The sequence below is a fragment of the Eucalyptus grandis genome, chromosome 11 (assembly GCF_016545825.1).
Source record: "Eucalyptus grandis isolate ANBG69807.140 chromosome 11, ASM1654582v1, whole genome shotgun sequence".
Taxonomy (NCBI): Eukaryota; Viridiplantae; Streptophyta; class Magnoliopsida; order Myrtales; family Myrtaceae; genus Eucalyptus; species Eucalyptus grandis.
The window spans coordinates 14,365,901-14,493,903 of record NC_052622.1 but is presented as its reverse complement, the minus strand read 5'-3'; the positions used below and the strand labels follow the sequence as shown (position 1 = coordinate 14,493,903).

Genomic DNA, 128,003 nt, shown 5'->3' with positions numbered 1-128,003 from the left:
AATTCTAGCAGTTGGGTGGGAAACGCTGAGTATTTCAGAGGAGGTTCCTTCGTTTGATGGACATTGGTGGCGGCTCAAAGGAGGGATGGGTTACCTGATCGAGAAGATCTGTTGGGGGGTCATCTGTCATTGAAATGTAAAAGTCAACCAATTAACATAAAGTCAAGTCAAAATCTTGATGTCTGAGGACCAACAGAAGGTTCCATCAGAGGAAATTATGCAGAGAGTGTGGTTTATAGCTTTCACATTATTTGCGTAGGAAGGATTCTAAATTTGACAAATTGGCTCTGTCTAGGAATCAGCTTTAGTATTTGTGAAAATGAGCTGTTGTGCCCTAAAATCAGTAAATTGAATCAAAATCCTTGCAAGAGAGGAATCTATGGTGAAATTCATTTCAAGGCCAATATATCATCAGTGCTGTACCAATAAATAGCCCCAAGGATTATATTACTAAAATCTTGTAGAACCGATAGTACTATTGTTAATTTGCCTTCAATTTATACAATCATACAAAACTATATTCCGCATTCTTGTTATCGTGCTCATGCCGATGAATTCTAGAAATTGTTAAAGCACTTGAAGAAGATGAGAATGTTTAAAGTCCTATCTCTGTCTAAACATAATAAACCCACGTCTCTATCGGATACAAGAGTGGTTTTGGGGAAGTTGAAAGTAACGTGTAAAGTTGAAAGTAATGTGACATCTGTATCGGATACAACAGGAACGTATATTTCGCATTCCGCAACTATCCATAGCAGAGAACTCGGTCCTGAGGAGACCTCAGTGATAGGCAAACTTGCGACATCTAAAGTTGGACGAACAAGTCCTCGACCGTGTTTGCTGTGTCTGCATTTTCATTCTCCTTGGACCGTCTCCCAGATGCCTCTGCTAAAATACTTCCCAAAGGCTGCATATTTGATCATCTATATGACTTACTAATTTCACATTTGGAGTCTTAATTAATTTGGTGCTTCGATGAGGATGTCACGCTGCATAATCAATGAAATTATTTAATTCGGTTAATTATGATCCGCTCTTAGAGTATGCAACAAATGGAGGAAGAAGAAGGCTCAAAGAGACAAACGACATTCTTTTGCTGGATTCCAGCCATATGCTCTTGCAGCTCTAAAACATGTGTTTAAGAAACAGCACGAACGTGCATCACAGTGCCTTTGCACATGCAGCACATCTAAGGACCAAAGCGGACAATATATAGTGGTTGTAAGGATCTAGGGGCTACCACTATGTAATATTGTTCGTTGTGGGCCTTCAGCCCTCACGGCTTTAAAACACTTACACAAAATAGAGAACGTAAGTCTTATCAACTAGCCTAAAACTCTCCCTTAGGTAATGTGGGACAGGAGACATGCGCTTAGCCTCGCCCGCATACTTCTCGGGTCTGGGTCGTCACATTCTCCACCCCTTAAGGCACAATGCCATCGCTATGGCCTCACATGCTGTCGAGAGTTAGCTCTGATATTACCTATAGGGACCCAAGGGTTACCATTATATAACACTGTCCGCTTTGGGTATTCAGCTCTCACGATTTTAATATTTCATTGATATGAATGGTCCAAATCTCGTTGCCTTAAATTAAAGGTGCAAGGCGCAAAACTCTCAGTATTTAATTTACCTTAAAAAATAAAAACCCTCGCTTCTCCATCAAACGTACCTTGTATAGGCAATAACAAAACCGACGCCCTTAATTGGGCGTGGACGATGGCAGATCCCCTACCCTGTAGGTGCTCTTCTAGGTACCTCTTTAGATCTTAACTGTTGACTCGTAAAGATGAAATTCTAACTAAAGATTGAAGCCTACCGAGATACAAAGAGAAGCACCGTGCGGTATAAAAGATCTTCCTCTTATGAAGATATGACCAACTCTACGAGTTCCCCAAACATCTTGACCTACGAAATAACTTATCCGATAGGGTATACGATTTTACTTCTCAATCTTGAACTAAGATCTAAAGTGAGGAGGATTCAATAATTTATCACCTTCCACTCTTTAAATTAAACACAGGTTGAAGTTGCCAACTTACCTAACTCACATTATCATAAATGGAGCTAGACAAAAAAATAAAAAAAATGAAATTTAGTAAACTGAGGCTCTGTAGGCTAGGATGGCTCTAGCAATCTCATATGTGCCATTGCCATCGCCAAGATAGGAGAACAATAATAACCTGAACAACATCGGATTAATGCAATAGAACAAAATAATCTCTCAATTTGTGTAAATCTAATAAGAACTGATATAATATAGCAAACTAAATACCAAGTATGTAAATACAAGGGGATTTTTTACATGGAAAACCTCATCGGTGTGAGAAAATAAAAACTACGGGATCGGAGTCCACTCAAAATATTCACTATCAACAAAATCAAGTGAACAAAGTTCTTATCTAGTAAATACTAATGATATGTAACAGCAAAGATCTCAAGAATATCATTCTTGACAATACACATAAATTTCACAAGAAACCAATGACAAATCTGACCCAAAAAAAAAAAAAAAAAAAAAAAATCGAGTTTTGATCAACCTGAGAAACCTCATGTAGGGCGTTTCAAACAAAAATCAATGCATTCGGATTTGAGAAGAGTACGCCACGAACAAGTTGACAAAATTTCAGCTCAATCGAATCATGAATTGACTTTCGATACCGGTTTGATGTAAATAAAACTTTTCCTACATTCTAGATTTTATGCTCTCTCTCTCTCTCTCTCTCTCTCTCTCTCTTTTGTTGCTACTTCTCAACTAACATTCTTTGCAACTACCACATAAAAAAAATAGCGAAAAAATTTATTTCCTCGTATGACTTATTATATGGGTTCAAATTGTTTTGAGCTTATAATTCATTGGGCTTCCTCAACGTGAAAGTGAATTCAGCCAACACGCCAGTCCAAGGTCAAAAACAAATCCCAAGCTTTCGAGACTTTTGGATCCCGTCTCCATATTCAAGTTACTAGAAATCGCGTTCAATTATTGTCACTAGCTTTTAAGGACGGGAGGTCGCGTCGGTGGTGGTACCGTCCGAGACCAGAGCTCGCTTACAGCGATGCAAAACCAGGAGTCGTCAGGGTCGCACCGTCTCGCATGTCTTCATCTTTATCCCCCAACATTCATGGCGTACGCGTTTTCTTGCGCAAGGGAACTAATGAGTAAAAGTGGATGTCAGTCCTTTTTTAAAGATCTTAAATCTTTTCCTTTCTTTTAAAGATAACTAAAATTGTACCATAAACAATTACTTAAGTTGATAATTATATTCCATTCGTTACATATTCAATATTCATATTGAATGTCTTCAATTTAGCGACGTTTCCAACAAACAACAAATTTTGGGATATATTTGTCTTTTTATATATATAATTATTTTGGACAATATGATTTCACCTATGATTTTTCTATATGCATAATAAATCAATAGCGCCACATATATATAGGACTTATGAGACGTTAAGACTAAAATGAAGCCATGTCCACGCCCATAATTAAGGAGTTTGTCATATACTTGTTAAGATTATTTTGTATGATAAGAGATGGTAGTCCATTAGATTATCCGATCGCTATTAATTTGCTATTGACTTGTTTCTTTCCCATTGAAATTAGCCGTACATACATACATCTACATACGTACGTACATATGTATAAATACGGTAAACCACACAAGTTTTAATATTTCTATCAACTGATTTTTTGTCTAGGAACTTTTTGGTGAGTTTTGCCTCTCTCACTCCTTTATTTGCCCCATAAACATTATTCTTACGAATTTGCGAGGAAAGAAGAAGAAGCAGCAGCAGCAGCAGCTAAGTTACAGCCGGGGACGAGATTTAATGTCCTATGATTTCCAAAGCAAAGGAACTTGGGCCGTTCAACGATATTGCAATTTGCACATGTCTGGACCAGAACAAGAATTCCCAGAGGCCCGGTCAGTGAATGAGAAGAGGTTTTCTATTGGTGAATCTCAGTCCCACGTCGACCGAAGCAAATTTTCCAATTTTTGGATGGCTCAGCCTTTACAGGCTGAGTCTCTACCATTCCTCTAGTGTCAACCATTTCCCGAGGAGGTCTCTCTGTGTAGAGGCTTTGAGATTGGACCAATGCTAGGATGAAGGTTTAGCTCCAAGGTTAATCATTTGCATCAATCTGGACTTCTTCGAACTCCATAAGCACAGATGCGCCCCCCATGGCCAGTTAGTTGGGCCACAAATGAAATTTGTTAAGTCCTGATTGATGTGGATTCAAGTGGTGCTACTCCAAGCAATTTGTGTTCCATGAGTCTTCGACAGGGATAAACAACAATAATTAAATGCACTTATGGCTTCAACTGATGGAAGATTCATCAGTAGCTTACTGTGATTCTTTTGAGGTACTCTTATCAAATAAGCAATAATGGATGCAATGAGCCTCTTTTAACTCCGTTGTGAAAGACGAGTTCTCCCAGTTTCTTTTCTGGGTTACAAATATGAGTTCACCATTTGAGCACAATCCATACACTTCACATCAGACAACATCGTCAGAGTGATCCATCCGTTCGTTGTGACAGGGTCTTAACTTGCCTTCTGTAGAGAGAACCAAATTTCGTCGGTGTTTGACAATCAACGGTTTCCTCAAAAGATTTTAAGATTGTGACTCCATGATATACAAACTTAAGTACATAGATTTGATGTGTGACATGGTTCTCAAGCTTCGCCTGACAAGATTTATAGGAAGTATATTGTCATGACCATCACAATGTGATCCCAAAGTACGGAAGATATGGGGTTTGACAGTGACGAATAATGTATACTGCTTTGTGCATACAAATATCCGACGGATGAATGCTACAGGTACCAACACCATGCGATTCTTTTTGTTCACTTTGGTGTAAAGATGAATACTTTGATAAATATTCAAGTAATTTGGTGAAAAGTTTGCATATATAGATGAACGAGATGTTAATTCTTCAAGATGATTCGACGGAAAATTCATAAAACCAAATGACCTATAAGATGAGTTGATATCATGCCGAGGAAAGGACAAGAGTGAGATGGCACATTCATAACATTATTTTCGCAAACATAGAGATCTAAGAGATGAAGCAGGATGAAAAACTTAACAGATGAAAATAAAAAACTGGAAGATCTGATGGTAAGATGTTGGCCTCGTGCTCATTGTAACCTTCTTTAGGTAAGTTTCACTTGAATTTGGTGGCGGACTAGATGTCGCCATCTTCTGGTAACCAAGCTAGTTTGGAATCTGAAATTTCCCTCAGCTGAGGGTCAACTTTCTGCCACTTTCATCCTCCAAGCAAATCATGTAAGGAAATATGTGATCAAAGACGAGACCTTTGCAGGACAAAGGGACGTCCTTCAAGAACTCCACATTCCCAGGAGACAATGCTTCAGGAAGACAGGGCGGGACGTCAAGACATATGCAACTAACGCGATCTTCATATTCACAAGGAGCACAATAGTAGATCCACAAGTCAGGACGTCTCTCTGTCTCGCAGACTTCACGGTAGTACTCATCTGTACCGTCTTTGGGAGGGCTTAGAATGAGCGGATGATAGTTACAGTATTTAAGTGCGACGATGGAGGGCAAATAAAGAGTGCTTCTCGCATGTAAAATGAAACTATTCCATGTCGGCTAGTGAGACTTTCTTGTATTCACCCAATACTTTACGGTCGGTTCTTTTACTAGCAACCATTTGAAATTTTTCAGGTCAGGCTGCTCATAGGCTAATCAAATTTCATCGGTAAATTACTTGAATCTGGCTATATTACGATGCATTCAATTAGTTAGAGCAGTTAATTAAGTCAAGGTGCTGTAGTTGAGTATCTTGCGATTCTATAGTTGAATTTTTTTTGTATCTAGTTACATGTATTAAAATGGAATATTATAAAGAGAATATGACGCTGAAAGTTTTGTGCTCTAAATGTTTCAAACATGGACAGCGATCCTTGGTACCAGGGCAGCCCAAATGGCTGCGTGTCTCTAGCAGACTCACACAAGCATCTGGACCAGGAACAGAGGCCAAAGCTTTTGCAGTACAATGTAGCCAACCTACGAATAAAAGTGGTTTTCCACAAAGGTGAGTTTTGAGTCCCACGACGGTTGAAGCAAGAAATGGAGATAATCTTATGGACTTGGTTATTTAATAGTTGTTTGATAACGCAGCTACGTGGTGTGCACAGAGTGAGCACAGAGTGAACTATTTTTTCGCCTTTTATTAAAGAATACCTCTTTTTGGATGACTCTTGCCTCTATGACCGGAGCCTCTACCCACTTTCAAGTGTCAACCGTTTCTAATGGGAGGGATGGCTCATATAAATAATGTTTAAACAAGAGGGCAAAGATTTTGCATTGTTTGTTTAAACAGTTCATCTAATTTCATTTGGAGCATACACATAAGCTGAATAGATGACCAACTCCTTCACTGGATCTTCTGCTGCAAGAGGATGGAGAAATATGGTATTAAATGGTTTGGAGCTGCAATTCTGGAAAGCATGATACAGATCCTAGACCAGTGAGTCCATCAGCGACATTAACTGTTTTGTCTTTATATTTCGAGTGGCCACAATGGTTACCGTAATTTATTGGCCATGGAGGTACACAGCTTGTAACTGTAGAAACTCAAAGGAGGATGGATTGGGGCTACACCATGCCCATAAATTATCGAAGAAAGGGCATAGTGCTACGTTTTATGCCTCAATCTCATCACTTCCTACCAGTTGCAACAAAATTCTTGGGATAGGAGGCTTTTCTACTGCCATTACCCCCTCCAAAATCTGAACTACCTGAGACATGGTCGGTCTATCTTTCTCGCTGTCTTGAATGCACCAACAAGCCACTTTGCATGCTCTGCACAATTCTTCCATCTCCACTAGTCCTTCCAATCGGCGGTCCACAAGTGGCAAGACTTCTTCTCCTTTGGCTATTGACTTAGCTACCTGAAGCGGTAGATAATCGCGCATATCACTATTCAGCTCCTCAATGTTTCTCTTTCTGATATGATCTCAAAGAGCAGCTTTCCATAGCTGAAAACATCGACTTTTGACGTGATGGCTCCTCCTGAAATCCATTCTGGCGCGAGGTACCCTCTGGTTCCCCTCATGGTGGTAATTACCTGGCTGGCATCCCGTCCCACAAGCTTCGTGAGGCCGAAATCAGCAATCTGTGGTGCGAGTTCTGAATCCAAAAGTATATTCTCCGGCTTGATATCGCAGTGTATGATGCGATCTCGACACCTCTCATGGAGGTACTCCAATCCTTTAGCAATCCCAATGGCAATGTTGTATCTGGTTTTCCAATCGAGGGTGTTGGAACCTTTCTGAAACAAATGAGCTGAAGCGAACCATTTGTAAGGTAGTCATAAACTAGGAACCTCTTCGACTCTTCTGCAGAAAAGCCACGCAGTCGAACCACATTGACGTGCTGTATCATTCCAATAGTTCTAATTTCCGCAAGGAACTGTTTGTTACTTTGGTTTTGGTTTGCAAGTTTCTTCACTGCTACAGGAGTTGAGTCTGGCAGTGCTCCCCAGAAAACAGAACTAAACCCTCCTTCCCCAATTTTCTCAGAGAAGTTCTTTGTTGCCTTCTTCAGAACTCGATATTCAAAATGCAGCAAATGATCGTCCACTGCAGTAGCAGACCGTCTTGTCCTAATAGTAACCAGCGACACTAAGGAGCACGAGAAAAGCTAAGGACACAACAACTGCTGCTATGAATTTCAAACTGGGTTTCCCCTTTTTCTTAATCTCCTCCTTCCAATCCAACACCGCGATCCGGACATAGAAATCTTTAAATACTCCATCATTGGCTGAACGTTGAACTAAAAATCTCTCATCCGTCCATATCCGACAGTTAGCAGTGTAAGCGAATGCACTGCACGAACAGTTGCTCAAGCACAATAACCTGCATGCATCAATGTTTTCCACCATGAACGAATCATAATTATTTGGGAATTGTGTACGAGGCATGAGGAAAAAAATATCTTTCCTATCTCCACTACATTCCAACGCGTTTCTCCTATTGCATTGGCCCAGATGATCTTCCGGCTTCAGATCATCTGAGGATCCAAACACAATCACAAAGCGGTGCATCACTCTGATTGCAGTTAGAAGCAGCACCACAAAAGGGGTAAATCTCACACATTTGTGCTGGGTATGCCCAAAGAACTTTCCATTCCTGGATATTCTTTGCCCATACTAACTGCTTGAGCAGCCCCGTCGGTTCAAGCACAATCCTAGAAAGATTATAAGGAGCAATTGCGGAATATTTGGAGTAAGTCTCATTCTCATTCGAAACAAAGGTGTAGTTTATCACGTTTTCTGCTGTCAGTGAAGACCGACGCCTGTAATCGTCCCCAGTCCAGTCGCGTCCAATCCAGTAGGCTTCCGACCTGTTAAATAGCGAAAGAGTTCCTTTTGCTCCCATGGATGTCGAGAATATTCCGGAAGTTGGATCGTTTAAATTTCTCCACGCCACCAGAACTGTCTTTTCGGAAGTGTTGAATTTAAACTTGGCACCTGGCAACCACGTATCAGTGGGATGATCAAAACTCTGCCAAGCTACACTAGACACGTCGGATGTCTTCCTTAAAATGAAGTTTCCATTGTCAAGGCACTCCTGAAGTCGAATTAGGCATGAGCAATGTCAAACGGGTCGACCAGATTTGACGCTTGGATGAAGCGAGTACGACTAAATTACCGTCCCAGAGGAGCTCCAACTCTGAGGAGAATGGGTCGGACACTGGATGGTTCCTATTTGCGACCCAAACTAGAGTCTTTTGAGGTAATCCTTTGTACCAAATGCCAACATAGTAGTTACCAGTGTTACCTGGTGAAAAGAAGCCCATCTCAAATGTTCCTCCTTGAGAGATTAATGTCCGGTTTCTGGAGAGAACTCGCCGGGCAAGATGGTGTCTGTGTTCATGGACAAAGAGGAGCCTAATGAAACAGAGAAAAGAAGCAAAATATGAGGAAACATATCTAAGTTTCCTCCGTTGCTCTCCCTTTTGCAACAACGATTTTGATATGGTTGAGTTAACAAACTCTTAAGTCTTTCTCTGAATGGTTAAATCTCGACTTCTCATTAGCCAGCGGTCTTTGGGGAGTTGCCAGTCCAACAAGGCTGCGTTGAAAGCGACAATAACTGGATGTTTCTATTGTGGGGCGGCTTGAATTCTAGCAGTTGGGTGGGAAACGCTGAGTATTTCAGAGGAGGTTCCTTCGTTTGATGGACATTGGTGGCGGCTCAATGGAGGGATGGGTTACCTGATCGAGAAGATCTGTTGGGGGGTCATCTGTCATTGAAATGTAAAAGTCAACCAATTAACATAAAGTCAAGTCAAAATCTTGATGTCTGAGGACCAACAGAAGGTTCCATCAGTGGAAATTATGCAGAGAGCGTGGTTTATAGCTTTCACATTATTAGCGTAGGAAGCATTCTAAATTTGACGAATTGGCTCCGTCTAGGAATCAGCTTTAGTATTTGTGAAAATGAGCTGTTGTGCCCTAAAATCAGTAAATTGAATCAAAATCCTTGCAAGAGAGGAATCTATGGTGAAATTCATTTCAAGGCCAATATATCATCAGTGCTGTACCAATAAATAGCCCCAAGTTATATTACTAAAATCTTGTAGAACCGATAGTACTATTGTTAATTTGCCTTCAATTTATACAATCATACAAAACTATATTCTGCATTCTTGTTATCGTGCTCATGCCGATGAATTCTAGAAACTGTTAAAGCACTTGAAGAAGATGAGAATGTTTAAAGTCCTATCTCTGTCTCAACATCATAAACTTACGTCTCTACCGGATACAAGAGTGGTTTTGGGGAAGTTGAAAGTAACGTGACTTCTAAAGTTGAAAGTAATGTGACATCTGTATCGGATACAACAGGAACGTATATTTCGCATTCCGCAACTATTCATAGCAGAGAACTCGGTCCTGAGGAGACCTCAGTGATAGGCAAACTTGCGACATCTAAAGTTGGACGAACAAGTCCTCGACCGTGTTTGCTGTGTCTGCATTTTCATTCTCCTTGGACCGTCTCCCAGATGCCTCTGCTAAAAAACTTCCCAAAGGCTGCATATTTGATCATCTATATCAGTTACTAATTTCACGTTTGGAGTCTTAATTAATTTGCTGCTTCGATGAGGATGTCACGCTGCATAATCAATCGAACTAATTAATTTGGTTAATTATGATCCGCTCTTCGTGATTTTTGTTAGATATTTATTGATATATATGATCGAAGTGAGCTATATTGCATATCTTTAATATTTGACTTACTTTGTGAAAGCTGATTTTTTTTTGAAATTATATTTCATGCAAGATATATTTGTTATCATTTTATATTCTTTACGTGATACTATATCTATTGTTATTGCTTTTGATTATGACAAAAAGGGGAGAGAATATAAATATGTATATGTGTTGATTGGTTGATATTATATGAGCTGCGATTATTTTTCTATATATTATTATGCTCAATCTATTTGCTGTCTTTTTATTCAAATCATATTTTTGAAAATCTAAAATTTGATGATTGATTTATCATTATTTTAGAAAATATGATTACATATCTCGTATTCATATATTGTTTTGTCATCATAAAAAATGGGGAGATTGTTAGGGAAATCCCTTATGATGTTTTAAAGATGACAAAATAAATCAAAGGCTACTAATGTGATTAATGGTTAAGTAATAGACTATGCAGATGATAGAACATATAAAGGATATTGTCAAAATCTGAAAACTGCCAGAAGACTAAACGTAACACATGTCCAAAGTCTATTATGAAGATTTTTCTGTGTCAAAGTCTAAAGACTACCAAACTTTAGTATCAAAGTCTGTTCTATATCAGAAGTCTGCCCACTCGACAAATTTCAAATTGAACGTGAATAAAAAACTAGAAGACAGACTCTATGCTGAAACTGAACTTATTCATACTGTGTCCAAACCTTAAAGCTAAATTTGTTCAGAAGCAGATTATGTTTAGATTTACGTCCAGATTATAAAGTCTATTTCAGACAGAAGACACTTAGACTCTACTTCAATTTGAAGACTCTCAGACTTTATATCCATAACGAGATAAATCGTAACACAAGCCCTAAACATATAACAGCTAGTAATCTGGTTTGGATTCTACATCAAAATTGATTTGATTGACTCAATCTAATTGATTGACAATTGGATATTGAAGACAAGAACTTTCTATACCAATAAGCTGTACTTATGAAAACCAAGATTCTGTTTGTATGGGCGATCAGAATCAATTTTGGATTCTACTTCTATCACTCAACGGCTACCAAATCTTCTAGATACAAATCTATCCAATGGGTAAATTGGAAGACGATCCTCGAGATATTGTCCAACGGCTAGTTTGGAAGTGAAGGAGTATTTAAGGAGACCAAGGACCGATGAGTAAGTAAGAGACGAAGCGTAGAATTTATAATTCCAAAGTCTAAGCGACCTTCGATAATACACTCTTGTCTCTTATAAACTTAAACGTTTGTGATCGTGAGAGAAATACAAAAAGAGTGACTTAGTGAGATAGTATAATCTAGCACTAAGTGTTTGTATTCAAAGTTGTAATATTTTGTTGATTGCATAGTGGAATCCAACCAGAAGGCTGTTAGCGTGGGAGAGTGGACGTAAGCTTGTTCTTATTTTTTTTCCTTGAACTCCTTTATTTTGTTCGTAATTCTATTTAACTACTAAAGTCTGAACTCGCTTTAAGTCTGTTGTACTTCAGACTCAGTTTCAAAAGTCTATTGTTCTTCAGACTCAGTTTTAGAAGCAAAATATTTCTATTGTTCCTTGCGAAAAATTGTCTCCACACCTATTCACCACTCTCTAGGTATTTATACTAGCACTTTCAGTTATGACCAACTCTACAAGTTCCCCAAACACCTTGACCCTCGAAATAACTTATCCAATAAGGTATACGATTTTACTTCTCATTCTCGAACTAAGATCTAAAGTGAGGTGGATTCAATAATTTATCACCTTCCACTCTTTAAATTAAACACAAGTTGAAGTTGCCAACTAACCTAACTCGCATTATCATAAATGGAGCTAGACAAAAAAAAATGAAATTTAGTAAGCGAGGCTCATACGCGTTGGCTCTTGTCTCATACTTCTCAACTGACATTGATTTTGAGAATGGTAATAACCTAAAACCATGATGGGAGAACGGTAATAACCTAAACAATATCGGAGTAACGCAATAGAACAAAATAATCTCCCAATTTATGTAAATCTAATAAGAACTTATATAATATAGCAAACTCATACCGGTATGTAAACACCAGGGGATTTTTTACATGGAAAAACCTCATTGGTGTGAGAAAATAAAAAAACTACGGGATCGGAGTCCACTCAAAATATTCACTATCAACAAAATCAAGTGAACAAAGTTCTTCTCTAGTAAATACTAACGATATGTAACATCAAAGATATCAAGAATATCATTCTTGGCAATACGCATAAATTTCACAAGAAATCAATGACAAATCTGACAAAAAAAAAATCAAGTTTTGATCAACCTATGAGAAACCTCATGTAGGGAGCTTCAAACAAAAATCAATGCATTCGGATTTGAGAAGAGTACGCCACGAACAAGCTGACAAAATTTCAGCTCAATCGAACCACAAATCAACTTTCGATATCAACTTGATGTAAATAAGACTTTTTCCTAAATTCCAGATTTTCTGCTCTCTCTCTCTCACTCTCTTAATTCATTGGACTTCCTCCACGTGAAAGTGAATTCAGCCACCACGCCAGTCCAAGGTCAAAAACAAATCCCAAGCTTTCGAGACTTTTGAATCCCGTCTCCATCTTCAAGTTACTAGAAATTGCGTTCAATTAATGTCACTAGCTTTTAGGGACGGGAGGTCGCGTCGGTGGTGGTACCGTCCGAGACCAGAGCTCACTTATAGCGATGCAAAACCAGGAGTGGTCGTCACTCGTCAGGGTCGCACTGTCTCGGATGTCTTCATCTTATTCCCCAACATTTATGGCGTACGCGTTTTCTTGCGCAAGTGAACTAATGAGTAAAAGAGGATGTCAGTCCCTTTTTAAAGATCTTAAATCTTTTCCTTTCTTTTAAAGATAACTAAAATTGTAGCATGAACAATTACTTAAGTTGATAATTATATTCCATCCGTTACATATTCGATATTCATATTCAAATGTCTTCAATTCGGTAGCGACATTTCCAACAAACAACAAATTTTGGAATATATTTGTCTTTTTATATATATAATTACTTTGGACAATATGATTTCACTGATAATTTTTTTCTATATGCATAATAAATCAATAGCGCTACATATATATATAGGACTTACGAGACGTTATGACTAAAATGGAGCCATGTCCATGCACATAATTAAGGAGTTTGTCATATAATTGTTAAGATTATTTTGTATGATAAGAGATGGTAGTCCATTAAATTATCCAATCCGCTATTAATTTGCTATTGACTTGTTTCTTTCCTATTGAAATTATCTGTAAACACTTACATCTACATACATACGTACATATGTATAAATACGGTAAACCACGCAAGTTTTAATATTTCTATCAACTGATTTTTTGTCTAGGAACTTTTCGGTGAGTTTTGCCTCTCTCACTCCTTTATTTGCCCCATAAACATTATTCTTACGAATTTGCGAGGAAAGAAGAAGAAGCAGCAGCAGCAGCAGCTAAGTTACAGCCTGGGACAAGATTTAATGTCCTATGATTTCCCAAGCAAAGGAACTTGGGCCGTTCAACGATATTGCAATTTGCACATGTCTGGACCAGGACAAGAATTCCCAGAGGCCCGGTCAGTGAATGAGAAGAGGCTTTTCTATTGGTGAATCTCAGTCCCACCTCGACCGAAGCAAGAATTCCAATTTTTGGAAGGCTCAGCCTTTACAGGCTGAGTCTCTACCATTCCTCTAGTGTCAACCATTTCCCGAGGAGGTCTCTCTGTGTAGAGGCTTTGAGATTGGACCAATGCTAGGATGAAGGTTTAGCTCCGAGGTTAATCATTTGCATCAATCTGGACTGGATGTGTGTAATATTCTTCGAACTCCATAAGCACAGATGCGCCCCCCATGGCCAGTTAGTTGGGCCACAATTTACCGAATGAAATGTGATTGATGTGGATTCAAGTGGTGCCACTCCAAGCAATTTGTGTTCCATGAGTCTTCGACAGGGATAAACAACAATAATTAAATGCACTTATGGCTTCAACTGATGGAAGATTCATCAGTAGCTTACTGTGATTCTTTTGAGGTACTCCTATCAAATAAGCAATAATGGATGCAATGAGCCTCTTTTAACTCCGTTGCGAAAGACGAGTTCACCCGGTTTCTTTTCTGGGTTACAAATATGAGTTCACCATTTGAGCACAATCCATACACTTCACATCAGACAACATCGTCAGAGTGATCCATCCATTCGTTGGGACAGGGTCTTAACTTGCCTCCTGTAGAGAGAACCTAATTTCGTAGGTGTTTGACAATCGACGGTTTCCTCAAAAGATTTTAAGATTGTGACTCCATGATATACAAATATAAGTACATAGATTTGATGTGTGACATGGTTCTCAAGCTTCGCCTGACAAGATTTATAGGAAGTATATTGTCATGACAATCACAATAGGATCCCAAAGTACGGAAGATATGGGGTTTGACAGTGACGAATAATGCATACTGCTTTGTGCATACAAATATCCGACGAATGAATGCTACAGGTACCAACACCATGCGATTCTTTTTGTTCACTTTGGTGTAAAGATGAATACTTTGCTAAATATTCAAGTAATTTGGTGAAAAGTCTGCATATATAGATGAACGAGATGCTAATTCTTCAAGATGATTAAATGGAAAATTCATAAAACCAAATGACCTATAAGACGAGTTGATATCATGCCAAGGAAAGGACAAGAGTGAGATGGTACATTCATAACATTATTTTCGCAAACATAGAGATCTAAGAGATGAAGCAGGATGAAAAACTTAACAGACGAAAATAAATAAATAAACTGGAAGATCTGATGGTAAGATGTTGGCCTCGTGCTCATTGTAACCTTCTTTAGGTAAGTTTCACTTGAATTTGGTGGCGGACTAGATGTCGCCATCTTCTGGTAACCAAGCTAGTTTGGAATCTGAAATTTCCCTCAGCTGAGGGTCGACTTTCTGCCACTTTCATCCTCCAAGCAAATCATGTAAGGACATATATGATCAAAGACGAGACCTTTGCAGGACAAAGGGAAACTCCACATTCCCAGGAGACAATGCTTCAGGAAGACAAGGCGGGACGTCAGGACATATGCAACTAACGTGATCTTCATATTCACAAGGAGCACAATAGTAGATCCACAAGTCAGGGTGTCTCTCTGTCTCGCAGACTTCACGGTAGTACTCATCTGTACCGTCTTTGGGAGGATGGCTTAGAATGAGCGGATGATAGTTACAGTATTTAAGTGCGACGCTGGAGGGCAAATAAAGAGTGCTTCTCGCATGTAAAATGAAACTATTCCATGTCGGCTAGTGAGACTTTCTTGTATTCACCGACTACTTTACGGTCGGTTCTTTTACTAGCAACCATTTGAAATTTTCAGTTCAGGCTGCTCATAGGATAATCAAATTTCATCGGTAAATTACTTGAATCTGGCTATATTGCGATGCATTCAATTAGTTAGAGCAGTTAATTAAGTCAAGGTGCTGTAGTTGAGTATCTTGCGATTCTATAGTTGATTTTTTTTTTTTTGTATCTAGTTACACGTATTAAAATGGAATATTATAAAGAGAATATGACGCTGAAAGTCTTGTGCTCTAAATGTTTCAAGCATGGACAGCGATCCTTAATACCAGGGCAGCCCAAATGGCTGTGTCTCTAGCAGACTCACACAAGCATCTGGACCAGGAACAGAGGCCAAAGCCTTTGCAGTACAATCTAGCCAACCTACGTATAAGAAGTGGTTTTCCACAAAGGTGAGTTTTGAGTCCCACAACGATTGAAGCAAGAAATGGAGATAATCTTATGGACTTGGTTATTTAACAGTTGTTTGATAACGCAGCTACGTAGTGAGCACAGAGTGAACTATTTTTTCGCCTTTTAGTAAAGAATACCGCTTTTTGGGTGACTCTTGCCTCTATGGCCGGAGCCTCTACCAACTTTCAAGTGTCAACCGTTTCTAATGGGAGGGATGGCCCATATAAATAATGTTTAAACAAGAGGGCAACGATTTTGCATTGTTTTGTTCAAACAGTTCATCTAATTTCATTTGGAGCATACACATAAGCTGAATAGATGACCAACTCCTTTCACTGGATCTTCTGCTGCAAGAGGATGGAGAAATATGGGTATTAAATGGTTTGGAGCTGCAATTCTGGAAAGCATGATACAGATCCTAGACCAGTGAGTCCATCAGCGACATTAACTGTTTTGTCTTTATATTTCGAGTGGCCACAATGGTTACCGTAATTTATTGGCCATGGAGGTACACAGCTTGTAACTGTAGAAACTCAAAGGAGGATGGATTGGGGCTACACCATGCCCATAAATTATCGAAGAAAGGGCATAGTGCTACGTTTTATGCCTCAATCTCATCACTTCCTACCAGTTGCAACAAAATTCTTGGGATTGGAGGCTTTTCTACTGCCATAACCCCCTCCAAAATCTGAACTACCTGAGACATAGTTGGTCTATCTTTCTCGCTGTCTTGAATGCACCAACAAGCCACTTTGCATGCTCTGCGCAATTCTTCCGTCTCCACGAGTCCTTTCAATCTGTGGTCCACAAGTGGCAAGACTTCTTCTCCTTTGGCTATTGAATTAGCTACCTGAAGCGGTAGATAATGGCGCATATCACTATTCAGCTCCTCAATGTTTCTCTTTCCCGACATGATCTCAAACAGCATCTTTCCATAGCTGAAAACGTCCACTTTCGCAGTAATGGCTCCTCCAGAAATCCATTCTGGTGCCAGGTACCCTCTGGTTCCCCTCATGGTGGTAATTACCTGGCTGGCATCCCGTCCCACAAGCTTCGAGAGGCCGAAATCAGCAATCTGTGGTGCGAGTTCTGAATCCAAAAGTATATTCTCCGGCTTGATATCACAGTGTATGATGCGATCTCGACACCTCTCATGGAGGTACTCCAATCCTTTAGCAATCCCAATGGCAATGTTGTATCTGGTTTTCCAATCGAGGGTGTTGGAACCTTTCTGAAACAAATGAGCTGCGAGCGAACCATTTGTAAGGTAGTCATAAACTAGGAACCTCTTCGACTCTTCTGCAGAAAAGCCGCGCAGTCGAACCACATTGACGTGCTGTATCGTTCCAATAGTTCTAATTTCCGCGAGGAACTGTTTGTTACTTTGGTTTTGGTTTGCAAGTTTCTTCACTGCTACAGGAGTTGAGTCTGGCAGTGCTCCCCAGAAAACAGAACTAAACCCGCCTTCCCCAATTTTCTCAGAGAAGTTCTTTGTTGCCTTCTTCAGAATTCGATATTCAAAATGCAGCAAATGATCGTCCACTGCACGAGCAAACCGTCTTGTCCTAATAGTCGCCAGCAACACACCAAGGAGCACGAGAAAAGCTAAGGACACAACAACTGCTGCTACCAAACTGGGTTTCCCCTTTTCTTACTCTCCTCCTTCCAGTCCAACGCCGCAATCCGGACATAGAAATCTTTAAAAACTCCAACACTGGCGGAATGTTGAACCATAAATTTCTCATCCGTCCATATCTGACACTTAGCAATGTAAGCGTATGCACTGCACGAACAGTTGCTCAAGCACAATAACCTGCATGCATCAACGTTTTCTACCATGAACGAATCAGAATTTTTCGGCAGTTGTGTATGAGGCATGAGGAAAAAATTATCTTTCCCGTCACCACTACATTTCGACGCATTTCTCCTCTTGCATCGGCCCATATGATCTTCCAGCTTCAGATTATCTAAGTGTCCAAGAGCACAATCACAAACCGGTGCATCACTCTGATTGCAGTTAGAAGAAGCACCACAAAAGGGATAAATCTCACACGTTTGTGTTGGTAGTATCCAAAGCACTTTCCATTCCTGGATGTGCTTTGCCCATACTAATTGCTGGTACAGCCCTGTCGGTCCGAGCACTATCCTAGAAAGATTATAAGGAGCAACTGAGGAATATTTGGAATAGGTCTCATTCTCATTCGAAACAAAGGTGAAGTTGATCGTGTTTTCCACTGTCTGTGAAGGCTGAAGCCCATAATCAGCCTCATTCCAGTCACTACAATTCCAGTAGGCTTCTGACCTGTTAAATAGCGATAACAGAAATTTTCCTTCTGCTGCCGGCATTGCAGAGAATATCCCAGGAGCTGGATCATCGAAATCTGTCCAAGCCACCAAAACTGTCCGTTCAGAGGTACGTGAATAATATACAAACTTGGCACCTGGCAACCACGTATCAGTGGGATGATCGAAACTCTGCCAAGCAACACTAGACACATCCGATGTCTTCCTTAAAATGAAGTTTCCATTGTCAAGGAGCACTCCTGAAGTCGAATTAGGCATGAGTGATGTCGAACCAGTCGACCAGATTTGACGCTTGGATGAAGCGAGTATGACTAAATTACCGTCCCAGAGGAGCTTCAACTCCGAGGAGAACGGGTCAAACACCGGACGGTTCCTATTTGCGACCCAAACCAGAGTCTTTTGAGGTAAGCCTTTGTACCAAATGCCAATGTAGTGGTTACCAGTGTTACCTGGTGAAAAGAAGCCCATCTCAAATGTTCCTCCTTGAGAGATTAATGTCCGGTTTCTGGAGAGAGACTCGCCGGGTGAGATGGTGTCAGTGCTTGTGGACAAAGAGGGGCTGAATGAGACAGAGAGAAGAAGCAAAACATAAGGAAACATTTCTAAGAGTTTCCGCTTATGCAACTCGTATGTGGTTGCTCTTTCTTTCGCAGCAATGGCTTTGACATGGATGAATTAGCAACTCTTAAGTCTTTCCTTGAACCGATAAATCTTGATTTCTCATTAGCCAGCCGTCTTCGGGGAATCGCCAGTCCAACAATGCTGAGTCGAAAGTGACAAGACAATTGGGTAGTAAATGCGTGGTCTTTCATAGGAGGTTCCTTTGTCTGACGGGCGTTGGTGGCGGGTCAATAAAGGGGCGGGTTACCTGGTCGAGAAGATATGGGGGGTCATCTGTCATTGAAACGTGCAAGTCAACCAATTAACAAAAAGTCAAGATCTTGAATTCTGACGACCAACCGAAGGAAGGTTCCGTCAGTGGAAATTATGCAGAGATTGTTGTACATAGCTTTCGCATTAATAAGGAAGGAAGGTTTCAAAATTTAACAAATTGGCTCTGTCCAGGAATCAGCTTTAGTATTTGTGAAAATGAACTGTTCTGCCCTAAAATCAGTAAATTGAATCAAAATCCTGGTAAGATAGGAATCTGTGGTGAAATTCATTTCAAGGCCAATGTATCGTAAGTGCTGTACCAATAGATAGCCCCAAGGATTATATTACTAAAATCCTGTAGAACTGATGGTACTATTGTTAATTTGCATTCAATTTCTACAATCACACAAAACTATATTCTCCAATCTTGTTATTGTGCTCATACCAGTAACTATTAGAAATTATTGAGGCACTTGATGAAGTTGAGAATGTTTCAAGTTCTATGTCTTAACATCATAAACTCGCAGCTCTATCATATACTAAAGTGGTTTTGGGGAAAGTTGAAGGTAATGTGATCCTTTCGGACAAATGCGAAACTCAATGGGAGAAAAGTGTAGCCTTAGAGTTCAAATTTAGGGCAAAGTTGCTCTCTCTTGAAGAAAAACAAGTGTGATCACTTCTCACTCTATTTATTATCAGTGAAAGCTCCGTGCGAAATAAGAATTATTGTCTATTAAGCGTGAGGAGTTTCTTCCCGCTGATGTGCATGCTGGTGGTGGAACATATGTTTGTCGTTTTAATCGGACTGCTAATGCTTGGATTTTGTGCCGAACAATGTGAAAGTAAATTAGGAGGACGAGAACGGGCTTTGAATTCGGTGTTTTTCAAATTTCATCGTCTTGTTGGTTTTGATAATGCGGAAAGTCTATGTGCGTGCACGCAAGAGAGAAAATAAGAGGCTGACTATTCGCATTGGAAACTCAAACGAACAACTATTACACTTAGATTGATTAAGACTTCCCAACAAAACCACATCGTCAAATTTAGACGATGATCGCACTAGGTTCAGTTTCTCTGAATGAAAACTGCATAATCTAATCCTTCTAAACCATTCACATACCGTAAAAATATGGCCCAACAAGCCCAAGCCCAAGCATAAGTATAGTATATTGGCCTCAGCCCATTAACACATTCTCTCATCTCCTTCAGCAGCTTCCACGATATTTAAGCAAGAGGAGAAGCGGTGGCGACAAAACCAAAGAAAGGCAAAAGGAAATGAAGCTCGTTCGCAAGAGGATAGGGGGAAAACAGAAATTTCTGCGCGCTCACAATCCAGACACCTCGACAAGCCAAATCAATTACGAATCCCGACGTTCAGTGAGTGTTCAAGCCGATCATTTATCTAATTAGAGTAATTTTCTAATTTAGGGTATGAGTTTGAACTTATGTCGATTTTGAGCTATGAAGTCTGAGTGAGGAGTCATCAGCCTGTGGATATATATGGAAACGAAAGTTTAGGTTGTTATAGAGCCGTAGAGTTCGACGAAACTTGATTTTGAAGTATGGTTTATTTAGAACGAAATTATGAAGTTTGCGTGAGAGTTATGTATAATTGATAACATGTGCAAGGACAAGGATGAACAGGTGCTTTGAACGATGCTACTCCTTAGTGCGTAGAAGCTGTTTTATCTACTATTAAACGTGGTTTATTCAAGTCGTTCGCTAGAGTTGTGTTTTACTTGGCTTTTAATGTTGTTTTTTGATTAATTGATAGGATTGCAAATGTGTCAACTCGAGTAACCACTATAGATTGGCTTTTGACTTTTTCCATATGAGTGATATTATTTCTTTTAAGAATTTATAAACTCAAGTCTTCAAAATGATAAATATTCGATATTTTATAAGTTATGAATAAACATGTTTATTGCATAATTTGGATCAGGCAATTACTACGTTTTGGTATTTGTGAATAGTGTGGGAACTACTTAATAAACAAAGTTAAGAAATAATATATATATAAACATGTTTGGTGAAATGATTTATGACATACATTTGATATGATTCGATTTATAAAACTGGTTTATGAGACGAGTCTCAAAATAATTTAAGAATATTTTATGAAAAAGTATTTCTGATGATGGTGATTGATTTGTGAAATGTATTTTAATACATGAGATTGTTTATGGATTGTATTTTTTGTATTGGTGGATGAGGTTGGGTGCTCAATATCGTTGTAAGCCCATTTAAAGGCTTATGAGTATGCACATAATAGTCTAAGATATCTTTGTAGGCCAAGTCATCGGCTAATAATAGATGAAGACCTATCCAAGGAAGGAATCCTAATCACATTGTCACTAGTGTTATGCATGACCATGGCTTGATATTTAAGCATGAGTTTGGTCAATGGAGTAGATCATTAACATGTAATTTAAAATTAATTGAATTATTATTTGTGAACTAATATTATTATTGAATTATACACTACTCCTGATATTTTGTGTATATAGTACTCTAGCTTTGAGATTGAAAAATTATGATATCGTCTTTGTAAATATGTATAGTGAATGTTCGATCCACTTAAAAGAAATGTAGTACTTACTAGGCCACAGTAGCTTATTCCTTTCTTCTTATCATATTTTTCAGATGCCTTAGTTAGTGCCCAAAGGAACGAGAGCATTATGGCGAGAACTATTGAGAGCTGGACAATTGGGGTATAGTTTGAGGCTCATGTAATTTGAGATTAGTTGAATTGTTATCATGAACTGATATTATTATTGAATTATATTTGCCTATATAATACTCTAGCTTGGAGATTGAAAAATGGTGATAGCGTGTTTATAAATGTGCATAATGAATGTTCAATTCACTTGGAAATGTATTACTCAGTGGACCATAATAGCTCATTCATTTCTTCTTAACATGTTTTTAGATGCCTCAATTAGTGGCTGATGGAGCGAGAGCATTATTATGAAAACTATTGGGAGCTGGACAATTGGGGTATAGTTTGAGGCAATGTCATTTGGAGAAAGGATGGCTGCATCACTCCTTAATCCATATAGGATTTGGGGTGCGACACATACACAATATTCTATATATTGAAAATAAACATATTTTTATCACCATATTGTTTGCAACAATTAGAAGGTAGTCCTGACCTTTTCAATAAAAGATGTAGGGCGACGGCGATATGTCTGCTCAAATGATGTCCCATGGTGTCCATATCCACCATAATACTGGTCATACAATCAAGAGAAAATTGTAGTGTCATGCCCAGTTCTCAGTAAAGAGCATAGACAGAACCATTGACTCATCGAAAACCGGAAACCATGACATACAATCCCAGTATTCGAAGACGCCGAATGTTGAAGAAGCAAGCTGTCAGATTGCTGTGCATCACTATTTCTCTTCCACAATTAGCTTAGTGGTGAAGATTATATGTTTATCGATACAAAAGTTACGTCGAGAGAAAGAGTGTAGTTTGGGAACCAATAGAAGCCAAGTTCAGGCACACGTAATCATCTGCAACAATAGTAAGATTTCCAGCAAAAGGTGATAGATAGGCAGAGAGAGAGAGAGAGAGACCTTTTGGTGTTCATCATAGAGTGAGTTTGACAACTTCAACTAAATTCAAGAATTGATATCTTTTTGTATAAGGACAAAGAGATTATTATAAGAGAAGTTACGGATTTAACAAGCTCCTGCAGAGAAAATATTATCCGTGTTATCAGCCTTTAGGACAATGGCATCAGTTCCTTTTTCCACTTCATATAGACTCAGATAATAGCCAAGAAACTTGGGAGTTCATCAAGAAACTGTAAATCGACCGTGCACTCTCCTGACAAAAAAAAAATGTGGCGTTGGCATCATTTACTAAGGACACCGAAGAAATTCAATTAATTCTAGAATTCGTATCCTAGAAAAATTTCTTTCTTCTGCATCAGCAGCCATGTGGAGAGAAACAAAATTGAACATCCCAGCTACCCAAAGACTTTATCTTCCAAATTCGCTCATACTAAAATTTCTATCCCTTCAATTTCCTATCCCAAGCATAGTAATAATCAGTGTCCACATTCGCAACCTCGAGCGCGCACCTCGACCATATGAACTCGGCAAGCTCTTTAAAGGGTTATATTTTCCCAATTCCGACTTCTGGCATGCAAGGGAGGGGCAACGATCCTCGTGGGGATGAAAAAGCTTACTAGTTGGGAGGGATGCCATATCAGATTCGGTTCAATGGGCAGTGAGGGATGGACAATCCATTAGAATACGTGAAGATAAATGGTTGAAGCTGGGTACACTTATAGGACCAGCAAATCGAGAAGAACCTAAGCGTGTAACTGAGCTGATCGACAAGCAGACTCTCTCATGGAAAGAAGACATAGTACAGAACACGTTCGAAGACAGAATTGCAAATGAAATATGGGCAATTCCTATCGCGTCCTCAAGCGAAAAAGACAAGCTTATTTGGACAGAAACAATATCAGGCAACTATACAGTGAAGAGTGGGTATAATCAATTAAGGAAAGCCAGTATCAACCCATCACTCAACGAAGCATCACCATCATATCAAAAGCCTGGAGCGCTATGGTGCAAGATATGGAGTATGCAGACCTTACCAAAAATCAAAGTCTTTATATGGACTTTATGTCAAAACGCCCTCCCCACGAAGGAGAATTTATTTAGACGGAAGATCATACCTGATCCGACATGCCAGTTGTGCAATATGAAGCCCGAATCAGCAGAGCACTTGTTTTTGCTTTGCCCCTGGACAACTAAAGTGTGGTTAGATCCACGAATCAGCATCCGAATTCATAGCAAGGGACTAACAAGCATAGATTGGTGGCTCCTTCATCACAAGAGCGACTTACCAGAAGCACCTTCCCTCGAACTAGTTGCCGAGACGCTCTGGTTTGTATGGAAAGAGAGGAACAAGGCCATCTTTCGAAAGAAGACACCGGATCCGCGTGGAGTAGTCACCGAAACACTCGCAAAGCACGAAAACTTCAGCATTTGGAACTCAAATCAGAAAAAAGGGTTGGAGAGAGACTGTACCTCGTCATCCCAATGGCATCCCCCTGCCCCGAAATCGCTGAAAATCAACGTTGATGGCGCGTTCCGAGTGGGCACAACAATAGGCGCAATTGCTGGTGTATGCAGGGATGCCGCTGGATCTTTACTCGGAGGATTTGCGCGCCACGTGAGAGTGCAATCTGCACTTCAAGCAGAAACCCTAGCTCTGTTGGAGGGGTGGAGTTCGTGCACGAATGGGAGAAGAAAAAAGGGAAAAGTGCAAGTACAACTCTAGAGTCTGACTGCCTTACTTTAGTTCAAGCACTGTTGGAAAATCTCTGAACAAATCAAGATGGGCCGGGCCTCAATTAACTCTTTGCCTTATTTAAGCTTAACCCACTGTTTTAGAGAACAAAACAAAAAGCCCCTTGTGAGTAGCGGATTGAGTCGTTAAACTATCCCAACTAGATTTCCATTATCATGTCCCCTATTTATTTATTTTTTTAAATGTCCCGGTCCCTCCGAACTGGGTCTCAAGCCCACCCAAACCGTTGTTCGATGTTCTTTGTTCTGAAGCCCAGTTGGGCTCGTTTTCTACTGTACCTACTTGAAATGAAATGAAATGGAGCTGTTTTGACAAAAAAAAAAAAAAACTCGGCAAGCCCGCTTTCCACTACCACTTTAAACCGGTAAAGGAGAATCCAATCCACAGAAAAAAGAAGGAAGACGAATCAAGCACAAGCAAGCGGAATTGCTCGACTCGTAGCAGTTATCTCATCCTACCATTAATCAATCAGCATGACTAACATGGGTTGGGTAGAGAACCGATGGTTTATTAAAGAACAAGACCCATCAGTCATTAATTTACCAAAATCACTTCAACCCTGGATGATTTATTAAAGGAAATAAAAAATTAATGATCACTCCAATCTAACTATAGAGATATATGATGACATTCGAGTTTACGAATGCGCTTAAATATTAATTGGGTTGATTTAATACAAACATGTGCTAAGTAGATTTTTATTTTTTCAAGAACATAAAGGTCCTGACTGAAATGTTTTGTATTTCCCATTCTTTTTGCCAATTCTTTTCATATTTTTTTTTGAGTTTAATCTAATGTTAAACATATGAAGTATCCAGAAAATACAAATGTGAATATGTAGATTCGATTGTATTGAATAATCTTTTAAAGTTCAAAATTTTTGCTTCATGGCGTCAAATACTTTTTTCGATCTAAAACATTTAGAACATCACTTTGACAAGTATATTAAGACACTCATTGATTAAACCCAATATAATATAAGATATCATTTAATTAAAATACAATTCTACTTTAAAAAAGAAAAACCCATCATTCCAAGGAAAAAAACGTAAGTACAATCCTAATTTTGACGATGCGATGGATTATCTTTGTATATTAAAAGTTTAATTGAAATGTATGATGTTGGAACCGCTTGCCTAAATATCCCGCTATACATTTTTAAATATTATGGCAGCGAAAGCTCATCACTTGCATAGTATAGGATGATCCGTGTGACATCCCAATTTTCCAATTCTATTTTCAATAAATTGAGATGGGCATTTCATTGGCACGCATAGAGTTCTTTTTCTTGAGTCGGCCACTCATGTGAAAACTAGTCTATCAGGTGAAGCCGTTAAGAGATTCTAATGTATCGGCTCGAGAATTTGACTAGGAAACGACCTTTCGATCGAGCTAATCTGCAAGAGTCATTATGGCACAAATAAAAATCGATTAGAGACCGGAGATAGGTCGACTCGACAGAGGCATGTGATCGAGTGTGGGTGATTCCACCAAGTCGCACAATTTTGTCGATCGACACTGGACCGACTTTTCTGTCGATTGGGTACCCTGTGTCCGTATTTGAAACCTTAAGATTACCCCCGACAACCGAAAATCGCCAATGTATCAAAGATGTACAATGTGGCTTGAATTGATCAACTACAAGTCAAATGCACGAAAATTTCTAAAAAGCTACCCGATAGATCAGGACACGCTAATATCGTGCCAAAATGAAATTAACCATGAAATTAAGATCGAATTCAGAAATTGAAAGTCCTATTGTGTCACAAATCATTTTAGGAATATTGGCTTATCTTCAGAAGATTTTTCATATAATCAGAGTTTTTCAACAAGTTAATCAGAATATGGCTAATTTGGCTCGAGAAATTAGTACGCCCGCCCTTGATCGTGCTTTTGGGACTTAAGTTGTTCTATGGACAAGCGAAGATGTGAATTGAAGTGTGGTGGTGTTGGATTAATTTTATGGACTTCAATTTGGTTCAATTGGAAGAGAATCGAATGGAATTGAAGAATTTAACGTACAAGATTTCATGCCACAGCGGAAAATGAAATTGGACCCATTGGAGAATTGTTGTGGGAGATTTGAAGTTAGTGGAATGTGAAGTTAGCTTATGTCATGGTTGGGGCCAAAGCAAATGGGGTGTTGACAAGTGTCGAATGCTCATTGGTCCCCAAAAAGCACATCTCACTTCAATCTTATCCTTCTTCCTTGGAATTGGGGGGAAGCTGCATCCGCCCGACCGCCCACTCGGCCACTCGCTCGCCCGTCGCCAGAGCTCGCCGCCGTTGCTGTTCATCCACGCACGCCTCTCTGTCGTCCTGCCCGCGCACTTCCGTCTCTCTCTCCCTCCTGCTGGCGTCGAGTTCTTCTTCTTCTCTAGTTGTTGTTCGGAACCCACTAGCAAATCTGAGAATGCCGAAGCAGCAGCCAGCAAATCCGCTCATTGCTGTCGCACACCGCAGGACCGCTCGTTGTCCCGCGCTCTGCCGCTGCCCGCGCTCGCCCACGCTTGGCCGACGCTCAGCTGCATCTCAGCCTCGATCTGTGCGTTCCAAGAGCCGTCGGAGCTCGTCTCCTCCGCCGTGAGCCCCCGTGCACCCCCGCCTCAGCCTGCCGAGACTCCCTCAGCCCCTCTCGACCATTGCTCGCCTCAACCGGTGCCGGATTCGCCCCCAAGTAGCAGCCATCAGTGAGCAGAAAAATGGGTATGACAGCGAGCGTTTGGCCCATTTTGGCCGGCTTCCCGACCCTAAATGCTTGGCCCGTTTTGAGGAAAGTTGTTCTCCTTGGCGTCCCCGTCGTTTTGGTCCACTTGGCTCGCTAATCCGGTGAGTTTAATTCACTAAATCTTGATTAGACGGTTAATGATGTCCTAAGTGTGTTTAGTCTAAGTTAAGTAAGTTTAGGTAGTTAGATTAGTTTATTTGGTTGATGATTAGATTAGGGTGTTTAATTAAGTTAAAGTGTGTTTAGTTTAAAGTTAAGTATGTTTATATTAATATAAGCTTTGATGTGACTTAAAGGAATTTGTTTTTGATTTATTTAAGTATTCCGAAATTATTAAATAATTTAATAATATATATTTATTCGAAATTATTAAAATATTATTATTTAAATAAATTTCGAATAAAATTTATTATTTAATAAATTCCGAAAATTGTCTTGGAACCTTATTTGCTCAATTTCGTGCCAATCGCTGTTGTATGATTGGATATTATAAATTGAGTGTGGATCGTGAAAATATGGATATTATTATTTAATTAATTTTCGGAATAAATTTAATTATTTAATAAATTTCAAAATTATTTTGGGACCTTATTTTCTAAGAACTTCGTCTTTCATCACTGCGTGTATTTAGAATTTGAATTTGATGATTGACTGTGGCAAATGGAGTGTGATTGCAATAGGAATTCTTTTTATAAAATCCTAAGTGTCAAAATTTGATGGAAAAACGAGCGTATTTGACCACCTATTAGAGGTCGTGCCCAATAGGGCCGTGATTGACCACCTATTAAAAGTCGTGCCCAGTAGGGCCGTGATTGACCACCTATTAGAAGTTGTGCCTAATAGAGCCGTGATTGACCACCTATTAGAGGTCGTGCCCATCGGGCCAAGATCTACCACCTAATTAGAGGTCGTGCCTAGTGGGGCCGTGATTGCCACTGGTTGTTAAACCTTCCCATAGGGTCGTGATTAGAAGCAGCAATTGATTTGCTAGAATGACATGTAATCAGCCGAGTCGATTGATCGCTGAAATGATCCAAGTGGTTGAATTGTTCTGATAATGTGATTGTGCGTGCCACAGTTGTTTGGTTATCATAATTGCACGTGGTTGAATTATATAAATTGTGCTAACCTGCAAATGAAGACTAATGCGAGGTAAGTCTTCTTGATGTTGTGACTAGACCACCTGGGGCGTATTTTCTTTTTAATAGGGTTTAGGGGGTTGAACTTGCTGAGACAATGTCTCATCCCGGTTGTGGGATTAAAATTTCAGGTCCTTGGTGGACGGAGCGGGCAGATAACTTTGGTTGGCCTTGAGGAATTGCAGAGGTGAAGTCATAAGGAGAACGTGTCCGACTTGTAGGTCGTAGGACAGTTTCTTTTTAAGAGCCGATCTTTTGTAGACTTTTGGCCGTAGACCTCTGTTTGTAATTCTATTGAATTATGAAAGTGTTATGTTGTGGTTTTGCTTCCTGCTTTTCTATCATGTATTTTACTATCATGGGTTTTATAATACGTTCCGCTTGCACAATAATAAATAAATGGAGTCGGCGACACTACCTGGGGGTTTCGCATTTGCATGACCATGGTGGGATGTTAGCGCGCTCGAGGTTCGGGACGTAACAATCCATCAACTTAGTCTATTGATAATCAATTGGTACAGTATCTTTTTCCTACCTTGTACTCAACAGTACCCTATTTTGTTTTACATCCAAGAGATCCTAAGATTCGAACGAGACCTCAGATGAAGCCTTTTCAAGGTCATGCTTAGGACTAGTTAATAACCTTGTATACAAAATATTTCACTCGGTTGGTCGTGTTAAAAATTGGGCCTATGTTCAGGTTCTCTCCATAAAAGAGTATGCTCATTCCAACCACACCGTCGAAATCTGATTATCTAGCCAGAGCGATTAGGTCATGAATGTACAACGCTAGGATTACCATCATTGAGAACTTCCACGGACAGTCAAGGGATGTCTCGAACGACAATTGTAGAAGGACAAGGTCTGAGGGGGCTTCAAACTTACAATCGAGGAACAACATCCTGATGTTTACACCCAAGTTTTTGCTTGGAAACTTATCATTCATTCATAACAAAATGAGGGATTGAATTTTTTGATATCAAAAGAGTTGGACCCCTATACAAATATGTTAGTTTTGTGTAGTTCTGCATTTGCATTCTTTACTACATTCCTCTATATTTAGAAATTAGGCACATTTTTGTTTAGGTATTAGGTGTCTATCTCTAACCTAATGATTTTATGAATTTCATTCAAATTAAACTCTTAATTCATAAATTCTTATATTTAGACAATTTAAGCCTGGCCCTACTATGTAGAGAGTGTGGGTTTGCAAAAATTTCCATGTGTCATGCTTGGGAAAAGTATAAAAAAAAAGTCCTAAATTTATGGTATTGATACTAATTCGGTCCTAAACATTTCAATTGGACTAATTCAATCCTAAACATTTTCATATTTGTACCATTCAGTCCATCCAGTCAATTTTGACTAACGGCAATGACGTGACACGATCATCCGACCAACACTGTTGTGGCAATTTTTAATAATTTTTTTATTTTTCTAATTCATTTATTATTTTTTAAATTTTTTTTCTTTTTTCTCTTCTTCCTCCTTCGATTCCTTGTAATGGCCTTGTCAACCACTAGGGAGGGCCACAAAGCCCTTGCCAATGGCGGGAGAGGGCCATGAGACTCGCTAGTGGTTGATGAGGGCTTGGCAACCCTCGCCTAATGGCTGGTGAGCTGTCGACGGCTTGTCGGCCACTACCAAAGAAGAAGGCCAAGGGGAAGAAGAGAAAAAGAAAAGGAAAAGGAAAAAGAAAAATAATAAAAAATAATAAAAAAATAAAAAAAATAATAATTGAAAAATTGCTTCATCGGCGCTTGTCGGCGATCAACATCCTTGTCGGCATCGGTCAGCCAAATTTAGCTGGATATACTAAATTAGTATCAATGTGAAAAGGTTTATGACTAAATTTATCCGATTGAAATATTTAAGACTAAATTGATACCAATACCATAGGTTTATGATTTTTTTAGTACTTTTCTCGTCATGCATGTGCTAATTATCTGCCATGCATTATTGTGCATGGTCATGTAAATATCGAGCATGTGCCATGCACGGTTGTGCATGTATCGTGCATGTATCGTGCACAACACGTGCTTGTATCGTGCATGTGCCATGCATGGTCGTTTATGTACCATGCATGTTCATCCCGTCAACACATCCCACATTGGCTTCTTCAATTGCGATTCACACCATCATGTTCAAATTAAAATTCAACCTTATACGAAGACCATTTTGGTGAAGAAATTTATGGTTTTAGACAATAAATCAGGCATGTTTTATCTTACTGGGAAAGAGACGTCATCACGAGCAACGAGAGAAAGAACATTAGTGCAAGAGACGGTTATTGCCTCCATCTTCTTCATCGACTTGCCAAACTCGGAGAAAAACGTGGCCGGCATCCGAAGCTGCTGCACCACCTTAGCTGCGTCTCGATTCATCGAGAGTGCGACGTCGGATTGGAACAATCCCTTGTTTTCCATGAGAATATCGAAGCAATGGTTATTGAAGGAGAGTGAGCTTTGGTGGATCCATTTCCACCACCGTAGCCAGGTTGGTAGGGTTAGGGCACCGATTCTGGAGCAATGCAGCGTAGGTGGCGTTCAGAGAGGGGTTTGTGTCCCCTTTCCCAATGAAGTTGTAGAGCCTCCTAGAAAATGTGCCACAATGAGCAACTCCAATGGAATGTGCACCTGATCAAGGAACAAAGATGTAGATGATTTCAGTATATTGTGCAATGTCTAACTCAAGGCAATATGTCAAGTTATGTACTTTGATTAGCTTCAATGCTAATTTAACAATCCAAATATAAGTCATGAAATTGTAACTCGATAATCCGAAAAAAGGTCATGTTAGTTTACCTGAGAGAACGACGAGATCGTTCATATTGAGGCCTTTCTTTGAGAAAATTGTGCAAGGGCATTGAAGTCTTGGAAAGGAGATGGAATATTCCCTAACACGTTGGCCGCTAACTTATGCTCCGTTCGTTTCGCGGAAAATAACTTCCAGGAAAATATTTTCCGAATTTTCCGGTGTTCGGGTGAGCGGAAAATCACGGTCAACGGAAAACATTTTCCATTGACCGGAAAATTCCTTCTTTGCAGCTTGGAAAATGTTTTCCTCTTTTCAAAAGAGGAAAACATTTTCCAAGCCTCGCCTCTTCTCTTCCTTCGGTTCTTGTTCTCTCTCTCTTGCTCTCCTTGCTGCGAAGTCGGCTTCGACGACGTCCTTCTCCGAGACCAGCCTCCGCCCTCCCCGGCCGCTCCGCCCGCCTGCTCCCGGCCGGGCGCCGCCGCCACCGCCGCGCTCCGCTTCCCGGCGGCTCGAAGCCGCTCGGGAGGATCCGGCTCAAGAGGGAGCTCCGCGGCGGCGCCGGGAGGCTCGCGGGGAGATCTGTCACCAGATCCGGCGAGCTCGGGTGAGATCGGCCGAGCCTCGAGCTCGCCGGATCTGGCGGCGGAGCTCGCGGCTCGCCGGATCCAGGCGAGCTCGAGCTCTGTCGCCAGATCCGACGAGCTCGGGTGAGATCGGCCGAGCCTCGAGCTCGCCGGAGTGGCCACCGGGTCTTGGTCGGCCGCCGCTATCGGCGGCGACCATCGTCGGGCGGGAAGGAGGAGGCGGCGGCGGAATGGGGAATCGGAAGAAGAAGGAGGAGGAAGGAGGAAGGAAAAAAAAATTAATAAAAATTTCTATTTTAAAAATATAAATAATTAAAAAAATCATTTAAAAAATATAAATAAATAAAATAAATTTTTTGGTCAATTAAAAATATTAAAATTCAATTTTTGATAATTTTTTTCTGGAAAATGTTTGAGCTAACGAACAGTGGAAAATATTTTCCACTCAAATTTTAGATTTGGCCGAACACCGGAAAATAGAGTCATTTTCCTGAAAATAACTTCCAGGAAAATGTTTTCCGGAAACATGATATTTTCCGTGAAACGAACGGAGCATTAACGTTGCCATCTCTTCATGTCAGTACATCTCACATTGGCTTCTTAAACTGCAATTTACACCACACGTTTAACTTCATATGGTGACCATTTTTTGTGAAGAAAATTATATTTTAGACAACCAATCAAGCAGATTTTATTTTACCGGAAAAGAGATGGCATCGCGAGCGGCTAGAGCAATAATATCCGCACGAGACCTAGTGTCAGGGCAAACTTCCTCCACTGCTTTCTTGATGTCATCAATGACATCAAAGCCACCGACCGTGAGATTTGGGACGACGGTCTTCCCGGACTGATTCTTCCCCGCAGAGTCCAACAGTATAGACCCATCGCAACCCGAAGATTTGATTATTGCCACAATATCATCAATCCTTAATGTGAATGAGAGAAATTAGAATCTACGGGACATTGGGATTTGTTACCTGCACAAAACAGTTGTGGAAGTGAAGCCTGAGAAGCTTCGCACCCAACGTAGGGTCAGCTTCAGATTTCCTCCAAGCGATCTCCCTCACGATCTTTTCACCTTCAGGGCAACTCGATTGAACGGCATGATTTCACTTCTAAGGTTTTCAAACAGTCCTGCAGCCTCTTCCACATATGGGATGGGGCAATATGTTGGAGATTGTCACAATCCTTCAATATAAGAGATTCCAATTTGCAAAAAGAATCATCAGAAATTTGATTGTTCCATAACTCTTTGGACCGGACACCTCCAATAAATAGCTTTTCTAAATTGGGAAATTTAACCTGCATGACGATAATGTGAGAAAGGAGGATAAGTAAGATAAATTATTACATTGTTTATTCTAAAACATGATAATGCAAGATTAAAGACGATCACAATAAGGCATAGAGCAAACCATATCATTGAACAATGGTCGGGGCAATTCATCATTTTCTTCGATCATCTCACCTAACTATTTCTCAACGCTTGTAGGACTCCAGATGAATGCTCTAAAGTTGGGCACCGCCAAATACATAAAGTAGTTAAGGAAGGGAAACTCATCACTTCTGCCTTGGATCGACCACCCTCTCCCTTGGGAACCACTTCCTTCATTTGTTCGCATATGGAAATAAACAGAAATCGAGTTTCTCTAGAGTTGTGGTTGTATAATTAGGGAAGAGATATCTCAACTCATAGCAATTGTAAATACAGACTTCTTTTAGACTAGGAAAACCCAAAACCGTCTGGGAATCACTCATCACCACGTGTCTAAGCCTTCCTGCTCTATGCACACCCACTTTTTCCAATTTGGGAAGCAATACAATTTTGTGTTCCATACTTGAATCAAGGAGCCCCCAATTAAATAACCATCCCAAGGAGGGACCGTTTAAAACCTTGACTTCTTCCAGTGCGAGGAGCAACACAATTGTCTATTCCATATATGAATCAAGGGATCCAAAATCAAACAACGATTCCAAGGAGGGACACATTGAAACTTCGACTCTTTTGAGGTTGTGCAATCTCCCCATGATTGTCAAAGGGAAGACATCAAGTAGGTGGGAGCACTTTTCAAGGGTGAGTTTGGCTAATTTGTCAAAGGAACTTTTGAGAAGTTCACCATGCCATATCCTTTTTAACGATCCTATCGACTCAAGTTCTAACTTCTCCAGGCCTAGTAAACTTATATGTGTTGGAGAAAACTCTTTGATATTTTGAAATTGACAAAACTTATCCAAAGTCTATTATGAAAATTTCTAGATTTATGTGTCAAAGTCTCAAGACTGTTAAACTTTAGTGTCAAAATCTATTCTACATAAGAAGTCTGCCCACTCTGATGAATTACAGACTGAACACAAGTGAAGAACGAAGATTTATCCAAATGAGAGATTATCTCTTTTTCTTCAAGGGTTCGGTTCATATAGATTATTTATGACTTTCCGGTTGACAACAACACCTACAAGATTGTATCGTGCACGACACGTGCATATATCGTGCACGACACGTGCATGATCTTTTCACCTTCAGGGCAACTTGTCTCGTAGAACCCCTTCCTCAACCCATCATCTGCATTACACCCTTCAACAAAGAAAAGAGCAAGTAACGAAACCGGAAGAAATTTCCTGGGATTCATTTTTGTGGCAATTGGCTTAGTGAAGGAATAATATGAGGGGCAAAGGCAAGAGTCAGAGCACGAAGTGAAAGAGCTCAGATGGGCTTCCATTTTATAGCCAAAATGTAATGGTACTCGATTATGAAAGAGAATTAACGCTTGAAATGCGCAAATGTGCAAATATGTGACTACTTATCTCTTAAACTTAGCTTGGAAGGCTTGTTCAATGCATTCACATCTTTCTTAGGCAATGTTTAGCTACAAGTGTAGAGACAATTCTATCTCCATCCTTAAAGAGTATGTGCTTATCTAAAGATCCATTTGGCATGATCATTTTCTCATCTCTTTCCATGATCATTTATGTTGACGACATAAAAAAGAGAGTAAAAGTCATGGTATTCCTACGAAGATGAGTGTATTTACTCTTCATAATTTCCAGCAGTTTCCTCACACACGAATATACATCGTGCTTCCTTTTATTTTTACTAGCAAAATTGGATGTCATTTTTTTCCAGACGTTAACGCAACTGTCAATTAAAATAAGACCATACAGTCTATATTTGTTCTTGGTTAAACGTGTTACAGGGACAAAAGGACTATTTTTTACTTGAAACTTCCTCCATTAGCAAGTTGATCTAGGCATCATCTGGCGCAAATTCATACTCTCAGCTGGATTCATCTTATCAAATGCCACAATTGCTTTAGGCCTATACATATAATTATATAATACACTTACTTTGCTTCTTACATGACCAACACTGCTTGACCGTGAATTGATTAGCTAAAAACTCATCCTAAATCATTGAAGACATTGTGACCAATCCTTGGAGGAAGTCTAATTCCAAGCAATTCCTCTTAGCATTGGGACCAATCTGGGTTTGATGGGTGTCATATGCTTTGAATTCCGTATGCACTGCGCCCGCCGATGGCCAGTTGGGCTGAATTTTCCCGAATGAGATCTGTCAAGTCCTGACTGAATGGATTCAAGATGTGCTACTCCAAGCAACTTGTGTTCCATGACTCTTCAACAAGGAGGAACGAGAATAACCAGATGCATCTGATGGAAGAATCATCAGTAGCTTACTGGGTTTTCTTTGATCTGCTCTGTCCAGATAAGTTATAACGAATGCAGTGAGCCTCTTCTAACCCGGTTGCGAAAGACATTAGTTTACATATTTCTTTTCATTTCTTTTTTAGGTTACAAAGATGAGTTCCCCATTTGAGCACAATCCATACTAGTTAGCCGATATTGTCTGCTTGAGCTTTCATCAGGCCAAGCTCTTACCTTGCCCCCTGCACAGAGAACCTAGTTTCATCTGGGTTTGACACTACACAGTTTCCTCGCAAGATTTCAACATTGTGACTCCACAATATACAATCATAAGTGCAGGAGTTGATGCGTAACATTGTTCTCAAGCTTCATCTGACATGACTTAAAGGACTTATAACGTCATGACAATCACAATGGGATCCCAAAATGCATAAGACCTGGGGTTTGACAGTGACAAATTATGCATACTACTTTGTACACACACACACACACACACACATATATCCAAACAAGGGATGCTACAGTTACAAACGTCACACGATTATATTGTCTCACTTTGGCATACAGATGAATATCGGACTAATCATCCGAGGAATAGCGCTCGTCAGTGAAAACACTGCAGACATAGAAGAACACTATGCTAATTCCTCAAGATGATCAGACAGTTCATGGAACCAGTCGGCCAATGAGACAAGTTGATTTCACAGTAAGGACAGGACAAGAGTGAGATGGCACATTCATAACGACTATTTTCACAAACATAGAGATGGAAAGAGATGAAGCAGGATGCAAGACTTAATAGCCAAAACAGAGCACTAAAAACTGGAAGATTTGATGGGAAAATGTCGGCCTCCTGCTCATTACAGCCTTCTTCGGCTAAGTTCACACTTGCATTTGGTGGTGGACTAAACGTGGCCATCTTCTGGTAACCAAGCTAACTTGGAACCCGAAATCTCCCCTAGTTGAGCGCCAGATTTCTGCAACTCATCCCTGAGCGAACCATGTAAGGAAAAGACATGATCGAAGACGCACTGGATGAAGGGACCTCCTTCAACAGCACCACATTTCCATGGGCCAATGCTTCAGGAAGACATGGCGGGACTTCAGGACATATGCAACTGACGTGAGCTTTATATTCACAAGGAGCACAATAGTAGATCCACAGGTCAGGGATGTCTTTTCTTCTCGCAGACTTTGCTGTAGAACTCATCTCTACCATCTTCGAGGAAGGCTTGAATGAACAGATGATCATGCGTTTGTCTGTGACACCGGAGGGTTAATAAAGAGGGCATGTCACATGGAAATGAAGCTATTCCATGTCGGCTAGCAAAACTTTGTTGCCTTCACTAAACACTTTGGCTCTTTCACTCGCAATCATTTGAAATTTTCAGGTCAGATTGGTGGTAGGGTAATCGGATCTCATTCTGAATCCGGCTATATAGTGTTCAAATTCACATAATTACAGCAGTTAATTAAGTCGAGTTGCTTTATTTGAGTAGCTTGCCATCCTATACTTGTTTTTATGCATCTTAATTACATGTATTAAGATGGAATATTACAAAGGAAAATTACTTTGCAAGTTTATTCTTTTCGTGATAAAGTCCTAAATGTTTGAAAAAGGACAATGATTCTTAGCACCCAGCCAGCTCATTTGTCTCTAGGGCACGCACAAACATATGGTGTAATAAGCTAATCACAAAACAATGAAGATAGAGTCTCATTTCTTCTCGAAAAGTCGCCATCGGCATGTATGGTTGTGTAAAATGGAGCGTCCTTAGTCCTTCCTAACGAAATCCCCGAGGAATTCCTATACAGCCTGGACAGGATTTAACATCCTCCTATGATTTCCGGAGCAAAAAGACCTTGGGCCGTTCGACGATATTGCAATTTGCACATAGACGTGCGTGGACCAGGACCAGAGGCTTAAACATTGCAATTCCAAGGGGCCTGGACAGTGAATGAGAAGTGGTTTTCCTATTAGTGAATCTCAGTCCCACAGAGGCCAAAGCAAGATCCAGAGATAATCCCCCAGACTTCGTAAAGCGATTTGGCATTGGCTGGTACTTGTCAAAGTCACGCAGTTGCTTAGAGTGCAGAGTGCAAACTAGTCATTCGCCTTTTATAAAGAATACACAATGCAAAGGCTTCAAACCACAAAAAGGGTAAAAGGGCTAGTTTCAAAGATTTCATGTTTGCCTGAGGAAAAGCTTAACGAGGTGATGGTGCCCGTAACTGAAACGAGGGATGAGTTTGAAGAAATGAAGAAGCAGATTGACTTCGAAGAAATGAAGGAGCAGATTGACGATACGAAAGAGACCCTCCGGGTTGAGTTCTCGGGTACCGGGATGAGTTCTCCAGTGTGATGAATCGAGGCACGGTCCCCTTGAAATAGAAAAATGAAGCTTGAGGCATTGGACTTAGAAGCTCAAGAACTCAAAACTGAACTAGCCTTGTGTAGGCACGCATTGTGAACGGTATGGGATACGTTCAAGCAAGCAACACTCAAGGTGGACACGCCAAGGTATACTCAAGGTGGACGTGCCAAGGTTGAGGCCCAAGGAGTTCAAGGGCAACCAGTTCACTAGGGAGGTGCACAACTTCATTTGGTGTACAGAGCAATACTTTGGCGAGCCACCATCGGCATCCAAGACGAGGTCAGCCAAGTAACAACAACCGGTTCGATGTTGCTATGCTGTGGTGCCATTGCAATGAGATGAAGCAAGGTGCGAATCCCATCAACACTCGTGATGAGTTCATGAAGCAATTTCAGGAACGATTCTTCCCTGAGCTCACCAAGGACGAGGCCCCTGGCAAGCTTCATGAGCTCACACAAACAGGAACGGTTCCGGAGTACGTCAAGGAGTTCACTGAACTTAGGCAGGAGGTCCCCGATATTGGGGATAGCAAAGTGCTCTTCGCTTTCACGAATGGCTTGTAGCCGTGGGCAAGAGACGTACCCCGAGGACGAGGTGTTTAAGATATTTCCAAGGCCATCACCGTGGCTGAATATCTTGTCGAATTCTCCAAGCCCAACTCTTTTAAACCAAAGAACGAAGGGAAATGCGAGGGAGGAGCAGGAGAAGTCAAGGAATGAAGGTCTATCCAAGCCCATTAGTAGGAAGTGGAAAGAAACCCCAAGGAGAGCTGCACAAGGGACAAGAGAAGAAGACGATCCTGTTCAGCAGCTACAGCATATATGTAATTGCACCAGCACACCAAATGGGACTCTGATCCGTGTAATTCCAGTTAGTGGATGAATCCATCTGATCTCTCAGCTTCGTTACGAGCTCACCTCCCTTTTCATAATTTCAGATTCTTTGGCAGGATCACCAGGACGACCAAGCTTGTGTCTTTGTCCATGCCAAGGCAGCCGCATAGAAAAAACAAGTATTCTCTCTGTTGTCTATCTAGCTTGCTAGTGCTCGCTACATTTGTTGTAAACTTTGATAAACAAGACATTAAAATGGTTAATGTGAATGTCCTAATATCGAACCATACTTTGCTCCACCACATCAAGAGAAATTTCCCATCAGTTGTCAAAAAAGCACGATCAGCGTGTTCATTCGGTAAGCGAACACTGTAGAAATCAGACAAAATTGAGCAAAATATACAACAAAAATGGTCCCGGAAAGACTTTCAGGACTTCCCTGTGGTCACGCTCTTCATGGCCAAAAAGCATGACGAACCATGTACCTCAATCTAGTATGTACCGCCGATTCAGTGCGTCTTCAAAGCGACTGCATGAATCCACTCTCATCTCTGTACTCATATCATTTTCGGGTGCTGGATAGTAATCTTCTCTCAGCTGTACATCCCTAAGATTCGAAATTTTCAGCAGAAAATTCATAAAATGCTCGTGGGCCGTCCCGTGAATGAAGAGCTTCCTCAGTGTAAGACACTGTGCAAGTAAACCGGCCGCCGGCAGCGACAAGCTTCTGTGGTTGACATCCCGATCTTGTGGAGGCCAGTAATCAAGCTCGTTGAGGTAAAGGTTCCCGATCCCGTTCAAGAAGAATCTCTCCCACAAGCTCAGATCCATTTGCCCTGATGGTGCTGTTAATGCAAAACCTATGGCATCACCACAATCCAACTGCATCTTCGAAAGTGCTGGGTAACGGGAAAGCATACTCAACCCAAATGCGGGAACCGCAGGCTTTGGCTTCCCCTTGCAATCTCCCTCCACTTTTATTCGGATCTCCTCCAAATTGGGACAATCCTCAAGACCGGCCATTGGAAGCGGTGTCAAGAGGTCACCAACCCCAATCCAAAGCGAGAGGTATTGTAATCTTTCCCAGCTATTGCACAAGAATCCATTGCCATTGCTGAGTGCATTGGAATATTGGCTATCAAGAGTATATTTGCATCTCTTGTTCTGGCCTGTATCCTGCACACTAGGCTCAGCCACTTCATTCAGATTGAAACCGTGACAAGCTTCCTCTCGCCTCTTGTGCTCTTCCAACCCATCCCATACACAATCAATGTGGAGCCGCTGGATCCGATCACGAATCGGTTCCATGGCACGCAAAGATGCCACAGCATCTAGATTCTTGCAACAAGAAATCCTGACATCAAGCAGAGTCCGGCGAAGCAAACTAGCCAACAGCCTCATGCCCTGCCAGGTAACATGCTTGCAGCCCTGAATTTCGAATTTCCTCAGCTTTGAACACCCTCTCGCAATCTCAATCAACCCCATGTCCGTCAAATCCACCACGTTCTTGATCGACAAAGAAGTGAGACCTTCACAGAGCGCCAACCCATCTAACTGAGATTCGATTGCCATCACAACCTGATGAAATTGCCCCAACTTGAGCACCCTCAAGTTCTTGCATTTGGAACTCAACGCTTCCAGAGCAAGCCAGCTCTCTCTAACATTTCTACAAACATCTAACACCAACTCCTCAAGCAAGCAAAGTTTCGAGAACACCTCCACCAGCGCGGCCCGCGTAATCCCGGCTTCCTCCGAAGCGAGCCCATCGTCGTCCTCCGGATCGCCTCTCGGATTCGACAGAGAAGAAGTATCGACCAAGTGAAGCAGAGTCAATTTCGGGCAATTCGCGGCTATATCGAGCAAAGCCTGATCGCCGACGAAGCCGAAGTACCTGGGATCAAAGGTGCACGCGACGAGGAGCTCCCGCAGGTTGCCGCAGGCGGCCGCAATCACGCGAATCTCCTCCGTCTTGAACCCCTCGGTGAACGACGTCGTCAGGAGATCCAGCCGCGTGAGGGAGGACGCGATCGACGGGTAGCCCTGGAGAGCCGGGGGGAGGTCCTCGGTGTAGTAGTAGAAGCTCGAGAGGTCGAGCTCGGAGAGGGACCGGCAATGCTCGAAGAGCGTCACGAAGTCGGCGCCGAGAGACTGCTGGGGCCGCTGGTGCCACCGCACCAGCTTGACGCGGCGGAGGCGGGGCCACTGCGGGAGCAGCACGTGGAGCGTCGCCGGGGACCGCGCGTAGACGGTGAGGGAGACGACCGACGGGAAGGCCGCGCCGAGGAGGCCGGCGAGGAGGAAGGGGTCGGAGACGGAGGAGGCGAGGTCGTGGCCCCACGGCGAGAGGAGCGACAGGTCGAGGCGCTCCACGCGGCGGAATCCGGTGGGGATCCGGTGGAGGTCGCAGACTTTGCCGCGGAGCGTGAGGTCCACGCGGGTGGCCCGCTCCAGGGCGAGGTACTTGCGGCACACCAGGGAGAGCGCGTTGCGGGCGCGCGTGTCGGTCACGAGGGTGAAGATGTAGGAGAGGATGGCGTCGGGGAGGTCGCCGATGTCCGTGGCGCTGCAGCGCGTCGCCATCGCGGCGGGCGGCGGCGGGGCGGCGGCGATCTCGCCGCCGGCGGAGGAGTGGGAGGGAGAGGGAGAGAGAGAGAGAGAGAGAGACAAGGCCGACGGGCGCAACTTGTCGAGGGAAAATGGAAACCCACCCACGTGATAGGATGAGGCTAAAAGGGGAGTTTGAGATGCACGCGAGGGAGAGCGCGTGGGGGAAGGTACGGGAGACAGGCCGGGAGAGGGTACATGCAATGTACAATGGAAGATGAGGGACGAGGGTGATGGCAATTGGCAAGGCAAGTGGTGCCATTTCCAATTGATGCAGCGGGGGTAAATTACACGGATTGATTTGGTTCCGGTTCGGTTTCGGTTTCTTGTTCCAAAAAGTCGTGACAAAAAATGTTATTGAATTCTAGAATTTATCATGAAAATACACTCCAATCTTAGAAACTTTCCAAATGTACGATTAAGTGAAGTACTTGATTGGATTGATTTAATAAATTTTAAATTTGATTGCGCTTTTTGGAAATTTTAAAATTCGACGACACTTTCATATTAAGTTTTATAACTTAATTGTATTTTTCTAAGAATGTTAAGATGCAATTGCATTGCCGCGGTAAAATTTAGGACCTGTGGCTTCGTATTTTGAAGTGGAAATTGTATTGGCTGATTAGGCAAGAGATTAAACAAATGACGACGCAATTTTTCAAATATGTTTCTCGCTGCGTGGACGGATGCAAGGCACGTGCCTAGCTACCCAAGGAGGCATGTACTTAGTACGACACTTTCTTTTCGTAGGAATGGGTGCACAAAATTTATATCTATATAAACATAAGGCGTTGCCTCTAGATATGCTAGCATAGCTCTCTTGTCATTTGCATTGAAAGGCCTCTGTGCTTTCTCCGAGAGAACAGCCGCCACCTAACCGTCAACCCAACAAAAAATTAATAATCTACCCAATTGCTAAATTGACTTTTCACTTTACTTTTCTTTCTCCTACTAAATCCATAAATTCTATAATCAAAAAACAATAGACATTAGAAAAGGCTTTTGCCCTTTTATAATTCATATATTTTATGCTTTTCGAATTTGTTAGTCTGTAAATCCGTAAATATATACATACGTAGATGGAATGCATGAAGCCATCTTTCAATAATTTGAGAATAAGTGGGAGAAATTTTCTTAGAGTGTCATGCAAGATTTTGTATAGTATATCTGAATTGCATGTAATTGTTATAATTCATCGTTAGAAGACTGTAGACTAACATTGTTCATCCTTTAAAGGGTAAAATCAAAAAAAAATAAAAAACTCAAACTTATACACCTATGACATACATAACCTTTATTCCAATTCTATCCATTGTATAAGTTCAACTTATACACTTGTGACATAAAATGTAGGAGGTATTGTGCCACAATGTGCAAGTTCAGGGTTTTTAATGACAAAGAAAAAAGTTTAGATTATTTATGTCATAGATAACACAATTTTGCATTTTTTGTGATATTAACCATTTTTTAATTCAAATATTATTTCCTTATTTAATTCCATATATACTTTCTACACTATAGATATTATGCCATAATTATAATTTTGAATTTGATCTAATTTTTTAGAACATTAAAAAATCACTTTGATTATTATCTCACTTTGTTATATTTTCAATTTCATTTTCAATTTTTTTGTCAAACTTTTTCAAGGCTCAATAAAGACTATCGGGAAGAAATTTTTTTCTTAAAACACGTACTGGATCTCTATATGTAGTTTCTTAATATGATGTTCCACAAATCGTGTAAGGACTGTGGTTTGTTTAAGAGGATGAATAAAGTCACCAAGTTTTACATTATAATATATATATATATATATATGTCAAACTTTTTTTCTCAAATAATGTTTTTTTTATTATTTATCAATCTTATTAATTTTGTATAGACCTCTCAAAAAGAGTCATAAATCCATTTCTTACTCATATTTGATGTGATGAATTATTATATGAGTTATCATATTCGGTAAATAAGTCATGAATGAGTCTAGAATAGTAAAACCTAAAATAATATAGGTGCTAAATAGGTTCAAAACTAATTTACATACAATCCAACTTTACAACTTTCTATTCACTCTTTGTTGCCCTCACTTAATCTCACGCTCGCTTGCTCCTCACTCTTATCTCAGTTTATACATGAGTTCTCCTATATTGGAATAAATATGCAAATGTTTTAATAATATGAATCAAGTCTGGATCACTAAACTTGTATTACATGAAAATCAATATAAAAAAGAAAAAAAATTAAATGAGTCAATTTGGATCAATCCATTTTTGTTTCAACCCGCCTATTTGATGAGTACAATTTCGGACAATACGCAGTTCTCCGTTTAGTAATTGCATTATTACATATGAGTACAAGTTAGTGCATTCCTTGCTCGCCACGTGAACTCCCGAAACACTAGGAGTGTGTCTTCGTGCTTGTAGGGAATTTGCTTCATGAGCACTCCATTAATTTAGGTGCCCAGCTGGGACAAATCCTCAATTTTATTTACTTCACACTCAACACATTTCCCTTGCTTTTTATTTTTCTTTAGAAATTATAAAAATTTATTTAATCTAGACAATTACCTCTTTAATACCATTAAACTGATATATATATATATATATATATTGATCTGAGTTCCATTGCATGCTCTCATCTCAATGTAAGGACAATTTAAGAAGGCATTACCCTTCTGTGCGTTTATAACGCTATTCATGGCTTGGTTTATATAATGTTGTTATATATTGGATTAATGTTTATTGTACAAAAGACAGAAGGATGAAAAATTAGCTATAAAACCCACCCCTCAAAGATTCTATCTTAGCTCTCTCAAAGTTGAAGATTTTTTTCACACCCAATAATTCTTGTTTTTAACAAAAGTCACCTTATATCTCCAATTGTCTATGATGCATTTTAAGCGATGCATTTTAAGCCTGTGCGATGCATGGATATTGACCTCACTTGCAATATAGTAAATGCGAATTGTCAAATGGACATGGCTATACAAATTCACATAGGATATTCGAAACTACAGGTGGATTCTATTGAATATATTAAGCTTTGGACTTCCTTTCTCAAAATAGGGTATCATAAACAAATTATTTTGATTGTGAGTTCTACAAGAGTTTATGTACGACAAGTGAAGTGAAGGTATGTTTTATACTTGTTGAGAACTACCGTGCATGCTTTCAGTTATAAACATGTAAAATGTTCTAAAGTGGCTAATTAGGTTCAGTTCTCACCAAGAGGGCAAACACAGATATCTATTAGTTCAGAGTCTAGAACTCTTGAATTGCTCAACTAATATCTACCGGGTTGCTATATTTCAGTAGAAAAAAAAAGAGGAATAATTGCTACCCCTCTGACCTTTCAAGGGTATTGTAATGTTGATTATAATGGCACAATATTTACCCTTTGTCCAAATTAAATTTAAAAAAAAAAAAAAAAAACAGATAACCTGAACTAGAAACGTATTTTCTGTAAAAGGAAGAAGATAACATTTTTCAATATATAAGAGAACATTGTTGCAAATCACATACATTTTGTGAATGTCCCTACCCCTAGCGCAGATAATTAAGTAATCTCTTTTCAATTTCAAGTGGTTAAATCCAGAGATTAGCTACATGGGCTGCTGCAGCATAAGGCATATCATAAACAAATCAAATTTAATCAAACTAATTTTTTTTATTACTTTCGAGTAATCTTTATACCATAAAAACAAGACAAGATATTATGCATTTGCACATTTGATATTTTTATGAACTTCTGCGGAAACTATAGCTAATTATGTCATCCTCTTTGTGTGCTGGAACCTTGTTCTAGAAAAAGGGAATTCCTCAATCTATTCATCTGAAATGAGGGAAAATTAAATTTAAAATTGAAAGAACTTGACCTTAGTGGATGTACACAGATGCCAATTAGACCATCGATCTGATCCATCCCCAGTCACCTTTTGCATAAAAAGCCACCGAAAAGGGCCAAAAAAGAGTATTAAATAGTTTAGATTATCTAAAATTGTGAAATCAAAAAGATTCCAACACTTAAGAATGACCATTTTTGAATTTTTCAAGAAATAAAAAAAAAGGCATAAAATGCAGTACGAATGCGCGTACTTTTCCACCGCAAACGTGAAAAAGTCGATTTTCAAGCAGTTTTCTTTCGCACAAACTAAAAAAGAAAAAAAGAAAGAAAAAGGAAATCAAAGATAAAAAGAATTAGAAAAGGAAGGGGAAATTTGTGGGTCTCTATCATTGTGTTTGGACATGGAAGTAATGGACATCGTTGTCTGAGACTCATCTAAACCGAGAAACAGAATCGACGCATTGGATCGGGCATCACTTATCAGGACATATATAAACTTGCTGGTCTATAATCGGAATCTTTTCTTTTCTTTTCTTTTCTTGTTTATTGTTTATTATTCTTTCTTAAAGAGCTATAGATAAAGCTCAACTTGTTGAACTTTTCTATTAATGTCTATGGACCTCATTCCCAAATTAAAAGAGAATAATCTTTTTTTACGCCGCATAAAATCCACGAAAATGCGCAAGTTGATGGGGAAGTCGATTGTGCTTTTGCATATAAAAAACGTCTCGATTTTTTTTTTTTTAGTATTATCTTATAAGAGGAAATATCCAAATATATTTAAGCACTTGACTGGTTGAACTGAGTGGTAATAGTTCTTCCTTTTTAATCTGAGCTACCTAAAGGCCCTTAAGATGACAAAAGACAATCGGCCTTGGTCACATATGAATTCACAATCGGCTTTCCTAACTTATGGTATTGAATTTTGAGGGGCTTTTAGTATGCAGTTTTATTCCAATTACATGTAACTCGATCAAAAGTCGCAAGAGGCCCTTCTGTGCGATAGCTATCTATGCATGACTCACGACACCTATAGAATCCTGAGAATACCCTATCAACGATCGCTATTATTTCTTCTTTAAGACAAGAAAATTGAGCTGAATAGAAATAAGTCTTGAAATCGTGAATACTCCCTTTATGTTGACTAGTAATGTCTTAGTCGCAGACGAAACTCGAAAATGAACGAACAGAGGGTCCATTGAGTTTAAGATAAGCTTTGACTTATCTCAAATCAAATCAAGGGGGAGAGAGAGATGTGAAAAATTCAACTTCGGCTTGGTGAGCAAGAAAGACGCTTCCTTGGTGACAAAAACACATCAAACAAATGCTCTCAACGAAGTCAAGGGCTCGTGTAAAACGATCATTGACTCCTTTAGTAATCAAGATACTATTGGATCTTTGATTTTTTACAGCATGTATTTCGCATGCAGCCCACAAAGAATGGACTTTCAAATCTTAGCAAATCAAGTGAAACAAAGGCGATTCACGTTTTTTTTCTCGCAAGGCATCATTGGTGATTCAATAGTGATAGCTTTGTAGGCTAATATATCACTAAGCTTCAATGTTTCGTTGCCCAAGGGTACTGATGCCGATGCTACCGCAATTGCTTGCCTAAGCCTAAGCCCTAGACCCTAAATCCAGTTCAAACAACAATCATTATATCCACGTGACCCTAATTTCGAGGTGAACTTTTACTATGACTTTAGGCAACATTTCTTTCCATAATGATGCTCATACATAATTGTTTTTCTTAGGGCCGACATATGTCTTTTCATTACCTATAATACATTAATTGATAAGTGCATTAGAAGTCCTAAAATTTATCATAAACATGCAATTAAGTCCTAAAACTTTTAAAAAGTACAATTAAGTAAAAATTTTTAAAAAGTGCAATTAAGTCATAAAATTTGTCACAAAGTGCAATTAAGTTCTAAAACTTTCAAAAAGTGCAATCAAGTCTTAAAACTTATCAAAATAGTTCAATTTAAGTCTTTCCATTGATTGCACTTTTTGAAAATTTTAGGACTCGATTGCACTTTCGAGATAAGTTTAGGACTTTATTGAACATTTTAAAAGTTTTAGGACTTGATTGAATTTTCGTAATAAGTTTTATGACTTAATTGCACTTTTTTTTGAAATTTTTAGGACTTAATTGCATTTTTATGATAAGTTTCAGGACTTTTAATGCACTTATCCCTACATGAAATGAAATGAAGAAATACGATAGAATTATTTTAGACGGGATCTAAATATTTGTCTAATGTATCAAAACTTGGGTCGGTGTCGTTCGAGCTTTGTTTAGTATATTAAAATTAAAGTTGGTGGACTTTTAGGGTTGCCGGCGAATGAGGTGGAAGCATGGAGGCCACCAGAACAGAAACTTCCGCCGCGATGGTTCACCGGATGGTTCGCTTGCATGGAACATATGCGTTTCGATTCATACCTTGAGAGCTAATGTCACAACTTTCTCAATGCCAACTTATGTAAATTGCCTGCTGCTGGCGAATGGAGAATTAATCAAGATTAAGGACCAAGATGACGATTATGTCTTTTTGTTTTGCCCTCTATATAATCTAGGGCTCTTCTTGTTTCAAAACCCCATAATTTTTGGCTTCGCTATCCTATATCTGTCCCTTTTCAACTTCAAGAACCAATTTAAAGTTTCCTCAATTTTCAGACAACGACTCTAGGGTCGATGAAAATGAAATCGCACGCCATCACCCGTGCGATTACTTTCGCGCCGTTTGAGAGGAAACAAAAAAAAATTTCACGGCTTTGCTCTATTAATCTGAAATGATCAATGGGCATCACCATTCTCCCTCTCAAAATTTATCACCATCTTCTTCTCTTGTTTCTCCACGATCTGTTCCTTCTCTCTCGTAGCAGACCGATTATTATAGCAGACTGAAAATAGAAAATCTGTCTGGAGCGCCTCCTGGATATTCATGCGGACGCTGACCAATCACTACGCAACAATAGAGTCTCTTGCACGAAGTCAAAAGTTTTCGTGCTCTTGTCTCCGCACGCTAATCAAATCTTGCTTGAGCCCCCGCAAATCCTCTATCTGTCACGGGTACAGCAATTGAAATCCGATTAGGATCGTAGGACGAGACGTGATCAATGGTAATTGGGCAGTTAAAGGAAAAATCTTTTCTCTTATCTTATCCATGGTGCTGGAGGACGGATTCTCTCCGGATGAGGTTCCCTAGGGCCCAGGCGCTTTGGATTTGCTCGCGGCGTTGATTGATGGGATCGCACGTGATTGAATTTCTTTTCTTTCTCTTTCTTGGTGGTGACCTTCTTCATCATCCATTTGTCGATCGGGATTAGATGGTGATGCCTAGGCAACGGCCTCCAGCCACATGGCACCCCTTCTGTCCGTCGATTGCCTTCGATTTGGGAGTGTGTTTTTTTTTTTTTTTTTTTTTTTTTGGGTGCTTTTAGGTATGGAAAAATTCGACTTTTATCTAACATAACTATATCTCAAAGTATAAAGAAAATAGATAATTTAAAGTCTCGTGGAATTTCCTTTCTCTGTTTTCGTACACCCATGACGCATTGTGCATTTACAATTTTTAAAAAAGTATTTGAGCCTTATGCATTTGGCTCCAGATGGCCATGAAGGGACAATTATTAATATTCTATTGCCCAAAAAGTAGATTTCTTTCTGTCTCGATAAACTTCCGATAAACTTCGGGAGGGTTTGAGTTAGGACTCTCCCGCTCTCTTTTTCCTTTTTTTTTTTCTGGTTGATGTTGTTCTATGTTTTCTTTTTCTTGTTTTTCTCTTGCTTTGAAGAGCTTTTCTCCTTCTAGAAGTTTACAAATGGAGATTTTTGTTTGTGCTCACTATGAAGACGAATTAAGTGATCGGTTTTGATTTTGGTTTGAAAAATTTACATATTTACTCTTTAAGTGTGTGATCTCTAAACTCGTTTCTAATTATTCATCCTTTTATAAGGAGCTTATTTTATTTTGGATTTATTTGTGATTTGTCTTGATTTGCAGTTGGACTGCGTTTCTCTATTGTTTATCTATTGAAATAAATGGAATGTTTTTTGATAAAAAATTAATTAAAAAACTTCTGAAAGAATTGGTATATATATATATATAAGAAGGCCACCTATTTTTTCAAGGAGGTATTAATTTAAAAAAAAAATCTTTTTGCAAGTTAATGAATATTGTAATCTCCTTTTTTTAATTTGCATGACTTATCGATGCTGTGAATTCACTAAGTCTTTCATGAACTACTACTAAGTCATCAACTAGTTTGGGATTACCAATTCTAATATAAGTTACTTGACCAATAATTTAATATTTTTAAATTATTAACTTTTCTAATGAGTTGACATTTTTTTTTTTGGTAAAAATGAGTTGACATATTTTATTTCCCTCATTTACTAACATAATAAATTTAACAATAACTTTGAGATGATATCATTGATTTTAATTGGGAAAATTCTAAATAAGAACCTAAGGTGCCCTCATTTTCTTAAATAATGACATGAAGTGGGTATTATTTCAAATAAGGGTCTAAAGTACCATCATTTCTCAAATAAGAGCCTAAAATAGACATTATTTCAAATAAGAGCCTAAACTGGTCATATTAGTTTTAAAGAAAGATTTCAACTCACTATTTGATAAGGGCAATTTTGCCTTTTAATTTTTTTATTTTCATAAAAACAAGCTAAAAAAGAAAAGAAAAGAAAAAACAACTGAATAGAGAAGGGAGGGAGGACTCCTCCCCACTTGTAGTTGCCACCTTATCATTGATGGGGGTGGTAGCAATGGTCGGCAAGGTTGCGCAACATCTGAGTGAGAGGTGGCGACCCTTGTTGATCGAAGGCGAGAGCAACCCTCTCCTAAATTTGGGCAAGGGTCGCCCATCCTCACCCTAACTTGGTCAAGGGTCGTCGGCCCTCACATAGTTGTCAATGACCCTTGCCTAATGCCCCTGGACCTCGCCTTAGGTCTAGGGCTGCCGACACCTATGCAGAGATTGATAACCCTCGCCTAAGCTTGGGTGAGGGCAAGCAAATATCACCTAGATTTGGAAGAGGGTCGCCATTCTCTCTCATCTCTGCTGGCCCTCACCTTTGGTTGGCGAGTGTCATCAACCCTCACCCAAGCACCAGTGACTAGCGGGGTGGTGGCCACAGGCAGGAGGAGCCCTTCTTGCCTCTATTTTTTTTTTTTTTTATATAATTATGTTTAAGTTTTTTAAAATATAATTTAATTTAAATTTAAATTGTGTTCTGACAAAAATGCATTTGGTTGGAGTTTTTTGCTGGCCAATGAGGTTAGGCCTTTATTTTAAACAAATATAACCGCTTTAGACCATTCTTTGAAACCGATATGACCACTTTATACTTTTATTTGAAATAAGATCCACTTCAGGCTCTTATTTAATAAAATGAGTGCACTTCAAATCCTTATTTAAAATTTTCGCATTTTAATTTGATCAACTTAGCAACTTTTCCATGTACTTGTCTAAGACATTATAAGTAGACCAAATAGTGAAAATATAATGTGCCTAAGGGTTTGTTTGTTTTGTAAAAAATAAAAATGAATAATTTGAAAAATATTTTTCTAAAATGATTGATTATATCGTTAAAAATAATTAACCTGTGAAAGTGTCTTTGTTATGAATACATTATCGTTGGGAATTTATAAGAAAATATTTTACAAATTATTCATTTTATGTGAAATAAATGAAATCTTGTTTCACAAAAAATAAATGATTTAAAAAATATTTTTCTAAAAATGATTATTTGTATCGCTTGAAATAATTAGTTAGAAGATGTATTCATTATTGACAATAGTTCATGTCTAAACATTTTTCGTGACTGATGAAAATATTTTTCATTTGTTCATTTTTATAAGCGAAACTAATGATTGTTAAATGTTTATCAAATTATTCATTTTTGCGAAACAAATTGAGTATAAATAATCTAAGGTTTTCTCCATTAGGGATGGTTCATTAGGCTAAGTTACTAGATGGCTCCATTGTACAAACGCTTTGCACCCCTTTTGACTAATGAATTCCCTCCGTAATATGAATCAGAATCTTCGTCTTCTCCTACATGACACTTGACATTCCCATTCTTTCACCGTTTTATTTACTCCAAGAGTCCAAGGGTCCATATCAAAACCCATGATCACCATAAAGCTTTGCTGAGACGAAACCAATTCACTTAGACCTTCTCGGATGCCGATCTCCCGAGTGACTTGTACACTGAATGAGATATTCTTTTTAAATTTCCTTCTCTTCCTCGTACTGGATAGCGTACCTTTCCCGTACTACTTGTGCGCGAAGTATAGTTTTCCACTCGACGATGAACCTCACACGTGGTGGAGAGCGCAAGGAGAAGGCCTTACCTGTTCACCAAGTCATTCGCTCTGGATAGAAAGAGGGTTGCGTGGCGTCCTAAAACGAGAAGAAAACGAGAGGCTTTTACGACATTTTGCGGTGCCTCAGCCCCATCGAGATCCTCTGCCTATGTTGTCTTTATCATGATGTCGGGAGATCTTTCTTTCTGCCCATTCCCGACCATGTGTTGTAGCTTATGGGCTCTGGACGGAGGCTCCTTATAATAAGTGCGTGCTATTTCTAGGTGGAAAAGGAAGGCGTGCCCACAATTCTTAAAAGAGAGATGTGGACGAGAGTGGCCATTTCCTCCTTTTGGTTTGTGTAGATATTTGCTGATTTGAGTGACGTTTTGTCTAATATGTACTTATTAACTCGATGTGGTTATGTGTTGCTATCGGTGGTGAAGGGGTCGATTGTCACTTGTGTACCAAGGAAAGGGAATCCCATACGTGTAGGTGCGGCTTGAACCTATGAACGATTCATACATAGTCTTCGCAAAATGTGACAAAACAATTTTTTTTTTCCGAGTCATGTATAAGATTTTGATAGAATTTCTTGACTCGAGGTCATGACATATGTACATATAGTTAGGTTGCGTTTGGTAACGTTTTTGTTCAAAATTATTTTTGAGAACGTAAAAATAGAAAAACTATTTATGTTACGGAAATAATTTTTAATGAAAAAATACGTTTGGTAGAATCGCACAAAATTTCTATTTTTGGAATAGAGTAGGAATGTAAAACATGTATGATAAACCCGTATAATTTTTTTGTTTCTTTTAATTTTTAAATATTTTTATTTTCTTTTTTTTTTTTCTTTTTTTTTTTTCCTTTTGGCCGGTCGTCAACCTCGGCCATGGCCGGCGACCGGCCGACGAGGGCTGGTGGCCTCGCCCAGCCACAGCGAGGCTCGGCCTTGCGAGCCACCGGTAGGTCGGCGTCGCCCAACGGTGGCCTGATAAGGCCGACCATCACCGGTTGATGCGAGGTCCTCGGCCCTTGACGGCCGATCGCCAACAATGGCCGAGACCGGCAACCAGTTAAAGAAAAAAGAAAAAGAAATAGAAGAAAAAAAGAAGTGTTTCTCGGAATTGTTCTCTAAACAATAAATAAGTTTTTTCTACTTCTTGTTTGCTTCCAAATTTGTTCCTAGAACAAAAGTATAAACAAACACGTTTTTTTTTTTTTTTTTTTTTTGTTCCCGGAACAAAAGAACAAAAATTGTGTACTAGGGAACATAAACAAAAATTTGCCAAACACCCCCTTGGTTACCTACCTTTTTTTTTTTTTTTTTTGGTCAGTCCTACTATATGCCTACTTTACACTCACTAAGTTACCTACCTTGAGAAGGGACAAATTCATCTTTTCGATTCTCTATGGAAATAAAACTTTCTATTGACGATATATTTTGTAAGTGCTTCTTTGAGTAACATTTTTCTTTCATTGAATGCAATGGGCATTTATGATTTATCAATTCTAGATTATATGGATGAAAATAATGCATTAGAAGAATCAAAGTTCCAATAGTAAAGTAATTTTTTTGTCTTTATAATTTTGCACCTTTTTCTAATCAAATCCCGATATACTTAATTTGTTTAATCAAGTCCTATTTCGATAAATTTCTTAATGAAATTCCTCGACACCAAACCTGATCAAATTCAGCTAACATAACCATTGAATGATGCCAAAGTATGATAATAATTTATAATGAGGATACACTTGTGGATGTGTATAAAATATTAGCTAATGTAGCTAAGGCAGGAGTAATACATGAATAAAATTAAACCAATGTGAACTTCTACGTAAGAAGATTTTATCCATGTCGCACAATGATGTCGTCCAATGACCACGCCAGTTGGACTTGGATTTGGTGTTGAAGGGATTAGGTTAGGGAATTTGTGAAATTAAAAATTAATTAGACAAACTAGAAATATCACTTAGAAAAAACGCCGAAGTCCAAGGACGAAAAGTGGAATTTTTCAAGAATTAACTGATATCTCTTGACCCCGTAAAGGAGACGATGTAGATGCAAGCATGACGGACCATTTCTAAGGAAATATTTACATGCTACAGCGGTATCTATATTCCTGATCTATCATTGATGCGGCTATTCGAGCCAAAAAATAAGACACCCTGAATCGATCTCAGTTCATGAATCGTGTGGGACTTGCTCAGCACGTATAAAAGCATTTGGGTATCCATAACCCTTTGTACAATAGTTGATAGATGATTTCATCCACTATGCTCTCATCATGAGACCAAATTACGGGTTTTTAAATTGGAGAAATATTGACTATATAGATGTGTAACAAAAACTATTTTAGACATTCATATTGTTCGCCGTTGATATGAGTGATATGTGTGGAACTACAATGGCAGAGCACGTGTTAGATGAGTAAACAAAACGTAGGGCATGTTTGATAAAAATGAATATTAAGTGCCGAAAAGTATCTAATTTTAAGTGTTAGATAATCTTAAGTATGGATAATAGAATTGAATTTTTTTTATGATAATTATAAAATGATAGCTTAATATAATTAATCTCTTGCCAAACATAGAAAAATAGACCATTATTGGTAGGTTTTATCAATATTAATGAGATTCTAATTACTATCATATATTTTTCTATCTAATGAGTTAAGTAACCTATCTCTTACTCATGAAACAAGCCTAATCTCATTAAGTAGTGATTTTTTTAGTTTTCAGCACTTAATTAAATTATAAAATAGGCCCTCACCTCACACAGTATGAGTTGCTAAGATTAATTCAAATTAGATTACAAGGAAGAAACACGGAAGATCAACCAATGAAAATTGGACAGCCCGATTGTCGGCAATATGTTGCCCACGATCACGATGCAAGCCCAGAATGGCCATGGATGGGCCAAAACAATGAGGAGACAGCCAAAGGAATAGAATTTGCCAAAACTAAAAGGAAAAGACAATATGTACGTTGATTGTTGGATCGACGATATGTAACTCTTTACCCATTCATTAACGGATCGGTGATATGTAAACTTAGCGATAGTTGTGTAACTGAATTAATTCACATGTCACCCATCGAACGATGGATGTGGAACATTCTTTATGATGGCAATGGACCTAATTAAAAATCCAAACCTAAAGCTGGGAAATTGGGCTCACGTTTCTTATTTAGCACTTGTAACAATTATTATATACTCACTGGGCACGTGGCCCAATGATAAGGCAATTGGATGGGGTGTAGACGTTTAGTTTCACGTGCGAAATTTGACTATCATTTATTTTGAAGTGTAAGATTCAACTTCTATGTCCTGCAAAAAAGTAGAGTAAAAATCTGAAAAATGGGAAAATTAGAGTAGGACAAAAAAATAATTATTATATTTATACAAATTTGGTTATCATAAAATTTGTATTGAATTTCTGTTACTTTCAGGTCTATCTAACGATCACGTTAAAATGCATCATTTGTGCCAAAAACCCACCTGACTTGAAAATGCTCTCTTCAAGGATGTAATTACATCACTTCTCCAACCCTCCATAACACGTCGAAAGAAGTATACCATAAATGCCAAAACTTGACACAAATGAACACATGAGTACCAAAACTTCCAAAATGTACATTTAAATACCACTTAAAAAAAAAAAAAAACACTTAAGTGCTAATTTTGACGAAACTTATAAGAATTCTATGTGGCGTTATTTTATTAATAAAATTGGTTTACGTAAATTGTTGGAACGTCCACTTAACATCCTTATCCCAAAACAATGTTATTTTGCCACCGAATTTGATTTTTAATATAAATATTAACTAAATTATATTTAATTAACTAAATTAAAAAAAAAAAAAAAGGAATTAGATTTAGGGGCGTGGACACCCTCGCTGCCGCCACCGCCCCACCATTGCTAGAAAAGGCCGGTGAGGTTCAACTAGGGTCGCCGGGCCTTAGTTGGTGGTGAGGGCCAGCAACCCTCACTTGATCTGGGGGAGGGTCGCAACCCCTCACCCCAAAACTAGGTATAAGCCTACCAACCCTCATTGGTAGTTAGCCATGATCGTCGGCCACTAGCCGAGATTTGCGCGACCTTGACTGACCTTTGCCCCACCATCGCTAGTCCTTTCCAACAATGGTGGGTGGTAGCCTCCATGACCCTAGGTTTGATTTTTTTTTTTCTAATTTTTTTGTTTTTTAAAATTAATTTAATTCATATTTATATTAAAAATTAAATTTGAACCAAAACGACACCATTTTGGGTTTATTTAGCCATGTCAGTGCCATATGGACAATTTTTATTTAAAATAATTGCCATATCAATATAAAGACTTATGGGAAGATGTCATGTAAGTAGTTTAGTCGGAAATTCTCACTATTGGCATTTAAGTGTTCATTTTTTTTTTTTTTTTTTTTTTTTTTGATTTTGACACTTAAGTATACTTTTAAAAAGTTTTGACATTTATGTGTATACCCGTGTCGAGTTTTGGCACTTGAGGTGTTTGGCATTCTGAACATGTCTAAATTTTAACTCGTTGTAAACTTTTCGATGTTGGGACATGCATGAGGTTTCTTTAATCCTTAAAGAATTCGTGTCGTGAGAGAGCCTGTCTCCGATGTTTGTGGGCGAGGGCTTTATCAGTCATCTAATGTAGTGGAAATGATAGATCGAATTGAAGAAGTCTCTTAAATAAAATTAGCCTTCACGGGCGTGCTTCGTACGTACAAGATTTTCCGATTTGTGTGACTGATCGGAATGAGATATGGAAGCAATTCATTTCTTCCATCTCCTACCTTTTTCTCAGCCTCTCTCTTTTGAGATTATAGTGTTTTTGACCAAATTCTCGAAGATACAATTACCCCCTCGACGACTTCACTAACTTAGACTTATATAATAGATATGACGGTTGCCCGATTGTGATTCAGGGGTGTACACCAGTGTTTGAAAGTTTGCGTTATTCATGACCAGCTAAAGTGCACAAGCATTGCATATATGTATGTAAAAATTTAACAATCAAAAAGTAATTCGAAACCATCTATGAAATATTTGAATTATTGGTTGATGAAAAGAAACCATTGGCACGAAACGAAGAGATTGAACATTCATGTACATGTGTGGAAAGAGAACAATATATTTTAAGATGGTATGGTTGTTTGAAATTTATAAAAGATTCGAAATTTGAGATTCGAAATGGAAACACGTAAGAGATAAAATAAAATAATTAATTTATGCATTTGCCCATTGATATGATTTATTCAAAATTATCACTTTGGGATAATTTGAGAAAGGAAATAGAGGATTGCGGTTGCTAAAGGAAGGGGCTCTTCTTTTGCTTCACATAATCTACCGACGGCAGCCACTATTTCCATATCATTTGTTACCAAAACAACCTCTTTGTAAATAGTCTACTAAAATACATTTCGAATTGAAAAATTTACCTTTTAAACGATTCTCCATTTATCTCATTGTGGCAGGATCTCACTCTCCCTCATTCATTAAGCCGATGCTCTTATTTCAAGAAGTACATTTTTTTTTAGTGCTCGACCAAGATGAGCAGAGAGAAACATAAGAGAAAATGTCATTTGTCGTCGTGCCACCTCCAATGAAACCATCATCGACCGCCAAACAAAGACCACCACTAGATTCGACAAACGCCGAGGTTGTAGTGGCACGGGCTACTGGAGGCAGTGAGGAGCAACGATTGAGGGCCAAGGCCGCGATACGACGATTTTTTTGGGTTGGGGGGGAGGGGGGGGGAAGGGATGATCGTGCTGTAACAGTAGAGGCGAGTGACCGAAAAGTGACACGTGCAGTGGCGACAGCATGTGAAAGTCTGTGATGGTGGTGGTGTGCGATGGTGGGCTCGGCATGAGGGCAGGGGGTGGCGGCGAGACTGTTTGAAGCCTGAAGCATTAAGTGAGTCTGATGATTGTTCTGGAATTTAGTAAATTCAATGGAATTTTCTCTTATGTATCTCTTTACTCGTCTTGGTCGAACAGAAAGAAGGAAAAAAAACCTCAAGTTGCAGTAAAGACATAAACTTAATGAAGGAGGGGCCAAACCAAAAAAAAAAAAAAAAAAAAATGTTGGAGGGAGAGTGAAATCCTCCCAAAGGAGATAAATAGAGAATAGTTGAACCATTGAAATTTTTAATTCGAAAGATCTTTTTGTCAACTATTGACAAACGTGTGGTTTTAGCAACAAATAGGGTGGAAATAGAGACCACCTTTACAAATATGTAAGTGATAATATACCTATTATATGCATGAAACCCTAGATTATCTCAAACTTAAAAAAGCAAATTCAAATCTGAGCAGATAACTAAGTACCGAAATAAATATCACTGAACCCCAAAAAATCTAAATAAGGAAATAAACAAAATCCCAATATCAAGAATACTTGCCCGTTCTTTTATACATTAACTGTCGCATGAGTCATTCATTCGGTCGATAATTTACTTATTTTCCACTGACAGAGGGCAGATCAAATGAACCAAGAGTAAAGCTACAGAGAGGGACCTAGAGGAAGTTTTAAGTGGAAGAGTTGAGTATTCAGAAGTTGATTTTTGTAAGCTGTTCTTCCAACTTTTGCTGTTTATAGATAAGAAAAGCAAAGTCCAGGCGATTTCATTAGGAAAGAGAGAGGGGTAGAAATACAGGTGCAGCCAATCATCTGCACAATGGAATGAACGAATATAAAGTCCAGAGCAGGGTGCTAATTTTTTATCTTTTGGCCATCAGATGAAAGCACTAATCATCTCCTGAAGTCACCAATATTGATATGGCCATAACAGTTTTAACCATGACTGTGATGTTATAGCTGCTTCGTGCAAAGCTCATCTCTTTTCTTGAGACATATAATCTTTCAAAACCCTAAGTTGAGACCTCGATGAAGCACCAAATAGCAATATCTGTGTTACTGTACTGTTCTGAGAGATATTTTTTACTATATAGCTAGAAAAACATCATTTCCCTTCAAACTTGACTGTTCATCCATGCTCAGCCAAATAGTACATAAAGAGCCCGCCAGAAAAAAAAAAGCTAAAAAATCTGATGTACAGATACAAAGAAAAGAACGAAAAAGGGAGAGGGCAAAGAGAGTATTATAAATGGAAGAATAATTATGGGGGACAAAACAAAATGGAGAATAATCCTAAAATTAAGAAACAAAAGCTGAAATGGAAAAGCCAAAGCCCCAGAAAAAGTTGCATAAAAGAATGGCCTAGATAATTTATGATGTCATAAACCGAAAAAATTTGCTGAACAGCCCAAATGCATCCACAGAAAGAGGATTAACGGAACATGTCGAATAGATTATTACTTAGGAATATATTATGCCCAGATGAATATTTCTTAAACTTAGAAGCTAGAATTAAGTGATTCTTGCATAGGGGAAGATCAATGGATGACAACCAGAGCTGAAACCTGGAAGCAACATATAATCACATAAATCTCAACTTCCACTACAGGGAGAAGCGGATTCGACCACCCACATCACAAGTTACAAGCAAAAAATGCATTTTGCGATGGAACATATGGGTAAAACATTTTCCCAAGCTGAAAAGAAAAGAGGGCATTCCAAATATAGCAGCAAGCCTTGAGCATCTAGGTTTCGTGACCTTAGTTTATACTAGCAACTAGGAATAGAAACGGCAGTACCTTAAGATGAATAGAGCGACTCCATTAGGGACATTGGCAAGTTTTTCTTTCCTTCCATCCACTTGATGAATCGATTCCACAGGACATCCTGAAATTGTATTAATTATTTGTCGTAGTTCTTAAAATATCTTCTGAAGAAACAATATGAACCCTTCTGAAATCTGAAGGCCGGACAAACAGTATTGCAAAACAAAAAGTTCATCGGCCATGAAAACAAGGTCTGGCAAAAAGTGAATATCTATTACTTTTTCCTCCATGTCCGAGGCGCTGGTCATTTCGGTGCTGCTGCATCAAACTCATGGTGAAGCAGCCTTTACAATTTACGGGGCAGAATCTACTTTCTATGTTCATTTCTTTCCCTTGATGACTGTATGATAGTTTATGAGCAGATATACTTGTGCATGCTAGTGAAGAAAACTTTTCGGCTGAGCACCCACAAACAAGATATTTTATAAAAGTATATGCTTTATTCTTTAATGGAGGAATAATTTTTAAGCACCTAAAGTTGAAAACAAGAGCTATTCCGTCGTGAGTTAAGCATTAAACAGGCAAAAGCAATTGCTGTAATCAAAGAGTTGTTAACTCGGTGCCCGCTGTATATATGTGCCCTTGTACAAATCCGAGGCCGGACTTCTAGGCAGAAACAATATTGCAATATGCATTTTCAGAAGCTGGAAGCGCCGGATCTTCACAGACTAAATGTTATAAAATCAAATGGGCATTTAACTTTTCAAATTGCTCAATCTCACTTGGTTAAAAAGATCGATAAATGTATGCCAAATCAATTTCCCTTGTATCATTGCAGTTCCTTGTCACTTAATACACGCCTAGGACATTATTTTTTCTGTACCTAACTCAGAGCCATCACTAGGAAATATGAATTTCCTCCTCTTATGTTAAGTTGTCATCATGTTACTTGACATATCGCACAGCCATTCTCTGAGGGCATACTCGGCTTTCTTTTGGCCATTTTTCCCTAAGAAAATGCGCATTAGCGAGAAAGGCCCATGGCTTACGTACATATATTCGAATTTCAGAAATATCTTTGACGTGAACATTCACGTTAATACTTCTACTGAACAATGTTTAGCTAGGATCAGTTGATGTGCATGAATTATTAACATCTTCTCCTAACTTTGAAGCCTCCATTCCTTAGAAGTGGCAAGGGTTAATTAGTAGATTAATGCCATAAATATTGAGTCACGCTCTTGACCCACTTGCAGTCATCGACATCACTTATTCTACACATTTCTTATGTTAATCGATCTTAACATACCTACGGCTATTCCTGTCTGCTTATATATAATTACTTGTCGTAATATTACAGAAACTTTTTTATAGACAAATTAATCATACCGCTAGAAGAAGTTGTAACCACAACTAGATCCCACTTAAATTAACATGGAATATTCACATTTCTTTGAATATAACTGGCTCCTTCAGACACATTGGCGATAGAATAGGTCCTTAAACAACACTCTTTTATTTATACATTGACAAATATCATATAGTAAGATTAATAAACAAAATTTGCATCTTATGTGATGTTGCAAATTACAAGTGAAAATTTAAGTAAGTGATCATTTTCAACACTAAGTAAGAGTCTATCGCATCACTTTGTAAATCAAATTGTTGAACTAGTCTTAAGAAACCAAGTATTGTTCATATCTCAATTTCTTAATATGGATGAGGCATGCACTATGGCTATTTCCCTAATAATGTGATAAAATTACATATATCAGCAACTACTTGGAGAACCGCATCACATCAGTCTCTTGAGTGGTACAACCAAAAGATGGATTCATTACATACAATTTAATCAATCAACATGGGTTTCTTATCTAGACTTTGAATCGAAAATTTTTCTAATCTAGGAAGACCAATCTTTTCTGTGAGAATGATATAGGTGCGAGCAAAGTAATCTTTTAGTTCTCTGATTGAACTGTGTACAAGATGAAATTCTCAGTTGTGTTTTCATCCCTTTTCCTATGAGGCTGTCAAAGAAGAACTGGTAGACAAGCCAAACCAACAATCTACTTCTTTTTATGACGAGGAAACACGCGATCAGTAGGTAAATCTTAGACTTGTGAAATACCTGGCTAACCTCGTAGATGTATTTTTCCACTTTGGTCTTCCTCTAAGCTTGCTTACGACTGTACTATTTTCACAATGCCAAAGAGAGCATTTCATCATTTGGGTACAGGTAACTAGCCAGGACCTCTATACTCACTAAATAGCCTCTAACTATAAGAATGAAGCATGCGTGTAAACGAGACTTAATCTCGAACAAGGCATTTAAGGTGTTAATCAGATGGGTCTTAGTCACATGTAAGAAAAGGCCGATGCAAACTAAAAGGAAAGTGATGAGAATAGAATCAGACACACAAGATCAAGCGTATGATGTGCTTTACAAGATGTATAACAAAGTTCCCTTATATGGCGCCTTCCTTAATCTCAGAGCAGAAATAATTAAGACAAGTTTTGTAAGTTTCAAGCAAAAGAAAAGGTACTATTAAATAAGCAATTTGCCTTCTCGTACATAGAGGATTGACAATAATGAGAGCTTGCATATAAAAACGTTAAAGGCTAATGTGAAAGCATGCAAGAATCAAATAAAGTATCTGCAAAGGATTATTTTAAGGAACCTCAAAAACTGGATTAATTATTTGATTCCGATCACTATGGTTTCTAATCATTTGCTCCCAATCACTATGGTTATTTAAATTGAATTAAGTGTGTCCATTGTACGAACAGATCATTAATGGGGGCACGAAATCTCGAGAATCTTAAACGATCCGGAGGATTTTTAAAAAGATACCAACATGCAAATGACAAGATTAATGTCATTATAAAGAATTTATAGACATTGTTTTCTATATCGTATACCATACACGGCACAAGAATGATTGACAGAGATTGGGAATAAAGAGGAAGGTTCAGAGATTAGTTCTTCCTGTATGAAATTAGGGTTACTGTTTTCTTTTGTTGCTTGTTATCAATGTACTAATATAACCACATAGACCTATATTGTGTGCATCCCATGCTCTATACGAGTAAAACGCACTACTGGAAGACGCCCGCTTCGATGTCAAATCCTCAATTCAATCCAACTAAGTTGAATGTACGTTCAAGAATTATGCTGATCAAACCGTGTTAGTCAAAATTCAAAATCAAGAAAAATTCTACGGGGGTTCAATTACCACTTATCAAGAGAAGTGCACGGGGCCGGAGCTCGATTCTTCAGTCCCCTTGGTTTGATTCGTCGGCTTCTTCTTCTTCTTATATGGAATCCCCCTTGCCTTAGATTGGCAATCCCTCACTTCCCGGAGATAAACTCGGATGGCACCGCTAGCGAAGGGGTTTGTTTCTGGGGTCCCTCCGTTCTCTTCGTAGGCGGCTCGGAGCCTCCCGATGAGCGCATCAAGGCTTCCCCAGGCTTGCCTGAGCGGGCATGTGCATGGAGCCGGTGGCTCCGGCTGCCCGTAGAAGATGCATCCTTGGATGTGAACTTTAGTCTTGCCTATTTAAAGCATCGAAGTAAAGTCAAGGCAATAAAATTCCATGCATCGGATTTCCGTGACATGTGCAAAATGAAACGATACCATTATGCACATAAATAATTTGCTTAGGCTTCAAAAGTTCATAGGCACTTCTCAATTGAACTCGAAGCTATGAAAGAGTGGCATTACCGAACTGATCGAGATAGCGGAGGAATTCGAGAACATGAGTGTAGTTGCACTGCGAGAGTGGAACTGGTGGCCTTTGGTTCTTCAGGTACTGAATGAAGGCATTCCAATCTCTTCTTTTCTGGGACTCATACCGGCTCGGTGTCGCCGGCGAATCGCTACCGGGAGATCTCGACGACCCTTCAACAGGGTCCTTCCCCCTTTCACTCGACATGATCTCTCTCTCTCTCTCTCTCTCTCTCTCTCTCTCTCTCTCTCTGTGAATCAATAAGAGAGAGACTCCGATGAAAGACTGATGGAGGGCTTCAGTTTTTGCTAAATAAGGCAATGACTGAAAAGATGTAGAGGTCAAAACAGTAGGAGAGGAATCGGAGTGGAGAGGGAGACGAAGAAGATCATGTGATGGGCCTACTGAATAGACATGGCGGGGGCCAGCGGAGAGGTTTCTCTTTCTCTCTCTCTCAATACTTCAATTGCATTTTCCATTAAAATTTTGATTTTCATATAACTTTTCTTCTTTATAATAGACTGTGACAATTATAACCTATATTTCGCTCTCGAAGTTTGAAAAGCAGATGTATACTGATGAAGAATTGGCGCTATAGTGGTCTTATCTTTGACAAAACTAGTCCTAGAGATGTGAAGTCGGATTTCTGGTACCTTCTTTCTCCCTACTCGAACCCTCATGAAAAGAAAATAAGAAGAAAAATTTGAACTTGCTTCGAACTTGAGGATCTAAATGTAAAATGCAAAAAAAGAAAAAAAAAAAAAAAAGGATTTTTTAGACTACAATAAATATATTTCGGTTTAGAGTGCACTAGCATGGTCTATATAAGGATTAGCATGGAATATAGAAGCTATAATCTCTCATCTTTTTTTTTTTTAAAGTTTTTAATGGAAATTAGTTAGCAGCCGTGGAACTTACTCAAGAAGTCCAGCCTTGACTCGTAGAAACTACTTCTCTGGAAGCTTTGTTCATATTTTGACCCCGTTAGTTGAAGAGTAGATGTGAATGAGATCTTCCCTTTGAGATTTCCTGTCGTTGTTCTGCTTGTCATTTTCAAGAATAAACCTGAAAATATCAATAAATTACTCAATAAAACTGCTACACAGAATTTACGCATTAATGTCATTATCCATTGAAGGCATAGTTACAAGTTAAATAAATAAAAAATTAAGTAAATAAAATGACTCTTATACCTGGGCATCATTCAATCCTATGGTGTACATCTGTCCATCTTCCGAGCTTAAATAGTCTTCTTCAATTTCTTTTTCTTGAATGGTCATCTATTATTATAAAGTAAGTTGCCTTGTTTATTCAAAGAAGGAATTTTGCTATGGACAGTTTCTTGATTGGGAAATAGCTTGGATTTCAAATAATTTTTCCAATCTCTAAATTTCTAAGTCCTGATTTTCTTCCTTTTACTGGGTTTATGCTGACCAAAAACTTCATTTTAATATTGGAAAATTATTATTGCAACACACCGACAAACATTACTCCTTCCATTCTACCCACCTCTATTCATCTTCAACCCAAAAAATTATAGAAAAGAGGAAAACCCTCTTTCCTCTTCCTCTTCAGTCATTCACAGTGAAAAACCAAAGAAATTAGGTCGCCATGTGACATGTTTATGGAATTAAGCCAAATTGAGGGGGGGTTAGATTTGACCTTAATTAGTGAGAATTCGTAGGTGCCATGATTTGAGTAGTGCGAGTAAAGAGGGGAGGCCTGAGGTACACGTCAATTCCTTTTTGATAGAGATGACATCTGACCAATCTTTTGTGTCCCACTAAAGAAGATTCCCCAAGCATAAATTTGATTGGATGCCACGACCATATATTTTATTGCCTAATTGTAGAATCATCAACGTCAGATGGTCCAAAAATGATGTACTGGACGACCATCACGCTATTTCCCCTTATTTTATATTCGCAGTTTGGAATGAATCGAAAATGAATATGGAGGTGCCACGACCCTTCCATCAATTTTCCTATGCAATCTTGCGTTGTTTCGTGTAAGCTGATTCTGAATGCATTAATAGAACCACATTAAAAAGAAATGCTCCATTCAGTTGGAGCTTCAAATCAGACGCTCTTAATCATATTCAGCTTACGCATATGTTAGTACTTGCAGCATTCCCTACTTAAAGTTTGTTCTCTCTCCTCCCTCAAATCTTTTAAGTAGATCTAGGGTGACCTCATTTGTTTCTAAGGAAATTAGATAAATTGTCCCTGAAATTTGACCAGCCAATTATATATAATCTCACCAGCCAATTGAAGTATTTTTTTGGAGAGAAATGGTTGGGTGACACTTTTTAATGTCCTATGAGAATAATAATATGTTCTCAATCACAAAAAATCAAATAAAAAATAACTATAAATTATTATGAGATTCACTCTTTTACGAATTTGTGACTCACTGTAAACTGTTATTCTCACGGTAGCTCAAAAACTAATATACTAATAAAGCCCTTTTTTGAGTAACAAGATCTATGTGGATTTGGGTCATATTTTAAGCAACTATATGTTATTAAGCAATAATTGAGTTTCACAATGTTCTTAGGACTTGTTTGGGAAATGGCCAATTCTTGACTATTTATGTTCTTTGTTCTCCGGAACCAAAAAAAGAATATAAATAATTTTAGTAATGTTAACTAATTTTTCTACTCTCAAGAATAAATTTGAAACTGAATTAAAAAGTATATAAAAAAGTTATTTCTTTGTTTTTAGGAACAATTCTAGAATCAAGCCATTTCCGCACCTTTTTTTTCTCTCTTTTCTTTTCTTCTTCTTCCTCCTTTAGTAAGTCGGCAAAGTCTTGCCTTGGCTAAGTAAGATCGGCCTTGACTTGGCTGGGCAGGGCTCGACCTTGCCTAGATCTAGAAGGTCGAGCCTTGCTTGGGGCTAGTGAGGCTCCCCTGAGGCTGACGAGGTCATTAGCTCTCATTTGATCAGTTGCCAACCATTGTCAAGGCTTGACGACTAGCTAGATAAAGAAGAAGAAGAGGAAGAGAAGGAAAAAAGAAAATCAAATTCTCAGAAAATTATTAAAAATTTTAAAATATTCCGTCACCAAAAAAAAAAAAATTGAGGGTCATACCAAATGCATTATTATTCTTTTTCTATTTTGGAAATAGAAATTTTACACAATTCTGAAAAGTATTTGAATGCTTAGAAACTCGCCTAGAAAACAAAATTAGAAAAATTTATATCTATGCAGAAATTATTCTTGGCAACAAGAGGTTACCAGATAGGCCCTTGACAAACTTCAGAGTGTCCCAACTAGGGACAAGCATCAGCCTAAGGGAGTCCTTTGAACCAGATTGAACCAACCCTAAATGGTAAGTTTTGGTTTGGTTTAAGGGTCTATAGGATAGGTTCTAGATTCTAAAATTTGAGAACCAATTCCGACAAGGTAGGTTCCTACACTCCTTGGACCTAGAACCTACTCACCTTGGAATTACTTACCCTTAATTTGCATATCTTTCAGACTTGTCTAGTGGAGGCTCTGACACTTTTAAGATGATGCTTATTTTGTCCTACAATACCGAAAGTTGCAATTGCTTCCTTGGCTGAATGGTTTGTTTGCAGCTTCTGCTGGCATCCATCTGTCTCCATCTTTGGTGAACACAAGCACATTGGGAAAACTTTTTGTGAACATGGATTATCTAATCTCCATCTCCTTCTTTCAAGCTATCAATGGCTCTCAACACTTCACAAAAATATAGTTGAACATGTATTTTTTTTTTAATCTTTTTATGGATTGTTGCTTTTGGCATATTGGAATTTTGGTTATTACTTTAACTTTCATTGTGCTATTATGGAATGAGTTGGATAGCTTCCAATTGCTTTATATTTCTATTTATTTTGTATCGTACTTCTCATTGTGTTGTTGCTCTACTATTTTGTGCTATAACTGCTATTTGTCTCAATTGCAAATAAGGGAAGACTTTACTAAAATTTATCCTATCAAGGAATAAAAAAATGAAATAAAATATGAAATAGGTCAATTCCCAAATAGACCCTAAAATTAGACTAGATCAACAGGGTTGGTTCTAGAGTCAGTTCCAAGATTTACATAATAGGTTTTAGACTCCAAAAATTAGGAACCGGTCCTAATAGATAGATTTCAGTAGAACCATTCACTCTTAGTTTCAGCTCCATAAACATTGTAAATGTATAAAATTTTAATAAACTATGGTAATTTTTTTTGTTTTTTACCAATAAGCATTGAGGTCTACGGTGGGTCCAAAAAAACACACGTTCGCATGAAATTCTCATGTATTATGATTGTCATTGTCTCCATCTCATCGGTAGAAGCTTTTTATTGTTAGCGTTTAAGGTTTATGTTTAGAACTTTAGGGTTTAAGGGTTGTCATCACTTAGGTATTTTATTCAAATGACAACTTTTTTTATTTCATATAACCTTTTGAGAGGAATCTCATGGCAAACAAGAAATTACTATAAAATACTAGGAATCAAGCTATTAGAACAAGTTTCTCCATGTTTTGCCAGTTACAAGAACTTTGAGTGGGCAAAATTTCGGAAGAGCATAACTCGATGCTTAGGCATCTTTTTCCAAGGACCCCTTTTTCGTAACTTTTCAAAAGAAGTCTTATAGCCAATAAAAAGTTACTTGAAAATAGTAACAATCAAGTTATTAAAACACGACTCATGTTATTTTTCCTGTCATAAATAGTTTGAAAGGGAAAACTTGGAGAGCTCATAACTCAATTGCTCAGAACGATTCTGGGATGATTGGAGCTACTCCTGTAGCCTCTCCACAACCCCAATAAATTGAGTTATTTTTTTCCCGGAAGAACATGATTCTATACGTGATATTACGATAGAGCCCAGCTCTAATCATCTTCAATTGCATATTCCTTTTGGGCAGCACACCGGATGTATTTCGGAATGGACTATTTCACTACATCGCAAGTTTAATTTTCCAGATGGAATAATAGAAGCTCTGCAAAATCTATCAGGCGTAACCCAAGGTAACAATTTAGGGTAACATTGAATAACTGATAATAGTTTTTTATAGATATACTAACCAACCAGATTTCTATCGAATCTTGGAGATGGTTCTACCTACCTGGAAATAAAGCTACAGGCGAAGCACTTCATCTTTGCTGTAAATAGATACCCTAATCTCAAATAATGACAGGACTGATCCCATTTCGGGATTGAGACAGATACCAAAAACAGTTCATTGAATTCAAACCGCGGATTTAAAATGACTTGAACGTGCAGCTTGTGGTACGATCTTAACAGTATCAGTCAATTCTTTGATCCTTTCTTCTTAAGGCTTTGGTCCCTTTTCACTCCAGAGGCTTTTTTTACTCCGTTCTCAGTTGATTTTGTTGTCTCATCTCAAAGGGTAATTTAGGAATCCTCAAGCCTACACTAGTGTTCGTGTTCCTTGATGGCATCTTCAATCACTCATCTTTACTCCGATGTCCAATCTGTCACGTTCCTGTTATTCTTTTTCAGGTAGCACGTTGTACCATGGTTAACATGAGTTGTTGGATTTTACATTTTTATGGATGAGCTTGAGTTAGGTTCTCTTGCAATTTTGTTATAATTGATTCAAGGTCATGTTATCCTACTAATTGGCTGATATCTTTTTTATACATGAAAATGCACGAAAAACAGTTGCCTTGTCGATCAATTTTCTCTTCATCACACACCCATGAACCATGAATAGAATGAATTTATAGGTAATAATTTCTCTCAAACTGGAATTAAGCACTATTTAGATCTTTGGCGTGTTGTGTGAAGGAACAGAAGAAGAAGAAACATTGGTGGGTCACGACTTGCAAAGCTGTATGACAGTGGCAGTGCAATTATTTTTGGGAGAGATTAAAGGACGAGGGATTTTTTTGTCATTTGCAAGCAGACATTTGCTAATGCCCTAACACAGCTTTCTTGGTTCTTGTTTCATATATTGTTATCTCAGACATTCCCCTCTATACTATTTCCATGGAGTTATCTCCATCGATTATTAGTAATGACATCATGTGGGGGTGAAACTGTGTGTATCCATGACACGACCATTTGTATCCGCACATTTTCCTATCGTTCCGTTCCTCAGTAACGTAGATCTTGGCTTCGTATCTAACCTAGAACCGTTGAAAAAAATGCCTTTTTTATTGGGAGAATACTTTTATTTACTCTCTAGTTATAGTGTCTGCCTCCCCGGAAAAATACAAGAAGAAGCTTCCGGCGGAAATTCCGTGGGTGGCCCCAAGAAATCGACCCCATCAATTTGCAACAAGAGAGTCCGTGTGAAGAGTGAAATGAGAGGAAGTTTCCAAGTGATGATTACATGAACAGAGACTCGCTTTCGTGAGTAATTGACAGCAAGTGATGTATACATAAACAGAGACTCAGGCTCTACACTCATTTATAATTCCTTTTGAGAATTGACCTACCTGCCTTCGAGCATCGGGCCTCAACAATGACATGTAGCAAGAGCATTGTGTGGCCAACGACTGAGCTAGGGCATGGCGCAGTGGCACCGGCATGGTGGGGGATTTGATCTAGCTGTGTGTCAGAATTGGTTCTTTACTGAGAACGCCGCGGTAGACTGTCCCCTTGATTGAGTCTGATGCGAAGCATTAGTTGATGAAGTTTTCAGGGGCGTTCATGAATAGAGACCTCTACTGCAAAGAACGTCATGACTTGGGTATTCATCTTGAGAGGTCTGGTTGATTCTCCTTAAATACATGGTGCATTCGTCAATTTTAAATTACTAAAGTTAAGCCTTATTTTCAGGCAAATTCTGCGAGTAATCCTTTCCATGTGCCCCATCCGACAAAGACAGTGGACTAGATTGTTTGATACGCAGCCACTAGGCCTACATTTATCATTGATCTATAAATGACAGGCGATTTAGAGCCACGCAATCTTCCACTGCTTCATCTGATTTGATTAATGTTTCTTGTCTTGGAAACCCTAAAACATGTAGGGAGATGTACCAAGAAAGATGTGACCCGTTTTAACTCGCCTGGTGTAAATGATGATCACAGTTTTCCCTTTTGGGAAACTTACCAGGTTGAGTCGGTCACCTTTTGGTTATATGATTAGTACTCTTTTTTTCCACTTTTTTGCAGCTGTTTATATCCACGATTTGTATCGGCACTTTCACATTTTCTCACATAAGATCTGAGATATCTCCAGTTGGTAGCTTTTTGTTTGGGTTTGTTCCCTTTTTACCACTTTTGAACATTAGGGCATCTTGGCAGAAGCTTTACGAATAATTATGAGAAAAGGAGGGCATTGACTGGTGCTGGTTGCATATCCATGTTCTCTTCTGAACACAGAGAATATAAGGTACAGTTTTCTCATCATCTGGATTGAGCATATTGCGAAAGTGTAATATTGATTTGAGATTCAAAAATAGTTAGGCTGAGACAAGATAAGGTGTTTTTGGGTTATCGAAGAATAGAGTGATTGGTAAAACTATAGTTTCACTTTTGGGATAAACGTCGTAGTCTCTGACAAAACTATCAGATTGATGTTAGGCCAGTAGTTAGCTAGAATCACTTTAAATTGACATTATCATTATCGGGTAGTAGTCACTAATCATAATTGTTATCTCCTAATTATGCAACGACAAATGGGTAAAAAGTTAATCACCTTCTACAAATTAGGTGCTTCAACACACGCACACTAACCTTATCAAAACCTATGTGCTTGTTACCTAACTAGATGTGTCATAGAGATGCAAGAATTAGAGCCAACCTATTTTGTAGCACTACAATAGGGCCAAGAAGGCAATCGTCAACCGAAATTACTTTAAACTAACATTATCATTAGCGCATGGTACTTACTCATTCACTTTTTGTATCTCCTAATTATACGACAACTGAAAAATTTCATTAGTAACCATTCCGTACGAATTATTGTTTTAATCATGCATCCACTATCCCTATCAAAGCCTGTGTATCTATCATCTAATTAAATATATCATAAGGACACAACGATTTGAACTGACATGTTATGTAGAACAGGATCGAGGAGGGGATCGTCCTACTGAGATCACGAGAATCTCTCATCAGAAATGTCCCATCTACATGTCCTTTTTTCATCATAGCTTTCCAAATCAAACTAAAGTTCATCTTTAAGAATCCACTAAATTTGAGAAAATTCTAGGGAGACTCTTTCTTTTTTTCTTTCTTTTTTTTTTTCGAAAATATAAGGAAGATTCTTGCAAGTTGTAAAGATGATCGCTAATGCGATGGAGGTTATGACATGCTTAGTGAGTTTTCTACCCCCCCACCAAAAAAAAAGAAGTCTGTCGTAAAAGTCGTTAAAAAGTTACCTTAATGATGAGAGGCATTTTGTTCCTTGCTAGATAGCCAAACGTGCATATGCATCATAATTGCTCCTCCTTTAACGCTTCTTCAAGGGGTCATGTTCGTCCTTCTAGTAACTGCATGAAGGCTTTCAATTGGAATTAAGCTTTTGCGTAGCTTCCAATGGGTTATCGAGATTTTTTTTTGGGTCGGAAGATTTTTTTCAAACTTAAATGCCATATATATGGATTTTATAAAAGAAATATTTACTTAGATATATGAGATATTTTGGAACCTAGTGGGCGAGGCCCACCACTTGCCCCACCTATAGATCCGCCAGTGCTCCTAATTATTTTTATTAGTCCTTTCTCCCCCCTTTTATTGGTCGGTCCTTTCTCCCCGTTTAGAAAGTGGCTTTGCATAATTTTTCTTCATCATACAACGATAATAATCAATTAATATTCTGATAGTAAGATCGGTATTTCCTAAAACGATGATAGGTGGATAAAAAGAGACTAAATCTTGTTTGGTAACATACCATGGGGAATGCTTTGCGTTTTTTAGCCCCCTTAGATATCAAACCGGTGGATTTTGCAACTTTACCGATTCAAGTAGATTTGATTCTGGTATGTACTTCAAGAGTGACATCGTCAGCCCATTTTGCGCGCATAAAATCAAACACGAACCAGCCTATGTTTAGAATACGAATGGGTTTGCATACAATTTTTCATTGTGTACTGTCTCGGATGTGCTGTGGGATGTGACTTTCCAAACCTAAGATTTGCCTTCATATATGGCAGTTTTCTGGGTCATGAGCAAACTAGTGGAACATGATGAGTCCACGTGAACTGACAAATGCCTACAAAATTCGGAACAAAACAAAAGGACGACGGAGTGCTTCTCTCAAAAAATGTGTAGCTCTTTGAACCTCTGGAAAAGCGACGCAATGATTTGTGAATAATCATAACTCTCGCATCACACGATTAACATAGGAAGTTTTGAGTGCCGAAGACGTCAAGTTCTCTTATGGTGACGAGACATTTAGTCATGCAAAGATTGATATCAAAGACTTACCACTAAATATGGAGACTCATTTTCTCTTTCCCTTCATTAATAAAGAAAAACGATACAAATCAGTGAATGTAATAACTCTTCAGTGTCGTACTTGGATTCCGATTGCAGTTCCTCACCCTTCTTATTCGAAATATACCAATAGGACAAATAATAATATAAGATAAAATTTCAAAAATCACCTACTTGAAAGGGGGGGAAAAAACAAAGAAATGGAAGGAATTGTATCTCATGGCAACAGTGACTGCACAAAGTGTACAAACATGAAGAGACAGCCCCAAATTGCCACATTCCTCAAAGGCACTGGTGAGTGTTCCCTTTTGTTTTGGCAAAATCCTCTTTGGTTGGAGGAGAATATTTTGTGCTTGGCATTAAGCTATGAAGCTGGTGCTTCCCACCTGCCCCACAAATCTTTTCCATTTCCCCCCCTACCTTTCTGTTGACAGTGATGGGTTTCCTCATTTATTTTGATTTGACCTTGATTTGTGCTTAATTCAGTATAATGCCACACAAATTGCTCTTCTTCTAGCAAAATCCCTCTGCTCATTTGACCTTAAAAAGAAAAATGTCATACGTGTTGCAAATGTCCCATCGGACACGCAATTATAATCTAACTATTCTAGGTATGAATTTGTAACGTGTACGGTTTCCATCTTCTTTGAGTCCGAGTCCAACAAGCATCATCATCTTTATCATCGAGAGTGGACAGAAAGTAATCGTCCGTGCGATTCGCGCGATAATTTTCGACTGTGAAATGGAATTATGATTGCACCAAATGTTGGGAGATTGGTGGGCAGAATTTCCTTTTTTTAAAGATTAAGCTGTGGTTGCGAAAGATCTTTTATCTTCAATGTAGCCCGTGTCTGCCATTATCTTCTGTCATGGTGGTGTTGATTACATTCTGTGCTCTACTGATCGCACGTTTTGCCTGTGTTTGGTCATGAACCGATGTTAAGTTCTCTTGTATTCATTGTTTTAAGTGGCACTCGAAAGTCAGAATAAAGTCCCATAAAAAAAACTAATGGTCTTACGACCGTTTGTTTACACTTAATAAAATAAATAAATTCTATTATCTATTATTTCTCGAAATGGAAAATGAAGAAAATTAGAAAGTATGAAAGTATTAATGGAATGGCAGCATCAATCCTCACAAAGCATTTTATATCCTACTTCTAATAATTATGGTTATCCTTAAATCATGGCATAATTACTACATATATATTGGTTCGGACGCCATTTTAGTTATAAACTTTTTATTTGGATCAATTTATTCATAAACTTTTAACGATTTTTCAATGGTCAATTTTAATTGGAAATCGTTGACGTGAAAATTGATTGTCCTATGTGGTCCGGTCAAGAGTTTAAGTAGACAATTATTATAATTTTAAAAAAATATATAATTTTTTTTCTAATGTTTTCCCTTTTTTATATATTGAAGTATGGCAATGTACACCAACTAACACTCACCAGCCATAAGCGAGGGCTAGCTACCTTCAGCTACCTTCATCATCATCCACTAGGCGAGAGGCGTGAAGCCCTTACTAACCCATAATGGAAAAAAAGTTACAAAAATATTCAACTTTTTTGTAATAAAATGCAAAAGTTGTGTACATCCATGTGAACACTTGCTAGTCAAAATTGATCCAGGAAAAACATTAACAAATTGTTCAAAGATTTAGGATTAAAATAGCCAAACTAAAAAGTTTAGTATTGATTTGACATTTGTATCATATGTTGGGGACTTCTTTTTTTTGTTTTTTTTTTTGTGATTTTCCCCTTGAATCGTCGCCTATTGGAATGAATATCACATTGAGAGTCAAAACACGACTTTGCACTATGGGTGAAACAAATGAAAAAAATTGTCCAAGTCAGAGAAAACTAATCTTTCATCAGCTTAAATTTTGTTTGGGCCAGTCATTGCCTTATTATTAAGGCAAACAGAGAGAAAACAGCATTCTAGCACAACTAAAAAGCAAGTGATCCCCGAGTTCATAATGGCCTTTTCAAGAGATTCCCTGGAAAACAACACTATTACAATACACAAAACAAGCCTCCAACCTCCATAGTGTATAAGCATTGCTACTGCTGAACCGCTCGCAAAAAGAAAACCTCATCGATATCGACCTGCAAAAGGGAGACCAAAGGATGAGCATGTACATATTCTTGATTAGATACACTAATGCGCGGAAGGTTACCGCTTACATGCTCAAAACACGAATATTTTCAAGAAACTATGATCCCCAACCATATCCAAACATTCACTTTAGCGATGAGATACACTCATATCTCAAATTCATATTCCTCTTTGATTGGCAACTGATTGCGGTTAATGCTACACATTGTGCAATTACAACAAATTAGTCTGTGCTCGTGGGTCAAATTTCTCTGTGAAAAACCTGCAAATATCAAGGTGTGGGAGCCTGTCATGAGAGAGACAGAGAGTTGAAATTATTGTGGCACTTCGACAGTCCACTCTGATGAATTGTTTTGTGGGGGAAAATGTCACTTTCAAAGATGAAACGATGGGAATTTAATCGATGAAGGAACAAAATGCAAGGAAATCCAGGCACAATTTATTCATACAATCAAAAAGTGCTAATAACAGAAAGTTCTGGAGTCCAAGATAAACCCAGAGAAAAGTTGCAAATCGGAGAGTGTTCAGGTAAACTCAAGTACATGGCTATGGTGTAGATCAAGTAACGTACCTATGGCCAGAGGCACCCAAAAGAAATAGATAAATCCGGCTTACATGGGAAATTTCATCTTGATGTGGGGTCTTCTATCTGGTGGGTGAAATCGCGACCTCTATAGCTTGAATGAAGGTGGCAATCTTAGAAGTGAAAAATCCAACCAACATTGGTATTAATTCTAAGTGCATATACCCAAAATCTGGAACAAGGATCCTGCAACCAAGCAGAAGATTTGCAATGTATGCATCAGAGAAGTAATATGGACAACATATAACTGCTTCAGGGAAAGTCAAGAAAGAAAAAAATATTTCAGGGGGAAAAGAAAGGGGTCATAAAGAACTCAGAAAGTCTTATTGTCTCTTCATATGTTTGAGAGGGTCAAATGCAGCCCAGCACAAAATCTGAAAGTCTGATGGTTCTATTATCTGAAATAAATGTCACCCCAACCAATGTCCCTCCGCATATTTCCTTCCTGTTATTTCTATTTTTGTCCATTCAATTAAAAAATAGATCACAATGTCTTTGATCACTACAAGAACTTCATCAGAAGAAAAGAACCCGCATCTCACGAGAAAATTTAAGACAACTGAAAATGTTAAAATTCAATCAACTAGAGATACATTTTCAGCTCCCAAATAAGTCCTTTTCCAGAAAATCTTAAAAATAGTTTAGATCTCAAGACTTCAAGGTGAAGTATGAGTAACGAAGGCAAACATCATATAACAAAATTTTCCATTAATTAATCTGGAAAAACTTACACACCAAATATTCATAGAACTCAACATCAATAAACCATCCATGATAGATTACCAATGTAAATAATGCATCGGACAATCATAAGTAACATATGCACATGCAAATAACACTTTTGAATATAAATAAATAGGGGATATGGTATCACTTAAATTTATTGAACATTTATGGTTTTAGGGTTCTGGTAAATTTCAAAAGTAGAGATAAGAGAGTCCACATGCTCCTGTGAACAAAGCTCACCATCTTAGGATAGCACCTACATCAATGATAATAATATGCTGCTGACACCCTCAAACAAATAGCACAACCAACACTTAAAGAACAGCTTTCTTTGCAATTTCAGCAGGAGATTGAACACTGCATAACTTAAGCTTCAGGAAAAAAGAAGAGGTGACATAGAATTAGCAAGCCTACTGTACTCACTCATTCCACCGATTAAAGATCATGACAAGAGCTACAGGCACCAACAGCCTTGGCTGCCCAATTGATCCCCTGCAAGTGAATGTAAACCAGCTTGTGTTTACTATATTCACATCCACCAAGAGAAACAAATTGGTTCCTTCATAAAAAAAATTATATTCTGAGCATAGGAATGACAGAAGCATACTTGATTAGCCCCTTAGCCCCATCTGCCATGGAATCAACACTCTTGCCAAGCATACGTACATAAATCAAGGAACCAAGCAACCCGACGCCAAAACTGATACATGAAACAGTGATGTGTGATAATCACTCTAGGACTTACAGACAACAAATAATCAGTCTACAGATGCTCTATTACAGTTTGAAGAGGCAAGCAACCTCCTGAGAATAGCTTGAACAGCTATAATTCACACAAAACTTAGCACTGATTTTATTGAATAGAAAAGATATGTGAGTGCCTCTGTTCTAACAGAGGAAAATAAGAAAATTGGAGTGCAAATGGGGTTCATTTCTGGCTATATATAAGTGCAGTACTGATAACATTATTCATGTGCCAAAGAAAATAGCCCTTGACAGCTCAAAGAAAGGATCTTCAAGGTTGCAGTAGCAAAACAAAATTTTCATCTTTTTGTGATTACTTTCCTGAAAACTACTCAAATATTCTTTTACCCAAGAAGAGAAATCATTTAAGTTGTCTTGCAAACAGTAATTCCACAGGAAGATCTTAAGGCCCATGCATTAGTCTACTGCCATAATTATAAGAAGGTCCAGAGAAATCATTCCTGAAAACATTAGTGATTGTCTTTCAGCCCTTGAGGTTCATTAAAAAATGGTTTACTGTTTGGATATCACCACATGTTTGACCAGTGGAAGAGTGAGAGGATGTAACATGTTTACAATATATAAGGGCCAAAAATCTCAATACAATTGCACTTCCTCATACACAGCAATATCAACCACAAGCAACAAAATTGACCATGATAAGGATAATTCATTATTCAGAAACTAGCAGTCATGTAAGATCCATCACCTAGCTGCAGTTTCCAGGGTGTAAGAGACATAAGCTGAGATGAGACCAATGCCACCGATACTTAGGGTGAGGATTTGTAACTTCCTCTTCAACCGTGCAGTTATTTCGGAAAACGGATTTCACTTTGAGCATATAAAAAGGCTACAATTCAATGAGACCTATCAAATGGCAGCATACATACCTTCGAATACTCCTCCTTGGATTGAGCAGCCAATACCTTTGGGTCACCTTGAGGACACCTTAATTCCCGAAACATCACCTCCTACAAGCAAAAGCAGAATTAAATACCGCAAGACAGCGATAAAGAAAAGCTAAAATCTACTTTATAAGCTCCCTAGGCATAGCAGGGCAGAATGACTTACAGTGCCACCAGTTGCGGCCTTGCTTGCTCTATCCCACTTCTCTTGTCCGCGGCGTGTTGGTGCTAATCTCCATTTTGGCAAATCACTGCCACTTCTCTGACATTCATTTCCAGCCAAATATGTGACAGTAATACAAGATTCAGACTACTGTGAAAGCCAAGAAAAAAAATAAATCAGGAAATGTAGTAATTGGTGATTTACTTTTGAAGGTGGCCTAACAAGCTGATCCAACTCCATCTTTGATATAAGACCGAGGTCTTTGCTCAAGTCAGCTTCTAGACTAGAGAATATTCATAGCCAGATATATTATAGTAAAATATTGATCAATAATGGAGGAATTTAGTTGAATCTAGAAGGCTGAGTGAAAGCCAACCTGTCAAGATTCATGACTCTGTTTAAACTTAAGAATCCAGCAGACACTTCCTGTTCTTTTTACATGCAAAAAAACCTGATCTAACGTCAGAAAACAAGAAGAAATGCAAGAACATCGTGCATCCTACACAGGTATCTAAACAGATAAACGGAAACGTGTATATTGCGTCATGTACTCATCATGCACACAGATGACAACTCCTTTAATCAAGGCAATCCAATCCACAGATAATTTGTTCTCTATAAAAATGCACACATAAAACACAGATCTTTGCTAGCACATGAATCAGAAAACAGGGCAAAATTACACTCATCCCAACAAGTTCAATTTTGAGAACTTCTAGAGAATACTTGTCCAGTCTAATCAGCAGCAACTTCTGGCGTTACTCTAAATGAGCGTTACAATCAACCGACCACAGGAAAGTGACAAGGTTAACATGCAAAACAAAGTGACATAACAACAAGGTCTTGTAGGAATCGACATTGGCTTCCGCTGAAACATCCCGGCTCAATACGGGAAAGAGTGAATATGACTTTATCTGGTCTGCAGCATTTCCTCTTACGGAATCAAATAAAATCAATCAAGAGAAGTTGCACGGCAGTGACTGCTGAATGACAAACCAAAACGTCTTCGAACAGACAAAAGGTTCCCGAACAGAATCCAGCTTCCACATCGAACACATGGAATTGACAAATCATACCAATGCATTTGATCCTCCTAAGAAATTACCAGAAGAGCAAACGAACAACATTGATCATCACGTCACAGAATCGCGAGGTCCACAACCCAATTTGCATACATTACGACTGAAGCGAGGAACCAAACCCAAAGAAAAGTACATTTCCGACCTTAGCGGGGGACGATTCAAGAGAAGCGGGACGAGGGTCCAGAATCATTCGTTTGAAGCGACCCACGAAGTCCTTGTTCCAAATGAAGCCGTCGGAGGTCAAAGGGTCTTCTTCTTCGCCGCCCCAGTACCTGCGGAGCCCCGAGCCCGCGCCCGTGGATGCTCCGCCGTAAGAGATCGATCCCACCGACTTGAGCGGATCCTTCTTGGGCGGCGCCGGATGGTCACCGGGGATGGGAGCGGCCGTGCACGTCACGGAGAAGTAATTGACGATCGACATGGCTGGTGGTGATGCGGTGGTATCAGCAGGATGATGATGAACGGCAGAAAGGTGTGCACGTGGGGTTCAGTTCGATCTTCCAATATCTTGCTGCTTACGTGGCCTCCTACGTGATAGTAGTGGGCCCACCAAATAGCTGACGTGGCTCAATTTCTGAAGTGGCTCCCTTGCCTGGGGCAGTTCCGAGTAGAATCCAATGTGGAACGAGAATGATCTCAATTTAAACATAAAAATAAAAAAGGAAGAAATTTCTCGAAAGGTCACAGGAGAAACCAGCACAAGAGGAAATGATTGGGGCTTGGGGGAGTTTTAGGGGGGAATGGATTTAGTGTAGACTTCATTCGAGGTTATTCCAAATTTTGGCTCGGCTCAACTCGTAAAACTAAAAACTAAAATGCTTGACTTGAATTCAATCACGTAATTTTTTTCTACTTAAATTTGGTTCAATAGGAAACTCGACATTCTTGATTTGACTTGACTATAAGAATATAAACTCAACATACTCAATTTTGGAAAGTATTATTGTAAGTATATTTAACATTATCTATCACCAAGATAAAATTGTGCTACTTAACTAGGCTCGCGAGCAGGTCGGCCTTGCCATCTTGGTGTCGACCTCAACACGATAGCCTATTCTCGGTGTTCGCGACCTTGAACCCTGCCATTTGCCACCCCTCTCCTCCCGCCCCTTTTTATGTTTTGTAGAGAGCTTGCTCACAGTTGTTGCAAAGCCGTGCGAGGCAGCCCTTACACAAATTAGGCCACAACCTGCAGGAGAGAGAGAGAGAGAGAGAGAGAGAGAGAGAGAGAGTCTTAGAGAGAGAGAGAGTCTTAGGCATAAAAAGAGAGAGATAAGTGAATTGAAAGTGCCAAAACTTTTTAAAATGCAATTAAGACCTAAATTTATCACAAAATTAAAATTGAGTCCTAAAACTTTTTAAAATTTCAATTGAGTCTTAAAATTTATTAAATTAGTCCAATCAAGTCCTATGTTGATGCACTTTTTGAAAAATTTTAAGGTTTGATTACATTTTTGTAATAATTTTTTGGACTTGATTATATTTATTTAAAGATTTGGGACTCGATTATATTTTTATAATAATTTTTATGGTTTCATTATACTTTTTGAAAGAATTCAATTGAACTTTTATAATAAGTTTTTAGGATTTATGATACATTGAGACTTTATGCAAAATAGGATGGAGAGAGAGAGAGAGAGAGAGAAGAGGATGGAGAGAGAGAGAGAGAGAGAGAGAGAGAGAGAGAGAGAGAGAGAGTATGGTGGATCGACTTGCTAAATGAGGAGAAGAGAGAGTGAAGGTTAAGTGTAAGATTGTATTGTGTGATTGAGTATGCAAATGTATGTAAAATCACCAACATGAGAGTAGCACATTATCTGCTATTCAAGTACCGGCAATTATATTGTGTGAGTGACTTTCAGTGCACTTATCTTAAAGAGATAGAAAGAGAGAGAGAGACTTGCGACATTTATGAAAAATAGGAGGGAGAGGGAGAGGGAGAGAGGGTGAGTGTTGGGATCAACTCACAAAATTAGAAGAAGAGAGTCAGGGTTAAGTGTAAGAACCGCGAACACCAGAGCATTATCTTCCGTTCAAGCACCGACTACTTCCTGTCCTCGCAGTTTACACGCCAATCGAGAACTTTAACATGGAGTGTCGTTGTCCATGAAATTGTACACCATCGACTTACTTTCATCGACTTACTTTCATCGACTCTGCTAAACCACTTCTGATACTCTTCTTCTGACGAAACAGACCGGACATTGTTTTGCACACAACCCAGCGCACACTTCCATGGTGGGGGGCACTTTACAAGTCGGTCAGCGCTCTGAATTCGTAACCCTCCATGTATTGAAATCCAAATAATGTCATCTCACATTGTCAGTCGTTGACCATAATACTTTCTTTTTCACGAAAGTACGAAAACAGCAATGCCATCCACGTGCAAGAACTGGAAAAGCAAGGAACGTCTTGAAGATGCGAAAGGATAGCGAGCCTGATTGTTGTGCACATAACCAGAACTTTTGACCTGTTTAAACGACTTAATTTATAAGTTCGATGAGGCAAAGTCAACGCCCTTTGCGTACGAACTGGTGCGATCGCTACCTGTCAAAAGGGCAGGCAGATTGTTGCGAAAGCTTCATTTGAGTTGTACAAGGTCGGTGGGCTGATGATAGTACGATACAACATGGCTTGACAGGGAGGCAAAGGAGAACCTATTTATGATGGCAAGTCGGGGGTACTCCAGCTCACCATATTATCATCTCATCTATCTCTTCAACATCTGCTCATCGATATCTGCAGCAACTCCCTTAGTTACTGAAGCACGTTGAGGTTTCTCTCCAGTTTCGGAAGAAGAATGTCAGCGGTGAGTACTTTTGTCGAATGTCCTAAGACCTGCAGTAAACATATCCATCATCTTCACCGTCATCACCCGAGCGCGTTATGTTTATTAACTTTAGGCCCCAGATGCATGTAAACCGAACATATTTTGTTCAGATATCCGCGTAAGTAATCACCAGTTAATTAGCCTGTGCAAACCGTTTGGTTTTGTAAAATGAGTCCTGGCATCGACAGCTTCTTTTGCAAAGGTCTGTTGCTCTATGTCGATGTAAGCTTATCAGCTTGCGAATTGTTCTTAGATTATAGAGATGCGAGTGCACATGGATTGCCCCGGTTGCGAGAGCAAGGTCAGGAGTAAGCTGGAGAAACTAAAAGGTATGTATGCAGACTTTTTGCACCAACATCAACTTGGCCTTTTGTGTTCTAACAAGTACTAAATTGATTCTTACTCTCATGAAATCTGCAGGTGTGGACACGGTCGAAATAGACATGACCCTGCAAAAGGTGACGGTCACCGGATGGGCCGACCAGAAAAAGGTTCTGAAGGCAGTGAGGAGGACCGGAAGGAGGGCCGAGCTTTGGGAACTGCCCTATAACCCGGTGCATGATACCTCCGGCGCGCTTGTCAATCAACACCAAATCAATGGCCCTCTCACATACCATGCTCCGCAACCTTCATCTCTTTATAACTACTATAAGCATGGATACGATAGTAGTGAGCCTAGGTACTACCATCAGCATCCAGGGCATACCACGGTTTTCAGTCACCAGACTGGTGCGACATTTAGCGATGATAACCCTAATGCTTGTAGTGTAATGTGACCATAGAAGTCAAATATGGATATCACTTGTAGTGACACCCCAGTCCTATTTTTCATAAAGCGGGGGATTTGAAGCGAAATTGGAGTATAGGACTTAACGGTCTCTGGATTTGTCTGCTACAATTTGGCATATGTTTGGAAAGGATATGAAGTATCATCTTGGGAAATCATTAATTACTTTTTTTAGCTCCTGCTATTATATGTATGTTTGCAAAATCATGGGCCCGGTCTAGCGCATGGCTCGTGCCAAGCTGGGCCAACATGACTTGTCGGGCCGGCCTGGTACGGCCCGTATAGGGTCGAACCGTGTTGGGCATGCTTGGGCCAGTCCGACACGTTTGACCCCATGCAACAGGCAATGGGATGGACATAAATGGGTGCTCCGATTCTTGTGTTTGATTGTACAGAGAACTAAGCGGGAACCTAATTGCTAAATCTGCCCCTTGAATCCGCATACATCCTCCAATGAGGAAGAATGTCTGCTTGATTAACGAGTGAGATTGCGAACCCGCAATTGACTGGTAGCAGAAAAGGAATCAAGGTTGGAGCAATGGCTTTCCGTCCACCGAACACGATCTATATAGTCTTGCACCGACCACGGATCCGATGGAGAATCGCTTATTCGCACATGAGAGTTTTGTTGGACAAGTTCCGCTACAGTAAAATCATCCCTTTCTCCATTTCACTTTGGTTGCTTCAAGTAGGAAGAGGACCAGTGCTCTCTTTTTTTCTACTTGCAAGGTTGCATGATGGTGACCAGACAAGGTTCGGTTCTAAGGATAAATCCATGCGGATAGATTCCGGGCTACACGGTGAAAGCAATCCCCTGAATCTAACCACTTCATGCACAGAGAGAGAGAGAGAGAGAGAGAGTGGAAACAAACGTCCAAATTGATTAGAGACAAGGCAGGCGAATTTGTCCTCAGCAAGGATCTCTATCGTTCTCTTTCGGTTTGTTCTTAATCCATCAGTATCTTCTGCCACCAGCGTTTCCTCAATAGATTCTGCTTTAGAAGTTTCTGCTATTCCACGCATCTAAACCAAACCTTGGTGCGTTTCACTTAAAAATCCGCTATAAAGAAAGATATTTTCTATGAAAATCAATTTCAAAGAAAATTGCTTCTTTTTATTTGTTTCATGATTTATGAGAAATGAAAAATTGTCCGATATTTCACTTTCGTTAATTCAATCATAAATTTTTAATTTTTCCATTTTTTTTGGGTCAAAAGTAACATTTCATGTATTGCCATAAAAAAATAAGAGAGAAACAACACAATCCAACTAAATTTCAAATAGTTTCAAAGCAAAATAACCTCAAGATAAGGAGATGAATTATCATAACATACATGAGCACACATATGACTATGAGAGTGAAATCTTTGCGAAATTTTTCCAATCTTCCATGAAACCTGACTTGTACTAAACCCAAGGGAAGCCAAATCCTGAAAACATAAATGCAAAAATCTCCGATTTAGATTGGATTGAGATAGAAACCTCCCCAAAGCTGGAGAGAAAAACTTCTAAATCCAAATTAGATTAGAAGAGAAAAGCTCCCAAAATATGAGGGAATCAAGGAAAAGAAAATAGATAATTGAATCGTCAAAGTAAAAGGAAGGGGAGGGGGAGATCTGGCTCAAACCCTCCCCTTCATGACGGTTGAAAAAGCAACTATTTTAATTTTGCTAATTAAATCTTAAACATTTTTATATTTGACCAATTGAATCAATTTAGCTAATTTTAATCAAAAATCAGTTACATGGATGATAGTAGTGTCACATAAGATGGTAGATGCTGACGTTGACAATTTTAAATATTTAAATATTTCTTTTTTTCTTTTCCTTTGTTTTTTTTTTTCTAAGTGTAGTGAGAGTCGCCAGTCAACGCTCCCTGTTCATAGGTGAGGGCAAGCCATTGGATGAGGGTCATGAGACTCGGTGAGGGCCTTGCCTATGGTCGATGAGAGTGGCGACCCTCATTGGACTTGGAAAAAAAAAAAAAAAAACATTCATATTTATATTCAAATTTAAAAAAAATTATAAGAATTTGTTAATGTCGGTGTGGATTGTCCTACATGATACTACTGTGATTTACGTAAGCGATTTCCAGTTCAAATTGTCCGTATAGACTTAATTGACAAAATGTGAAAATATTTAGGAATTAAATAGAAATATAGAAATATTAAGGATTGTATTAGTCAAAGTACAATATGTCTAGCACTTTTTAGACAATTTTCCCTTGTAAAAAATGATTTTCTTTTTGCCAAAAGGAAGTTGTTTTACCCTAATTTAAGCTTCTTCTTCTTTTCTTTTCTTTTTTTGTGATAAAAAAATGATTTTTGTAAATTGATGAATTTTTCATTATTTAAATAACAAAAAGTCTCCGACCAAAAAAAAAAAAATAAAACAAAAAAAAAGTCGAAAGACAGTTTTATTTCAAATGAGTAGACTCTTAGATGCAATAAACTTTTTTTCTTTGGCTCATCATACGTTCGTCCAAACGGACGCCGTAACTTTCGAAAATCAAAAGTGGGCACATATGTAAAATCGAGGAAGTGAGGGACCAGTGAAATTAATTAGAATGTTTATAAAGTGTCTAAGGTGATATCATCGAAATTCCTTTTTAAGAGCAAACAGTGAGAGAATCAAATTAAGCAAGTTGTCAAAAGCATCAATCTCGCCAGAAAAGCAAAATCGAATTAGGACACAAAAAGTATGATCTTTTTTTAAAGGGATAAGACACAAATGATTCGTAAATTTTGATGTAATGTACAATGTAATATCTAAATTTCAACTTATTTAATATGATACTAAACATTAGTCTGATATGTAATGTGGTCCCTTAACTTTTGGTATATATTTAATTTATTGTCTAAATTATATGAAAATATCCGATATCACCATTCAACTAATTCAATGCGAGAGATAATATTGAACATTTTTATAAAATCCAATAACTAAATTAAATACTTATTAAAATTTTAGGGACCACATTGAATAAATTAAAAATGCAAGAATCATATAGCATATTATGTCATAGTTTATGGATCATATCGAATAAATTAAAACTTCAGATATCATATTGCAAATTAAGTCAACATTCGGGGACCATTTATGTCATCATCCATTCTTTTTCTTTTTTTTTTTAATCTTATTCTAGTTTTGACTCGAATTAAACAAAAAAGCCGCTCAATTCATATTTTACATTAGCTTATAGTTCACGAATCACATCGAACAAATTACAAATTCAAACATCGCATTGCAAATTAAGTCAAAATTTGGAAAACATTGATATCGACATGCTATTTTTCTAATCTTAGTCTAGTTTTGACTTGGAGTAAACAAAAAAGCCGCTCAATCATCCTATTTTTTTTTAATCATGGTCAAGTTTTGACTCGAATTAAGTAAAAGAGCCGCTCCATCCGGGATACGCGACAATTGCCGTCTGCAATGGACCCAAGGCCTTCCCCGCGGGAGGAGAAAAATAATAAGATCAGGGAAATAAGCAAAAACAGAAAACAGACAAAGACGGAATGGCCACGTCCGAAGCTATAAACAAGCGTGGAGAAGCAGAACTGCTCTCTCTGCGTCTCTTTCTGTTTCTCTCTATCTATCTGTCCGTTTCTGTCTGGGTATAATTCTTGATTCCCCTGCTGGTAGCTATAAAGAAAAGGGATAATGGAAAGCGGGGGCAGGCCCAGCAAAGCACCTTTTCCCTCGTCTCTATGGCCGGGCGCGGTTTATAAATGCTGCAGGCCGTCTATGAGAGCAAGACACCGTCTCCTAGGCCGCAGGCTCAGCCATGAGCTGCCCTTCGTGCAATTCATGCAGCGCGAAGCCGGACCCGCCCGTGCTCGCCGTCGTCCTCGATTTGGACGGCACCCTCTTGGACACAGGTTGGCCGAGAAAGGCTCGTCTTTTCTCCTTCTTTTGAGCGTGATGGGCTCGTCTGACTTCTGGGTTTTTCTTCTTTTTTTTCTTCTCGCTCTTTTCTCCAATGATCTTGGGTGTGTGTGATTTTGGGTTATGAGCAGAGGTGGGTGGGAAGGGGGCGTTGAGGGAATTCTTGGGCAAGTATGGCAAGGTGCTGGACGAGGGGAATGATAAGAGATTGGGGAAGACCTTGAAGGAGACGGCCGTTGCCATGATCGCCGACTATGATCTTCCACTGACTCCTGATCAGTATGTAGAAGAAATCGTACCCATGTATCGTCAGGGGTAATCTCTCTCTTTCTCTCTCTCATGTTTGTACGTAGTAGGACGTAGTAGGATGATATGGCGAGGCAAAATTAAATCACAGTTGCCAGAAATATGTGCAAACATGTGAAGCCTAGCGTATGTCTCGTGCTAGTTCTTCCTATATGACTGGTTTGGTATAGTATAATAAATCTAGGCTTTGATTTCTTGTGTCTCGAGGGGGCTAGAGTTGAATCCCACATTGATCTTTTTTGTGGCAAATTAAGGTGGGCGAAGGCCAGAGCGCTTCCTGGTGCTAATCGACTTATCAAGCATCTCCAAAAATGCGGAGTGCCGTTTGCTCTTGCTTCAACTCCTTGAGAGAATACATCGATGCAAAGATATGTTGCCAACAAGGTCTGTATTTTGATAGCATATAGTTCTCTCATCTTTAAATTTCAGCTGTAATAGTGCATATCTGAGTCCTGAGTGTCCAATCACGAAAAGCTGTGCTGAGTTTGGTTGTTTTGCGAATTTAGGACATCTTCTTGAAAAAAAAAAAAAAAAAAAAAAAGACAGGGCAATAACCAGGGGTCGTATGTGGAATATTGACTGACTTGACTGACTCTATTGCCAATGTAAATAGATTTTAGTTGGGGTTTTTCTTTAATTCAGAATCAACGTGGACTATCGGTGATGTTGTTGGTTCTTACAGTGTTAGCTGAAAGAAGGATGCGACTCATACTGGAATGCCAGAGGGCATGGCATTTGAGTTGGAATGAGGCACTGCCATTACAGTGGACATAATGGTTTTGTGAGTCAAACATGGGTGGTTGCTTGAAGCATTCATGAATGGTATAGTGGAAACATGAGAGTTAGCAGGTGGCTCATAAGTCTCTTATGTATGGAAAGTTCTGTGCAAATGCTATGTTAATGGACAGTGAATGTCAATCTTATCATAAATCAGGTTTTCCCATTGGGTTTCCTGTCTTTTGTCAGTCTTGTTGCCTTAGATAAAATCCATGTTGACCCCACTGGTCCATTTCATCTTTCTACCTAAGCCATATATTTATCTTTGACTTTATAGGTTGGAAAGAGTGCTTCTCCGTTATTGTTGGGAGTGATGAGGTTCAGTCAGGGAAGCCATCTCCAGATTTGTAAGATTACTAACTTTTCCAATTTCAGTGCAAATAAAGTCACTGAACTTAATAAAAATAAAGAAGACATGCTTCCTGTAACATCTCACTGAAAACTTGGGCATCCTGTTCTTATTACCCTACGACTGCATAAAAGTGGCATGGCAAAAAGCTGAGCCACATGGGACTAAGATGATTGTCTAAAAGATTTTTTTTTTTCCAAACAAGACTTTTTTTTTGGTCGGACCCAAAAAAGACTTGACGATGTAAACTACATTGTTTCGACATCACAGTATGACATCACGTGCACTTCTTTCCTCAGCGTTTTGTGAAAGAACAGATCAAACTAACAGGCTTCATGCTTTTGCAGATTCATAGAAGCTGCAAGAAGAATGGGGATGGATGCAACTTGTTGCCTAGTGATTGAGGACTCCATGTAAGTTACTTTCTTAAGTGTTCTTGTTCTTGTAGAAGGGGGGTTATATGGGTTAAATAATCTAATAATGCAAAATAGTTACTTAATCTACAGTTCTAATATTGGATATTAATTTTCGGAGAACCTTGTTGTTGGAGCCCTAGAGGCAAAATAAATAGTATTAGGATATAGATACATGTTCATTACTGTCCTACTTTTGATAGATGAAGCCCACTGCTATAACAGTCAAGCAGAACTTTCAAGGATGGATTGGATTGTGAGTAACTATTGGTGATAACTTGATGCTTATGAAAATATGAATTCTTGCACAAACAGCCTTTTGTTGCAACTTTGTTCCCCTTTTTCTTGCTTCTACTTTCTCATAGCACTGCCAAGCTGTGAGACAATATTTTGCAACTGACTGTCTATGACAGGGTTGGTGTCCAAGCAGCCAAAGCCGCCAAAATGAAGGTAGTGGCAGTTCCTTCGTATACTGAAGCTGACTGTTCTTCCATGGCTGATAGCGTGCTTCATTCACTTCTAGAATTTCGGCCTGAGATATGGGGTCTCCCACCATTCGATGACTGTAGATACTTAATCACATCATTTTTTTCCCAATAATTATCGTTAGCTATGGAATCAGCGAATCAACTCAATCTCGTTGTTGCAGGGGTTAACAATGCACTGCCAATTGAAACAATGGTCTTGAGCTGTCAACACGTGAATGGTTCATTATATGAAATTGAAGGTTTGTGAAAACTTAAATTTGTTCTGTTCTATCTCTGGTGTTGACAAAATTAAATTAGCCCCATGAGGTTTATAGTTTCAAGTTCCTGGTGTAATCAAGATGCTGTCCAATTCTGGCCAGTAGTCGACCATGTATTAGCAGGCAGTCTAATCCGATACCTTATGCTTTTGTTGTCCAGTTCATGTTGAATGAAACTTAGAGAACCTGATGTGTGACTAGACCTATCACCAATTTCAGAAAGTCTAATGTGGTTTATATTTTCTGATGTCCATCAACCAGAGGATGGGATGTATGCTCTTCCAGCTCAAGCCGCAGGAGTTTACTTCGGTTGGGCCCAAATCGGCCCCTGTACAATCTTTAAGGCTGTGGCTGGCATCATATTTGATTCTCCAAGTGCCGTGAGGAAACTTGTGGGTGATCAATGCACTCTTAATAGACACGTTTTCAAGTTACTTCTCATAATCTATCAGCAACTTGAATATAACCATAGTAGCGTTTCACCTTTTTTTTTTTTTTGCAGCACTTGTGTTCAATCGATGGAAGTGTTGATCGCGTGTCTGATCAGCGCATGCAGCTTTCCCTTGTGGGCTTCATACGTGGTTTTGGACCAAAGGTAACTTTTCATGACAGGGCGATGGCATGTTTCCTGTCAAATAGTATGAGATTACTTGAAATACATACATGTGCAAGTATGCTTTGCTAAATTCTTCTAGAATATCTGTGACTTTTGAGTATGGGGGAAATGGTTCTAATGGCTTTTGTTTGAGAAATGAGTGTGGATAAGAGTTTCTCTGTGTGCACAAGGTTGAGCAGGTCTGCTTGATCCGTCTGTGTGCTAATGTATTTTCCTGTATCTGTACTGATCACAAATCATCTATGCCATAATGAAAGTACAATGGTGCTCAATTCTTGTAGTGCATTAAGATATTCTTTGAAACTCTCACAGCTTTCACTTCTCATGAGGGACTACTACTTGTGCATGCAGGACGTCGTGTTGATGGACAAAATAATAGACAAACGAGACAAGTCCATCGCCAGTTCTTCTTTAGAGCTGCCAGAGTTCACACGCTGCAGCAACCCATCTTTCAGTGATTCGAAAATATAAAGTTCTCTGGCCCCCCCTAATACTAGTAGGTCAAACCGATCCAGCGGAGATGACGACTGGAGCAGCCTAAAATTGCGGTCTTGTTGACTTGATTGTTTGGAGACAATCCTGATAAAAGGACCGGATTCTTCGGGGTGATTTTTTAAATCGCATAATGTATTCGATTCAACATCGATGGAGTATCAACAATTACAGTGTATCATTACCACATTTTCACAGCGAGATTAATCTCCTTTGTTATGAAGTGGAAAATGCGTGCATCTTGTTTGTTGAGACGAGACCGATGAGCATTCAAATCTTCTCCAGAACTTCACGATGGCCAAGAGGTCAAGCAGCCCCTGGTTGTTAGTTTTTCTTACTGCTGCTGCAGATGCAACTCCCGAACCGAGGACGACCTACCTTACGTATTGCACCTCGGCACGAACTGAAGACTTTTACTAGGGAAAGGTCACGGGGAATTGCAGTTCTCTCTCTCTCTCTTTGGAAGCCTAAAATCAGCAATCACAATGTAGGCATGGAGGATTCTTGACTTTTGCAGTTAACGGCGACGGTCGAGTACGGTGCAAGATCGAATGATTTTGCATTCCACTCTTCAAATTACAGAGCCGATTGTGATGCAAACTTGTGTCGATTGAATCAAATGATGCAAGAAGCATCGGTTAAAACACGGAACCCTCAACATCAGATCAGCAAATGATTCGTAATTCGGGGAAATCATGAACTGCAAAAAGTCACATGAGAAAATGTAGTGCACGTACGCAATCGTAGAATCGAGTAGAGAAGCGACTGCGTCGTAGATGTGCCGAAACTACAGCCCCAGTCCTTTGCAGAGCTGCAAAAAACATAAAAAATTTGCTCCGAATGCGCTTGTGATCGTCACGGCAACGCGGAAACCACGGCCAAAACGTAGCCAAAGATATAGGAATCACCTGTCAACAACGGATTCCCATGTCCAGCTGATTCGACCAGGAGCAGTCACCGTCAACGCTGCTGGTGGAACGACCGGCATTCGCCTCTTTCAATGGCTTCCTCTTTGGAGCATTTTCTCCCGCGCTGCCGCCGCCACCGCTCGTCTCCGAGCCTGAAGAAGCGGTTCTCTTACAACCAAAGGCACCGTCACCTTTCTTCTCCCGTCTCCCCTGGCGTTTGGAGCCATCGTCCGGCGCCGACGGACGGTCCTCCTTGCCGAAGTTCTCGACGGAGGTGATGACACACTCGTGCCATCCGAGGTCGTTGACGTCGGCGATAGCTTCCGCAAGAGAAAGCCGCACGTCGCGCGACGAGACGTTCTCGTTCAGCGTTGACCGCGAGGGATCCACGAGCTCGATCGCCTCCACAGCATCCAACAGCGCTCTCTGCGACGGATTTACAATTTAGTTCCAGGCAGATTTTTCCAACTTCCCGCTCACAAAAGGCCGGAGGCAAAACAAGCGATTCGACCTCAAGCGCAGACGAAGAAACACCTCATCGTTCATCACGATTCACCCGATCAAAGTACTTAATCGAGCCGTCATGTCAATCGAACGCAACACGGAGCTCGATCATCCTAATCCAGCTTCACTTAACGATCCTCACGAGGCCAAAAGAAGGAAAAAAAAAGGCAGAGAGCAACCTTACTCGACATGCGAATCGCTAATCCTCGCGAGCTAAGCAGATGCTAAAATCAGCAAACGTCCGGGTACAGCAAATCGCGCGGAGCATCGGAGCCTGTGAGGAGACGGGAGTTTAGGAATTCACCTTGGGGAGGTTGCGGATCTTCCTGAACCCGTGCATCTGGATGATCTGCAAAAGAGACGAAAGCGATACCGATAGGCATCAGGCATCGGAATCGAGCTCTACCGGCCGCCGGAAAACGATCGGAGGACGGGACGGGACGGGAACGGCGGTCGGGCTCTCCGTCCGCCGCACCGCCTTTCGGCCGTTCCGAACACTGAGAGAGAAAGGCAGAGGGAGAGGGACCTGATTGAGGGAGCTGACGGTGAGGTCGGCGCGTTTGTGGGAGTGGAGGAAGTCCAGGTACTCCTCCAGCGAGAGCTGGTTCGTCTTCTTCGTCTTCGCCTTCCCTTGCATTCTCCCGGATTTTTGCCCCCGTCCTCTCTCCTTCGTCGCGATGGGGCTCGCTTTGGTACGACTACGAGGGGTATTTATACGGTGGGGATGATGCGCGCGCGCGAGCGCTAGGTGGGTCCCGCCGAGCGCTTTCCGATCCAATAAGAGCTGAGCGCACGTGTGATCGGAGCAGGCGATGCGAACTTGCGAACGCGAGAGGAACCGAGCCATTCGGATCCGACGTGGCCTTTTCCGTCCGATGGCTATCCCGGCTGAATTTTACCGCGGCTCGTTTTCGGCAATCCTGAAACTTGTCCTTATAACATCACGGTCGAGTTTAGTTTCGGCGGATGGACGTTGTTCGGAGAGAAAGACAGCGGAAAGAGAGCGGGGGAGGGTCTTCGACCCTCGCCGGGATTTGTGGGAGGGGGCCATGGCCCTCGCTATGTGTCGAGAGAGCCTCCCTTGCCCTTGGGTCAACTTTTCGTGCGGGGTTCATGTAAGAATTTTCATATGAGCTACATTAATTGAAGTTGTAATTAACCGTTTTTATGGAGTTGATTTAATAAAGTAGGATATAAAGTTTCTTAAGTCGAATATGGGTTTGGTTTGTGTGGGCCGAATTAGGCTTGGCCCGTGATGAGAGGGCCCGTCCAAAATTCTATAAATAGACTAAGGTCCCTCCTCTAGCCTTCACTTTTGCGATAAAACATGCACGTACCCATTTTCTCACATAAGGAATGCTCGTGAGAAACGGTCTCATCGAGCCAGGGTACCGAGGGTCATAGAGAAAAAGATCTTCAACGTCAAAGTCTCAGATTGCTACTATTTTGCTCCAAGAACAATGAATTCAAAATCAGGTACACAAATCCTCATTTTCAACCTTAGGATGTTCGAGTTTCTAGCTATGTCGATCTTGGGAAGCCGTTTAGATGGCCTACAGTTCGACTTGCCCCTTGCGCGAGCAATCGCAAGGAGCCGCTCGGTCCTCGCTCTGTGGTTGGATGGCGGCCAAGTTGGATTGCCTAGTCCTCAAACGTGAGACGGACCGAATCGACCGGAGGCATTAATTTTGATATCGCCCCCCTCGTATTTTTCTTTGTAGGATAGAAATGACGCACCTTTACATCTTGGCCCGTGCAATGCAAAGTCATCTCTCTCGAGAAGGGCCGTCGTTGCAACGGACACAAATAGCTGGAGGTTCTCAACTCTTGAGTATATGAGATAATTGCATAAATGTTGTAACTTGGGTATGTATAGAGAGAAAGCTACATTAGCCGCCAAAGAGCATTTTTGAGGGTTTAGCATTAGTGGCACATTTTGTGTTAGGAACCATACGTTTTCGTTCGATACCTGCCTATTGAGTTGCGAATTTATTATCGACATCTTTGGCAATAGACAGCTTTAATTCACACCGTATATTTCTGCTATTCTCACTAGGCAAATTGAAAGAGAAGGCACCGTCAGGAATTTGAATTCCGCAAAGCTCATCATCGAGAAATCAAATTATCGGTGCAATGGAATTAGCTTTGCTGTGCAGATCGACGAAAATATTTCATGGAAGAACTTAAAGAGCAGAAGAGCAACATATAAGCATCTGCAGATTGAACGTTACTGGAGAAATCAACCGAAAACATTGCTCATCGCCGTGATTACCAATCACAGCATACAGAAGAGGATGCAGAAAGCATTAGCGAAAGGAAAGAATCTCAGTCTTCAACTCTTCATGCAGAAAGAAATGTCTGCACAAGTCGGAACCAGTGAACGGCTCGATCAAGCGCGCCATCAACACCAACACACATGATATGCCGAAATCCACCAAATGGGTTTAGAATTCGATGAACGAATTGTGCCTGTCGCATATAGCGACGGGAAGAAAAGATTAGGAAACAAGATTAGGGTTTTTATAGAGTGAACCCTGAAACACTAGTACTTCTGCAAATCTTTTCCATGAGTTCGACCGAACGTCGCCACATCCTCCAGACCAGCGTCAAGGGCATACGAGTGCGAAACAAAGATTCGATGCGATCCGACAGCAGTAAAGCCGGACTACTTGATCCTTCTCCAATCCGTTCCTCGCCACAATGTCGACCCATCCTTGCCCTACCAGGTGATACACCGTCTCGCTTTTGTTCTTCAAGTCTAACCTTATCAGGCGCAAGTGGCAAGTCTCGCCCGACGGCCCCAGCAGCAAGACCTTCATCTCCGTCTGCGCCCCATTCTCGTCCCGCGTCTTGAGCACTTCCTTCTCGGCCTTCCTAAGAAACTTGGCCTGGAGTTGCGCCTTGGGCAGCGTGAGCCGGCGCGCGGGTGGGCTCACATCCATGATGTCAAGTGGCTTCTCCATGAGAAGAACCATTTCGCACCCCTCGATCATGTCGCTGGTGGCGACACCGGGGAAGAAAGATCTCAGGACTCTCTCACGAAGGGCGCTAGGGTCCTCGGATGAGGATGAAGCCGCTGCGGACGATTCTTGAGACCGGCGCGCTTCTTCCCGCGAAGCGGTTGCAGCAATCGTCAGTATATCCAAACTCATCGTGTTCGCTTTGCTCCCGATCTCGACTCGTCCAGAGTAACCTTCGCGATCATCGGGAGAGGGAGCGTCACGGCGTACTACTTCTCCTTTTCCAAGTTCACCGGGCTCTTGGTGATCGTCACCGGGAGAGGGAGTGTCCCGTATCTCGCCTTCTTCGAGTTCAGAATCAGAGCTTCGCCGGCTGTTTCTCCCGGAGCCGCTCGACATCTTCTTGCTTCTGTTTTCAGCGTCTCGAGCGCGGAAGCGTAATGCGGAATGGATCGTGAAAGTTTGGTTGAGAAAGATTGAGGAATGGATCGTGAAGGTTGGGAGTTATATTCTATGGCGGAACGCGAAATGAAGAGCTAGTCGATAAGTAGTGCCTCTTTCTAACGGTAGTAACTGATCCGAGCAACGGTGGTTCAAGTCCAAAGCACTAAACCATTAATAAGCGAAACAAATTCCACGTGGCAATTCGTAGGGAATTTAGAGATCGGAAATACTCGCGAGTTTGCCTTTTTTGGCGGTAAAAGTTTTTAAAAAGATCCGTTTATTCGGATCACCGAATTTTGTATTTTGGGTTGGTAATTTGACTGGAGTTGTGGTAAATTTTTAATATTTTTAGGTAATTTTATATGTGTACCTTTCATTGTGTCCTTTGTTAATAACAACTCCATCTTCTTGAGGACTTTTTAGGAAAAATGCATGACATGACTTAGTTCTACACCTATTGTACTTTTTACCAATTAAGTCATAATCTTTTTAATTTTATTAATTGAGTTATAAATATTTTGACAATTTGTTAATTGAGTCTATTTGATCAATTTTGATTAAAACTTGCTAATGTAGATATTGCACAACCTATATGGTATGACCATAAACATTAAAAATAACATTTTCATAATTATTTGAATTTTTTTGCCTTTTGCCTTTTCTTTACTTCTTTTTTCCCCTCTGATTGAGGGCTGGCAAGGGCAGCGAGCCCTTGCCTAGCCTAGATCTTGTAAGAGCTCACATGACCTTGATTTGACATGCATGAACATTATGACCCTTGCCTAGGCCCTCAACGGCCATGACGAGTGCATTGGGCGAGGGCCATGAGCCCTCACCTAGTGGCTAGTAGGGGTGGCATGCCCTCGTCCGGTGATGACGAGCCACCTTTGCTAGCCCTTAATCCCTAAAAGAAAAATAAAAATAAAGAAAAGGAAAAGTTCAAAATATTATTAAAATATGTCAACGTTATTGTTAGTAGTGTCACATAGAATAATTAATGTCCATGTAAGTAATTTTCGGTCAAAATTAATTAGATGAATTCAATTGATAAAATGTCAAAATGTTTATGATTCAATTAATAAAAGTGCAATAAACCTAGTAACTTTTAGATAATTTTCCGAGTTATCCGCAGGGGCGTGCGCCTACACACACGTACATGAAACCATTTGGACGCCAATGTTGAGATGATTACTGTGGTTACTTCGATGGATGTTATTTACCTCGTAAAGAAGTGAACTGCCCACAATGAAGGCCGCGGAGACCAGGTCCGAACGACTGACCGTGCGACTCCACTGCTCCGCCTAGCGGCGCAAATCCATCCGCCGTTCGTGCCCTCGCGGACAAGCACCAGCGAAAGCGTTGGGGATGGCATACGAGGTATTAACCTAACTCAAGCTATTCATGAAAGCCTCATTCATTGAAATGAGGACATATAAAGAACCACAGGAGCTATGTAATTTCAGTATGAAGACATGCAGGGTTCTCATGGAGGATGGAATTGGCTCAAAGTAACTCCGTTGCAGAATTCCGCAGCTCAATTCATGCGTTTGCCCTCCAGTTTACAAACCCATCTTGCGAGCAGTATCGGTTGGTAATCAGTTCGAGATGGCATCCGGAAATCGTAGGCGTGGAATTTCATTTCCGAGAAGGTTACATCCTAAAGAGCAAGGATCGTGTTCAATCACTTCGAGATTAAAACCATTAGAATTCAGACAACAGATCAATGTAATCAGAGGAAGCTGCATGACAGAGAGCGGGAAACGGAGCCGAGTTATGGGTAGAAAATGAGGATCGAGCAGTGAATAAGCAATGATCTGGCCACAGAGATTGAAGGGCTAAAGATGATAAACCGTAGAATTTGAGGATGAATATGAATCAAGAGATAAAAGTTCTTCGCAAAAAGAATTGGAGTTATTTCACAATTCCTGAATTTAGGAGCTGAAAATTTATCTAAGGTTCCCTAAGTATATAATATAAAAGGAGCTTGATTATGTCACAGTAAAATTCCAGCCCGAGAGTCCTCCAGAAGCCAACTGCTTAGGACGATCAAGGACGATCCGGGTGTTTGCCGCTTCCGACACAGCTAAATCCGCAGCCTTTCATGAACCATCGGACAAGAACTGATGATGGTTTGCATCTGCATTCCTAAAATTAATGCAGACAATGGTCAGATTAACTTGCAAGCATGAGCAGCATCAGTTCTGGACCTTCATAAAGTGAGACAGATTAGGCCCCTGTAAATCACAGCATGAGGGGAAAAAACAGAGACTTTCCAAGTGATTTCTTCAAAAGTCGGTGAAAAATCTTGCGACCAGGATATATTGATACAGCAGATGACCTAGAGCGAATGACTTCGAAGCATATGGATGGGGAAAGCAGTTCAAACTTGTCAATGAAATTACGACGTGGAAGAAAAAAGAACGAATTAGTGACGAGATTGTGGCTCACCAGGGGATGGCGTTGCGGCTTTGGACTTAATTTAGACAACCCGACTAATTTACACCAGGTTTCGGAGTATGACACTCATGCTGAGATGCCATTAATGCGACCTGCGCACGTCGTAGAGATTCAGCAATCTCGCTGTCTCCTGGACGCTCTCTTCGCAGGACTTCATAGTCTCTTACGGATTCTTCCCACCGACCGAGCTACAGCATCAGAAAAGAATTCAGAGAGATGTGATTATAAAGCAAACAACGCCAGTGAACGGAAGATATTGATGCAGAAAAGAGAAGCAGATCTTCGAACCAGAAGACACCTAATTTACCTTTCCATTTGAGACGGCTCTCCGAAGAAGTGCCTTGATGTAATTCGGTTGAATCATGAGAGCTTGGTTGCAGTCTTCAATGGATTTCTCCCACAGTCCGAGCTTAGACCAACAAACAGCTCTGTTGCAATAAAGAACCGAATTGCAATTATCATATTTGAGGCCTTCCCCATAAGCTGAACAGGCCTCGGCGAATCTTCCAGAGCTGAAAAGATCATTACCACGAGCACGAGCATTCGCCACCATCTTGACATTACTCAGCAGCAGTGCGATTTCCGCATTGCTATAATCAATGCGTCCAGCTTTCTCCACTGCTGTGACCGCACTATCGAACCTGCAAGACAGGACAACGATTTCTCAATTGGCAAGAATATATCACCCTTAATTCTCCAAATTCTGCATCAGGAACATACTTTCCCATTGCCATATCGACCTGGGACTGAACATAGAGCACGTATGCTTCGGCAACCATGCCACAGAACCTACTTTGAGGGTAGAAGGGCGAATTGGAGATAGCTTTCAGGCTCATCTCTGCATCTTGTAGTTTATGGAGCTTCAACAGGGCTTCTGCTTTACAAGCAAGAAGCTGCAAAATTTCCACGTGATGGGAGTCAACAGAAGTCCAGCTTTCGGTCTGGGAAATAAGAAAATTTAATCATTAGAGCCGGGGTTTTTACCAGAGGAGAAGATTTAGCTCCTCCTTCCATTGCCGCATCGGATTCCTTGACTGCATTCTTCCAGTCTCCAATTTTTCTGGACTCAATGCAAAGGTTCAGATGCTTTTCCAGTGATTGCAGCTTACTCAGCTCGCACGGATCGGGCTGCTGGCCAGGATAACAGAGGTGATGCCGTGCATTCTCAACCTGTCCTAGCCTTGGAAATACAGAAGCGCAAGATTGTGAATCAAGATTGTCGACAACTTTCAAACAAAGCATCCTTAACCAATACAGAAAACAGAGCAACTCGCGTCGTTTTGCCATCACACGATTCCACATCAATTCGAAAATCAGGGAAGCCAATTGGGGAAACATACTGGAGAAAATCCAAAACGGTCAACAGCAATAACTGAACTTTCTCCACACAAGAAGTCAACCTAATGGCAACTGCAGTTCCCGCTCACATAAGTAGCAATCAATCTAAACAGACCTATAGGAAAAGACCAATTAGGAAAAGCACAAAACTAATTCATCAAGAATTTGAGACCGGCTTTCTAGTGGGTCGATAGAAGTTAGACAACGAAAGCATGACAAGCTGATCACGACAAAAGCCTGCAGATAAATACCGCGGAAAAGTCTAAAAAAACTTAACAGAAAGAAACAGAGTTGTCCTGTAATAATCATAATCAAACTCGCGAAATTTGAAAAACAAGCAAGATATCAAACGCAAGAAACTCGAATTCTAAATCGTGGACCAGATCAAATGATATATACCTGAGATAAAGGGAAGCTAATCTCTGATGAGACCTTGCATGACCAGGGTCCAGCCTCAGGGCTTCCTTGCAGTCCCTCACCGCCTCGCCCAGCCTCCCTAAAGCCGTCAATGCTGCGGCGCGGTTGCTCCTATACGACGCGCTGTCGGGCGAAATCGCAATGGCCCTGTCATACAACGACAGCGCGTCTTCGAATTTCCCTTTTCTGTACAGTTCATTCCCTGCGTTCTTCACATCCTCTGGATCTAAACTGGCCATTCCTCTCTTGACAACGGATTCCCCGGCGGATTTCCCGTTGCTCGTCTCCCCTGCATTTCCACTGCTCGTCTTCGGAGTACCGATGCCGCCCCGCATTATGCTTCCGTGGCCGTAGTTTCCGCTCCCGGAGCTCAACGTCGCCATTCTGTTGCCATTCGCATTCGCTAGATTCGGCTTTGAAATCTTCCCGGACGGACAAATGTTGCCGCTCAAACCCACCACATTGACGTGGTGATTCGGCGACGCAATGCCGCCGCCGGTGGCAGTCGAATTCGGAGTCCACGTCCTGCTCGAGTAGATCAGCGGAGCCCCCGCGGAGGCGGATCGTCGATGACCCCGCCGCGGCGTCGACTGGAGAGTCTCCGCGTCGCTCGACGCGCTCGCGCTCGTTTTGCCCGAGACCGAGCCGGAAGAGCTCGAGGAGCCACTCGAGGTGGTGGTGGTCGCGCCGCCGCTGATCGAGCTCCGCACCATCAGCGGCGAGACGGGCGAGCCCAGATCGAGCTCCCGGTAGTCGGGCTTGTTCATCTCGCAACTCGCCGAGTCCGCGAACCGCTCCGCGAGCGAGCCAACGCCGCCGGCGTCCTCATCCCCGGCCACCTTACCAGCGCTCGACATCGCCGCCTCCGCCGCCGCCGCCGCCGCCGCCGCAGCACAGACTCAAGCTCGAAGGACCGCGAGTCGGGCCGCGCCGCACCGCCGGTTGTCTCGCTAGATCCCGCCGACCCACGATGGCTTCCGAGCAATGCGGGAGGTCGCGAACTAGCTGACGGCTAGAGATAGAGATACAGAGAGAGAGAGAGACCGGGAGATTGGATCTCGCGGCGAGAAGCAGAGGAATGCAGGCGGCAGAAGGAGGAAGAACTCTGTAGAGAGAGAGAGAGAAGCTGCTACTTAGCTTATGCTGCTGACGAACGATCTGCTCTCTCTCTCTCTCTTCCCCACTCCATGAAACTCGCTTCGTCTTCGAAGAGTCCCTGCTGCTTCTTCACGACTCTCTCTCTCTCTGTCTCTGCGAGGAAGAAGGAGAAGATGACGATGAGGATCGATTATGATTCTGTATGGGGGAAAATTTCAATTTTCGGTTTTTTTTTTTTTTTTCTCTTTCTCTTTTCGTATATTTTATTATTTTTGCCAGCCATTTTGGCCGCCGCATTTAATTTAATTTTTTGGGTAATTTCTTTTTTTAATTATTTATTACGGTACGGTCTTCGTTGTTAAAGGGGCAAGGCAAGTTGATGCCGAAATTGGCTCGTATAATTTTTAGTTGGTGTGCCCCGCACCACCACAACTAACCATCCCTTATTATTCATTGCTTAATTTATAATCGAAGTCTTAATTAAGGAAAAATTTCGAGTCTTCCAAATACATATAAATATATGGAATTATGTGTGATTATCCAATAGCTTTTCGAATGTGAAATTGTATAATTTGTTTTTACCTTAAAAAGAAGACTAAACTGGATTAAATTTAAACTCTTCAAAACGTCTTTTCATTTAGAAAAAATTGAAAGGAGTGTTTATTTGTAGGTAGCTGTTACAATCTCTCCTGTGTTGGGATTTCGTGAAGTATGATTGGAAAGTTAGCCATTCGAAAAATTACCGAAATGGCACTTTGTAAATTTCTTTTTAGGAATTTCATATTTTTTTTTTCAACATGGGAAGAAATTAGATTTAGAAGTTTCTTCAAGTCCGGCAGATATAAATAGAGAGCATTTAATTCAATGGCAAGGAGTAACAAGGAAAGGGACACCAAAAAGTGCATGAATTTGGATACATGTCGATTTATTTCTCCATTTATTAATTTATTTATTTTTAGAGAGAGAAAATGGAAAATGAGTGGGGATTGCCTGGGGGATGTAAATGTGCCATGTACTTGGAATTGGCAAGGGTCGGGGCCTTTCAATTTTTGGGAGTAGGGGGGGTGAACGGAGTGATGACGTGGACTTTACCCAAATAGCACATCCTTCCATGCATTCCGTACTCCCCCAAACTTCTCTACAGTTACGGAAGGACTATGCAATTCTCTCTCTTTTGCCGACTTCCATGCCTTCCTGAATTAGCTGGACCGCAATGGATATTGCCCCCAGAAAATTCACCAATTTACACGTGGATGATCGTCGTAGAAGGGAGGAAAAATGTGACTGGAATGAGGTGATAAAAATTTGTCCTTTATGGGGAAGTATGTACGGGATTATCTATTCCAAGGTAAGTTAATTTCCAGTCTGTAATTGAGAATTCATTGTGTGATTTTTTTTTTCTTTCAAAATCGAGATCCAAATTGGTCGAGTTTTGGAATTGGCTTGGTCCGGTCTCCGGTTCGACCAAGGGATCGATCCATTTTCATTGTTTGGTTAAAAAGCGAGATTCTAATAATAAATTATGAAAGCTATGCTATTTCTTTGCAAAATAATTTATTGGTCGAGCACTTTTATTGTTACTTATTCATGTTGAGAAAACATAGTTCTTTACTTGATGGGTGCAAAAGTATTTTTATTCATCTATTGAGAAAGGCTTCAAAATTAGTTTAGAATTTGTTTATTCAATCTAGGAACTAGATTACTTGTATCAGTTCCTCCTGAGAAACTAGTTTTTTTTTTTTTTTTTTTTTTTTTGAACAGACCTGAGAAACTAGTTTGATCCTCGGTATTAAGGCCAAAAGCTGGTTCTAGGTTTGTAGAACTAGGAACCTAGCCATTTCTCCCTAGATCAAATATCGAAACTGACAACAACAAAAAATAAAAATAAACGAGGGAACTAATGTGGGAAATCACTAGTATTAGCCTGCGAGACATTGTTTCATTTTGAGAAGAAATGATAAAAATTCCTCCTATTAAATAATGGTCGCCTCGGAAAAAATAAATCGGTGTCAAGGTAGAAAAGGCACAGAAAAAAAATGACCTGAGTTTTCTAAATGTGCCTATGGTGTTGCCCGGCTTTTGATTCTCAATTATCTTAAAACAAGAAATTGTAATGTCAACAAAAATTCATCTTCTAGGACGAATTTCATAGTCAAGTTCAGGACAACCGAGACAATGCATGTGGAAGGAAAAGTTGGTTTCAAGGGTAGGTTCGATGGTGATTCTTAGGTGACCGCTTGGGGAATTAGATGACAATTAATGGAGATCATCGTGTATTCAATTTAGAAAAAAGGTCTACTAGAGTTAGGTGTAACGAACTTTAACTATGGCCCCATATGTCTCTTGGACTCCTAGTAAAACAACGATGGTACTCTATCGAAATGTCATTACTGAGTTCTCTCTATCAGTGCCCCTAAAGAGTATTGCTTGGACATCTTGTTCGGAAAATGTCAATCATTCTTTTTCCTTAAAAGAAGTAGGATTCCTTCATTCCTTAGTGCTTGCCGGGAAAATTATTAAAAAAATTTAAACCTATTACGTTTTCACCAATTTAATCCTACACCTTTTAATTTTGGCAAATAAGTGATAGTATAGTCAACTCGGTTAATTTTAATTGGAAATCGCTTGTGAGTGTATTTTTTTTTTTAATTTTTCATTGATTTTTTTTAATAACTGTCTTCTTTTTTCTTTTCTTTATTTTCTTTTACATTTTTTCTCCACCGGTCGGACAAAGATGTATAAACATGTTAAGGAAAGTAGTAGTTTTTGGTAGAGCGATTTATTCCTTTTGTGCAAAGAAATCAATGAGCACTGTAATTAGTGTTTTTTTTTTAATTTTTTCCCTTACATTTCCCAATACCCAAAAGAAAAGGTGGTCTTCGCAAAACACATTTGATGGTTCATGAACAGCAGCAAGATAAACTTGGACCCGTTGAACGAGCAATCACAAGCCAAAGCGTAGGACCGGACGAGGAAAATAAAGGAATCGAAGGGTAAAGTAACAGCTTCAAGGAATCGATTCTGTCAATTCCACGCCTGTTTCAACCATCGTTCTTCGAGCAAAACAGGATCCCGCAACCCAAATCAATCCCGGAATCTCGTTTTTTTGACTCCGGGGTGAACTCGACGGATAAAAACAACGCCGATCGGTCAGTAATCTCGCCCCGCCCGGCCACATGTCGTATGAACATGTTGCGTACAAGGATTGGATCGATCATCGCTCCGGGTGTTGACAGCATCATTTCATGACTGAGCGAGTGGGTCATTCGGGGCCAAAAAAACATGAGACGTGGTGGGTCATGTCGTGTGGTGCAAGTCCATGATGCGAGACAGTTTCCATTCTTGGTGGGCACGTTCTCATGGCGAAAGGCTGTGTGCATAGCTGTGTCCAGTTTCTTCTCGACCCATCTCGTCTCGTTCTGCCCCATCCCCATTGCCAACATTAATTTCCCCAAAAAGATAACTAAACGCAAGATTTTGTTATGACATTTTCCCGCTTAAAATCGAATTAATCTTTAGCCCTGGAGAGAGAACAAAAGAAGCAAGAGACCAAGAACGCTAGAAGATCCGCCAAACCCTAATAGCGGAGCCACGGATTCGTCTTCATTTTTCGCAGCAAGTTTTCTCTTTCGTGGCTTTTTCTGAGACATATTTTTGAGGCAGGAAAATGAATAGAAAATTTGCCGGGGGGGGGGGCGGTGTGTTGTGGGGGCGTGGGGGGCGTTGGGCGCGACAGAACATTGGTGGCATAATGGAGAGACGAAGTGGGGTGAGGGGGTTTCTGACAGTTTTCGACATGTACAGATGGAATTGGAGGCAAGCTCCGATGTTCGACTGCCGCGCCAGCGGGGCCAGTCAGAGAACCCTATGTCCCCCAGACCCATGTAACTTACAATAAGATTTTAAGGGGAAATATTAAAGACGGTCATGAGGAGCTGCAACGTTCTTCTCGCTTGGCGACGTCTCTAGGGTTCACCATAAGTAATTCTCTCCCTAAAGAAGCGAACTCGCCTCTGGCGTCCCGGCAAAAGTTCCACATCTTTGTCCGGGTTTGCATATACTTTGCTAAGAGAATATGCTTAGGCATCAATGTCTGAGCCACTTGGGCCCTCTCCTTTCAGTCCGGAGCAATCCATCAAGGTCCTGGGAACATGCCGATTTGCGAGGAAAAGAAGGGGGCGAAAAAGGGTTAATCGCCATTGATTTTTCTTAGCTGGATTTCGTCCATGTCAGTTGAATGCTTTGGCAATATTGGGGTGCGAAAGGTTTTGCGTGAGTTCAAAGTAATCTGATATGTGCTAGTGGTGTTTGGTCCTGCCAAATTGAATTCGGGGAAGAGTGGATTGACGCATTAAGATGAGTATTGCTTGTGATATAATGACTTATACTTAGTCAAAGTATTTGTCAAAGGGGAATTAGGCATATGACAATGTAATGATCGTCACCATGCGCTAGTGAAAGAATCTCGTAATAACATTCTTTTATGGCAGAGAGACCACGCCACATTGTTAATGACCCATTTGCACATTTTCTTTTCCCAAATCTGTCTGAGATTAGCAGGGCCCAAAAGACTCCTCTCGGTCTCGCACTATAATATCCCTCACGACCCCCCTCCCCCTCAATTTACTTTGTTAATCTATGCACCGATGGATAATTATTAATTAAGCATCTCCTAAAGCACAAAAAGCACCTCGGCCATTCTATATCCGGCAATATCTTGCTGTATTTCTCAGTGGTCCTTACCGAAAGGAATATGCCTTTCCCTATGTCGTAGATAGGCTCCACAGAGCTTAATTAAATCGAGAGGGTGATCATGGATACGGTCATATTTATGCCAAATCGAGTTATATTATTCAAATTCCAGCATGCATGCCATCCGCTAAGTCCGATGAGCCAAAGGGGAAAGACAAACCTTCTAACTCGTCCCAGAAAGAGGAAGCTGAGATGATTATCCAAAGACAAAAATTTAGAGCCTACCTTACATGATTTAATTGCTCTTTCGTTATGGAACTTTTGCCTTTGGTTTTTGACCTTTGACTTTAAGTTGTTACTTTCGTTAACAATAAATACTTGGAAACCTCATATGACCTTTGACCTTTTATACCCTATTTTCGAAAAAGATTATGGGTTTTTTTTTTATTATTATTAATAAAAATCAAGGAGCAAAGGGTTTTTGGACTTGTGGCATAAGGTCAAGGAAAGGATGTGGATTGGGAGTACTTTCGCCATAGGCGAGCGCACACTACTTGTGGAAACGGGCCAAGAAACGAAAGGCCTTGAGCATTTATAATTGGAAGTGGATAGCGAAGTTTCCTAAGCACGACCAACCAAAAAAGAAATCAGACATGTTTTTTCTTTTTTTTTGGACACTATGCGCTATAAAAGCTTCTGTTTAATCATGTCGCGTCTCTTTTTCAAGCGAAAGAGATGGGACATGGCAATAGGCATGTAAGATGCACGTACCTCGCATGTGAGTTTAATGAGCACGAAAATTCGTTTTGGCCTCTCTGAAAATTGAAACTAGACTGGCTAAATGAGCGAGCTAAACCTAGGGGTCGTGTTGTGGTGGATAGTGGCCTCGGCCTCAAAATGTGGAGTTTTTTGACAGCTCACGTGAGATCTATATTTCTTGATCCGAATAGATCTAAATCGTAGGCACAAAGGCTTGACTTGCCAAATTATGATTTGGAGAAGTTTGAACATAATCGTTGGCCGATTGAGCTAGGGCGTATTTGGACTGGCCCAATCAATGGGTAGGTTTAGACAAATGGTTTCCTTATAGAGTTTGTACGAGCTCGCTGCATTTTCATAAATGGAAAAGGGTTTTGAATGTTGGACAAGTTTGGGCATCAATGTTTCAGGTCTAGTCTTGGGCCCAATTAGGATGAACATTTGAAACTAAATATATTAACAAGGATTGACTCTAGATAGGTTTATGATCCAATCTCACAGTTTCACTAAAAAACAGAAATTATTCGGGTCTCTCCATCTCTAGGTTTCATTTGTGTATAGGATGATGGATAAGCAAGCAAGCCACAGTTCTTTCCTAAGGGTAAAGGAGCTGGAGTAGTGAACTATAATTGTGAAAAGTTTGGAAGATGTGGCAAGAAAAGCCGTGTAGATTTGTTCCGATGGTTCGATCTTTCCCAGTAAAATGAGATCCATTTGAATTCTGAGCATTTTTACTCGAGAAAGGGGACTCTGAGCCTAAGTAGTCCTCAATCACCGATAGAATACAAGTATAATGACGGCAAGGTGAAAAGAACAATATTAGGAGGGGAATAATAGCTAGAAACGGATGCTAGTAACCTGTAGACTAAGGAGCAAAAGGAGGAATCTGCCTAAAGTAGGGGCTCGGGTCTGATTGGCTATTGAAGAAACAGTAACTTAACAAGGTGATGATTGATAGCTAGTATGAGAGGATGGTCAACCGCATTAGGACCAAAGCACGGCCTAGACTCCTACTAGAGGCAACAGTGGGGAATTTTCTGCAGTAGGCCTTAGCCTGATGGAGTAATGTCGCATGGAGGTAGAAGACCCATTGGTTGCGAACTTTTTAAGGAGGAGAATTAATGATGTTATTTGGGGAACAGGCATTGCCAAACTCTATGCTAGCACCTACGGTAATACAGATGGTGCAAGCACTATTCAAAGTGATTGGGCATAAAGCATTTGCAAGTGGCTTTTTAAAGTCCCCTGCCAAATTCGAGGGCCTAACCCTTGATAGGCAGTGAAAATTGCCAAGCTGGAGTACTATAAAGGCATAGAAAATTATCCAGTGGAGTGGTGAAGTACGTAGAAATTGAGAAGAACACTAATGACAGAAGCACCCTTTTGGACCGTAGCAAGAGCACAAAAACTGGGTTATTATTATAACTCTTTCGTAGTAGAAGCATTTATCAGTTCTCAAGAAATGTATTGATATAACAAAAATAATTAAATGATTTAAATTGATCCCTTTTAGAGAATTAAATGGTTTTCTTGAACAAGCCTTTTTATTTGGTAGGTAATTTTGATGAAACTATTGCGCTATGAACTTTAAAATAGAAAATAAGTTCAAGAAACGACCTTAAGTTTTTGCTTACTAACCCTCACCTCCATTACATTGATGTGGATTACCTCCAGATATAGCAAAAGAGCTTTTCCTGACATTTATAATTCGTTGGCTAATTAGGCAGCATCTTTCTTTAAACACAGGACTTGTTAAGAGTAATATTCAGGAAAAGAAGCCCTTTGCATGGAAATACTGTAAAAAATTTATACGGGGCAAGTCGTAATGCTGATTAGAGCTCCTACTCTGCGTCAGCGGCACCCGTTCAATGCTTCCTCGACCATATTCTCAAAAATTGGCTGCAATATAAACAAATCAATAATTTCAGTGGTCCATTTTGATTTTTATGTGTATGCACGGCATTTTTTTTTTCAAAAGATGTATGATTGTAATTAGTTTTATATTTTTCTTCAACCCTGAGTGAAGAGAACTTCGTCTAACCATCCCTTCAAATGATGAGTTATAAATTATATCGGACATCACCCAGAAAATTAAATTAAGTTAATATAAATATGGGCGATGTCTAGCATAAAACCCACCAATCAAAAAGGTGGTGACAGGAAAACGGGACCCTTGTAATTACTCTTGAGATACCAAAGACTTAGTTCATGCTTGCACAGACTTCACCGTATGGTTAAACCAAAAAACATATTCTGTGATCTCTAGTCCACAGACCAAGACCATCTCAACCGATGACGATGCGACCTTTACTATGAAATCTGCCTAACGAACGGTTTTTTCTATAACCCATCCAATGACTTCTCTTTCAAGCCACCCACGTTCCACATCACAAAGGTAGCTCCTCTTTCTTGACTTAGGATGGCTCTGCGTCATTTGCTTGACTTGGACTTCTCGAGAAACGGCTCCAGCTCATCAAGTTCAATCCCGATACGTGTCTCTCTACGTGCCTCCTCTTTTCTATGGAGCCTTACCACCAAATAGCTACGGCCAAACCAAAATCTCCATCCATCGCCGCACAGGTTCTCTCGACTTGGGTACCGGATGCGGCCTTTCCTATTACTAGTTCTTCTCATAATACAAGCCGGGATTAAATGCCATGCCTGGAACAATCGCCTGTGTGCCCCTTCAGCATGTGGCGAGGTCGGCGACATTAGGTATCCTTTTGATTGAAGGACGACACTGAAGGCTGCAGTGACGGGAGGTTCGAGTTAGTGTGTGAAGATAACCGCACAATACTATCTTGTTCAATGGCCAGTATCATGTGAAGTCAATGGACCCTTGGAATAACGAGAATACTGGGGTTACGGAAGTGGTTTGTCGGGCTGCAGAAAAGCAATTGTTCTTCCCTTCCTCTCCGCCCGCTAATGCTCTCTAATTTCAGTAGTGAAGCAATTGAATCGTACTACATCGGTTATATCCTTTCCAGGGTGACCATTTTGTCTAGCTCAAAGCAAGTGATGTCTTCCTCATATATCGAAACCGAACCATGTATAGCAGTAAGCAGGTATTATTCATACGCTGTCATCAACTCAAAGGCATCGGATATTAAGGATCTTTGCACCATAACCACGTCAGTGCTTGCAGCAGAATATTTATGGTATAAAACAGAAGCATTGTCCCGGGAAAATCGCACAATCTCCTACGACGTCCACAATGTGATGGCTGACAGGTTTAATCTCTCATACTGGGTGTCGTTGCAGAAGAAAACATATCACTTTTGCTTCTTGGGCTACCGGTACCGAGGGAAAAATCGCATATCCTACTACTACTGTGAGCGTGCCTTTACATCAAAGTAGGGTACCTGATCAATGTGCTAATATTTGTTCGTACCTACAGCTATTTTTCCTTGAAGCGACGGACTGTGATTGACTGGTATGAAAATCAAAGTAACAGATGCAAGAAAAGTTTGTAGATCTCGTGACCATTGTGATTGGGTAAGCAAAACCGAATAAAATGAAGGGATCAAGAGGAGATGCAAATATTTGGTTCACTGCGAAATACAGTCGTTGTTCTCGGAGAGAAAATGAGGATAGCAATCACCGTGTTGTGTTTTATTCCCGAAAATTTCTACACGAGCTCAAGGTACCTGATCTTTTGAAATGCATATTGGGGAATAAAAAGCACGCAAAGAAGTTAATGGTGTGCTCCCTTGTTGAGGCTAAGGATATTTATCAGTTATTAGCTTTATGCATTTTTGCTTCGAATGTTGTTGATTTATACCTAGTTTTTTTTTTAAAAATTTAATCAGGATGATAATACTTCTTTCCTTATACGTATTTTTCATTCATTGCTCAGCTATTTCTGATATTATGTCTTAATTAATCTCTTGCTTTCTGTAGACAATTCTTCCTGGGGTACGAAGCTAAATGTTGCATTGAATAGAGTTCCTAATGTCGGCTTGTCTTCGGTATGGATGATTCTTTTCTTCACATCTACGAAGCATTCGCTTACTATATGTGAAGAAAGCACTCTTTATTGTGCTTTACACTAATCTTAAGGTAATTTTCTACACAGCTCACTTCTTGGCAGCAAAGTTCATATTCGGAGCCCCATGTGTGTTGACACTTCTAATTCATAAGTGAATGAGTAGGCATCAAGCAATGGATGCAAACATTGAAGAATTTCTACAAGCTCACAGCAAATTTTTACCCATAAGATACTCTTACTAGGAAATCAAGAAGATCACAAAAAATTTCAAACACACATTAGGTGAAGGGGGATATCGTTATGTGTACGGAGGAGTACTTAGAAGTGGCAAATACGGTTAAGATTTTGAACAAATCAAAATCACAACGGCCAAGATTTTATGAGTGAAGTGGCCACAATTGGAAGCATCCACCACATTAATGTGGTCCAACTTGGTTTTTGCTTCAATTACTCCAAGCAAGCTCTTGTCTATGATTTCATGCCAAAATTGGATAAGCATGTTTTGCATACATATGGTGATAATTCTCTTGGTCATACAAAAATGTATGAGATTTCTTTTGGCATAGTTAGAGGGATAGAGCATCTATGTCGAAAATGTGACATGCAAAGTTTGCACTTTGATGTCAAGCCTCACAATATTCTCTTGCACTTTGACGTCAAGCCTCACAATATTCTCCAAGACTAAAGTTTCACTCCGAAAGTTTCTGATTTTGGATTTACAAGACTTTACCCCGTAGTCACAGCATAGAAATGTTCGCTGCAGTAAGAGGAACTTTGGGATATATAGCACTTGAGCCATTTTATGATGGGCTTGCCACCATACCTGATCATTTTAATAATTTTTCAAATATTAAATGGTACTTTAATTTCATACTGCCAATAAATATTTTTTTTCATTTAAAAAAGTCAAACTTAACTACTTGAAACTTCGCATAATTCCGATGGATCTTAAAAATGGGTGCGAGTTCATCTTCTAAGGTTCCGTTTGTTTCGATATTACTGGGCCTAGCATCTCGGGCATAGGCTTAGGCACTGGTGTCCCAAGCCCGGCCTTGAAGGACTTAGGCGTAGCAGTTGAGGTCTCGGGCACGACTTAGATGGACCCCAGCTAGGGCGTTGGAGTCCCAAGAAGCTACGAAGGGCCCGAGAATGAGCGTTAGGATTTTTGTGCTTAAGCGTCGATACCTAGTCATATTTTGGAAAATGATTTCTGAATTTAAGCTTTGATAAGGAAACTTTTTTCATTGATTAGGAAAATATTTTTGGTTAACTTATTTTTCTAAACGAACTGAATTTTTGAAAAATAAAGAAAATGTTTTTGGCGAAACAATCAGAACGTAAGTAGAGGTTACAAGTGTCTGGGGTTGAACTTCGTGAAATACGGGAGAAAAGCCGGCCGGCAAAGAAAGAATTGGAGGAGCATTTTCGTAACAGCGTTCTTCTCCCAATTTGTTTTCTCTATTTTATCATTTTTTAATTATTTTTAAATAAATTATGACGGGACTTTATCCAAATAGCAATTGTTGCAAGTTCGATGCCTTCCTCAAATTAGTTGGTCATCGAATAATGCCGCCGAATTTATTGATTTACACGTGGGTTATCGTTCGTAAAGGGAGGAAAATATGACAAGAATGAGGGAGCAAAATGTAATTAAAGGGAAACAAAAAATGAGTAAATAACGTGAAGCTCTTTCATTTAGGACAACCAAGACCGAAATTGTGAAAAAGAAGTATTAGTTTCAAAACTGAAGTATTAGTTTCAAAACTAGTTCGTGACGGCTTCATCACTTTTTCTGGTTTCATATATTTAATTTAGTGAAAGGTCTGCACAAATTAGGTTGATATAAAAGGCTATCAAACTTTAGTTATGGCTCAAGACGATACCGTAGCTTTTTTTATCTGAGATAATGTCACCAACTAACTCGAAAGCTAAGGTGCAAATACAAACGCATAAAAAGAGGTTTCCGCTTCCTCGCATGGTTTTAACCAATTATTAAATACTAAGCATAGTAGCGGCGAAAACTAACACTGATCGGATATACTATTATAGAGTACTCTCTATTAGAGTCCTCAATGAGTATCTTTTGAACTTGTAGTTCGCAAAATGCTGATCATTCTCTTTTTAAGGAGAATTTTTCTTGCATACTCTACGGAGCTTGCCTCACCCAATGACATTAATTTCAATGCCTTTTGATATGGCAAATTAGCAAACGTAACTCTTCCTTTTCTCTTCCTATTCAGTATTTCCTTTAACGAGCTATTTATTTCGTGACGATGTTCCAATAATGTCATTAGTTGAATATAAAACCTTCTTATGTCACATAACAGCAACAACTATAAATTTTTAACTGTTATTTGAGTCCCTTTTAACAGTATCATATGGTATGAACTAAGTACGTCATTATTTTTTTTTAAGGATTTGTTTGAAATGGGGTACAACAAAATATTTATACTAAAATACATACTCTAATTTACAAAAATGAAAAATATTCATGCCCCTATGACGCAAGAGTGCTCTTGGTAATAATTATCATAAGAGTTAGGACATTACTCAGATAAATTGAACTTGATCATTTCACAACATGTATCTGTCATGACTTAAATCACATAATTGCTAACTCAATTCCATCAACATCGAAGGTCCATTTTCCATTGTTTTCTAACTAATGACAACCTTATCCGTCGTTATATGTATGAATGTCTTTAAGAAATCAATAACCATTGGCAGAGTGGATTTCTCTTTTCTGCCAAGAAATTAGCGAGCAGTGTAATTAGTATAACCAAATGATCTCTTTTGACCTCTTAAGAAAAAAAAAAAAGAAGTCTTGACTATCTCTTTGAAAGTTTCTATAAATATGTCCTTTCTCAACACATTTAACCTAAACCATAAATTCTAAACCCTAAACCCTATAAAACAACACATGTGATGGTTTGTGAACAACGAGCACCCTTGGACTTGCTGAACGGGCAATCAATCATAAGCTCAAGCATGTGTCAATTCCGCGAATATTTCAATTATCGGTCTTTGAGCAAAATCGGTCCAACCAAAATTCATAATGTGGAACTGTATGATGTAGAACGTTAAGGCTGCATAAGTGAAATCAATCGGGGAATCTCCTTTTTGACTTTGGGATTAACTTGATGGTTGAAAAATGCTAATTGATCGGTAACATCACGTAGCATATCCATGACACTGTGGATAATCTCTCTCTCTCTCTCTTTTTTTTTTTGGCTGTTTGACAACATTATGACTCAGTGGGTCATGCGGTGTAGTGCAATTCCGTGGCACGAAATGTGTCCATCCTTGGTGGACAAAGTCTCATTGTGAAAAGCTTTGTGTATAGCTGTGTCCAGTTATTTCCCACCATTGACAGCAATAATTATCCCAGAAAAGATACTAATAACAGCGGACCGCCGTCAACTATAATAACAAGACCTTTTCTTAATTTTTTCCACTGAAAATAAATAATTCTTAACCTAGAATTGAAGCATTTTTTCATGGAAGAAACATATGAAAAGAAAAAATAGAAACAGAGGGGAAGATCATATGCGGCATAACTGAGACGAAGTGGGGGAGGGTTTCCGACATTGTCAACATGTACAGATGGAAATCGGAGGCAAGCTCCGACGTTCGAGTGGTGTGCCAGCTGGGCCAGTCAGGGAACCCTACGCGATCCCCAAGCCATGTAACATCAATCAGATTTGAGAAAGATTTAAAATGGTGACGTCATATTGAAAAACAGAATATTGAAAATACTTTCTTTTTTTCCCGTTAAAAGGGCGGCCGGAGCTCTTTGCGTGCTCGAGCTAATTCTTACTAGTGTGTTGATCTTCAGATTCGATGCCCACCGAGTAAATAATAGAACATACAAGATCCTGACAGAAGATGCACATGTAAGTTATTCCGATTGAGATTTTTAAGTTAGAAAGATGGACAAATATCATGAATATGTGTTAATGCATGTACATAATAATTTGTTAGCTCCGCATTAAGTGATTTATGACCACAATAAGTCTATTGTCTAATGCATATTATTCTTTTAGCATAAGTACCATTGCCTCCTTTTTTTTTTTTTACTAATGAATACTCGTAAAATCCTAATAAAGAAATGATATTTGATAGACGATAACTGGCAAGTTCACTTATATCAAAGAAGTATGACGTAGGATGAGGAATCCAAAATCACAATTATAATGTCCTAGAAAAGAAAGCGATGAGCCATCATGAGGTGCTAAAACTTCTTCTCTCTTGACGTCTCTAGGTCACAATCTGTCCCTCTCTAAGGAAGCAAACTTTCCTTGGCACGCCGGAAAAAAGTTCCAACTTTGACCAGTAATATTTTTATCAGGTTTGTGTATGCTTTTGTTAAATGAATATGCTTTAAACATCAGTGTCTAGCCATTTGGGAGACAACAAAAGGAGCTCTTTCAACTCTATCACTCTCTTTTTGGTTAGTCTGCCGGAGCAATTGATCGATGCGGTCATCAATTCAGTTTTTTTTTTTTTCCTCTTTTAGCTAGATTTTGTCTCGTGTCAATATGATACATCGTAATATTAGGATATGAAAGGTTTTATATGAATTGAAAATAATCTAACGTTTGCTAGTGGTGTTTAAGCCTACTAAATTTGATCCATGGGAGTGTGGATTGACGCATTAAGATAAGTACCGCTTGTGATGTTAAGAAATTACACTTAAGCAAGTATTTATCAAGGGTGAATTAGGCATATGACATGTAATGTTGTTGCTACACACTTGTAAAAGAATCTCATAACAACATTCTTTTATGTCAGAGAGACCACGCCACATCGCTAATGACCCATTAGTTAAAAGACTAAACCGATTTGCACGTTCTCTTTCTCAAATCTGTCTGAGATTAGGAGGGCCCATTTGAACGTCGGGCTTACAGATTGCCCAATTCAATTATTAACCAGCTCCTAAAGCACAAAAAGCACCTCAGCCATTCTATATTCGGCAATATCTTGCTGTATTTTTCAGTGGTCCTTAGTGAAAGCAATATGCCTCCCCTAGGTCGTAGATAGGCTCCGCAAAGATAATCAAATCAAGAGGGTGATCATGGATACGGTCATATTTATGCCAATTTGAGTTATATTAATTTAAATTCCGACATGCATGTCATTACTAAGTCCGATAGGCCAAATGCAAAAGACAAACCTTCCAACTCAGTCTCACAAACAGGAAGCTAAGATTATCCAGAGATAAAATTAAGAACCTGTCTAGCATGATTTAGTTGCTTTTTTGTTATAAATTATCCGGCTTTGGTTGTGACCTTTGATTTTAAATTTTGACTTTGGCAAACAATATGGACTTGAAAAATTTGGAGATTTTCAAGCTATTATCTTACTTCGACCTCAGATAATGAAAATTAAAGAACTAAGCTCTGATGACATGCGCCAGCAATATGGGCAAAACAAACTTCAACGTAAATCGCTAGGCCGACATTGATCTAACATGGGAATGTTTTGCAGATACATCGAGCATTTTCATAGGCAACTTTGGAAAAAGCTTTTGGACATGAAGAGAACTTGCCGTTTTGCTCCCTAATCGTCTCGAATTCCCCATTGCAACCGGACAAAAACAATCGAGATCATCAAGAAAAAAATAAATCAAAAGCCAGCTGGCGACGACCCTTTTTCTTATTTCTCTTTTTTTCTCAAAGAAAAATATTGGTTTTTCTTTAAATCAGGCGAAGGGATTTTGGACTTGTGGCTTAAGGCCAAGGAAACGATTTGGATTGGAGTACTTTAGCCACGCGCGAAGGCACACTATTTGCGGGAGCAGGCCATGAAACAAAAGCCCTTGACTATTTATAATTGGAAGTGGATAAGGAAGTTTGCCAGGTATGGCCAACCCAAAGTACACAAACGATCCACGATTTCTCTTTGCACTTTTGTGTGCTATAAAAACTTTATTTTTATTTATTTATTTTTTTAAGCCATGTGGCGTCTCCTCTTCAGACCGAAAGAGATGGGACGTGGCCCTAGGGATATGATGCACATGCCATGCTGTGAGTTTCATGAGTGTGAAATTTGTTTTTTGGGTTATCTAAAAAGGAAGTGTAAAAAATAGTCTTTAAATTTTAACTTAATTTACAATGTTGTCTTTGTATTTTTAATTTATTCAATATGATTCATGAACTATTGATAAGTGTTCAATATAGTCCCTACGTTATATGAAAATATTTACCCCGTCAATCACAACATAGTAACATTGGTTGCAACAAGGAGAATCTTAGGATATATGGCGTCAAAGTTATTCTATAAAGACATTGGTGGCGTTTCTGGCAAAGCCAATGTTTATAGTTTCAGGATGATGTTGATGGAAATGGCTAGTAGAAGGAGAAATGTAAATGCAAATGCGGAGGATTCAAGTCAAATTTATTTTCCTTTGTGGGTTTACAATCAACTCGACAAAGAAAAGAAAGTTGAAATGATAGATGCCATAGAAGAAGAAAGAGAGACAATAAGGAAGATGATAATTGTTGCTAGAAGAAGAAAGAGAGACAATAAGGAAGATGATAATTGTTGCTCTTTGGTGTATACAATTGAACCATAATGATCGACATTCGTTGGGCTGCATCCTTGATATGCTAGAGGGAGAATCAATAAACTACAAGTTCCCCCAAAACCAGAATCGATAAACTACAAGTTCTCCCAAAACCACTTTTGTATCTAACGGAGACGCTGGTTGCCGATGTCAATATTGAGATTGGACTTGAAATTCTTTCATCTTCTTCAAGTGTTCCAATAAGTTCTAGTAGTTACTAGTATCCGCACGGCAACATGATTCCACATTCTTATTTTGTGTGATTTTTTTCCTTCTTGTAGAAATTGAATCCAAAATAAAAGTATTGCTATCACTTGTACTTGATTTTAGTTGTATAATCCTAGTGGTTATATATAGGTAGCCACTTTTTTTTTTTTTCCAAATGTGTTTATTTATTCATTTTTTTGGGACGAGGTTCTCTTAAAAAAAAAAACTATTGGTCCTTTTGAGTCTCATGTCGATCTCTCCTCCGTTGTCCTAAAAGCTTGCACTCTAGAATACATGGCAAACATGTTTCAAAATAGAGTTACAAGTGATCAGTATGGAGGAATGCGCGTGGAGAAAAATCAACTTGAGCATGGAAGTGAATACAACCGCAGAATTATAGAGGGCAAGTTGGAATTAGCCCAAAAGTAGAGGTCATGATGAGGGATTTGAATGGTTATACTGTTTACGCTAAAACTAATTTACAATATTAGTGTTTAAGTTATTAAAGGGAAAAATATCAAAAAGGTTATAAACCTATGGCGTTGGTACCAATCCAATCCTAAATCTTTTAATTGGACCAATGCATTTCTAAACCTTTTCACATTTATACAAATTCAATCCATCCGGCCAATTTTGTCTGGCTGGCACTGACTTGGATGTCGGTTGGCAGGCAAACGCTAACTTGGATGCTAGCTAGCCACAAAAGTTGACATGGTAATTTTACAATTATTTTGAATTTTTTTCGAATTATTTATTAATTTTTTTCTTTTTCTTTTTCCTCTTCTTCCTCCTTTGGCTTCTTCCCGCAGTGGTCGATGAGGCTCTAGTGAGGCTCGCTAGCCACTGGGCAAGGGTCGTGAGGCCCTTGTTGGCTGCCGACGAGTGTCGCGGCCCTCGCTCGACCTTGCTTTGCCCAATAGTCGGCGAGCCTCATTGGAGTCTCACTGACCATTGCAGGAAGAAGCCCAAGGAGGAAGAAGAGGGAAAAAAAAAAGAAAAAGAAAAAAACGTACCCAAAATTTTGAAAAAAATAAATAAAAATTTAAAATTGCCATGTTAGCGTTTGCCACCCAATCGGCGTCCACATCGTGTCAACTCGGCCAAAATTAGTCAAATGAATTGAATTGGTACTAATATGAAAAAGTGTATGACTAAGTTAAACCAATTGAAAATTTTAAGATTGAATTGACACTAATGCCATAGATTTAAGACTTTTTTAGTACTTTTTCCGTTACTAAGGTGTAGGGGTGATCGAGTCTAGGGTGAGTAGGGTCTAGACCTGAACTTGTACCCAATCTTATTATAACCGGTTCCCTTTTTTTAGACTATGTACCCAACCCTATTTGTATTGGACCATGTATCTGACTCACCATGTTTTTCCGGTATGGTTTCAGGGTCAACCCTATTTCCATTGGAACCTATTTTACAGTCTTTCAATACCTTATACAACTTTGAATTTTATACCTCCTAATTTATATCGAAATATTAAGCACTTGTAATAAATAAATACATTAACTTTTTAACTAAACGAAAAATTAAGGATCTATAGGGCTAATTATAGTAAATAAAATCATAAGGCAAAGAATTAGCAACAAGCATAGGTCTAATATTAGTCTTAATCCCACAACTACTACATGAAGCTACTCATTTATACAAGTATAACTCCTCCTACAAAAGAGAAATTATGCGAGCTAATCCACGTGGTACATAAGAATTTGGTGGTGACGAACATCATTCATTGGACGGTGTGAGAGGGAGCCGATGAGGGAGGGAGACGATGAAGAGGAATGATGAAGAAGGAGTGCCGTGCATATTTGAGAGAGTCGAGAGGAAAGACGCTGTGTGATTGTGGGGGTAAGAATAGAAATAAGGGGAAAAAAAGGTTTTGGATTTATACTTACAAAATCAGTTCCCAAATCGGTTCCAAAACCAATTCGGGATCCGGTTCCCAAGTAGGTAATCAATCGGAACCGGTTTCCAAACCGATTTAAACCAGTTTCAAATTTTGGGAACCTATTCTCGAATTAGTTTCAACAAGAACCGGTTTCTAACCTTATTTTCCGGGCGGGCCAGTCCGGTTCTCCAGTATACCATGTCTGGTTGTACACCCCTACTAAGGTGCTTATTGAAAAGAAAAATGATGAGTAAAACACGAGGTTGGAGAAGATCATAAAATGAATCGCTGATACAAGAGATAAATAACTTTTAGACTCCAAAGATAAATAAGAAGCGTGATATCAAGAACAAATAGAAATGCTTAGGGTGGAAATTAGTTCTAGTGAAGATGACGGGTTTGATTTTTAATGTTGGACTTCTAGTTCACTTAATGGGAAGAAGTAATGACTGAAAATTGTTACTTGAAACTCAGATGAATAGAGTTTATTATCATCAATGTTACTATTTTGATCCAATTTAGGGCACGATTGTTCATTTTTACTGTGCTAAAGTTGATTCCTAAAAATTATTAATTTGCCAAAAAAATCAGATTTAGAAATTCCAGACAAGTTTCGTTCCAAGTTAGTGGGAAAGCTATCCATGAAGTATCCACCACTTGTTATGTTAGTTTCAATGCGTGTACTGCAAGCTCTGCGTAATTTCTACTTATGAAACCTTTGGTGGGTCTACACAATGTACTTTTCTTGACTTGACTTTTTGTTGATTGGTAGGTTGACTTGGTCATTGCAAAGGCAGATGACCCAACTGATCTTTTCGATCATCGTCAGAAAAAGGAACCTTCTCTGAAATGCTACGCGTTTTCTAGTCGAATGATATAATGGGCAGATTATAAAGTAAATGCTTATTATGGGCACCCTCGAAACAGCCAGTGTCTTGTCACTTTCGACTCAACCTTGTTAGACGGGCAACTCCCCGTAGACCGTTTGCTATTGCCAAGTCAAGATTTGTCCGTTCAGAGAAAGACTTAAGAGTTGTTAACTCCACCGTGTCAAAACCGCAGTTGTGAAAGAATGAGTAACAAGAGATGAGTTGCATAAGCGGAAATCCAGAAATATTTTTGTTGCAACGTACATGGGAGCTGACAAATCTTGTAATTGAAAAAAGCACGATAGAACAAACCTACCAATGTAGTCAACAAGGAATGCTAAAGCACGCACTGGATTTACGTGATTCGATTTGATTGTCAATACTTATCACATGTAAAGAGCCAGCATCAGAGAATTCACGTATCATTAATGGATTTATTGGGTTATAATCGTTACACATTCAAGTGTGAAATATGCTAAACATCAACCTGCTCATACGACCAATTGGATAGGCTTGATATGGTTTGGTGGATTAGAGAAGCAACAATGCGCGAGACGAAGAACACAAGGCCTCACCACTTGTCACCCCCACGTGAGGGTTGCTTAGCCCTCTCGACAACCCTGCTAGGGTCAATCGACTCATGCCTTGATCTGGGCGAGGCTTTCTTGCCTGCTCGCAGTAGTGAATATGATTGAGCAGTTGTTGCCCGTTGTCAAGTGAGAGTCCCCCTCCCCCTGCTTAATTTTTTGGCTTTTTTATTTTTTAGCCTGTAGTTTATAGAAAGAGCATTTAGTTAAGATTTTCATCACCCAAATTTGATGGAATTAATGAAAATTGTCGATCACACAAATCTGATAATTTTCAAGATTTGATTGCATAATTTTGAAACTTAATTCTATATTTAGGCTAATCAAGAACGCCCAGAAATCATGCTTTTGATAGGAGCAAAGTGATTGCTCTTTTCTGTTCGTAAATTAAATTTGTAGGATTGACAAAGCATTTCCATCACGTGGCAATAATGAGACTTTCTTGGTATACGATGTTGACCGAATGTTACGTAGGGGAAAAAGAGAAGTCATTTCTAGTGAGAATTTCCTCAAAACATCATGAGATGCGTGTGTAGTGCGAAGAACAAATATCTATCTTCTTTGGTGGTGACGTTAGTTAAGCTTCCCGAGAAAAATAACCCACTTTAAAAATAAACATTTGAAAATGAAATTTTCAGCACATTATTTTCAGTGGCCTATTGTACGTATATTTCAATACTTGCCATATATTTTTGAAAATGTATGATTGTAATTAGGTCTATGTTTTCATTCATCCTTGATCGAAAGAAAACTTTATTCAACTGTCCTTGTGAATAGTAGGTCACAAGTTGTGGACATCAATTATATGTTAAATTAACTTGTGTTATGTCCACAATTAAAATCCACCAATCAGAAGGCTGGTAAGAGAAAAAGATTGTGTGATCAAATAAAAAAACAATTTATGATTTATAGAGTATACAGACCAGGATTATCTCAACCGACAAAGACGTGGGCCTTCCAGCGAAATTTACATAATAACGTTGATATGACTTTTATCCGCTTATCAATCCAAGCCACATACGTTCCACCACGTAGGAAGCTCCAATTTCTTGACTTTGGACCGCTCTGGACGGGTCATTTGCTTGACTTGGGCTTTTCAAAAGACCTGACTCCTAGTCTTCCAATTCATTCACGGTACGTCTCTCCAGTGGCATCCCCTTTTCTGTCGCACCTCCGCACCAAATAACCAAAGACAAACAAAAAGCTCTCTGCATTGGACAAGTTCTCTCAACTCAGGTACCAAATGGAGCCGTTCCCATTACTCCTCTTTCTCATAATACAAGCTGGGATTAGTTGCTATGCTAGGAACAACTACCTGTGCAGCCCTTCATCATGCGGCGAAGTCAGCAACATACACTATCCTTTTCGATTGAAAGATGACCGGAGAGACTGTGGTGATTCGAGATTTGAGTTAACGTGTAAAGATAACCGCACGATACTTTCTTTGTTTGATGGACAATATCATGTGAAATCGATACATCCTGATATTGTTTTGGATTCCATCCCTTGGAATGATGGGCGTATGGAAGTAGTGGACGTCGGCCTACGAAAGGGCAACTGTTCCTCCCTTCCTCTCCGCCAGTTAGTGCCCTATAATTTCGGTGATGAAAAATATGAACCGTACCTCTTTTCCTTGGAACCAGGGTGGTAATTGTATCTTGCTCAAAGCAAGTGAGATCTACTTCGTATTTCAACACCGAACCATGTATAGTTACGGAAGGGTATCATTCATATGCCGTTATCGACGCATCGCCATTGGATATTGAGGACTCTTGCACCATAACCAGGTCAATGTACGCAGCAGAATATTTATTGTATAAAGCGGAAGCATTGTCCAAGGAGAATCGCACGATCTCCTATAACGACATCCACAATGCGATGGCCGATGGGTTTAATCTCTCCTACTGGGTAAGACCCATCTACAGGGCGCCGCCGCAGATGAAAACGTATGACTTTTGCTTCTTAGGCTTCCGATACCTTGGGGAAAGATGCGCATCCTATGACTACTGTAAGTATGCCTTTCCATTGAGGTACTTTACCCGATCGATATGCTAATATATGTTTCTAGCTGTAGCTCTTTAGCCTTAAGGCGACAGACTGTGATTGATTGGTATAAAAAACAAAGTAACAAACGCAAGTAAAGTTCGTAGAACTCCCAACCATGATGATTGAGTAAGCAAAACCAAATATAACGAATTAGCCCTCGAGGGGATTAAGATGACACGCAAATAATTGGTTCACTGTGAATACAATAATTATTCTCCGAGAGAAAATGACAATAACAATCACGTTGCATTGTGTTTTATTCCTATCCATAGAATGATAGTTGAAACTTGTAGGGTAGATCCATAAAAGGCTTCGTTCAATTCGTGGAAAATAACTTCCAAAAAAATGTTTTTTGAATTTTCCTACGTTCAATTAACAGAAAACGAACAAGTCATCATCGGAAAACGTTTTTCATCAATGGAAAAAGCACATAGAGAGGAAATCATTTTCCCTCCTCTTTCTTTCATCACTCATTTTTTTTTTAATTTTAATTTTAATTTTAAAAATTCGAATTTTTTAATTTTTTTATTTTTCCATTTTTCTTCTTCTTGCCCACCACAGTGAGGTCGACAACTAGCCATAGGTGAGCTCGAGTGTTGCTAGAGGGCGACGAGGCTTGGGCCTCGTAGATCCGTGGCACTCAAGTGTCGCAAGAGGCCAAAAAGCTCGTTCCTCACCTATGGTCAAAACATTTTTTGGTGCCGATTCAAACGGTAGTCGAGAAAAAGAAAAAGAAAGAAAAGAAAATTAAAATATTTTAAAAAAAAAAATTAAAATTTGAATTTTTTAACAGAAAAAAGAACAAAAAAAAAAAAAGAAAAGAAAAATTAATAAATGATCTAAAGGAGTACACGGAGGAAAGTCATATTTTTCATACCAAACGACAGAAAATATTTTCCATTTCATTTTTAGGTTTAAGCCAAACATTGAAAAATATTGTCAATTTCCTAAAATATATTTTTTAAGAAGATCACATTTTTCATGAAACGAATGGAATCTAAGTTTGTGCTTTTTGGGGGAAAAAAACTAAGTTTGTGCTAAGTCAACGTTGAGCATCTGCATTTGATTGAATATAAGAAAATTGTGTTTAGTTCCTTCCAAAAGCTTTTATATTAGCTCAAAGTACCTGATCTTTTCTCTTATATCAAGAGTTCCCAAAATGGGGAGTAAAAGCCCACTTCCCACCTCATAAGTTAATCAAGTATAGTCACAAAAACCTTTTAATTCTCAAAACCGAAATTATGTGAAACATTCAGAATCTCTTGAAAGCAAAACTTGTTGATTTACTATATTTTAAGTCGCGATGGGGCTAGAAAATTCACTAGATGAAATCTTTAGGTTCAAAGAACACATTAAATATGACACGGGATGTGTTGAATATTTACTACTATTGATTGTCGAATACAGTATGCAAATGTAACATTAGTTTTTATCCTTAATATATCTTTGCTTAGGATGTTGTTAATTCATATCTTATTTTCTTAGTTAACTACTATACTTACTTTTCATTCGTTACTTAGCTAGTTCTGATTATATGTCCTCATGAATCTCTTGCTTTCTGTAGACAATTCTTCCTGGGGCACGGCGCTAAATGTTGCATTGAATACCGTTCCTAATCCTGGCTTTGTCTTCGGTATGGACAATTCCTTTTTCCTCACATCTGCGAAACAATCGCGCTATATGTGAAGAAAACACTTTATATGTACTTTCTAACAAATAAACAAGACTATGCTTTACACTAATCTCAAGACACTTTTCTACGCAGTTCACTTCCTAGCAGTAAAATACATATTCGGAGCTCCATGTGTTTTGATACTTCTAATCTATAAGTGGATGAGAAGGCACCGAGCAATGGACCCAAACATTGAAGAATTTCTACAAGCTCGCAACAACTTTTTGCCCATAAGGTACTCTTACTCAGATATCAAGAAGATCACAAAAAATTTCAAATACAAGTTAGGTGAAGGGGGCTATGGTTCCGTGTACAAAGGAATACTTAGAAGTGGCAATGAAGTTGCGGTTAAGATTTTGAATAAACCAAAATCTAACGGCCAAGATTTTATAAGCGAAGTGGGGACAATTGGAAGGATCCACCATGTTAATGTGGTGCAACTTGTTGGTTTTTGTTTCAATCATTCCAAACAAGCTCTTGTCTATGATTTCATGCCGAATGGATCTTTGGAGAAGCACATTGTCTATAAGGATGGAGAAAATTCTTTGGATTATAAGAAAATGTATGAGATCTCTCTTGGCATAGCTAGAGGCATAGAGTATTTACATCGAGGATGTGACATGCAAATTCTACACTTTGACATCAAGCCTCACAATATTCTCCTAGACCAGAGTTTGACTCCGAAAGTTTCTGACTTTGGACTTGCAAGACTTTACCCTACCGATCACAACATAGTAACGTTGACTGCAGCAAGGGGAACCTTGGGATATATGGCACCCGAGCTATTCTATAGGGACATTGGCGGCATTTCTTACAAAGCCGATGTTTATAGTTTTGGGATGATGTTGATGGAAATGGCCGGTAGAAGGAGAAATGTAAATGCAAACGCAAAGGATTCAAGTCAAATTTATTTTCCTTTATGGGTTTATGACCAACTTGGCAAAGAAAAGGAAGTTGATATGGTAGAGGCCACAGCAGAGGAAAGAGAGAAGACGAGGAAGATGATAATCGTTGCTCTTTGGTGTATACAACTGAACCCTAATGATCGACCGTCGATGAGCCGAGTCCTTAATATGCTAGAAGAAGAGATTGATGAACTACAGGTTCCCCCAAAACCACTTCTATATCCAACGGAGCCAGTTGCTGATGTCAATTTTGAGGTTGAACTTGAAACTCTCTCATCTTCTTCAAGTGTTCCAACAATTTCTGGTAGTTATCAATACGAGTACAATAACAAGATTCTACAATCTTGTCCAGTGTGATTTTTTCCCTCTTGTAGAAAATGAATGTAAGTTAAAAGTAGTACTTGTGCGTGACATTACTGGTATAATCCTCGAGGTTATCTATTGGTAGCCACTTTATTCAAGCGTGTTTTCCTGGTTTTCTTGCTTTGTGCGAGGTTTTTCTATAAGAAACTTTTGGTCCTATTGGGTTGCAGTGTTAATTTTTCCTCCCTCGTCCTAAAAGCTCGCGCTTCAAAGAATAGAGAACATATGGCGAACATACGGCGAACATGTTTCAAATTTTGGCGGGAACAATTGTCCAGTCGCACCCCGAGGGGTCGTGAAAGAGATAAAACCAGTGCTAAGTGAAGAACACGACAAATGCCCGACCACCTTCAGTTCGTCCGGAGTTTGATCTTTTTGTTTCCTTCGCATCTCGTTGTCTTTCAATTTGGACCATGCATTTCCTTCTCGGGTAATTTCAATTTCAATGAATTTTCATTTCCTTGCAAAATATATATTTTTTGCACTCAGATTCACCTGGATTTGCACTCGAATCCCCACTTCATGCCCATCCTGAGCGCAGTGTGAAATCGTGGAGAGATCGCTCTCTGTCATCTGAAGTTCGGATGGTCTCAGCATATATTGATTTCTCGTCATATGGTACTAACTTTGTAGGATCGCGATGGTTCATACATAAAATTCTGGTTTTTGTGTGAGTTTTCCAGATATAACAAAGCATGTTCCTTGCGATACCGTCTGCATTGAGCAATGAGTCTCTGTCCTCTCTACTGATTCATCGCAAACTCTGTCCCTCCCACCAAAACCTCTATCTTACCCCCTCGACAGTCGCCCGATCACCCACATTTACGGCGTCCACATTTTCCCAAGCAATCTCCAACCTCGACCGCTTGTCCCATATGAAGAAGACGAAGAGCAACTCCCTTCCTCATTCCTGACGTCGAATTTAATTAAGAGGTTCATTAAAATGGGCTTGCGGCTTGCACATGCCACGGAGGAATCACAGAGTAATCCGGCTACTTTGCCAAATGAACAGAAATTGGGCATGTGATGCCCCGTAGATCGGAATTTGCACGGTCAGAAAGAAACCGACTAATAAATTTTGGGTCGGACCGAGACACATAATTCAAAGGATACTTCGTTGACTGAGACAACCCTAAAATCAGAGGGCAAGTTGGCAGTGCCCTAAATGCAGAGCATGATAGAGGATTTGGATGGGAAATACCATTTATACTAGAACTAGTTGACAATATTAGTGTAATAGGTTATCTCGAAGCTTATTAATAGAGAAAAATGGTGAGTAAAAGACAAGGGTTAGACAAGACTAATATTGAATAGTAGATACGTGCGATAAATAACTTTAAAAACTTCAAAGATAAGTAGGGAGCACGATACTGCGAACAAGGAAATTTCTAGGATGGAGACTAGTTCTCATGAAGATGACGGGGTTGCCGGTTCACTTAATGCAAAGGGGTAATGACTTAAGACAAAATTGTTAGTTGAAGCTCAAGCGAACAAAGTTTATTACAATCAACGTTGCTCCATGTTCTCATGCTTAACGGGGCTGCTCAATCAATTAATATGGGCAAAGCATACCAGAAATGGATAGTGCTTTGGACACAGCCAACCCCTGAGTGTGAGATATATCCCTTTTGTGGTGCTTCTTCTAACTGCAATCAGAGCGATGCGCTGCTTTGTGATTGCCTGCTTGGATGCTTAGATGATCTGAAGCTGGAAGATCGTCTGGGCCGTTGCAAGAGGAGAAACGCGTCAAAATGTAGTGGTGACAGGAAAGATAAATTTTTCGTCATGCCTAATACACGCTTGCAAAAAACTCTGTTTCATGTTGGAAAACCTCGAAACATGCAGGTTAATGTGCTTGAGCAACTGTTCTTGCAGTGCTTATGCTTACACTGCCAACTGTCTGATATGGACGGATGCCAAATTTGTAGTTGAACATTCAGCCGATGATGCAATTTCGAGAGATTTCCATGTCCGGATCGCAGTGTTGGACTTGGAGGAGAGTAAGAAACGGGGGAAACCCACTTCAAATTTCATAACAGCAGTTGGAGTTGTGTCCGCAGCTTTTCTCGCGGTCCTTAGCATTTCGCTGGTGGCTATTAAGATGAGACGGCCTGCTTATGCAGCAGACGATCATTTGATGCATTTTGAGTATCGAGTTCTGAAGAAGGCAACAAAGAACTTCTCTGAAAAAATTGGGGAAGGTGGGTTTAGTTCTGTTTTCAGGGAGCACTGCCAGATTCAACCCCCATAGCAGCGAAGAAACTCATGAACCAAAGCCAAAGTCAATGTCGTTTGTCTAATTGTTTTTGTGCAGAAGAGTGAAAAAGGTTCCTCGTATATAAGTACTTGGCAAATGGTTCGCTCGCGGCTCATTTGTTTTAGAAAGGTTCCAAAATTCTCGATTGGAAAACCAGATACGGCACCGCCATCCAGATTGCTAAAGGATTGGAGTACCTCCATGAAAGGTGTCGGGATTGCATCATACGCTATGACATCAAACCAGAGAATATACTGTTGGATTCAGAACTCGAACCACAGATTGCTGATTTCTGCCTCGCGAAACTCATGGGACGGGAAGCCAGCAGCATCATTACCACCGTGAGGGGAGCCAGAGGGTACCTCGCTCCAGAATAGATATCGGGAGGAGCCATCACGTTGAAAGTCGACGTTTTCAGCTATGGAAAGCTGCTCTTTGAGATCATATCGGGAAAGTGAAACATTGAGGAGCTGAACAGTGATATGCGCGATTATCTACCGCTCCAGGTAGACAATTCAATAGCCAGAGGAGAAGTCGTCTTGCCACTCGTCGACCGCAGATTGAACGGACAGGTGGAGATGGAAGAATTGTGCAGAGCATGCAAAGTGGCTTGCTGGTGCATTCAAGACAGCGAGCGTGATAGACCAACCATGTCTCAGGTATTTCAGATTTTGGAGGGGGTTATGGTAGTAGAAAAACCTCCAATCCCAAGAACTTTCTTGCGACTTGTAGGAATTAATGAGAGTGCAGCATAAAACAAAGCACTATGTCCCTTTGTAATTCATGGGCATGATGGAGCCCCAATTTATCCTCCAGGGCCATTGACTGGGTGGTCTTGAATCCACATCATGCTTACTAGACTTGTCAGCACTAACTCCGATTGGCCAAATGGGAAAGGTAAACCTTCTGGCTCGTCTCTAAAAGAGGAAGCGGAGATTTTCCAGGTATACAATGAAGAACCTGTCCAGTAAGATTTAATTGCTCTTATGCTATAATTTTCGGATTTGGTTGCCTGTGTTAAAATATGTCTCAAGTTTGAGTCCAATGTGAAATTCCGAATATTCCAAATTGGATATGTTGTGGACGTTTGAAATTGAGCAAAGAAGATCCGAAGATCAACTTCTCAAAGTTTGAATTTGCATTGGAGAATTTGACCGTTGAAATAGGAAAGTCCAACTTCGACTTGGATTTGGATTTTGTTTAAAATATACAGAGATATGTTTTGGATAAAATTGGGCATGATAGGAAACAGAATCCTATGAGAAGTTGGCAAAAGAATAAGGGTCTCACTTATATATATATATAGACTTGTGGCTGTGGGTGATAGAGGTGGATCACAAATTGGCTTGAAGTGCCGCGTAAGTGCTTGGTGTTCCGCCGTTGATCATGAAGAATTGGTCTTGAAGCGCCGTCTTGTAGTCGAGTGCTTGGGAGGGAATTTCTTTGTCGTTCTTGTCCGTGAATTAC

General features: G+C 39.6%; 10 protein-coding genes, 1 non-coding gene and 1 pseudogene across 26 annotated transcripts; 3 read left to right on the top strand and 9 right to left on the bottom strand.

Moving 5' to 3' along the window:
* Positions 1-6,490: 6,490 nt before the first annotated feature.
* LOC104427284 lies at positions 6,491-8,916 on the bottom strand. The gene is made up of 2 exons (XR_005547773.1): positions 8,195-8,916; positions 6,491-8,088 (listed from the first exon to the last, which is right to left on the bottom strand). It is a non-coding gene; the product is annotated as a G-type lectin S-receptor-like serine/threonine-protein kinase At2g19130 (transcript).
* A 7,317-nt stretch (positions 8,917-16,233) lies between these two features.
* LOC104425000 (G-type lectin S-receptor-like serine/threonine-protein kinase At2g19130) lies at positions 16,234-24,455 on the bottom strand. The gene is given in 5 exon segments (XM_018864583.2): positions 16,234-17,632; positions 17,635-19,178; positions 22,313-22,390; positions 23,855-23,929; positions 24,026-24,455. Coding segments are annotated over 2 exon segments (2,301 nt in total). The 5' UTR covers positions 18,885-19,178; positions 22,313-22,390; positions 23,855-23,929; positions 24,026-24,455; the 3' UTR covers positions 16,234-16,581.
* A 6,126-nt stretch (positions 24,456-30,581) lies between these two features.
* On the bottom strand, positions 30,582-36,579 carry LOC120289766 (annotated as a pseudogene).
* Positions 36,580-37,777: 1,198 nt separating this feature from the next.
* LOC104424998 (F-box/LRR-repeat MAX2 homolog A) lies at positions 37,778-41,250 on the bottom strand. Its single transcript, XM_010037558.3, has one exon. The coding sequence runs from the start codon at positions 41,146-41,148 to the stop codon at positions 39,055-39,057; it is 2,094 nt and encodes a 697-aa protein (XP_010035860.2). The 5' UTR covers positions 41,149-41,250; the 3' UTR covers positions 37,778-39,054.
* A 17,516-nt stretch (positions 41,251-58,766) lies between these two features.
* LOC104424997 (protein LIGHT-DEPENDENT SHORT HYPOCOTYLS 10) lies at positions 58,767-63,054 on the bottom strand. Its single transcript, XM_010037557.3, has 3 exons — positions 62,700-63,054; positions 62,211-62,530; positions 58,767-59,098 (listed from the first exon to the last, which is right to left on the bottom strand). Exons 1-2 carry the CDS (start codon positions 62,908-62,910, stop codon positions 62,217-62,219), a joined length of 525 nt encoding a protein of 174 aa, XP_010035859.1. The 5' UTR covers positions 62,911-63,054; the 3' UTR covers positions 58,767-59,098; positions 62,211-62,216.
* Positions 63,055-73,926: 10,872 nt separating this feature from the next.
* LOC104427282 (protein CONSERVED ONLY IN THE GREEN LINEAGE 160, chloroplastic-like) lies at positions 73,927-78,861 on the bottom strand. Of its 9 annotated transcripts, none has more exons than XR_005547375.1 (10): positions 78,547-78,861; positions 77,699-77,748; positions 77,527-77,605; positions 77,326-77,421; positions 77,145-77,225; positions 76,964-77,055; positions 76,118-76,210; positions 75,934-76,002; positions 74,270-74,970; positions 73,927-74,191 (listed from the first exon to the last, which is right to left on the bottom strand). XR_005547375.1 is itself a non-coding variant. In XM_039304255.1 (9 exons), the coding sequence occupies exons 1-9, from the start codon at positions 78,823-78,825 to the stop codon at positions 74,847-74,849; spliced, it is 963 nt and encodes a 320-aa protein (XP_039160189.1). In that variant the 5' UTR covers positions 78,826-78,861; the 3' UTR covers positions 73,927-74,846. The 9 variants fall into 9 exon arrangements, 6 of the variants coding, with proteins under 6 accessions (XP_039160189.1, XP_039160190.1, XP_039160193.1 ...); XR_005547377.1 differs by having other exon boundaries at positions 73,927-74,463; positions 74,773-74,970; XR_005547376.1 differs by having other exon boundaries at positions 74,773-74,970.
* A 2,632-nt stretch (positions 78,862-81,493) lies between these two features.
* LOC104424995 (heavy metal-associated isoprenylated plant protein 28) lies at positions 81,494-82,010 on the top strand. Its single transcript, XM_010037555.3, has 2 exons — positions 81,494-81,563; positions 81,655-82,010. The coding sequence occupies exons 1-2, from the start codon at positions 81,497-81,499 to the stop codon at positions 82,008-82,010; spliced, it is 423 nt and encodes a 140-aa protein (XP_010035857.1). The 5' UTR covers positions 81,494-81,496.
* A 3,681-nt stretch (positions 82,011-85,691) lies between these two features.
* On the top strand, positions 85,692-89,845 carry LOC104424994 (bifunctional riboflavin kinase/FMN phosphatase). The gene is given in 10 exon segments (XM_039304243.1): positions 85,692-85,901; positions 86,040-86,223; positions 86,469-86,548; positions 86,551-86,602; positions 87,688-87,753; positions 88,167-88,318; positions 88,403-88,480; positions 88,760-88,890; positions 89,001-89,093; positions 89,466-89,845. Coding segments are annotated over 10 exon segments (1,050 nt in total). The 5' UTR covers positions 85,692-85,807; the 3' UTR covers positions 89,586-89,845.
* Positions 89,846-89,931: 86 nt separating this feature from the next.
* On the bottom strand, positions 89,932-91,689 carry LOC104424993. Of its 3 annotated transcripts, none has more exons than XM_039304242.1 (4): positions 91,545-91,689; positions 91,323-91,367; positions 90,515-90,940; positions 89,932-90,306 (listed from the first exon to the last, which is right to left on the bottom strand). In XM_039304242.1, exons 1-3 carry the CDS (start codon positions 91,653-91,655, stop codon positions 90,518-90,520), a joined length of 579 nt encoding a protein of 192 aa, XP_039160176.1. In that variant the 5' UTR covers positions 91,656-91,689; the 3' UTR covers positions 89,932-90,306; positions 90,515-90,517. The 3 variants fall into 3 exon arrangements, with proteins under 3 accessions (XP_039160176.1, XP_010035854.2, XP_010035853.2); XM_010037552.3 differs by having other exon boundaries at positions 90,293-90,417; XM_010037551.3 differs by lacking the exon at positions 89,932-90,306 and having other exon boundaries at positions 90,341-90,940.
* Positions 91,690-93,624: 1,935 nt separating this feature from the next.
* Positions 93,625-94,377, bottom strand: LOC104427281 (putative B3 domain-containing protein At3g24850). Its single transcript, XM_010040395.2, has one exon. The coding sequence runs from the start codon at positions 94,375-94,377 to the stop codon at positions 93,625-93,627; it is 753 nt and encodes a 250-aa protein (XP_010038697.2).
* A 1,441-nt stretch (positions 94,378-95,818) lies between these two features.
* On the bottom strand, positions 95,819-99,910 carry LOC104424992 (inactive TPR repeat-containing thioredoxin TTL3). Of its 6 annotated transcripts, none has more exons than XR_005547876.1 (6): positions 98,617-99,910; positions 97,864-98,059; positions 97,600-97,772; positions 97,187-97,520; positions 96,849-97,067; positions 95,819-96,007 (listed from the first exon to the last, which is right to left on the bottom strand). XR_005547876.1 is itself a non-coding variant. In XM_018865826.2 (6 exons), exons 1-5 carry the CDS (start codon positions 99,489-99,491, stop codon positions 96,915-96,917), a joined length of 1,731 nt encoding a protein of 576 aa, XP_018721371.2. In that variant the 5' UTR covers positions 99,492-99,910; the 3' UTR covers positions 96,250-96,656; positions 96,871-96,914. The 6 variants fall into 6 exon arrangements, 4 of the variants coding, with proteins under 4 accessions (XP_018721371.2, XP_010035850.2, XP_039161593.1 ...); XM_018865826.2 differs by lacking the exon at positions 95,819-96,007 and adding an exon at positions 96,250-96,656 and having other exon boundaries at positions 96,871-97,067; XM_010037548.3 differs by lacking the exon at positions 95,819-96,007 and adding an exon at positions 96,250-96,567 and having other exon boundaries at positions 96,871-97,067.
* A 20,544-nt stretch (positions 99,911-120,454) lies between these two features.
* Positions 120,455-124,441, top strand: LOC104427280 (rust resistance kinase Lr10). The gene is made up of 3 exons (XM_010040393.3): positions 120,455-121,301; positions 122,904-122,972; positions 123,105-124,441. Exons 1-3 carry the CDS (start codon positions 121,085-121,087, stop codon positions 124,271-124,273), a joined length of 1,455 nt encoding a protein of 484 aa, XP_010038695.3. The 5' UTR covers positions 120,455-121,084; the 3' UTR covers positions 124,274-124,441.
* Positions 124,442-128,003: the final 3,562 nt, after the last annotated feature.

Bases quoted from the DNA above. Each gene is read 5' to 3' on its own strand.
- LOC104427281 (XM_010040395.2), bottom strand. From the start codon at position 94,377: ATGTCGAGCGGCTCCGGGAGAAACAGCCGGCGAAGCTCTGATTCTGAA.
- LOC104424995 (XM_010037555.3), top strand. From the start codon at position 81,497: ATGCGAGTGCACATGGATTGCCCCGGTTGCGAGAGCAAGGTCAGGAGT. The intron at 81,564-81,654 runs GTATGTATGCAG...TGAAATCTGCAG, and splicing joins TAAGCTGGAGAAACTAAAAG to GTGTGGACACGGTCGAAATA.
- LOC104424993 (XM_039304242.1), bottom strand. From the start codon at position 91,655: ATGCAAGGGAAGGCGAAGACGAAGAAGACGAACCAGCTCTCGCTGGAG. The intron at 91,368-91,544 runs GTCCCTCTCCCT...TCTCTTTTGCAG, and splicing joins CCGTCAGCTCCCTCAATCAG to ATCATCCAGATGCACGGGTT. The intron at 90,941-91,322 runs GTGAATTCCTAA...AATCCGTCGCAG, and splicing joins AGATCCGCAACCTCCCCAAG to AGAGCGCTGTTGGATGCTGT.
- LOC104424992 (XM_018865826.2), bottom strand. From the start codon at position 99,491: ATGTCGAGCGCTGGTAAGGTGGCCGGGGATGAGGACGCCGGCGGCGTT. The intron at 98,060-98,616 runs GTATATATCATT...TGTATTTCCAAG, and splicing joins TTAGCTTCCCTTTATCTCAG to GCTAGGACAGGTTGAGAATG. The intron at 97,521-97,599 runs GTATGTTCCTGA...CCTGTCTTGCAG, and splicing joins GTCGATATGGCAATGGGAAA to GTTCGATAGTGCGGTCACAG.
- LOC104427280 (XM_010040393.3), top strand. From the start codon at position 121,085: ATGTACGCAGCAGAATATTTATTGTATAAAGCGGAAGCATTGTCCAAG. The intron at 121,302-122,903 runs GTAAGTATGCCT...TGCTTTCTGTAG, and splicing joins ATGCGCATCCTATGACTACT to ACAATTCTTCCTGGGGCACG. The intron at 122,973-123,104 runs GTATGGACAATT...TTTTCTACGCAG, and splicing joins TAATCCTGGCTTTGTCTTCG to TTCACTTCCTAGCAGTAAAA.
- LOC104424997 (XM_010037557.3), bottom strand. From the start codon at position 62,910: ATGTCGAGTGAAAGGGGGAAGGACCCTGTTGAAGGGTCGTCGAGATCT. The intron at 62,531-62,699 runs GTAATGCCACTC...TGCTTTAAATAG, and splicing joins CCGCTATCTCGATCAGTTCG to GCAAGACTAAAGTTCACATC.
- LOC104427282 (XM_039304255.1), bottom strand. From the start codon at position 78,825: ATGTCGATCGTCAATTACTTCTCCGTGACGTGCACGGCCGCTCCCATC. The intron at 77,606-77,698 runs GTTGGCTTTCAC...AATATTCTCTAG, and splicing joins AGAGTCATGAATCTTGACAG to TCTAGAAGCTGACTTGAGCA. The intron at 77,226-77,325 runs GTAAGTCATTCT...TTTTGCTTGTAG, and splicing joins AGGCCGCAACTGGTGGCACT to GAGGTGATGTTTCGGGAATT.
- LOC104424998 (XM_010037558.3), bottom strand. From the start codon at position 41,148: ATGGCGACGCGCTGCAGCGCCACGGACATCGGCGACCTCCCCGACGCC.